Here is a 144,179-nt window from a genome sequence, read left to right as displayed (position 1 = left end):
TTTTCACCTTTTATCCTACTACTCTTTCTGCTTAACATTCTTCAATTCTTCTGATACTTGAAATATGTAACTTTTTTTTATTTTTTTTTTATTTTTTTTTTAATTTTTTTTTAATTTTTTTTATTTATTTATGATAGTCACAGAGAGAGAGAGAGAGAGGCAGAGACACAGGCAGAGGGAGAAGCAGGCTCCATGCACCAGGAGCCCGATGTGGGATTCGATCCCGGGTCTCCAGGATCGCGCCCTGGGCCAAAGGCAGGCGCCAAACCGCTGCGCCACCCAGGGATCCCTGTAACTTTTTTTTAAATAATGTTCCACTGATTCTTTGAGGCTTTGTTTATTTGATTTTTAAGTCTATTTTCTCTCTGTTGTTCAGATTGGGCAAATTCTATTGATCTGTCCTCAAATTCAACTGGTTATCTCTTCTTTCATCTCCATTCTACTATTGAGCCCAACCAGAGAGATTTTGATTTCAGTTATTTTATTTTTCAGTTCTGTAATTTCCATGAGATTTTTAAAAATAATTTTTATTTCTTTTTTTTTAAGATTTTATTTATTTATTTGAGAGAGAGAGAGAGTGAGTGAGAGCAGAGCAGGGGGGAGGGGCAGAGAGAGAAGCAGGGAGCCAGACACTGAGCTCAATCCCAGGGTCCTGTGATCATGACTTGAACCAAAGGCAGCCGCTTAACCTATTGAGCCACCCAGGAGCCCCATAATGATTTTTATTTCCTTGCTAAGATTTTCTATTTTTCTATCTGTCTTACTGGTTCAGCTTGGTGTTATCACAGGAACTTTTGTCCAACTCCAATTGGACTGAACCTATTCTGGGTGGTCTTTTAATGCTAGTTTTGGGATCAGGAGACATTGAATCTGGACTACCTTCTTTAGTATGGGGGTTGTAAGATGCCATATATTGCTATGCTGCCTCTCTAGGCCTGAAGTCTTCAATCTGAATTACTTTTTTTTTTTAACCTCTCGGAATTTTCTTTTGTCTATTTCTTGCTATGTCTCCGGTTTACAATTATACTTTGGGGGAAAGAAGTAGGGAATGATGACTTTATGCCATCTTGTCTGGACTGAAAGTGTCTTTTTAGTTTCATATCTGAATTTTAGCCACAACTGTACCAGGGCATTGAGCTTATGGTTGATTTAAAATGTTTATCCAACATTCTGGTCTCAAATGGTTTCATTGTAAAATATCTATGTGTTCTGCAGTAGGCTCTTTGATTAATAATGAATAATGATTTTAGTCCCAATTAGAATACTCTACTGTTTAAGTAGCCAAGTCTAGTGGCGACTTATCAATCTGTGGGCCAATTGAAAAGTTAAAAGTTAAAGGAAGAAAGATAGGAAGGATATTTTAACCAAAACTGAAAATGGGGAAAGATGGTTGTTGACCTCCTAGGAGTTAAGTCACCTTGGCTAGTGGTGAGGATAAATGACATAATGCACATAAACTATGTAGTAGGGACTCAGTACATTGTAGTTGCTAGTGTTTTCATAATTGTCTTTGCATCTATGTTTAGAATCAAACCAATTCAATTCGAGTAGCAAGGGTATTTAATATTAGGGTCCTAGAAGCAGCAAAAGCCCTCTAGAACTCCCAAATTCCCTCATGTGCTGCTATAATAACACTGATCACTAACATTAGCATACTCAGAAAGCAGTTACTGGAATTTGTACGGAGAACAGTCTCTGGAGTGTAGATTATCATCACTCATAATGGCTAAGTGATTAATCTCTCTGGTTCCTAGCAGGTCTAACATTCTAGCTTCTTTGTTTTGCCCTAGTTGGATTGAAAAAGAGAAGAGCAGCAATCTGAAAGGTGAATAAGATTAAAAATGAAGCCAAGGCATCTATACCTTTTCTTTGAGTGGATGCCAGTCAGAAGTATCCTGTCTGGGGTGTCAAAGGCTCATGCTGCTATAGTGTAAATGTCCCCCAGCAGGGACATCATTGGCAGAGGCATGATGATGGGAATGACACCATCTGAAACAACCCTTGGAAATCTCACCACTGGATGATAATTGTATTTTGCTTTTAGTTTCCTTTGTGCCACATACTGAGGGGATCACATTCTCTTACAATAAGCACAACACTGACTTATATTCCACAGCTGGCGGGGCATTGCAGATTTTATGTTGATGCCAGGCGTGGAGGAGGCATCCTCTTGATCTAACATGTAAACGTTATGTAAATGTTACATAAACATGTTATCCTCTAGGGATGTGCGGAGGTATGTGATAGGTATCTGTCCTGAATTAGCATATATTAATTTTATATGTGAAAATAAGTGTAAGAAGTATTACATAAGGAGTGATGAGCTATCATAGACATAAGAGGGATTTGGGGAGACGAGGGAGTAGGAGCTGAGACCTGGCTAACCTGTTTATTACTTACATGCAGTTGATCAAGTTATTTGGCTTTTGGAACCTATTTTTTTTTTCTCTGTAATAGACACAATGTCCATTTCTCAAGGCCATAAAGCTGACATAAATAGAGCCTCTAACACAGGGCCTCATACAAATATAATCGTAGTCTAAGCATTCTCATTAATGTATACTATTTCAAAGACTGTGTGTACTCACACGTGCACATAAAGAGAGACTTATACATATTTGCATGTGTACACAGACACACATGTAGATAATTTATGGATGCATTACAATTTAGAGACTAAAGATTTAAAGATTGGGATAGGGTTATTTAAGAAGTTTCCACAGCACTCTCAGATCTCTTGAATTCCCCAAATTTAGAAAGGATAATAAATCTGATTTCAGAGAAAGTGCATTTTTTGAAATATATAAAACTGCTGGCTGTGTGGTTGGTTGATGAAGCTGACTGCCACGCTTGTCATACGGTTTAATCTTTTAGACCCCCTGGTCTTTATTGCTCTGTTTGGTGCAGTCTGTAATGTGAATTGGGAAAAAGCACTGGTTCTTGAAGGGAGGGATAAGGTCTACATAAACAGGAGTGGAGAAGCTCATGTAGGAAACACATTCATGCTGTGGTGACAGCGAGACTACTCAGAGTGGAACAAGCCGAGTCCAGCATACCTGTTTTTCCCAGTGACACAAGAAAAAATTTGCCCTCGCTGCTTAGCGAATATATTCAAATTCTAAGGGAGAAAATGACTTGATACTTATTGGTAGCAGCTTTAATTACCCTTATCCATTCTAGTCAGATTGTAATCAGCTCTCAGAGTACTTGATAGGACAGTGTAAAGTCACTGAGCTCTTGTTCTTCATGAATAATTTTTCTATTCCCAGGGAAGGCATTGCACATAGCAAGACTCATTACCGAGCAGCACCTCATTCCAATCAAATTGTCCATTGCAATTTCCAGGGTGTAAGGTGTGCTCAAGCATCAAAGTAGGGCTACTCACTGAGCCTCTCATACTGCCAATAGAATCACACAGAGAATTATTTGGTGCATAATGTGAATTCCCCGACGTATTAAGTGCAAATGACGAGAGGCGTCAGAGACCAGTGCTGACACTTGTAGCTAATGAGGAAATCTGCCAGAAGAGGGAAGAATAGGAGGCTGAGAGTCAGCTGTGTTATAATGAACACGGCAGAGGGGTTGGCCTCAGGAACTCCAGGGTCAGAGCTGCTTCTGTCACTTGCTGGTTCCCGACCTAAGACACTTTAATCCGTCTATGCTGTTAGTTTTTTAAATCTATAAGATAGATCTTCTCTATATGACAATTGTGTTCATTGTGAGCAATGAATAAAATGCTTTAAAAACGGTAAAGGGAGGTCCAAAAACTTCTTTTATTATAGAAAGTCATTATGTATCAGATACCCTGAGATGTATCATCTGATGTAGATATATATATATATATAATTTTAGAAACTCCAAAGGAAGACGATAAATAACTCCATGAAGTATAAAAGTGGAACAACAACAACAAAAAGAACAAGAAAAGAAAAAAAAAGAAAAGAAATATAGCTAAAGTATTCTTTGCTGCTCCATTGTGAAAAACATTTACATAATTGTGGTAAGGGAAACATGAAATAGTGGTTTGATCAAAAAGCATCACATTGTTATAACAAAAAAAATAGAGGAAGGAAAGCTGAAGGGGCTTGAAATGGTGTGAGTGGGGGTGTACAAGACAGCTAAATTCTCATTCAAGATTCTTGGAAATCAAGTTTTAATGTCTAGAATTCACAAATCTGTAATGGCAGGATGCATATTATTAAGAAATATGAAAGTAAGTAGAAGGTAAGAAAAAAGAAAAGTGGCCCTTTCTAGGTGCTGGAGACTGGGGCTGAGGAGGGTAGGGTAAGGAGATTGCTATTGTGCCTTCAAACTTTCATCAGGCTATTTTTTTAAATTTAACTTTATTTTTTTGTGGTAAGCAATGCAACATGTTTTTAAGATGGTAAATCTCGTGTCAAGAGATGCTAAGCACATAAACAGCATTGTTAATAGGCACGGTGTGGTACAGAAGATCTCTAGAATGCATTCAGCTTGCATAACTGAGATGTTATGCCTGTTAATTAGAAAGTCTCTGTTTCCCCCTGCCTCCCCACCCCCCGCCGGCGACCACCATTCAACTCTTTACCCAAGGAGTTTGACTGTGTTAGATACTCCATACATGCAGTACTTGTTTCTCTGTGACTGGTATTACACTTAGTATATTGTCCTCAAGGTTCATCCATGTCGTCACAGATTGTAGAATATTTTTTCTTTTTGAAGACTGAAACATATTCCACTGAATGTATATGCCACATTTTCCTTGTCCATGCATCCATGGGAGGACATTTAGGTTGTTTCCTTATCTTTTGTGATATTGTGAATAGTGCTACAATAAATGGAAGAGTGCTAATATTAAGATCCTGATTTTGATTATTTTGGATAAAAACCAGAAGTGAGATCACACTTTGCTGTGCTGGAGTGTGAGAATTCTGGTAGAAGGGTATCTCAAATTTCAAAATCAGCTTGGTTGTATCTGGTTCTGTGCTTGCTTAGTGTGCAGGAGCCTCTCAATTGGTTTCTGGATGTCTCACAAAAGCAGTTGGCTGTTAATTGTTGAATCGGTGATTTTGTTGGGAGCAGGATGAGGAGGACCCAGGACTTCCAATTTTGCTACCTTGCTGATGTTGTTCTCCATCATGCTCTTTACCGTGTGAATGTAAATTAATCAACAATGGTGCCAGTACATATATTTTTACTGTAAATTACAACAAAAACTTCTAGGAAATGAAGTTTAGGAAACTTCATCAAAAAGGATACTTTTACTGTGAGCAGAAACATAAATTTTCAATGAAAATATGTAGAATTGAATTTTGTTCTATCATTTACTGATTACACCAAATTGAGAAACTAGATGAAGATCAATAATAAGTAAGTGTATTAGAAGTGTCCAATGTTATTTAATATAAAAACTGATGTTTCCTGTTTATCTAAACAACCTTATAGAAGATATTCTAATTTATTCCATGGCATCATCTCTAACTTATCATCTTCATTATTCCCTTAAGTAGAAGCAGCACATTTTATGGCAATTTCGAGCTTGTATTTTACTCTCTGTTTTCTTAATGCATCCCTGAGACAACCCTCTAAATCATGCTTCATGTTTACACACAAAGAGATATAGAAAATAGAGTTCTAGAATAGTAGTGCCCAAAGGTGTCTTAGCAACCATTTATTTCAACAGCCATCTAAAGTTGGAAACTATATTCCTTTGAGACTTTGTTAATCCCTTGATAAATAATATTTAAGTGCTATCTATTGAAATTAAACAAAAGTCTAACATTTTTAAGATATAAAAGTCCCCAAATATGCTTTCATTTGGTAGTTTTTTGGTATTATAAATTGGACTTTTTTCTAATTCCATTTATTCAATAGTTATTGATGGTTTATGGGAAAGCTCTTGATTTACACACACATATGCACACATTTGCCTCTTTTATAGACAATTTACTATTTTGTTAGTTCTAATAGTGTTTACAGTTTTCAATTTTTCCCTTTTATTAAAAATATGTAAGAATTTCGCTGAAAACTGGAAATTCGGATTCTCCGTAATATTTGAATTTAATTTTCTATAAAGTAATTCCACATAGAAATGTATGAACGTATTTGTAGACAGAAGATTATTACAACATTATATAAAAGTGTAAAAATTGGAAACAGCCCAAATAATGCCCATCAATGAAGACTGGCTATGTTCTGAAATGAATGACATAATTATGTATATATATCCTGACTTCCAAAAGATGTACCAGAAGTAATATTGACCTCCAAAAGCTTGTTGCAAAATGTTGGCATTACATGTCCAATTTTTTCTTGCCAAATTCTTTTGGATTTGTCCTGTAGAAGTGTAGAGGATACTGTGAACAGCCATTCCTAGTTGACAGCTCATATATATCAAAGTTCCAATATATAGACACTGCTTAAAATAGGCAAAGTCTGTGATTGCAAAATATTACAATAGTGTAAAAACATTTGAAAAATATCAGCTTATACACTGCCCAATTGAAAATTTAGTCGATATTTTTATCATTTATTCAACTTACTGGTTGTAGGAAACAAATATCCTTTTGATTCCTGGAGCTTATGCTGCACATCAGCATTCAGACATTAAGCCTCTAAATTCTTATTTATTTATGTATTTATTTATGTATTTATTTATTTATTTGATTTTATTTATTCACGAGAGACATAGAGAGGCAGAGACACAGGCAGAGGAAGCAGGTTCCCTGCTGGGAGACCAATGCAGGACTTGGTCCCAGGACCCTGAGATCTGCCAAAGGCAGAGCCACTCAACCACTGAGCGACCCAGGTACCCCTAAATCTTTCTGATTTAAATCAGATTGATACTTAATTGAATTGGAAAGTAAAAAATTACTTTCCCCACTTTATAGGAGGTATTTCCCCCATGCTATTCTGATAATACAGAGCGTCAAGGACTTTAAACCTGATACTCTAGGAGGTGTGCTGACTCTTCAGTTGAGAGATAGGAGACTAGGAGGCTGCAGGACAGAAGTGCCCTTGCTTTAGGAGAGATGGGGCTTTGTTAAGTACCTCACAGATTTACTAAAAGAGACAAGAATCTCCTAGAAGTCCTTAGAGAAGAATTGCATACGCCTTCACCTTGTGTTTATATGGCTCCACAGGCCTGAGATGTTTTATTATTGCAGCAAACACAATTTATTATTGATGATATTTTTAACTCGTTTGCCAAGGACAAATGTGGAAGTAGTAAGAAATCCAGTTCAATATTCTGCAAAATGCCCGAAGCTAAACTCATGATTAAATCTTTTGATTACTGCCTAAAATACATTATTTTTATTTCTTTTAGCAAATGGCAAAGTCAATAGACAAATCCTTTCAAAAAACAATAGCAGAAATATTGACCTTAAGAATTAAAAATCAATGGGCTTTTAACATTTACTTAAATTTTAGTAAATTTTGTAATTTTAGTAATGTTTAGCAATATTTTGGTATTTGGTAGTGAAATTATAATAATAATAATAGAGAGCCACTAATGTCATATTATTTTTAGAGAAACTCATGTTGGGGTCTAATTATGGAGAACTGAATAGATTTCCAGTTAAATACCTCCATTTTAAAATAAAAGTAATTCAGTCTCTCACTCTCAAGTTATGATATCATTATGATCAGGAAATCCAACATATTAATAACCAGTATTGCTTTGAAATAGCTTAGCTACTAAGAAGATTTTTCAAAATTAAAGCTCCTAACCTATTTTATGTAAATTGTTCCTTAGAACATGCTAAGCCGTAGCTTCACAAGCCCTTTGGAATCTTTAGCTGAACAAATCATTTTAGGTTTGTGGGTCAACAAGAAATCAGCTGTAAATGAAATAAAAATTACTCCAAAAGTAAAACAAAAAGACCATCTTTCATAGTAAAGATATTAAAATGTGAAGAAAAAGAACATTAACACTTATAAGGAAATAAAAAAAAGCTCATTTCTACCCTGAAGCTCCTGAGCATCCTTGTATTATCTACGAGTAAAGAGGAGAAGTTCATTTTCTATCTCCTGGATATCTTGTGACAGAGACAGCCTGGCAATATTTTTAGATTTTTTTCCTTCAATACATATTTGTCAAGTATTTATTCTTTGCCAGAATTTATCATAGACATAGGAATATTGGGGTAACTAAGACCAACAGGTACAGTCAAGAAGTTCTCATAATTCAGTGCATAAGTCAGATGTGTGGACCATCATTTCAAGCACCCGTAAGGTTGAATCATTGTCTACATAATATAGAGAATTGGAACGAAAAGAGGAGTGATCAGTTACCACGGTAGCAGTATGAGAGGGTGGTCGGAAAGGTTTCACAGAAAGGAAATAAGCAATTTGAGGCTTATTAAATTTTGGATAAAAGATACAAATAAAAACAAACACTGTTGATTCCTTAATAGGTGCCAGGTGAATTTATTATCTCATTGATCTCATTCCTCTATAAGGGAAGTAGTCTCTCTATTTTACTGATGAGACTCTGATGCCGGGTCATAAAGATAGAACAGGTTAGAGTAGACATTTGAACACAAGCATCTTGCTTTTGAAGCCATGGCTCCCAACTACCCCCTACACCGCCTCTCATTGTAAAAGGAAGGAGAGCACATTGCAAAACCCAAATTGGGAAACAAAATTATGTTTTGGGGGGAAGTCAAAGTAATTGGGCACATCTGAAGCAACGGCTGTACTTGAGAGAGTGAAAGGTATAGGATTGGATGAATGGCTCAGAGGACAGACCAAAGGGGACCGCGTGGGCTGTGCAGATGGCATAAGACACTGGGAACATAGGACCGAGGGCAAGGAGAGCAGATGAGAGACATGATGACCACGGCAAGAGAATGAAGGCTGCCTCCAATAAAGCAGAGGCGCAGATGAAGGGACAGGAGGGGATAGAAAGATGGTGAAAAAGAAGAGCGGAGGATGTGGGGGTGTATTGAAAAGGACCTGAGTGGCTCTGTCGGTTAAGTATCTGCCTTTGGCTCAGGTCATGATCCCAGGGTTCTGGGATCGAGCCCAGCATCAGGCTCCCTGCTCAGCTTCTCCCTCTCCCTTTTCTGCTCCCCCTGCTTGTGCTCTCTCTGGCAAATAAATAAATAAACTCTTTAGACACAAGAAAAAGAAAAGGGCCCCTGAGGAAGACTAGAATGAATCCTAGATTTATAACCTGAGCAATACGGTGTAGCTGGACACAGGAGAGAGAGTGCTGTTCCAGGGTCAGTGCCCTTGTGCCTTTGAGGGTTTCATGTGCTTCTTTAAGAGATGCCTGTGCCTCATGAATGCTTAAAAAATCATTACTCACTAGAGAACTCTTTGAGAGAAGCATAAAGACGTCTTTGGGCCACAACAGAATACCTGTCTCCTTTTTCCATGGAACCAATAATTTTCCATTGTCCCCAGTGTGTGTAAGTATACAAAAATAATCCTATATCATGGATCTACTCTTTAGATTCTGGGCCAGAATGTCAAGCAATTTGCTTTGAAAACATCTAGCATCCCTTTTTTTGGGGGTTAGGACATTCAAATTGCTTTGCGGACGTGACCTCACAGATAGTCACATGAAGCCAGCCAAGGAACAATTTATCCCTATTCTTAAAAGGGATAAAAAGGTCAAGTGACTCATTGGATTGTTCCAAACAGCAGCTCAGCTCTGAAGTCAGCTTGGTGCACGTGGGAGCAACCACAAAACGGGTGCATGACAGGTTCTAAATTGAAGTTTATTGATACTTGACACAGCCCGAGTTCTTAGAGTCTTAGTTTACTTGTGAACAGTGAGCTTAGAAGTGAAAAGGGGAATTGAAGAGGCTTTTTATTTCCAAGGTAGGCAGTTAATTTTATTCTTTGTAAGCTTTCCTTCTGACCTGTGCTTTTCTATAAACAAGAACCTTAGGAGTGATGTTCAATATCAAAGAAATATCCACAATATGCTTGGCAGAAATGTTTACTATGTAAAAATGGCTTTATATTATATCCAATATTCTATTTGTCCTTGTGTATTTTTATATTTTATAATTTTATATCTAGATCATCTCATCTAGGGTCTGCTGATGAATATTATGTCAAATGCAGTCCTTTTCCCCTGAATTCCAGAACTGCTTATGGAATTCTGGGCTGATGAATAGATCTTCCCAGATCAGTATGTTCACAATCAAGTTACTTAGAATCTTTCTATTCCAATTTTGTTCCTCCTACAACCTTGTACAATTAATTGAAACTCTATTTCTCAGTCCAAATCTTGGAATCCTTCTTAATGCCTCATTTTTTTTTTTCAGGCCCCAAATCGGGCCTTTGATGAAATCCTGTAGCTATCTTTATAATCAAATAGATATTCCATTTACTCTTAACACCTCCATTCACCCACCAGTTCAAAGCAACAACATTCTTGCCTGATAAAATTGCAATAGCCTTCCAACTTGTCATCCTGATTCTATTTTGCCTCCAAAATCTATTCCCCCCATAGTAGTCAGAGTCATTCTGTCAAGGTGGACAATATATTATTCCTTCACTTAAACCCTCCAGTGCCTTTACTTCTTCTTCTTCTTTTTTTTTTTTTTTTTTTTTTTTTAAGATTTTATTTGTGTATTTATGAGAAACACAGAGAGAGGCAGGGACACAGACAGAGAAAGAAGCAGGCTCCCTGCAGGGAGCCTGATTGTAGGACTTGATCCCAGGATCCTGAGATCACACCCTGGGCCAAAGGCAGACGCTCAACCACTGAGCCACCCAGGTGCCCAGTGCCTTTACTTCTCACTTAAAATACAAATCAAGAGGCTGGCTCAGTTGGTTAAATGTTCAACTCTTGGTTTTGGTTCAGGCCATGATCTCCCAGTTGTGAGATCAAGCCATGCATCAGATCAGGCTCTATGATCACTGCAGAGTCTGCTTTGGATTCTTTCTCCCTCTCCCTCTGTCCCTCCCCGCTCATGCTCAATCTCTTTCTCTAAAATGAATAAATAAAATATTTAAAAAATGCAAACAAAAGTCATTACAATTCATAAGAGACAATTTGATACAGTCCTACCATATGAATTTTGTCCTTCTATATTCCCTATAGGCCATTCCTTTCCATCCACCTTGACTTCTTCATACATGGGGCTGACTCCTGCCTCAGGGCCTTTGCACTTATGGTCCAATCTTCCTGAAATTATATCTTAGAGACATTTATTTACATGACATCATCCTTTGCATCCTTTAGGTCTTCACTTCTCCTTCAGGCCCTCCCAAACTACCTGGTTTGAAATTGAAATCATTACTCTCCTACACACAATATCCTCCTTCTCTATGTTATTTTCCCTCTTAGCTTTATTGCTACTTATAGTATGTAATATATGTCTTATTTATTTTTTTCTTATTTATTTTCTTGCACACTAGAATTTAAACACCATGAAGACGGGGATATTAATGTTTTCTTAAAGGTTTGGCACATATAATCACTCAATAAATATTTGTTGAATGAATGAAAAGCTATACATTTTATACCTAATAGAATGACCCAGAATTTTATAAAATGTGTTGATGGATTTTAAGAAACGTCATCATAGAAGAATGGTTGCTGTCAGGGCATGGATCCACGAAAAGTCATACGCCTATTTCATGTGTTAGATTGAGTTATATAAAATTGCCAATATTCAATATTGATTTTCATCGATTTTTAAATTAAATTGGTCACTTTTTTTCTCAGTACTGATTGTTTTTCTCTGTGATTTCTTGACAGTTTTTAATTATAATTCCCAAATTCTGAATTCTAAAAAGTAAATGGCTCTTGGTTACCCTAATTAAAAAAAAAAGAATGAAAGAAAGGCTGTCAATTACTCAGAACTTAACTACTCTAATTAGCTGCATGTCTGCAGGCAAACGCATGTCAAATGCTGAGAGTCCTAGCCTGGAAAAGAAAAGTTCTGAGCTCCACTTTGCTATTGCAGCATCAGGAAAAGATGATAATGTAATCACTTGTTTTTTTTTTAACTTTTTCTAAGAGAAAAAGTCAATATCACCTACTGAAGATTTTGAGACATTCGGTTAAGATCTTATTTTTCCCTTTTATCTCTGTAATTCCTTTTTAGCTGGGTTTCTCTACAGCAAAGCCAGCTATGTTATACGGAATGAAACTCTGTAGCTTGTCTCCTTCCACAGAAAAATTTTAAAAAGAGAAGTCATATTATTGTTTTCTTTATGAGTGAAAAAATAATTGGCAGTGAATTCAACGCTTTGAGACAAAATATGCTAGGAAGCCAGTGAGCACACACATATTGCCTCTGTTATTTATTTCTCCCCTACTTTAAAAATTGGCGAGGCTGCTCTTATTTAATCTATTTTTAGAAACATTAAAACAAATAAGCAGAAAACACGCTGAAATATGTTGGGAGTCAAGAAAGACAGGACTTCCATTAAAAGGGGCCAATGATGTATAGACAAGGAGAAAAGGATATGCTTGGAATCTGGGGAGGTAGGTTTGGGACAGGGGAGGAGATAGGAAGAGGTTGCTGAAGTGATGATAATTCATATTCAATCAAATTGTGTAAGTTCTTTTCCGTAACAACACTCTGTCAGGGTAAGATTTTCCTATCTCCATTTTATAGAAAAATAACCTAAGCTGCTTGTCTGAGAAAAAAAAAAAATATATATATATATATATATATTGTTTATGCATAGATACACATATGGGAGATTTTATATGTAAATATAAATTATGTATATATTATAATCCTTTATGGCATAATAAGTTGTTAGCTATAAGGTCCTTAAGATAGTAAGCAAGGAGCTGAAATTGGAATATTTTCACATGCTAAATAGCATTGTGCTTCTTCTTCATCTTCTAAATTATGTCTAATGCCTTAGGTATGTGAAAGCATGCTAATGACAACATAAGTATTATTAAGGACTTATCTTTCCTCCGTCCAAAAGGATTTGAGTAACTAGACTGTGTAATGTGGCCAAGGTACTAAAACAGACAGCAATTTTCCTCCTAGTAGAAATAAAATAATTCTAAGACATTTTTCTTATCTCCAGGTTAAGCCATAATATTTTTATGACAACACTGTAACTCCTGGAAAACTTCTGAGTTAGAAAAAGTTTTCTCCTTAATATTTTGTCCTTGAGGTGATATATTTATGAGAGGCCAAGATAAGTCTCAGTAAAGAAAACAAGAAACAGCAACACCCATTTTATTTAAAACTATAGGGGATCCCTGGGTGGCTCAGGGGTTTAGCACCTGCCTTTGGCCAAGGCGTGATCCTGGAGACCTGGGATCGAGTCCTACATCGGGCTTCTTGCATGGAGCCTGCTTCTCCCTCTGCCTGTGTCTCTGCCTCTCTCTGTGTGTGTCTCTCATGAATGAATGAATAAATGAATGAATGAATGAATAAATAAATAAAACTATATTCAATACACCAGGAGACACACAGCACTGTTTTAATATTCCTCCAAAGGAATACATGATGGCAATGGAAGGAAGTGTTTGGACACTCCGTTATAGGACTCGTTGGGTTGGGGGCCACTCCGGAGTCAGGCCTGCAGACCTTACAGGACACAAGTAATTAACACCCTGGTAACTAACACCCCCGACTCTGTGACTACAAGAGCTGGGGCACAAATATTCCAGGTCCCTCACGATCTGTGTGGTGTGTTTTACACTGACTTCCAAAGTTCCTCATGAGACATTAACCTCCATTCACTGAGGAGAGTAGCTGACTTGAAGAGCAGATCTTAATTTTTCTTTTCTCCCAGCCTCAGTTCTCCACCACTGGTGTTTCTTTCACATCCTAAACAAGTTACTTGCATTTGAATGCCTTAGGTATACCTCTGGGGGACTCCAACTGAGATGCACATTTGAAGAACTGGGTGGTTCCTGCTCCACTTTGCAATGACCCAAATATTTGACTGATTACTCCTGACAGCCCCTGAACCCATATTTCCAGGTGTCTGTGCCCTAGACTCTTCCACATTTGTCACTGTCTTCTTCCTATATTTTAAAAAAAGTTAAATTTTGCTGACATTCTGTTCCAGATATTTGGTTTCTGGGTCCTTCTAAAATCCGTCAGAATAAAAATTGCTCTGGACAGTTAAGCAGGCGAGGAAGACTTCACACAAGACTAGCGTAATAGGGGAAAACAGTTAAATTCAGCTTTTGCTGAAACAAAAGCTGGGAGTGCTCTTAAGTATTGGAGTGAGCCAGTGCAAAAGTACTGGGTGGTATTACTTGGTCAACAGGACATGGAAAGCACATGGTATTATCCCTGCGTCAGCAGCTATTTTTATTTTGTTTTGATTAGGCCAAGTGTGATTGCTCCTTGGCGTCTCATTAAGCTAGCTTCCCACCGTACAGGAAGATTGGGAGATGGTGGTGCTATTGTTTTTGATGTTTACATTTCAAAAAGATGGTTTCCAAGTTGTTGAGAAAGACATTTCCTTGATTATAAAACTGGTCAGAGTTTCATAGGGAGAGATTTACATACATTTCAGATAACGTGTACGTTACACAGCATTGCAGACCTTCGGAAGTAGAGACTCTAAGAAATGAGAGGTCAAAGACCTATTATCAGGAAGAAAGTTGTCTAAAGTTCAGTCAAGCTGAGGGGAATATTAAAGCCATCTTGGCCAATTCCTATGAGCAAATATCCAAAAACCTACTTTTCTAGTCCTTTTTCAGGCAGTGGTAAGAATTGTCCAGATGTGTCCTTCACATAGCTGTGTGATCTTGGGATCTTTACTTCACATCCCTAAGCTTCACATGAAAAATTAATAATGATCAGACCTTCTCCAGTTTCAGGACATATTTATTGACTAGGGTGGTCATAATGAAATACCACAAACTAGACAGCTTAAACAACAGAAATTTATTTTCTCATGGCTCTTTGGGTTGGAAGTCCAAAGTTCTAGCACGGTTGGTTTCATGTAAGACTAAGACCTCTCTTTCTAGGTTGTAGGATATCATCTTCTCACCATCTCCTCACATGGTCTCCTCTCTATGTAGTAGTGTCCCTGGTGTCTCTTCCTGTTCTTTTTAGGACACTCATCCTATTGGATTAAGGTTCCACTCTTATGACCTCATTTAACTTTAACTATTTTTTAAAGACCCCCATCTCCAAAAACAGTCATACTGGGTTTAGGATTTCAACTTAGGAATTTTGGAGGAACACAGTTCAGTCCATAACATATAGTTTTTGGATCACAGTAAGAAACTCATAACTGATAACTATTATTAATAAGTACACAACAATTGGAAGCTTTGAAAAAAGGTAACTTTAGGGGCACATGGGTGGCTTAGTTGGTTAAGCATCTGCCTTTGACTCAGGTCATGATCTCCGGGTCCTGGGATTGAGTCCCATGTCAGGCTCCCTGCTTCCCCCTCTGTCTCTACAGTACCCCCTACTTGTGTTTGCTTTCTCTCTCTCTCTTTCTCTCTGTCAAATAAATAAATCAATCTTTTTTTTTTTTTTTTAAGATAACTGTAGTCGTGTTTTGAAAAGGTTTGAAAGCACAGAACATGAGCTCTTTGGAGGAAGACAGCTCTAAAGTACAGATATAACTAATCCACATATCAGCCATGATTAAGAAAATCTATTTCAAAAAAATTTTTCACTAGTGCCTCATTGATTTGATAAGTTTTATATTGATTTGGCAGGCTGATATTTCTTATGCTACATAAGTATTCAGGAGAAATAAGCTTAAAAAGAAATACCCTTCTGGCAAATTTGTATTTTAGACGTAGTCTAAAAAAAATTTTGACTTTAGGAACTAGCCTAAAAGAAAGAAGAACCCCAGTAGACTCAATTAGCTCTTTTACTACCAATCATATTGATTGAGGGAATAAATACATACAGAATGCATAATTGCCTTTAGGTGATATATTTGCAAGTAAAACTATAACCACAAAATAGGTCTAACTAAAAAAATGTTATTAACAGAACAAATCTTTAGAAGGGGAGCAGTGAGGGATTTTTTAGTAAAAACAAAGCTGAAAATAGAAATTTTCTGATGGAAAATGTTTTGGAGAAATTCATTTTTTTAATCAATCTCATATTTTAGGAAATTCCAACCTGTACCATTAGAACAATTTACACGATTTTCAAAACCTTTAAAAGTAAAGATTCATAGCCTCACAGTCACTACTCAGTCTTGCATCCAGATGGAGGAATTCCAGATGTCTGAGAATATAATCAGAAATGCAAACTACATGACATATTCCCAGAGGCACTGATGGGTTGACTGGAAAATGCTAAGATTGAGTATCTGCCATTGATGCTGATCTAGTGAATCCAAGAACACCTGCCTGACCTTGCTGTCCTGAGTTCAAGCCATTCAGTGGTTTTTGATGATAATATAATGTCACAGATGTGATTGTCTTTGTCAAATTGATATGAGGAGCAAACACTGCAGAATAATACAATGTGATGGAGAGTCAAGGAGTCCTGTATGTTGAGTAAGACAGGAGGAAGCCTCAGAGCTCTTCAGGATATCCCTGTAAACCTTTGCCAGGAAATCTGAGGTGAAGGGGGCATCTTTCAGGATTATTACCTCAGAACTTTAAGTGTCCCTATAGAGAAGAGGTGAAGAAGAGACTTGACTGGTCCGTTGCTTCCCAGATTCCAACTCTGACAAATCTTCTTGACGATAAAAGTAGAATAAAAAGAACATGAGAATAAGGAATGGGAAGTAAGACCAAAAAGGGAAAAAGAGGTCATGATATTCTGGACCAGAATGAAGGTTGTGATGTTCTGGAGCAGAACTAAGCCACCTCACTTCCTATGTCCTCCGGTACTGTTTATCCCATTAGCTAAATTAATTAAGCACTTAAAAGTCTTCTGGACTCCTGATTAATCAGCAAGTTTTTCAGAGTGCTAAATTACTCTCTGAGGAAACATCAAATTTGATTAACACTTCTTGTCACATTCACACACACACACACACACACACACGGACAACACTCATTACTAAAGCATTATTTTGCTATCTTAAGGTTAAGTCTCGCTTTCATAAGCATTTTCAAAATTATTTTCTTTAAAATTCACATCTTTGTGAAATAGGTATTATTATTATTAATTTGTTCACTTTCCAGATGAAGAATATGAGACTTGGTACGTCTGTTAACTTGACTGTAGACAGCAGACTAATGAATGATGAATTTAATATTCTAACTCACTTCTTTCTGATTCTAGAGCCATTACAAAGGTCTTTGTGAGACCTTTAACATAATTAAAGGGGAGGCAAGGGCGTTTAGGTATTAGGAGGTAAACCCTTGAGTCAGATGGCATATCTTGGATTCTGAATGCAACTGATGACAATCTATGGAATTATACTCTTTGCATGTTAGTTTCCTTCTTGGCCTTTCAGCTTCCCTTCTGTGATATTGAGGTAACGTACTTTGTACCTCATGGAAATCTTGTGACAGATAAAAGTACCCAGAACACTCCCTAGAATGTAGCAACATGTCCAGCTAGCGTTAGTTGTGAAGATTTAAAGAGGATGATGATGCTGGTGATGATGGTGATGGTTGATGACGATGATGCTAATGGTGCTGATGATGGTGATTGATTGATGATGATAACGAAGGCCCATTGTCTCAAGTGATGAAACGGCTCTTTCTGAAGTGGGTTGAGTTTCTGCCCCTCACATTTTTCTAACGATGATGCATGTGCACTGGGAAGGCTTGCCTCTGCCCAAAGAAGCCTATCTATTCTGCATGTATTTCCTGCACAACTGTTACTGGTTTGATCACTGTTGACCATTTCTGTGGGGAAATATGATGTCTCCTCCAGAAGCTGAAAATGCAGTTTATTTTTCCTATTTATACTCTAAATCCTAGGAAACTTCTTCATGTCATTTCTACTAATGAAATTGGGCGAGATGGCATCCAACAGGAGCAAGATGGTTATACCGAGGCTCCCATAGTTAATTAATGTGGCTTTCAAGGGAAAGAGCTACTCTTCCCATTTGAAGACCTAGACTGATTCTTGTTGTTCATTCTACTTTCATAATCAACCTCAATCTGAATAGGAATTTAGGGGATTCCTAACACCATCTTCTGGTTGAAAAGGCTTTGTGAGACCTTTAAAATAATTAAAGAAACTCTGGCATCAACAATAAAACTAGCTAAAAATTGCAATTCCTCAGAAAATTTCTTGAAGCACCTTTGTGTTTTGGTGGTTGTCAGTGCAGCACCAAGAAAAAGATATTTTTAGATAAGAATAGTCTTTTTTCTTATATTTGGGAAATTCACTGTTTTTAGTTGCCCTTTTATGTTGTGTTTGATTTAATATCAGGCCAGAGGCAGGATTTTGTCTTCACAAATAATGATGGCATTAAAAATCTTAAAATTAGTAAATAGACCAAAAAGTGTAATTCAATAGCATGTTCTCAATTTTTACTTTTTTTTTTTTTAAAAAAAAGATAGTTTATTCATTTATTTTAGAGAGAATGTGTGAGCAGGGGAAGGGGCAGAGGAAGAAGTAAAGAGAGAGGGAATCTCAGGCAGGCAGGCTCCCTGCTGAGCACAAAGCCCAACCCTGGGCTCTATCTCACTACCCTGAGATCATGACCTTAACTGAAATCAAGAGTCAAAAACTTAACCAACTAAGCCACCCAGGCACCCCTCAAGTTTTATCTTTATTAACGACTTGCCAGCAAATGTTTTAGGAAAAGTTGTGCAATAGAGCTCTTAAATTATTTCATTTATTATTATTTTTTTGTATATTTTGTGGGATGAGTCCTAAAAGCCTTTTATGTATGTATGTATGTATGTATGTACGTATATATGTATGTATGTATCTACATACTTATTTGTTTATTTATTTTAGTGACAACATGAAATTAAGAGTATGCAATTGTACTTGACCATCAACTTTCACCAGCAGACTAAATGCCAAATGAATTCCGGCTAATTCCCAAATTAAAACTTGTAGTCAAAAGACGAAGTTATGCTATATTAGAGAAAATAAAAAATAATTTGTTTCAGTGTCTGAAGGCAAGGTCGGGGTTTGTGGAAGGAAATGGGTCTCTGGAGAGCCATTAGAGCAGTACAGTAAGGAGTTTGGATCATTAACCATTCATAGTTAATAGAATATGATTACAGTCACTGTATTTCAGTATTGTCTACAGCGACCAAGTCATGTTGGGATTAACGGGATATGAATTATGTGGTGTGCAATGCTGAAGTTGCTTGGATAAAAGGATTGGTGCTGCATTTATATTATCACAATATAGGTTAGTTACTGCATTATTCTGTGCCTTGCCAACTAAATTCCTGCACATAATCTACATTGCATAGCAGACCTGAAGATGAGGAGGTGAGAGGTACACACATGCTAAGATACTGAAAAAGCAGCAATGAGAAGTGTTGGAAAGTGCTCCGGCTCTAGTCAGAGCTCTGCTGTCTCATCAATGCCATTAGTTAAGTGTGAGGTCAGCGCTAAGTAAAACATTTTTCAAGATTTACTTACCTGATTGGTAAAATGTAAGCAATAAGTTCTAACTCACATAACTGTTATGAGAATTAAATATGATAAAATTAATCCGAGTGCTTTGTAAGATGTAAAAATTCTATATACAGTTGACACTTGAACACGGGTTTGAATAGCATGGTCCTCTTGTACACAGATTTTTCTTTTTTATAAATACAGTACAGTATTTTATAATTTTCTTAATAACATTATCTTTTTTCTAGCTGTAAGAATATGGTAAAAAATACATATACAAAATATATGTTAAGCAACTGTTTTAGTAAGGCTTCTGGTCAATAGTAGGGTATTAGTAGTTAAATTTAGGGGGCAGTCAAAAGTTATATGTGGAGATTTGACTCTGTAGGGATGTTGGTGCTCCTAAGCCCTGTGTTGTTCAAGGGCCAGTGCACAGTTGTAACTCATTCTAATTATTTTTATTTATATTACATTTATTCTCTTTATGCTATAGATCTCGAATAGAGTCAATAAATGATTGGTAATTCTTATAGGTATAAAAGTATATCTTATATTACTGATGTCAGACTAACTTCACCCCCAGTAGAAGAGAGACCATAAAAATAAAAAAGGGAAAACACAGATAATTGAGGGAAAAAAATTAAAAATTACTTTGGGGATTGGAGATCAGTTTTATGTAGCAGAAGATATTGAAAAATAGTAGGAAATAAAATCATTCTATTTGTGGGAACTTTGTTTTTATTATTAAGATGTGTGTATGGTCACTATACCTATGGTCCAGAAATACTGTGTTATAGGCTTTTATGAATAAAAGGGAATATTCCAGAGAGTGAACTGGGCTAAGGGTTTGAAGAATAAAATTTTTGGCTTATTTCCTGGGTTAATTTGAATAATAACCTCACACTGTCCAAATCTTTAATAACACAAATGAGAAAATTAGCCATGCTAAAGAATCTCAAAAAGTCATTCAAAATTCCAGACACCAAGACACTACTTCTTAACTAACACAGGCTTCATATCAATGATACTTTTATTATTCCATTTTATTAATAAGATTGCTTCATACATTTCTATAGCTCAAAGTGTACTTTGATCTCTACACTTTTGATTCGTGACAAAACTCTGAGTTCCTTTCATCAATGTTTTATAATTTTTAGAGTACAAGTCTTTTACCTCCTTGGTTAAGTTTATTCCTAGATATTTTATTCTTTTTTGGTACCATTGTAAATGGGACTGTGTTTTTTATTTTTATTTTTTTTGTCTGTCATAATAAAGATGTTTTTGAAAACAGGCTGGTGTGGGGACAAGGGGACAGACCAGTATGTTGAGGTTGGGTGGCTCCGATGAAGTGGTGCGCTTCTTCACATTGATGCCATACTCGCTGACGGCTCAGGCCACGTCCTCCATGGTTAGAATGTGCCAGTGGTCCTTGCTCTTGCTCGGGCAGTTGCCAGAAGCTATGCCCTTCATTTTGCAGTGCTGAATGGAATTGTTGGCAATATCTGAGATGAATTTCTGGGCAGCTAGAGAGACGAGCTGAATCATGCATAGGTTCAAGGCCTCAAAGCCAGCGTGGTTCAGGTTGTAATCAGTCACTGTGTTTGGGATCATAGGTATGTAATCCTCCAGCTGCCTCAGGAAATCACCAGAGGGATGTTGGACACCACTGGCTTCCCACTGGCTTCCCAACTCTATTGGTTGGGCTCCAGAGCACGTAAACCCCATTAGACATGGTCCCCCTCCATGGATGGCCTGCTGCCCATGGACACTGGAGCCACCCTGCACCACGTAGGGGGCTTCCCAACTAACTGCCAGGGTCATGTGCCCTGGGACCTCTCTGTTCTGGTGGAGCTGGCCTTATTCTCCTTAGCAGAGCTGGGGACAGTTTTTGCTGTGAGGTGAGACTGAGGGCACCAGCTGGGCTCAGGCAGCAGAGCCTTGCTCCAGAGAAGGGATTGTTTTCTTAATTTCTCTTTCTGCTACTTCCTTGGTGAGAATTTTTTTTATTATTCATAAATGAATATTGTAGTTTGTCAAATGTTTTTTCTGTAACTATTTGAGGTAGTCATAATGGTTTCTATCCTTTCTCTTGTTAATGTGGTGTATCACATTGATTTATTTGCAAATATTGAACTACTCTTGCATCATTGGAATAAATCCCACTTAACCTGTTAGAATGGTTTTATTATCAAAAGACATGAAATAACAACGGTTAACAAAGATGTGGAGAAAGGGAAACTCCATTCACTGTTGGTGGCTGTTGGTCCAGCCACTATGAAAATGAGTGTGGAGGTTTCTCAAAAATGAAAAATAAAACTACCATATGAGGGCAGCCCGGGTGGTTCAGCGGTTTAGCACCACCTTCAGCCCAGGACCTGATCCTGGAGTCCCAGGATCGAGTCCTACGTAGGGCCCCCTGCATGGAGCCTGCTTCTTCCTCTGCCTGTGTATATATATATGAACCCTACCATATGATCAAGCAATTCTACTTCCGGGTATTTAGCCAAAGAAAATGAAAATACTAAATTGAAAAGAAAGATGAACCCCCATGATTATTGCAACATAATTTATAATACCCAAAATATAGGAATAACCTAAGTGTCCACTGATGGATGAATGATATGTATACACAATGGAATATTATCCAGCCAATGAAATCTTGCTATTTGCTACAACATGGAAGAACTCCCAAATTCAAGTCTGTCTAAATATAAAAGTCAAAGCTGTTGTCACTTTCATCAAGAAGAAAATGTTGAAGCAGGGAGTCATGAGGATCAAAGTTAGGGCACTTTACTTTAATCTAAGTGAGTAGCCAAGGATTCAGAATAATCTGTCATTTAGATTAAAGATAGGAATCTAGAAAGTAGACAAAGAGTCCTGGAAGCATGATATCTGGGTACACAGAATTATGAACACACATTACAGAACTTGATTCTGAAGACAACTTTTTTTTTAAAAGATTTTATTTATTTATTCATGAGAAACACAGAGGCAGAAGGAGAAGCAGGCTCCCTGAAAAGAGCCTGATGTGGAACTCAATCCCCGGACCCCAAGACCATGCCCTGAGCCAAAGGCAGATTCTAAAACAAAACAAAACAAACAAACAAAAACAAAAACAAAAACAAAAACAAAAAACAAAAAACAAAGGCACATGCTCAACCACTGAGCCACCCAGGCATCCCAGAAGACAACTTTCTATCGCATCCAAGGAAGATATTTTACAGAGCATTTTTTGCTGAATACATCTAAGACTGCCAATAGGTAGATATATATAGATATGTAGAAGCATGGATCCAGATATATAGAAATAGGTTATATGTAACTTAAAAGATGAGAAATTAGACAGTGGGTGATAAAGGTGAAGAACAGAAATGAAATCACCTAAGAAAAAGAGGCCGCTGCTGAATGGAAATTTAACTGTTCTGGAGACACTGTAGATTCACATTGAGTCTGTTATTACCTGTGTAATTGTAGGCAAGTTATGCAACCTCTCAAGCTTCTTTGTGTTTTCTATAAAACAGAAACCATGATATTTACCATATAAAATTATTGTGAAGATTAGAAATAATATATCCAAAATGGTTAGCAGCGCCTCCAAAAGTAGGTATCTAGTAAATGGCAATAGCAGTTGTCTAAAGGGAGAAGAATGATAGATTCTGATGGCTATATAAACTCTCTTATGCACCAGAGAACTGATAGGATAAGGGAAAAGAAAATGGATATATCAAAATAAGCAGGTTCCATTTCAAAGCACTCAAGGAATCAGCAGTTAAAAATAAAATAAAATTAATAGTAATAATAATAATAATAATAATTAATAATAATGAAGCCTCTTATCCATTATGTTGAAAAAAGAGACTAACTTGGAAAGTGACATTTGTAACATTAAAGAACCTGCTCACTTCAACTTTGCTATTTTTTACTATTTAGAATTTGGATCGCAGGGAAAAAAGTTCATTGATAATTAGTTCCATGTTTCCAATCAGTAAATGGCTCCTTAAATATTATGATTCTAACTTGGGAAGACTGAAATAATGACTTGTAGATCTTTTTATCTTTTCTAATAATAAAGAATAACTGGTCAGTTTTTATTTCAGTTAAAATAAACATAGATAAATGAGAAGCTAAGAATAAAAATAATCTAAAGCAAATTACATTGTTTCTTAAAAAGACCATTTTGAGGAATGACTGGGTGGCTCACTCAGGCATCTGCCTTCAGCTCAGGTCATGATCTTTGGGTCCTGGGATCAAGGCCCCAAATCTGGTTCCCTGCTCAGTGGGCAGTTTGCTTCTCCCTCTGCCTCTGCTGCTTCCTCTTGCTTGGGTGCACTTGCATGCTCTCTCTCTCTCAAATAAATAAATGAAGTCTTCTTCTTCTTTTTTTTTTTTTAAAGATCATTTGGGGATAAAAATCTGAATCTAAGCCAGATTAATTAGGGGCTAAATTAACCCTTTTTGATGGCCAGTATTTTGAAAGATAAATAAAAAAGACAAAGTGTAAGAATTATGTAATATGAAAAAAAAAAGAATTATGTAATATGTTAGCTACTGTCTGCCTGGTAACTTTAAAAAATGGAGTCAAAGATAAAACTTCTCAACTACTAAAGAGAAAAATAGGAGTTTTGCAAGTTAAAAAAAAAAAAAAAACAATGATAAGGGCAGCCCTTATCTTCATTATATCTCAGTTTGGTATAGTATTAGCCATAGCTTCCCTAAAATCATGACACATGTAGTTTGTATATACTTTCCAGTCTTCCCTTGATATCCTGGGTATGTGTGTATAGACGCCACTCCGGAATTCAACTCAGAAATCTCATTTTGTTGTATTTAAACGAGTGTGTTTGTAAGTATGTTGTAGGACACATAATACATTTCTACCTAGAATGGATTTATCCTATCTTGAATAATAATTGCAAAATCAACAGTACTAACCATTTGGACACTTTAATATGAATGCATGATGAGGAATTAAGAACACCAGGAAGTCAAATATCCTCAAATAAGGACACATACATAACAGAAATGGTATAGAGTTGTGACAGCCTGCGAAGGATCAGTTAAAGACTTTGCTTAAGCAGAACTGATCTGGAATGTATTGTAATTCCTGTGAATCTATGGTTAATTACAGAAAAAGCAAGTAGGAAATAGGAGTAGAAGATTTTATTTTCTCAATTAGGCAAGTCATCAAGCTGAAAGATATGAATTAAGTCATGATTGGAAACACCTAGCCTATAACTACTGAAAAAATGAAAGCTGAAAAGACTGGGTAGTAGGAGAGCAGAGGGTAGACAAAGAATCTGGTTGGCAACTTACAAATTACTTGAACCAGATACCTCATGAGTCATAGGCTCACTATTTGAATGTTTGTAGACATCAAAATATGGAATGTGGGACGCCTGGGTGGTTCAGTTGGTGAAGTGTCTACCTTTGGCTCAGGTTGTGATCCTGGGGTCCTGGAATGGAGCCCTGTGTTGGGCTCCCTGCTCAGTGGGGAGTCTGCTTGTCCCTCTCCCTCTGCTTCCCCTCCCCTACTTGTGGTCTCTCTCTCTCTCAAGTAAATAAATAAAATCTTAAAAAAAAAAAAACAACCATGGAATGCCTTAGTCTACAGTTTTACTGAACTTAATTGGAATGGTGGCGAATGGAGAAAGGTCATTATCAATGCAGATTTAGTGAAAATAGTAATAAAAGATATCTCCAGAGTTGAAACTTTTCAAATGATTTAGTTACATATATTCTTATTTAGATTAACATTATTGAATAAATGCATTTAAAATATGTTTAATTTTCTTTTCTCATAATGCCTAAGGATAAGCTTATTTCTGAACTGTGATGTATACTGGCCCCAACTTGCTATCTGATAATTAACCTGAATTCACTCATCCTAATTTCTAGAAAAATAGGAAAAAAAGGGATTTCCTTTTGAAAAATCTGTTGATTATGATAAAATTAATGATAACACAGTCATTCATTTACTCTAAATTTAATTTAATAAAGCAAATCTAATCTGAGTTTTGGTCTGTGTTGGCTCTTACCCTTAGTGAATAATAATCGTAAATTATAGAATGACATTAATAAATTGAGATCTGTGCCCTTTCCTCAAAATTGTCAACAGGATCCACAGGATCTATGTTTTGGCCTTTGACCTTAATAAAATTAAATTTGAACTAAAGTTGTCAATTTAATGAGTTGGGTAAATACAGAAAGAGCAAAAGTACAAAGAAATAGAACATGGGATAGAGACTCCTGGGTGGCTCAGTGGTTGAGCCTCTCCCTTTGGCTCAGGTCATGATCCCAGGGTCCTAGAATCGAGTCCCACATTGGGCTCTCCACATGGAGCTTGCTTCTCCCTCTGCCTATATCTCTGCCTCTCTCTGTCTCTCATGAATAAATAAAGTCTTAAAAAAATTAGACATGGGGTAAATTAGTTCAGATATTGAGATTAATGATTTACTTTCTTAGCTAAATTATAAAGACCATTTACAAAATTATAAATAGAAATGCTTTTCTTCTGGTTACACAGGAAAATAAGATATATTAACCTAACTTTGAAATTTAAGTAAAGTTAAAATTTAGATTTCTCCACCTATAGTATTTTGATCTTTTCAGCAGCTTAGGTATAAAAGTCAAAGTTAATGATGAAAGACATTCTCATTTTATAGCATTGTGTTCCACTTTATACTAAAGTATCTATCATTTGATAGGTTATATTGGGTAAATGTAATACCTTAATGAATAAATAAAGATTAGTAAGATCAAGGTTATTTTAGGAGACAAGTTGATGTGTGCTTGACTTCTGATTTTTGTCACTTAGTGTCTTTTCACCTTTGAAAAGTCATGTTTAATATCTTTAGTTCTTAATTTTTTCATATTTAAAATGAAGTTAATAAAAATCAATTTATTGTGAAGAGTAGATGTGCTCTCTTTGCAATGTCCACAAATGAGAGTAAAGTATATGAAGACATAGAGCCTTTGGGGAAAATACAATCAATTTAAATTTAAGGCCCATGGTGAAAGAGGTCACCATGAGCCCTAAGAGGTCAGGGTGAATCTGAACTATTCATTAGTTCCATCCATTGTTAATTTGGGCTGTATGCCTGAAGACAAAGAGTCACCTAATAGAAATCATCAATTTTGATTTAACTCTGGATCTCATACTAAATTATATTGTAAGCTTTCGGTGCCATATTTAACTTTTAGGACTAATGAACTTTTGTGAAGTCTTTAAGTTTTTAATTCTAAGGTAGCTACAAGGATTTTAACCTGGGAAATAAAGATTGTTGGAGAAGTAAAATCTGAAATGAAGAACTACAATCTTTGCTTTTCAGATTATGAGGGGTCAGATTCTGAAGCTGAGCCAATAAATTAGCATGCATCCCTAGCTATTTATACGACTATATCCCCTCCCTCCACATAATCTACATGTCTATGTGGTCAATTTGATTGTTCTGTTATGCAAATGTAACTTCAGTTATCCAGAACATAAAATCATGATAGACAAGCCTATAGTGAAAGGCCAAATTATATGGAATCTTGACCCATTTTTTTATTACGATGACTCTAGGGTTTTCAGCCCAAAAGTGGCAAGATGCAAGTAATATTGTGAACTGATCACTCTTGTTATTATGTCAGTACAGAGAAACCAGTTAAGAGGCTATTGCAATATCTAGGCAAGAGATGGTTGTGATACTTTTGGAGCTAATCATGAGTGCTTAGACTGTGGGTAATTTTGAAGAGATAGCAAACAAGATATTAAGAGTATGAGAGGAAGAGAACAATTCTTCCATGGCTTGTTTTTGTTGTTTTCTGAGCAACTCTCACACATAAAGGAAAACTGTGGAAGGAGTAGTTGATGATGGGGTGGTGGAGGAGAAATACTAGTCCTGTCTTGCACATTGGATTCTCCAGATGCATACAGTGAGATGCAGTTTGAGGAACAAAGAGTTTATTAGAGATGTACATATATAAAAGAAAGGTGGGGAAAACAAGATTGGAGAGGAAAAAAAAATTGCAATACAGGACCATCTATACAGTGACTCTCATGTAAGAATTGCCTCTCACTGTGTCCTGCAGAGGCTGCAATGGCAGGGCTTGTGGATCCTGATCCCCTTGGTCACTGGACATGGCTTCCCCCAAACAAGGCAGCTGTCTGCAGGTGAGGTGGACTAAAAGGCCTGGAAGTTGGAGACTGTCTGCTGACTGCACAAACTCCAGCAGAGCAGCAAAAGTGGTTTTGAAAGACCCTGGTGGTGGATCTCTAGGTCTACAGCAATGGACCTCTGGCAGTAGTTTGATTCATTTCTGTATATTCATTCAGAGATCTCCTCAAGGATATAAATGAACCTCTCTTTCTGAGAAGAATCATACAAAACTGACATGAATTGGACAAATTACACCTAGTGTCTGGGCTAAAAATGATGCCTCCTATCTCCCTCCTCCAAGATCTATTTCCAGTTTCCCAACACTCAGCTGCCAATTCTGTGGCCTTAGTGTCTTGCGTGGTGAAGTTACCTAGACCTCACTTTCAAGGAAGCCTGAGTCCTGATCCCTCTGCTCTTCTCAGAATAGGGCTGTTGTTATAAAGTCACAGTCATGACTGGTCAAGGGTGTAATAAGAAGCATCCAAATGGAACAACTGAGTTGCTTTTGCATTTCTTCCAGTGTCCCATTATGTAATAGCAGCCCTACATTTTCATAATTATCAGAGTCTATTACCCCTGCCCAGGGAGTGATTCCTCTTTGTGTGTAAAAGTCCTGGAAACAGAAGGAGCCCTATATGCTCAGGAAGCAGCTAAATTTTATAATTATACTTACATATGATACTTTTATGTGTCCCAGGTGAAAGTAATTTCCTTCTAAAGATCAGGATTTCTGGTCCTACAGAGACCATGGTTGGTTGTGAAGACAGAAAGCATAAAATCTCCCTTAGGTCATCAGGAATGATATTGAAATCACTCCAGTGTCCACACTGGTTTCTAAATGCAAGTCTGTTTTTCCTACTTGGTAGAAATTCTTTTGAATTGAATATATAGTCAGTGTCCTAAAGGACAGTATCTTATCCTTTCAGACTATTTCCCTAGAGGGGATAATTCAGCCGTGCTTTCAGCAGACTGTCCTGATGATCTCTCAGGCTGGAAGCCTCCAGATAGAGATGAATGTGATAGGACTAGTGGATCTATGGTAATAAGCCCACAACCACATTTCTTTGCTCAAAGTGGGTGCCTGTAATGTTCTGTAGGATCCCATTCCAGTGCATCAAGTATTTAGTAAGTCCTCAGGAAGTGGTGGTCAAACTCCAGTGGATAGAAAAACAAACCCATAACCAGAATATGGGTTTTTTAATTTTGTCCCTTCCAGGTAAGGGCCCTAGTGAAATCAACTTTCCATTAGTTTACTCGAGAAATGATGTCATATGAAGACTTCATACTGCTCTCTGTGGCTGGCATGCCAGACATTAGGCAATAATGATGATTATATTAGTCTTAGAAAGTAGAGTCCCTGATACTGGGCTTACCTATGGCCTCCAGTCTTAGAAGTGTCTCTTTAGTATACGTGTGCCCATTAAGGCAGAAATATGGTGGCTGAAGACAAAAGATACTGACATAAAATTGGCTGAGATAATTTGCCCATTGAGCTGGTTAATGGGTTATTTCTCCTTGGATGATTTTGATTTCTGGTGGATATTAACATGTTACACATAGATGTTCACATGCAGACAGTGATTAATCAAAGATTTATGGCATAAATCATAGGATGACCAATTAAAAAAATTGTATGTTATACAATTATTGGAAGAGCACTGAACTGAGAGTCACAAAGCACAAAGTCTCATCTTGAATATATTAGTAGAACCTAGACCTTGACCAGTTGTAACCACATTTGTGAAAATAGGCATATTACTTTCCCTGAGTGTCTCAGTGAGTTATTGTGATAGTGAATTTTGATGAAATTTAAGTAATGTTTAATATTTTTTAAATTTAAGTAATAATAGTAATATGATATAACAGTATTGAATAAAAATGATCATAAGCAGAAATCCAGGCAATGAGGTTTTAGGTATCACAGTCATAAGGATATAAGTAGAGTGATTCTCACTTGCGGAAGTTTGATTTCCTTCCATCTCTCCTGTACGTCTACCTTCGTCTAACCATTTATTTAAAACAATAGTTTTTAAAGGCTATGACCACATAAATGCCTTTCAAGTTACTTAAGGGTAGTTTCACTAAATAGGTTTACCTCAACACTTGGTGATTTTAGCTCAGTACTGAGACATCACCAGCTTCCATATGTTTCTTCACTACCTGTTCCCTGACACTACAGCTAAGGGTATGCACTTTAGTTTTTGTAGTTGTTGTGATGTCAGTATCTCACTTCTAGGTATAGTGTAAATTCTCTGAATTAGATAGTGTAAATTCTCAAGTTCTCTCTCTAACTCTGAAAAAAAAGTTTTAAACAATATGAAAGTTTATTTCTCCCCATGTCACCATCTGGCAGTGACTGATTCAGGGCCAAATGAGAAATTCTGTCATTTTTTTCAGCCAGTGACACCCAAAATTTCTCCAGTTATCACCATTTTCTAGTCACTGTAAAGTGACAGAAAGTACAGAGTAATGGTTTAGTCTTTAAAGAGTGACTTATAACCCACTAATTCTAACAAAAATGTAATTTGGGCTTATCACATTCGATCTGGGAAATTGGAACTAAGAGCCCCTGAGAGAAAATTGGCCAGCTATCAACTAAAGTGAAAGAAGTATGTCACAAAGTAATCCTGAGCTTCCTAATAAAATCCTGAGCTTCCTAATAAAATAGGAAGCAGCAGCATATGATGGTAGCTGAGTCATGTAATTAGAGATTCCTGAAATAAAGATCCATTAATTCTTATTATTGAGGACTTGAGGACCTACAAAATTTCTACAACCACCTAACTCCTGTTCCGCCATTTTGATGGAAGTACATTAAGGCTACTCTAATCTGTTTACTCTCTCTTTCCTTCATGAGATCAGGAAGGTTTTTATGCCTTAGCATTTGCTGAACCTTAATAGAAAACTCAAAACCAACTAATCTTTTAAGGAAAAATGACATTTAATTTAAAATTAGCAGCCTGAAAAAGATCATATCCATCATGTTGGCCAAAGTAACTAACTTTCTTTCTTTCTTTCTTTCTTTCTTTCTTTCTTTCTTTCTTTCTTTCTTTCTTTCAATATTTTATTTATGTATTTGAGAGAGAGAGAGTGAGAGAGAAGGAAGAGCAAGGGAGAGGGGTAGGGGAGAGGGAAAAGCAGGCTCACTGCTGAGCAGGGACCCCGATGGGACTCAATCCCAGGATGCTGGAATCATAAACTGAGCAGAAGGCAGATACTTAACAGACTCAGCCATCCAGATGCCCCAAAAATAACTTTCAAGGTGAACTTAAGCTATGGAGACTGTAGGTACAGTGACCAAAACAACTTTTGGTTACTCATTGCCTCATCAGTGCAATCTGATTCATCCAACAAAGTTATCACAAGAAATACTTGGCACCATTTGTAACTGGGCATATAGGCAAAGCTGTTAAGTTTCCTCCCAATATACAAATTTATGTTAACTGCCACTCAATGTATTTTTATTATCAAAATTGTTTGCTATGCTATGAGTATTTATCAATATGTCATAAATTACTTAGAGCTATGCTCATATTGATGATGTGCTTATTTACTAATACCAATTATTTTCCCTTAATCTTGTCAGATGGCTGCTGTTCAGTATAAGGTGTCCTTAATTAACAACTAAGTGTAATTAAAAGTGTAATGAAAATATATTATATTGTCAAGACTGTGATCATCTTGATGTTATACAAGGACAAGCGTACTGTTTCTATGAGAATGCAGTGCCAAATGTTTAGGTCCTCAAAATTTTCTTATTGTATTTCAAGGATTACCATTTTGAAATCATTGGTTTAGAATTACACTAAGTATTAACTCCACTAAAAGTAATACACACTCCAAACAGCTGCTTGTGAAATAGTTCTCAGAAGTAGACATTTATTTTTTATGTAGAATAAAAAATGGAAGACTTGGTAATAATTTGTTCTTTGTAAGAAGCAAAGCTTGAAACCGTCTCTTATTTTTAGGCTAAGTAGATCTCAATTAGGTAAAATCGAGCCACACAAATTAATAGTAGTGAAGCTCATCAAAAACACATAAGTATCTTTACTTAGACTACATCTTTGAGTTTATTTTGTCTTGGCAGTCTGTTGAGGTTTTCCCTTAAAAACACAGGATTTGAAGTATTTTCTGCTTTGTTATCTGCTTTGAAGAAAAAATAAAATGTGAAAATCTAAATAAAAAGCATGTTCAAGCAATACTAAAAGAAAATTAGGTTGCTATTTTTTCTTCTGATTTTTTCTTAAATTGGCCTTCCTCCATATTATGTAATGTTTTATTTAACTTCCTCTCACATTTTTTTTTCATTTTACTATATATTTACTAAATACTTGGAGGTTTACCATATAGTTTGCACACAAATATGCACTAATTTCTTTCTGTGAATAAAAGACATAGTGATCTGACACATATTTCAAAGACACTATGGCCTAACAAAGGAAGACTCATTATAATTAATTGATCAGAAATGAATTAAGGGTCTCTGCCTAATGATGAAAACACAGCTACTAAGATAATTAAATGTCACAAAGACAGGGGAATTTTATGTTTTTCTACAACATCAATACTCTGCCTCCAAGGATTACCAGAACATAACAATGACTGATCTATTTGGGCTTATTACTCATCTCAATAGCAGAATGAAAAAAAAAAAAAGGCAATGTTATATTGTGATTTCTTATAAAATAGATATATTTGGTCTTCATCCTATTCCTGCAGAGTTCCTAAGACCTTTGGAATTTCCTAAGTGGTAAGAATGATAAAAGTGTCTTCATATTCATAACAAGCCCTTTCAACTACGTCTGAGTTTAATGTTAATGAGGTATCTTTTGGATCTGCCAAAGGAGGAAGGCTGGTTGCCATGGGAACCAACCCTGTGTTTGGAAGGTTTCAAGTTTAGGTCCCACCCTTCTGATCTCTGGGTAGAGAAGATGGGTTAGAGGTTGTAAAATCAACAATGGTCAATGATTAATCAACCATGCCTATGTCATGAAGCCTCCATAAAACCCCAGAAAGCTTCCAGGATGCTGAACATACGGAGATTTGAGGATAGTAGTGCACTAGGAGAGGTCATGGAAGCTCTGTGCCCCTTCTCCATACCTTACCTCATGCATCTCTTTCATCTGGCTGTTTCTGAGTTATATACTATTACAAGTAAGTTGTAATCTGGTAAGTAAAATGTTTCTCTGCGTTCTGTGAGACACTCTAGCTGAATTAATCAAACCTAAGGAGAGGGTCATTGGACCCTCCAATCTATAGTTGGTCATTTTGAAGCACAGGTGACAACCTGGACACACAATTGACTTCTGAAATGTGGGGCTGTGGGGGACAGTCTTGTAGGACTGAACCTTTAACCTGTGAAATCTGATGCCATCTCCCTGTAGACAGCATGAGAATTAAATGAAATTGCAGGACATCCAGCTGCTGTTGGAGACTGTTGGGGTGTGGGAAGGACCCACGTGTTGTAAACTGGAATCGGAAACATGACGAAGGCTGGTGGGAATGGGGAGGAGTTAGTTCCTCTGGTTTTCTCCTTCATAGCTCCTTTCTTTTTTTGCACAGCACATCAGTTTGAATCTCAGAACTTTTGCAGAATTGCTGAAGAATAAAAGGATAGTTTCTTCCTGATATGGGAGGAGAGCTTGGTTCTTGTCTCACGGAGTCGAAGAATGAATCTTGTGGACACAGGAGAGTGAGCAGAGATAGAAGTTTATTTATTTATTTATTTGTGATTTTATTTATTTATTCATGAAAGACACACACATACAGAGAGAGAGAGAGAGAGAGGCAGAAACACAGGCAGAGGGAGAAGCAGACTCCATGCAGGGAACCCGATGTGGGACTCGATCCCAGGACTCCAGAATCACGCCCTGAGTCAAAGACTCAACCACTGAGTCACCCAGACGTCCTGCGATATAAGTTTATTAAACAAAGATAAACAAAGCTCTCAAAAGGTGAGAGAGGTCCAGACTGGGTTGCCACTGAGGGCTTGTAGGGTTGATCTCTTACTGAGAGCCTAATCAGGGAACCTAAATCCTTCTAACATATCCATTGAGATCACCACTGAGTAAGGACTTGTGATAACATCTTTAATGGCTTACTTCCTTTTAGAGTCTGAGGATTTTTCTGTTGGTTACAAGTAGCCAACAACAGGACGCCCTCCCCCCACCCCAAGGCAGGATGGTCTGGCTTGTTAACTCTGGTTTCCTCACACCTCAGCATTTTGGGGATTTTTGTGATCCTGCTTCTGTGGCCCCCTCCTTAGCCCTGCCTAGCCCAATTGTCCCAAACTCACCTGTACATACAATAAGGTGCCTTCCAGGTGTTTTATCCACTGCTGTGCTATTATGCTTTTCTTCATAGTACTTCTAGTCTGATGTTTTGCCATCTGATGCCCACCTCTTATTTGGGTGGGGCAGACCTTTCTTCCAGTAGAAGCCCTGCAGTTTCCCTTTATACTGATAATTTCTTTTTTTCTCCTCCCCACGATATTTTTCATAGAAGTATTTATTGCTCAAAAACTTCTGGAAGCAGTTACAGGGCTTGAATTGGCTACTGAGAAGTCAGTTCTGTCCCCTCAATTTATTTAGGAGCATTTCCAAAGGCATTGCTCATTTTCAAGTGTCCATAAATTCCAGGCTGCTCATTGACTGTATTGCATATTTTTGACTTACACCCATTTATCATCTGATGTGTATGTTTATGGTCTCCAAGTGGATCTTTAGATTGCATGATGACAAAAAAAAACTAGAGCTGGACATTAGTTAAAGAGGCAAAAACATGGTATTCAGGACTATTGCATTGGCAAAAAAGAGACCTCACTCTAGAACTGGGCTTAATCCAAATGTAACACAGGCAAGTTAGCATTTATAACCACGCAGCGGGGTGGTGTAATTATAAAATTGGTGTAAAATTAATAAGAAGAAACATTAGGGTTAAGGAGGACTTTGGCTAAACCAATTTAAGAGGATTCTTGCCCAAGACAGGTCAGAGTAATCAGGCATCATGGTGGGGGGGGGGGGGGTTGGGGGGGGGGCATGGTGGAGGATGAGCAACCTAATCCGATATTGAGGGTGATCAGATATTCAGGATGCGAGGTTCTGGCCAAAGTGAATGAGTAGATTTTTGCTAAAACTAGATTCTACAAGGGAGTGCACAAATGGGCTCAGGAAAAGGTTTAGGAACCTGACTAAGTTTGGATGAGCAACAGATCTTTGTCAGGAGAGCTCACTGTTCTTGCAATTCTGGACTGCAGAAGAGAGGGGAAATCAGAAGTGTTAGAAATGCAAACCGGTTCCTTGAAATGGCAGACTCTGGGCAACAACCCCCACCCCCACCCCCCCGCTGCCCCCTGCCCAGCCTACAGGTGCCTAATACTGTACCTTAACTTTGTAGGTACTTAATCCACATGCTTAATTTTATATATCCAAGTAGCACCTATATAATTTGGGCATTAGACGTTCCATGCTTATTTCATATAAATAGATAAATAGTACAGGACTCCTCTTGGCAACATGAGTCATGGCCCTAACGTTCATATAGAACTTTCGAGTTTTCAAGGTATGTTACCATACATTGTCTCATTTTTTTTTTCTTCACCTAAACCTCACATATCCACAGACAAAGGGTCTCTGTGAGGCTAATGACTTGTGAGAACCCTTAGGGAAGTGGGTAGTAGAAGGAAGCAAGGCCTGGAAGCTGGTACAACGTCAGCTCAAACACATCAAGCATCTCACTCTGCTGCTTGCCAGGTTTTTCAGTAGGATGCTATTTGTTTTTGAATTAAAATAAATAGTTTGTCACTTATTTTGAAGTAATACTTAGATTCTACCCTCCAAACTTTGATGGCAAGAGATTTTTTTCATGATGGATCCTTCTGCATGCATTTCCCTTCTTTTCATTCAAATGTAAATCAGTTTCCGGGAACCTCAAATTCCAGATGAAGAACAGCTTCTTAGATCATTTCTTTATCTTACTTTACTTATTATTACTTATTATATGACGCTAGAAAGGTAATTCATCTCTGAAAAGTACTGATTTATTACGCTTGAATCTAAACATAGAGGCCACATTCAATGGGATTTTCAGCCACTCACCTGTCCATCTGCACTGACAACACTGAAGATTTTTTTCCCCCTTTGGAAACAACAATTTATGTATCATTCCCTTTGAAATCTTTGGTTTATGATTCTTAATTCTTTTCATAATATTATTGTTTTTGTTGCTCAAGAAGAAAGTTGACTCAGTGAGGATAAAGATGGTGTAAAATAGGCAGTCTCAGTGTTTAGGTAGAAACATAGCTTATAGGAAATTTTCTATTGCTGCAACTCCTCCTCTCCATTTATGAACCTCTTCTTATATAAGGTGTTGCATCTGTACAAAAATGAGCTGCAGAAGAGGAGTCAAAGGATCAATCTCCGTAATCCTGAGGGTAGAGGAATAGGCTATCCAAAATAGGCCACTTTGGTTTATGGATTATTTTGAGCAATAGGCATTTGAAAAACAGCAAATTCAAGGAGAGGCTTTCTCTGGACTTCCCTTACCTGTCTAAATAAAGGTCCTACAAAAGGAACTCAATTGTTATATACATCCCCCTCCACTGGAGCTTCATCAAACAGAATGGTCAGCACCACACTCAGACTTTGTCACAAACCATATACCTTCCATCTATTCTTCTAAGGGTCTATTCACCTTCTCTAAAAATCATTTAGTCCCCCCCACCCCAGGAAGCCAACATCTCACTCTCCTTTCCCTATTAAGATAGTATTTAAGTCAGAATTATAAACCACCTTGGAAAGTTATTAATTTTTTCCCCAAGTGCCTCCCATGTATATAGGAATACATGCAGAAAAATAGGGAGAAAATTATTTTTTCTCCCCTACAGTCCAGACCAGGTCTTTGAAAGTATGTACTCTTCAGGTTCTTTCCGCCGCTATCCACTTCAATTAACTTAAAGCCCTTTCTAAAGAGTTTCTGATTTGGGCAAATATTATAACATTTAAAATCTGTCAAAATGGCTAAAATCAACAAGAAATAGCGGGTGTTGGTGACAAAGTGGAGAAAAAACCACACTAGAGCACTGTTTGGGAATGCAGACTGCTGTAGCCACTGTAGAAAAAGTTAAAAATAGAACTACCTTATGATCCATCAATTGAACTACCAGGTCTTTACCCAAAGAATACAAAAATACTAATTTAAAGGGATACATGGATCCCTATGTTTATACAGTATTGTTTACAATAGCCTAGATACGGAAGCAGCCCAAGTGTCCATCGATGGATAAGTAGATAGAGAAGACATGGTATATATATATATATATATATATATATATATATATATATATACAATGGCATATTTTTCATCCATAAATTGGTGATGAGGATTAAGGAGTGCACTTGTGATGAGCATCAGGTGATGTATGGAAGTGTTGTATCACTATATTGTACAAACTCATATAACTATGATATATATATATATACATATATATTATGTTAACTAACTGGAATTTAAATAAAGACTGAAAGTAAAAAAAAAATAAGATAAAATATCTCAGCTCAAAAAAATTAAAATCAGAATGTAAAACTGAATGTAAGTTATGATCATAACTTTCCAAATACATGTATGGACAGAAAACTGTAGTAACTGTATCACTATATTAATAATAATCATTTTATGTCAGAATTATGAATATTAAAGTTATTTTCGCTTTCTTTTTCTTTTTTATAAACCTTTCACATCAGGTATTCATTACTTAATGATTCTAAGGTAGCAAGTCTGATGACCCAGAGCTTAATATGGGTAGAGCCCTTTACTATGGACAGTTCACTTCATTTTTCAGATAGCTATTTCTTCCTTTGGTAAGTAAATAGACTTGATTTAGCCATTTAGTTGTATATCTACCGTAGCTACTGTATAATAATATACGTAAACTATGATTATGTATTAATATATTTACTATATAATATATATATAATATATTATATATATTTACTATATATTAAGGCCTCAACAAAGTAGATTACATTAGTGACCAAGAGATGTCCCCATCCTTCAAAGTGCTTGAAGTCTAGTGAGATAGATAAAGAAAGCAAATGATTAAAATATAGGACATTAAAGGGTACAAAGGGTTGGACCTGAAATGTGATAGGAAGAGAAAAAATGGGGCAGTGCTTTCAACTTACAAATGTCAGAAAAAGCTTTGGGTAGAGAATTACTAAGAAATCAAAATGAGCAGCAGTTGTTCGAGGTTGGAGAGAGGAGAGTGCTTCAGGCCTAGGGAAGGGAACAGGTTGTTGAAATCATGGCATGGTTAAGTGGCTTAAAGTAACTGAGCATGTCTGGAGCCATGATTTCAGGGAGATATGACTAGAAGAAAGTAGTCAACAAAAATGTTTAGACTTTATTTGAGGGCAGTGAGAGACTATGTTTTGAGATGCACATTACCAAGTAGAAGTCAATGTCCTGCAAAGTTTGAACACGTTTTAGGAATGTTATGTTCAAGTGAAAGTTCACCTCTTTCAAAGTGGAGACCAAATAGAAGCTTAATACCTATCAGGGTAAAGGTGGAATGCAATCGTAAGTCATTGCAAGTTCCCATCTTACACTTTCATAGCTTAAAAAATGATGAGCTTTAGATGTTTGGCAAAGTTTTGTTCAGTTGTGTTACTTTGTTCAAACATCCACAACTCCCATTAATTATGTACAGGAGTCAAAGTATTTAATCTTCCAGAACTTCAGTTTCTGCGCTTGCTGGATGGGGATCAATTTCAACTAGAAGAAGAAGAAGTAACAGATTACAGGGGACATCGTATGCAAAGGTAAACCAAACCTGCCTGGTAAGAAGAAGGCCCTTGAAAACAAGCCTCCCTATCCTCATCTCAGTGATTTCTAAGATAACACACGAAAATGACCCTAACATGTCATGAGCAAAACAATCTTTTAGATGTAGCCAACTCCACCTGACAGGTTCTGGGTACTATATCCTAAACACTGAATCTATCCTCTAGCCCTTCAAAATATGCAAATGTTCCTCTTGAAATTCCTTACACTGCTTACAAACTCAGCAATGCATCACCTTACTCGGCACACACTTTCTCGTGATATGACTTGAAAAGTGCAATATTTTAACTTCTACTTCACCAATTGTTATGCTATTACTTTTTATAATACCCTCTCAGGGGCCCATCTAAAGAGATAATAATCACTAGGCCCTGAATGTTCAACAGCACTTAGCAACAATTCCTCACTCCCACGCCACTTCACTCCCCACAGCAGCCTTCACTATAGTCACTACGCCTCTGTTATTTAGAAAACCGTTAAGCACTGTATCAGTATCTGCATAAACAGCTGTTTCCCAGGACCCTTTCCAGCTTATTCCAGTGCTTGTGGTAACTGAAATCACGCATGGTTATAATTCCTAACTACCTACACGTATTTGCAAACACCAATCTCTGCCTTACTTTCTGACAAAGGCGTCAGTCAGTAAAACACAGATCAATGACTTAATTATACCATTGTGAAATTGAAATGGAGAGGCCAAACATTTTTCAGGTTTATTGCTGTTGGTCTTACGATGATGTAAGGGATATTCAAATGAAGTACAAACCATGGTTTTATGACTTTCCTTGCATTTGTGTTCAATTTCAAATACATCAAATACAGTGAGATCATGTATAAGTGACTTTTAAAATGTTTTTCTGCTTATTTTCATCTTAGTGTCTCAACATATAAAAATGGGAAAAGGTGGGTCGAGGTGGAAGTCACAGCATCTTCTGATATTGAATATAAACTTTGGAAATACCTTTATTTTTCCTGGAAGAAAAATTCATTAAATTCTCAATTTAGAAAACATCCAAAATATTTTTAAAGTTGTTCATTTTTTTACACAAGTAGCTCTTTAATCATGATAACCAATGTTTTTTGTTTTTGGTTTTGTTTTGGTTTTTGGTTTGTGATAGCCACTATTTTTAAGAAATCTCGGAGGAGGCATTTACATGCACTCTTAGTGAGAATGAAATCTTTAATTTTTTTCTGGAACTTTTAATTAATCAATTAATTTGTTTGTTTTCTGGAACTTTTTAACTCTGTCAGCAGAAGTTACATAAAAACATATATTTCCTGTCTATATAATTTCTTATAGTTTATCCTAATGAAAGTTTTAAAAATGCAAATAAAACTAGCCAAAAGGCTATTCAACAAAGCATTCTTATAATAGTAAAATGTAGCAAGTTTGTCTTACACCATACACAAAAATAAACTCAAAATGGATTAAGGACTTGAATACAAGACCTGAAACCATACAAATCCTAGAAGAAAGCACAGACAATAATTTCTCTGACATTGGTTGTAGTAACATTCTTCTAGAGATGTCTCTTCAGGCAAGGGGAATAAAAGCAAAAATAAACCATTGGGGCTACATCAAAATAAAAAGCTTTGGCATCGTGAGGGAAACAATCAACAAAACTGAAAGACAACCTACTGAGTGGGAGAAGATATTTGTAAATGACATATCAGATAAATGGTTAGTACCCACAATATATGAAGAATTGATACAATTCTAGACCCCCCAAAACAAATAACCCGATTAAAATGGACAGAAGACATGAACAGACATCTCTCCAAGGAAGACACCCAGATGGCTAAAAGACACATGAGAAAATGCTTAACATCACTCATCATCAGCAAAATACAAATCAAAACCACAATGAGATGTCATCTCACACCTGCCAGAATGGCCAAAATCAACAACAGGAGAAACAATAAGTGTTGTCAAGAATGTGGGGAAAAAAAAAGAGCTCTCTTATGCTATTGGTTGAAAAGAAAACTGGTGCAGCCACTGTGGAAAACAGTGTGGAGGTTCCTCAAAAAGTTAAAAATAGAACTAGCTTATGATCTTGCAATTGTACTACTGGGCCTTTACCCAAAGAATACAAAAACACTAATTATAGGCACCCCCATGTCTACAGCAGCATGATTTACCATAACCAAACTATGGAAGCAGCCCATGTGTCCATCCATACACAAATGGATAAAGAAGAGGTGGTATATACGCACAATGGCATATTATTCAGCCATAAAAATAAATGAAATCTTGCCATTTAGAGTATAAGGCTAAGCAAAATAAGCCAGTCAGAGAAAGGCAAATACTATATGATTTTATTCTTTTGTGGAATTTAAGAAACAAAGCAAATGAACAAAGGGGAAAAAAAAGAGACAAACTCCAAACCAGACTCTTAACAAGAGTCAAACAGATGGTTACGAGGAGGGAAGTGTGTGGGGGGAGGGATGGATGAAGTAGGTGAAGGGGATGAAGAGTACGCTTATCTTGATGAGCACTGAGTTGTACATGGAACTGTTGAATCACTATATTGTACACCCGAAACTAAGAAAACACTGTATATTAAATACATTCTAATTTAAATAAAAAAATATATTTTTAAAAAAGTAGTGAATTAGTCAAAAAATATATCAGGCATAAAATGCAATATTAAGTAACTTCTGATAATTTAATAAGAGAATATTGCATCTTCCTATCTTAAAATTTAGGAACCAATTTGCTTCTATTCCTAATCTCCTTTCTCCAGTTATCATGGATGAACTCAAAGGGCCTGCCTTTGTCTCCGTGGTCAGTTGTTCAGTTCCTGTCCTACATTATGCCTAATGACAGACAATTAATTTCAGTTGCAGTGGAGCTGCAATTGAAACGGGATTTTTTGGACTCCCAAGCTTATGCTCTTTTTCCTAAATGCAAATATTCAGGAACTTACTAGAATTGTCAAAAGTTTGCTTCCCTTCTGGGTGCCTGGATGGCTCAGTCCATTAAGTGTCTGACTCTTGATTTCAGCTCAGGTCATGATCACAGGGTTGTGAGATGGAGCCCCAATCTAGGCTCCGTGCTGGGTGTGTAGAGGCTGCTTAATTCTCTTCCGCCAGGGTGTTTGGGTGGCTCAGTTGGTTAAATGTGGGCTCTTGATTTTGGCTTGGGTCACAGTCTCAGAGTCAGGGGATCCAGTCTGTGTGGGGCTCTGCACTGGGTGCAGAGTGCTTCAGATTCTTTCTCCTTCCCCCTCTGCCCCTCTCTACTGTGCTCTCTCTCTCAAATAAATAAATAAATAAATAAATAAACTCTTGAAAGATTCTTTCACTCTCCCGCTCCGCTCCCTCTGACTCCTCCTTCTCTCCCTCACTAAAAACAAACAAACAAGCAAACAAATAAATAAAAGTTTCTCATCAGTTTTTCTTGAAATTGAGATAAATATCAAAATGAGGAGTAAATCCATAAAGACTCAATTTTTTTGTTCTCTTTCTAATGGCATCACTATAGGTATTATCTCTTCTACTTAACATTTTTCTTATCAATATGCAAACAGGCAAAATTAACAACTATTTTAATCCCAGTATTATTAATCATTCTATAGCAGGGTTTCTCTGATGCATTTTAAGAGCTATTCAGATTCCATTCTTTTTCTTTCCACCTCTCTGGAACTCACTCCAAGTTAGATTTCATCCCCACAGCTTTTCTGAACTAACTCTTGTCAAAGTCAGCAATGACCTCCCAATCATTAACACCAGTGGCCTTTTCTCTGTTCTAATCTAATTTTGATTTCTCAGCATGATTTTATACATTTGATTCTCTCCTTCTTGAAATACCACAGTCACTTGAGTTTCAGAAACTAATGCCTTCCTTCTAAATAAAAGAGAGTTTCATGGGTCAGTCACTGCAACTTTTCTCTTCTCTCTACCTTTACGGTCTAACCTAAGACTATCCAGGAAAAAATATTAAACCAGCCACAAAGGTGAACCATATCACAATTATAAAATTTTATAAAAGTAAAAAAAGAGTAGGCAATTTTAATTTTAATAATATGTTTTCACTATGTTCAAAATCTGGTGTATTTTATGCCTTCAGTACATCTCAATTTGGACAACTCACATTTCTGCTGTTCGAAAGACCCATATGGTTAAACCCACCATATTGGTCCATGTGGCTATAGATGATCTCATTTATGGCTTTAAATGCCATATCTCTGCAGACTAGAATCAAATTAACATATTTGGAACCATTTCCCTGAAATCTTCTTCCCTAATAAGCCTATTTGATATCTCTACTTGTATGTCAAATAATTACATCAAGCTCATGCTCAACATGACTTCTAGCCCCCTACACCTACAAACTGTCATGCCTCCCTGAATATATATGCGTGTATGTTTGTGTATGTATGTATGTGTTCAGTGGTCATCTACTATAAAAGTGTGTGTATAAACACATAAATACATGTACATACCTGTATATGTGTATGTTGTGCATATGCATATATACTTACACATCACTCAGAATTGCACTTGAATGTTGTTATTATACTCAGCATTTGATTTGGCAGTTAACCTTGTTAGCACTAGAACTGTTTCAGGGCCCCTGAGTGGCTCAGCCCTTTCGGCGCCTGACTTGGGTTTGGGCTGGGGCCACGATGTTAGGGTCATGGGATTGAGTCCTGCATCAGGCTGGGCATGAAGCCTGTTTAGGATTCTCTCCCTATCCCTGTGCCCAGCCCCCACTCTCTTTCACTCTCTCATGTTCTCTAAAAATACAAACAAAAAAACTAGAACTACTTCTATAATGTGTCCAGAATCCGATCATTTATGGCCTCTACTACATTCTACTATTTCCCTGCCACTAGGTCCAAGTAGAAGTTGCTATTTTTCATGGTACTTGCACTGTTGGTTTTCTTCAGTGAAGATTTTTTTTTTCTGTCTTCAGAACTCTATAAACAGAAGAAGAAAGACAAACTCACACAGTTGTGTAATTTAATGTTTGCACCTCATTGAACTTATCATTTTCATTCCCTGCCTGGCCTCTGTAGGCATTTGTGCTTGTAACACTAGACGTAGACCGTGAGACATGACACACAGAAGGAGGCTTAATGTGTCTTGACTAGCATCTGTACTATTCATCACATTACAGATGTTGGGGATGTTTGTTGGCAATGCTGTTTCTATAATTCATTAAATTAAATAATGACAATTTTCCTATTAAATTCCATAGTTGGATGCTTTTTTACACCTGAATCTAATAGTATGAGCAACATTTAGGGGGGCAATATTTAGGGGAACTTAGATAAATATACTTGAACTATGTAACTATTATAGCAGTGCCAAACTTAATGGTCTGATTTTGATTCCCGAAAAAGCAAGTTTGAAATACAATATAAAGTTATCATTAATTGAATATTTTATTTCTGCGAATAAGAAGAGTATTTTTAATGTGTTATTTGTGCTGGGGTCTTACCTATAATAAAACTAATCGTTGCTCTCATCTTACTAATTTGTTATGTAACACATGAAAACTAAGTTAACAACCACAAAGACAACAGAAGATGAGTTTAAAAATGCTCAAAAGGGTTCGTTTTCATGTGTTTGTTTTTAAATGCCATTTTACACAGAAAACTTTCAACTGATATTAAATAGAGATATAGATATGGGTAAAAAAAAAAACCCTAATCACACATAAACCATGGAGTTTTCAATGTATTTGTAGACAAATCAAATTTCCTTTCAAAGTATTAATTTAAAGTAGATGATACCCACGATCCTCTGGTTAAATCCATCAGAGTAAAGGGATTTCCACCTTCATTGTCATCCCTGAAAGAATCCAAAGCAAATCAAATAAATAAATTTCAAAACCAGGAGAAATGTGAAAACACTACTCATTTGAAAAGAAAATTTGGAAATGGCCTCAACACCAATTTATTGGAAAGAGTAGCTGTTTTAAATTGTGAAACTTGAACCAAGCCAAGGGGCAGTGATAAAGTACATGAGGCAGATGGTTAGACTTCACTAAAAGTTCCTTTCCCTCTAGATTATAATTTGAGGATTCATTCTCCTGGGATTTAGTAGAGATCCGAGGAGCTCAGGTGTGACATGCAAAAATGTCTCTTTTAGTAAATTCTGTTTTATCCCCTGATAGTTTATTATACATTCTGTTAAATGTTTAGTACCAAAGGGGGCTTATATCTCATCCTATGGAAAGACAATCTTGTAATTTTCATCATAAATTCATTTTCAGTGTTAAGGATAAGCGTAAATGCCTCTACCAGAAAGTTATTTTCTTAATCACTTTTCCTATTTTCCTTAGTATTATGGTTAATTAAAGTAATTTGCTGGATTATGGTTACAAAAAGATAAGAAAGTATGAAGATAATTACATTCCACCTGGGTTTAACTATCATCCCAGTAAGTATTGCTCCAGTCCTTGTGGTGAACTTTTAAAAATGAAATCTTGTATTCGAATAAAATATAATAAACATAACGTTATTCCTTTCACCCAAGTGGAAAGGACTTGTATTGTCAAAATAATTATGAAAAAAGTATTTAATCTGACAAGTAAACATATTTGTAATGTTGTCCAAATTAAACTATGCTATCACACATGAGAAGGAAGGGGATGTCTTCCAGGAGGAATGCTCGTTAGACCTCACGATGTCCACATTTCACAAGAATGTTAGATGAGTAAGACATTATGACTATCTATTTGGTATCATTGCTGAATAATTAGTTCAAAGAAGTCAGTAATGCACTTTCATTAGTTTTCCAGCCAACATTTAATAAGCACCTACCATAAGGTAGGTTCTGTTCAGCCCTGTTCAGTCTCCTAAGTACATAGTAGAGAATACACCAAGACCTCTTCTACAGGCACAATAGATAATAAATATGGAAACAAATATAGATACAACAATTTGAGGCTCTGTGCAGATAAAGGAGGGAAGAGATGAGAAGACAGGAGCTGGCTGCTGTTTTATGTCAGGGTGAGGGAGACTCTCTGAGAGTTACAATCAAGCAGATGCCTCAGTGGAGGAGGGTATATATCTAACATACTTGATGAATTGACCTGAATGCTGACATTATGTGAAATCTGTCCAAGTTATCAGTGATATGGATTTAGCTATTTCATATTCTCCATAAAAACAGTATTTTGTATCACTATCAACACAACTGTGAGAATATGATGTTGGGAGCAATGATGTAAAAGCAATTGGAAGAAACAGTAATGCTATTATTAATTGCGTTCACATACTCATGAGAACTTTCACAAATGAGTATTAATGGTAGAGAGATGCCAACCTTTTAAAATCCATGCAACAGAAAAACATGCAAAACCTGAGATAATTCTCTAAACTTTATTGTAACTCCATTATCTGATTTGTGTAAAGACTTTTTACCGTCAAATTCCTTCTTTGAATAGTGTATGGGCTTGAACTGACAGATTGCTGGGCACTCGAGTTCTTTGAAATGCAGATTGTGGAGAGGTTCTTGGGTACACAGGGCTCTGTAATTACACCATAACGACCAGGAACCTCTAACTCAAGAGAAACATTGGACAGCTGCAGTGACTGTACAAACGTTTTCTCAAATTCCAGTTTCCAAAACAAACAGAAGCACACACTGATGACCTTTATTAACAGACTATCCTCTCATTTGGTCTCTAACAATCTGTCGGTGTTTTCTTTAAATTAGCTTTTGAAAAAGAAAAAAAAATATATATATATATATATTGTTTAGCCATTTTTAATTCCAGCTAGGCTAACATTTGGCACTTCATCAAGACTGCTATTTTATTTCATTTTCTTCCTGTGAAACTATTAGCTAATCATTATAAAGACAGTGATAAAGACATATATAAAGACTAGACCTTAATACGGACAGTAAGCATATATGTTGCCTTAGAGAGAGTCACTCTCTATATATCCTTTTTATCCATTGGCCCTGAAGGAATCAGAATTTGTACATCAAATCTTTTAGCTTGGTCTATTCAACCTTGTGTAATGAAATGGCTCATTAATTCTAGGAGATAGTCCTACAGAATCATTGGAACCAAGGGCCCTGGAGCCTGGGTTCAGATTCTGACTGCCTCCCTTGGGATGGGTGGCCCCAGGCTGGTTACTTTACATTTCCGGACTTCAGATTCCTCATCTACAAAACGTGAACGTTAACAACAGCAGCTCCGTAGTGATGCTGAAGTGAGAAATATAACTGGCTTTAAGAGCTTTGTCTGGCTCCTGGTAAGGACTCCTCCATGCATGTTGCTTCCTCCTGTTTATGTTCATCAAGGTCCCAGTAACTATACTGAGCACAAACACAGTGTGTAACTCCCCTGCCCCAAAAAAGTAAAAGTGGTACTTTGATATTTGGTTAAAGAAGATATCATCAAAGAGTTCTGGCAATTAGGAGCATGTGTGAGTGACAGAAAGCGTGACTAAATGGAAGCCATCGTAAATGGCTTTCTCACCTGACCAGGCTTGGGGACATAGGCTGTTATTTGTCTAGGTTCGGTTGCACAGCGGTGTTATCTGAGAACCTGGTTGTATCCTAATGATTGCAAGACTGCTGCTGCAGATGGGAAGCTCAAGAAAATCTTCAAGGGAGAAGGGATATGGGAGGGGAGGCGGTCATTTCTGTTCCTTGCTCTTCTATCAGGAAATCAACAGATTTCCCACAACCTCCCATTAGAATTTTCCTGATGACTTACTGTTATTCTCTGTGTCGTACGGCTATTGCCTGTGCCAAGTGGTACTGAAATAGCAAGCTGGGAGATTGCAATTTCCAACAAATTTAAGATTATATTAATAGGAATGGAGGTGAGAAATACACGTTGGGTAATATTTTAGTGTCTGCTGTAATAGCCATCCAGGGAAACATCAGAATTGGGTTAGGCTTCCATATACTTATTTTATGGTTTAGTATTTATTGTTTTAATATTGAATTGCCTATGGGAAAGTGATACTATGAACTTTTCATTGCTTAATTCCCCTGAAGTTGTAATTTAGCACTAGTAGGAGATTTTATTTTGTAACTGAAATGTTTTCATTGCTTTTGTTTGTTGGTGTGTTTTCCTGGAAAACAACCAGCAGTTGGGCAAAGTGTTACTAGAGTTCACTCAGTTCACTCATCACACTCTGGTTACACTGGCTTTCTTTATATTTCTCAAGTATGCCCAGTTCAGCCCTGCCTCATGGCTTTCCCACCTGTTTTTGCTTCAGTTTTGGAAATGTCCAGCTCAGGCATGCACTTATCACCACCATCTCCCCACATCTGATTCCTCCTGTAGGTTTGGTTCAAATGATCTCTCCTCAGACTCCTTCTCTGATCAGATGTCCCTTCTAGTCAGACTCTATCTCATTAGTCTTATTCTATTCATTTTCTGGTTTTAATTTTCTTCCTTTAAAACTGTCTTATTTATTATCTACTTACTTACTTTTTAACTGTCTGACTCTTCCAAATTTAAGTTCCTCTACTTGAGGGACATTTATCTGGTTCATCACTGCATTTTCTCAATCTGAAACAGTGCTTAACACATAGTAGCCACTTAATTAATACTTGTAAAATAAATGAAAGCACTCTTAACATAGAGTTCTTGGTTAAAACAAGAGGAGTAATTTAAATAGTAAACATTTACATATTTGCGGGAAAAGAAAATGAATTAATTCCAACAACTGGAATGTACTTGAGAACAAGTCTTCTTACACTTAACAGACTTGAATGGACATAGTGACAGCTCTAATCCATATTATACCATGGCTAAAAAAGCTTCCTTTTATTGACACAGACTTTCATTCCTCAGTCATCTACTCCTGGTCAAATCTCACTGGCTTGGGCATCATTGGCTTTGCCTATGTCTGTCCTGAGGCATTAAATAGAAATTTAAAGATTAAATTCTCTCCAATTAAAAGGTGGGTAAAATATCTGAACAGAAGTCTCACCAGAGAAGATAAACAGATGGCAAATAAGCATATGAAAAGATGCTCAGCATCATATGTCATTAAGAAATTGCAAATTAAAGCAACAGTGAGATACCACTACTTGCCTGTTAGAATGGTGAAAATCCAAAACACTGAATCCATCAAATGCTGGTAAGGATGTGAAGCAACAGGAACTGTCATACATGACTGATGGGAATGCAACATGGTACAGCCACTTTAGAAGACAGGTTATCAATTTCTGACAAAACAAAATATAATTTTAGCATACGATCCAGCAACTGAGTTCCGGGGTATTTAACCATGTGAGTTGAAAACTTATGTTTACTCAAAAACCTGCGTTTAAGTGTTTATAGCTGCTTCATTCATAATTGCTGAAACTCGGAGGCAACCAAAATGCACTTCAATAAATTAATGGATAAACAAACTTTGGTACATCCATACAACAGTGTATTATTCAGTAATAAAAAAGTGAGCTATCCAACCCTCAAAAGGTATGAGGAACCTTAAATGCATATTGTTAAGTGAAAGGAGTCAATGTGATGAGGCTACATACTGTATGATTCAACTAGTTGACATTCTGGGAAAGGCAAAACTATGGAGACAGTAAAAAGATAAGTAGATGCCCAGAATTTGGAGAGAAGAGAGCATAAAAACTCTATAATGTTTAACATAAAGAGTGAACCTTAATTTAAACATGGATTTTAATTAATAACAATGTGTCAGTACTCACTAATATTAACAAAGGTACTACTCTAATGAAAGATTTAATAATAGAAGAAACTCGAGGAAGGGTGTCAGGGTACCAGGAATACTCTGCATATTCTCTTAAATTTTTCTATACACCTGAAATTGCTAAGAAAAAACAAAAATACGAAAACTAAAGTCTATTTTTTAACTTTATTTTTTAAAAGATTTTATTTATTCATTTGAGAGAGAGAGAGAGCATGAACAAGGGAGAGGGGCAGAGGGAGAGGAAGAAGCAGATTCCCTACTGAGTAGAAAGCCCGATGTGAGGCTTTATCCCAGGACTGTGAGATCACGGCCTGAGCTGAAGGCAGACGCAACCTTTTGAGCCACCTGGGGTCCCTAAAGTCTATTTTTTTTAATTCTCACAGAGTAATGTTTAAATATAGAGCACCTGTCTGTAGAGTCTTTGTATTACCAACTTATAATAAGAAAATTTGAAAGAGTTATTGGCTTGGTCATTCTTATCCACAAGAGAATTGATTTGTTCTCTTTCTCTCTTAGGTTAGTTGAATAATCAAAGGCCAAAAACATTACCAAATCCCACTCAATTCTGGGCTTTAAGATTCTGTGTTTTTCAAAGTTCTGTCTGGAATGATTTTTTATAAGTGTTAACTAACAAAATGTCCACCTTTTCAGAGATCAGCATGTCTCGGGAAATTTAATAAAAATAAATTGTAATAATAATTGATTGTATTTAACTAACATGTAGATATTTGGTTTTCTTCCTCAAAAAAAGGAAAATTTTGGGTTTGCTGAAAAGTAAAACTCTCGTGTACACTAATGATGTGTGCAAATTGAAATGTGTCATTTTGTTATTCATGAAATAAAGAATAATATCTTGCTTACTTGCCAGGCAAATAAATTCCAGTCTTAGCAGAGCACTAAAATTTAGATAATTTAATATCTGGTAATGATTCTGTATTATATGGAACAATGTAGCTCATGTTATTTTATATAAACATGAGAATATTTTTTGTGAGCTTTTTTTTTTTTTTTTTTTTTTTTACCGACAAGGATGAATCAAGGCTTGAAAATCAAAACTCATTAAAGAGGATAAAAAATTATTAATAATCATGATATTATGTAGTTCTATCACTGTAAGCCAATAGAATAGTTTCACAATGCTTTTACTTTCTTTTATTTATTTTTCCTAATAAATATCTATAGTACAGTAAAGGTTAGAGATCATGAAACAGGCGTGTCATTTACAAAGCCGAGACAAAGTCTTCCAGCAGGCAAGGCAATAGAATGTATTGATGAAATGTCTAATGGAAAAAAAAAAAAAAAAGAAAGAAAGAAAAAAAAAAAAAAAGAAAAGCCCAATTGCAATTCACTGTGAAATTTTAATTGGGAATCTGTTTTAAGTTTGTTTGTTTGTTTCTTTCTTTCTTTCTTTCTTCTTTTCTTATTTTATTTTTTGTTTTAAGATTTCATAGTTGAATGGTAATTCCGTTTGTTTTCTCCTGCTTGTAAGTCAGTGTTTTAAAGCCATCTGATTGCTGGAGGAAGTTGCAATGACTTATCCTCAATTTCTTTCCTAGTGATCTGATGACATAATCCAGAGACTAGAGGTTCTTTCCTGATACTCTTATTAAGTTTAAGTGAAAGATGACTCTTCCCAGGACCACATGCATTTCCAGTTGTTGTTGTTTTTGAGGATAATGAAAATGGCTACATAGATGAGTTCTGCTCCTGAGGCTTTAATAAAATTTATCTCATGCAACAAGACAGTAACCTTCTGAAATAGGCATTACTACCCTGCTGTATAGTTGAAGAACCTGAGACTCAAGAATCTAAATTTCTGTTCAAAGTTTTGGGGTGCCTGGGTGGCTCAGTCAGTTGAGACACTCCTCTTGGTTTTGGCTCAGGTCATGATCTTGGGGTCCTGGGATCGAATGCCAGTGGGGCTCCACCTCATCAGAGTCAGCTTGAAGATTTCTCTCCCTCTCCCTCTACTCCTCTGTCCATATGCTCTCTCTCTCTCTCAAATACATATATCTTTAGAAAAAATCTATTCAAGGTTTCAAAACTAGAATATGGAAGAAATTGATTTTCATATCTTTGATTCTATACTAATGATATTCCCACTCGCCGTGTGCTGCACGGTCAGCAGAGGGGAACATCGAAATTCTCTAAGTCACTGTTGCCACTCTCGTTGTCATCTCTATTTTCATATACAGATACAGTCTTTGAATCCCATGTAATTTTGCTATTCTGCACATTTCTTTATTTTTTATGGTTTTTTAAAAAAGATTTTACTTATTTGAGAGAGAGAGAGAGCAAGCCAGGGGAAGAACAGGGGAAGAAGGAGAAGCAGACTCCATGCTGAGCTTGGAGTCTGACCCCAGGGCTCCATCTCATGACCCTGAGATCAGGACCTGAGCCCAAACCAAGAGTTGGTCACTCAAGCAACTGAACCACTCAGGCGCCCCTACACACGTCTTTATTGATGTCATTTGCTAATTTACCAACTATTCCTTCATACTTACTGTGACTTTGATCCTAGACTTGGATGTTTTCAGTATTCATGTTGTCAGCATGCTTTATACTGTGATCTCAGCATTTCTTAGTGGCTTCTCCAAGCTCCTTCACAAACACTAGAGCAATTCATACTTGTAGAGGCATCTGGACTCTCTTATTACCCACAAGTGCTTCACACATGAAATGTGAAACTCTGGCAGGCGTTGTTACATCTCTCTAAGTCTTAACTATTATTGTTCATTTCCTCACCAATAGTCCCTTATCTTGACCTCTCAGTCTGTTAGTTCCCCCAGATTATCAATTACTTGTCACTGATGGTCCAGCCTATGAGGTCCTCCTAATACTAGGAGTAAATGTAACCCCCTCAATATCATTTATCACTGTTTAACCATTATTGGCCACACATTGCAGATAGCACTTTAGAAACTGAGTCTCAGGGAAGTAAAGCAGACTGGCCAATGTCATAAACTTAGGAAGTGACATAACCAGGAAAACAGTCTTGCCAGCGTCACTCCAGGGCCCATTTAAAAAAAAATTATTATTCATTAGCGTAGACTCCTCTGTTATGCATCTGTGATTATCACTGTCAGCTGTCTTATGTGCAAAACTCAACCTCTGAGTCATCACCATGTGGTCATGGTGTGTGTCCAACACTGTGTCAGTATCTGTATGACAGTAGTCAGCTTCCATTTTGAGCTGCCTCAATGTGACTACAAACTTCATTTGCACTTAACTCCTCAAACTCTCTCCTAAACGTAAAAGGCACAAGCCTGCTCACACACACACACACACAAGTAACTTTGCATCCTACTTTATAGAGAAAAATTCAGGTTTTCAGGCAAACTATTTCTCAATATGTTGTCTCCCCATGACCCCTGTTTCGAACCTAAATTTGTTCTCACACCCATTCTTTCTGCCCAGCAGAAAAGACATCCTTAGTCTTCCTGCCTGAAGCTAATCTCTATGTGGGCTCTAGGAATCCAACCCCTCAGGACCTTGTCTCATCAACATTTTTTTCTCTCTCATAATTTCATATATATGTATCTTTTCTAGTTTTTACTAAATCTATGTGTACATGGTTTTTAGGAATGGTTTTTGCCTCCAACTAACAGAAAACACTTCTGCTGATGGCTTAAGAAAATAGGTGTTACTATTTTTTTACATAGTAGAAAATCTGGAACTAGAATATTGCTGTCACTGGTTTCATAGCTTAGCAATGGCAGGACAATATGTTCTTCATCCTCTCAGCTGTATCCTGTCGTGTAAAAATGCTCCTGTAGTTCCATGCATCACACCCTTTTAGAAAGCTCCGCAGCAGATTTCTACTTTTATCTTATTGGCTGGAATCTATTGGTCAGATTGGTTTTACAAAGCTACCCCAAATGCTTTAGAGAATGGGAGGGTAGGGTTGTGTTTTTTTAAAGGCTAGATAATGAGGGCAGGAAAGGAAGAAAGGAGCTGGGCAAAGGTTCCATCTAGGGAACCTATAGAGAGGAGGGTTATGCAAAAGGAAACTGTGACAGATCCAGATTTTCAATTAGTGTCTCTGTGTTCAGCATGTGTCTTGTCCCTCTTCCGTAGTACAGGGACTGCTTCAAGCTTGACCCTTAGAGGGAGTTTGTTGGCGACTATTTCCCTAATTTCTGGATCCGTCTTCATGAACACTTGGAACTGTGACCACTACTGACCAGATAGGGGAGTCACACACCTCATCCACTTCTATCTGAAAAGACACACTGGAGCCATCTTATATGCTCACTCCTCTTGAGTTTGCTCTGCAGTTATTAGTCCTTTTATATTTTATTTCTCTGGTATCATTTTAGGACTGTATTTAGAGAGACTTTGAGAAATGTGTTGAATCTTCCTTCTTTAACTGTGAGCTTTATCTTATTACATTGAGTGATTATTTGTATTTCTGTATTTGCTACTAATTTCTGACTTAGAGAGGCTGAAGCATTTGTTTACTTTCAGTTCCTAGTACCCTGCATAGTTTGTAAGTACTCAATTATTGATGAGTGTGACTAGATAAATTAATTGATTAATCACTGGAAGCACACAAGGATTTGAAATTCAAATACCAGACTTAGAGTACAGGATTGCCCCTTTATTAACAGCCTGAAGCAGCAGAATTTCTTTCACACCTCAGATCTTTAGTTTCTCAACATTTAAATTAAAATAATACTATACACTGTGCGTATTTTATATTCTGTCCTAAAATAAAATCATATAATGGATATAAACATGCTTTATGAATTATAAAATGTAAGCAGTTATAATTTGACACACTTTTCTTCTGTGAGTCATTAGGTAGAATCTGACGAAAGGATTAATTAATCAATCCAAATTATTAATTAACATTCATCAACAATTTATTGACTATTTGCTATGTACCAGCCATTGCTCTTGATTTAAGAAATGTAGTGACCACAAGATCAATTCCTGCTCACGTGAAGTATGCTTCCGAGTGGGTGATACAGGGTAGGTGTATTAGTTTTCCACTTGCTGCTGTCACAACGTACCATAGGTTTACTGTTCAAAACAACAAAATTTGATTATCTTACATGGCCAAAAGTCTGACAGGTTTCACAGGTTAAAATCTGGATCGAGGTAGGACTGTTCTTTCTGGAGGCTGTAGAAGAGAATTTGTTTCCTTGCTGCTAACCACCTGCCACTTTTAAAAAACACACTGATAGTGAGAAGCCTGGGATTCTTTCTCATAAACTAGAATGGATGGAATGGAAATTGATGGAACAGAATGGAAATTAGAAAAAAAATAACTAGCATTGAAGATACTTTTTTTTTCAAAAACATTTACATTATCTTTTTTTATTTCTAACCTGAAATCTCTTTATTTTAAAAGAATTATATATAAAAATCAGTTTACTAAAGTTCCTTTGGGTGAAGTAAGATACATTCATTTCTACTACCAACTCAACAGGAGGTTATAATTCCTATTTCCTCTTAACATGTGAGTGAACTCATAAATGCTCAAAAAATTATAACTTACCCAAGATATGCTACTGGTTAGGGGTTGGCCAGGATCTGGATGGGGGACTGAGCAGACCTTGGTAGCAGCCCCTTGGAACATATTAGGTAGGCATACCCACCCTCCCAAAGTGTGTGGGCCTTCTCCACGGCATTAAAGAAAAGGTCACATATTTAGAAAGAGCAAAGAAATACCAATTAACACAGAGAATTCACAAACCACACAGGTTCAAGTTCTTTCTTTCTTTTTTTTTTTTTTTTTTAACTTTCTTTTTGAGAATTTGATGAGATTAAGAGCAGGTAAAGGGAAAAGTTGGGAAGGCCGATACCACATCATTCTATTGTGGAATAAATCTGTGCAAGAGAATTTTAAAATGTTTTAAAGAGTAAAATCTTAAAAACGGTCACAGACCCAAAAAAGAAGAAAATAAAGAGAGTCCTGGAGCTTAAAGCATTCCAACATAAGAATCTTTTTTAACAAATGGCCTGGAGAATCCCAAACCTCAGTGGATTTTGAATTTGATTGCTGGATACAGAACAGAATCTGTGTTGCAAAAATTCGTATGGGATAAACTTTAGACATGGTTTAAAAATTTTTCATATCTCAGTGGGGAAAACCAAGTCAGAAAATAATGGGGCTGCTCAGTGAACCACAAATGCCCATGGGCTATGACGCTCAGTGGGAATGGAAAGATTTATTCATCACTTTAAATGCAGTGTAAGGTCATTGCAAGGATACAGATTTTGGAATCAGATAAACTCCACTCAAATCCAGACAGGTGTTCTGTGTAGCGTTGAATGCATCAATTTCTCTCTCTGTATGTTATTGTTCATGTGCCTAAAATAGGAGTTAATCAAGATCAAATGCATTTAATGTTCACACATGGTGTCATATTCTAACTCTCAACACATTTAACCTATTTATCCATTCATTTGTGGATCATCCCCTGAGCACCAGAGAACTCTTCTCAGGAATGATCAGTCTTGGGGATAAAAAACAAGCAACAAGGCAATGTGTTATGGTACACGGTGATAAATACGGTAACATGGTAAGACTATGGTGCTCTGGGAACACACAGGAGTATCACCCTGAAAGCCTAGGGTGTAAATAAAGGCATCTAGGAAGGGCAGTGTCTCATCTTAGATGCCAAGGATGCATGATAACAGTTCATGTGAGGAGTCTGGAATGTATTCCAAGACTAGAGAAAGAATTAACGTCCTGCAACAGCCCAGGAGGGCCAGACATGGCCATCTCCAGAGAAGGGGAACTGGAGAATAAGAAATGTAGAGGCCAGAAAGGAAAGACCTGGTTAAGTAGCTCTTCCCTTTTCTTTTCCTCCTCGGTAAAAATCAAGCCAGATTAGGAACACCCACATCTCATTTTCATTTTTTTAAATATTTTATTTATTTACTTACTTGGAGAGGACATGTGAGTGGGGGAAAGGGTATAGGGATATAGAGAACCTTAAACAGATTCCCTCTGAGCACGGAGCCCAATATGGGCTCCATCTCTCAATTCTGAGACCGTGACCTAGGCCAAAGTCAGTAGTTAGACGCTTAACTGACTGAGCCACACAGGTGCTCCTCATTTTCTCTTCCACCTTTTTTCTACTTACGCAGTTAGGAAAAGATAAAAATCAAATATTTATCAAGACATCAGCCAATCAGAGCAGGAGTTGTCTTGGCAATGGGGGTGTGGTTCCAGGGGAAAGAAGTAAGAGGAAGCAGTGGCTATTTTTAACTCAAATAGAAGCATGTTATTTAATAAGTGGCATGTCCATGCCATGTGTACTATCTGAACCTGAGCCCTGGATCAGGTTAGACAACTGATAACAAAGACAAAGTTGTCATTGGGGCACCTGGGTGGCTCAGTGGTTGAGTGTCTGTCTTCGGCTCAGGTCATGGTCCTGGGGTCCTGGGATTGAGTCCCACATCAGGCTCCACATAGGGAGCCTGCTTCTCCCTCTGCCTGTTGTCTCTGCCTCTCTCTGTGTCTCTCATGGATGAATAAATACGATCTCAAAAATAAATAAATGAAGTTGTCATCATTTACATTGATTTTTTTTTTAATGTGGAATTTACTTTGTAGTAGGTTAACATCTTCCTCTAACCCACCTATGTGCGCGCGTGTGTGGACACACACACTCCAGAACACCCTATTTCCCAGCTATGAACAATTGGGTCAAATGTAGAAAAAAGCACATTATTTAATTTCATGGAAATAACTGATCAAAAGGTCAGTGATTCTGGCACCATTAGTGTCATCAATCCAAAATGACCCACAATTCAGAGATGATACCATGAATATAAGACTTTTCCATTTTCAAAGCACTTTGACATTATCAAATGTAATCCTTGCAACAACACAGTGAGGTAGATGGAGCAGGAACTAAATCATTTGCAAATGCTAAAGTCAATTTCTGCCAGTGAAATGTGGCCAGGAGCCAAAGAAGCAGGTAGTATCAATGACCTATACCTGGAAAATGAGGAAATTTAGACCTAATGAGATAAAACTGATAACCTTAAAAGAGCATGTGGTACTCCTGACATTAAAAAGACAATATAGGCAAACATAGAATTTTATTATTAAAGACATTTCGCAAGTTGAGTTAAAACAGATTAAAGAACGTTCGAATTCAGATGATAGGACTAGTTTCTCTTCCTAGAAGCTTTTATTTGGAGGCTGTTTGGAATTGCAAAAGATTAAAATTTGGTTTTGTACTCACAAATTGATGTGTGTCCAGTTAAAATTTTTTTAGAAAGATTTATTTAGTTCAATCTTAAAATAGAGATTACAAAATATTTTGACTGGACCAAATAAGAAAAATACAGCAGAAAATCTGTTGTGTTCTTACCCATAATTGCTCCAAAATATATTCCCAGTTTTTGTAAGAGTTACTACTGATGTAAGAGGCTCATTTACACAATTGCAATATTTTTATAGAGCGTAATCCACAGAATTCCAAGGTTAGGACAGTCTTTCCCAAGGGAGCAAGACAATGTCCTTGGAGATTCAATATCGTGAAGAATGGGAGACACGAGCACAAATTACATCTAGGCCTTGGGGAAATATAATATGTGGCACAAAATATATTCTATGATTTTGCATAATATATAGTGTATATTTTATTGTATTATACTCTATGTAATACAGTAAATTGTAGTACATGGTGGAGAATGTGATGACATGATTTAGGAAGGATCTATATATATTGCTATAGGATTTCTGAACAGATTAGCAATTCATTTTTTGGGTCAAGGGGTAGAGAAGGGTAAGTGGCACTAAAGGCAGATGAAATGGGGAGAAGAAGGCAAAGATCGCAGTTGCAATGCATAGGAAAAAGCAATAGGGCAGACCTGGGGACACGCAGAGCAGAGGTGGGCAATCCCTTGGCGGGAACGTCAGGTGGTAGGCTTGACGGCAGTCAACTGTGTCCTAGTGTGGGGACTGTGAAGTATTGTGGGGACTTGATCGAGAAAGGCCCTGAGCCTCCTGACTTGGAAGATAATTCGGAGTCAGACAAGCTTTGGGAGGATAGCCTGACGGTTCTCTGAAGGATGGATGGGAGCCACGAGAGAAGCCAGGAGTCTCTGGGGAGAGCATCACCACCATCACCACCCCTAAAACTCACCGGGCATGAGATACTATCCTCTAAAACTGAACAGGTCAAGTCTCATCAATAGGATTTTGCTTTTTCTTACCACTTTTCATTAATTTTCCTAAATAAGAAGACCAGACTCTAAAGACAAAGTATAGTATTTGAAATCAGTGTCCAATCTGACTGGGGCGGGGTAGGGGATAATAAAGGCCCATCGAGGCTGTAAGACACTGAACAATGGTGGTGTTTGACTTGGGTGGCCTACTGGTGCGTGCTTTGAAAAGATTTTATTCTGAAAAGAACACAGCATTCTGCTGAAAGCCTGGCATCTTCTCTCTCTAATTTTAGTCTCCCTTTTCAGCTCTGTTAGTACATCGCTCCAACTTGTAAAAGGGGTATTTTACTACATCTCCTCATACCAGGTCATTCTTTCGCTGCCAGCCTATTTCGAAGGTCATTTCTCCTGTGCTCCTTTTCAATCTCGAGGGGGACACCCAGACTAAAGTCTTCCCCCCGCACACCCCCATGGCTCGGTTGCCCCTCACAGGCTGTGCTCAAACGTATCTCTGTAACAGCCTAGCATGCACAGAACCTGTCGGGGCACTAAGTGAGGCCACGAGAAAGGCTTCCTGACATACTCGTGGTCATTTGTAACATCGACAGCCGCATCGAGCAACGAGAGCCGAGGCATTTCTAGAACTACAGGAATCTAAAAACCATCGCCCTTAATCAGTATGTCTCATGCTTTTGCATGCGTTGTTTTAAGCAAACGATTTCGTCGAAGACCATTCTATTCCTGACAGCACTCCTCTGGGAGAGCGTGGAAAAATCTAAATCTCAAAATCAAGTGTGAAATGTCACACTATTTCTCATCACCAAGCCCCACGGAAAGAGGAGATCTGACTGCACGCGACACCAGGGGACTGATGGCCTGGTGTATCAAGAGCACCTGTTGTCAGGCAAAGTGACATCTGAAGATGCTGGCACCATCTCCCAATGAAGGTGGTTAATGCTTGCTTAGGGGAGAGCCAGTAAAATCCACAGCAAAACATGCTGTCAGCTGAAAGATAACCGCATAGGATGGGCCTTGGGGGGGTTGCCGTGTTGGTTTTGCTTCTTTCATGTCCTGCCAGCACCACTACCACCGACTTTATTTCCCCAGTGGCTCCGTGTTAATCTGCACAGGGTGCAGCAGGTAGAGTAAGAGCCAGTCGTCCTTCGCTGCCCCTGTCCTGATCGAAGACTGGCAGGTGTTTGTTTTTCACTGAGGGACAATCTGTCTTGAGCAACTGGCTTCTGAATCCCTTTAGTGTCTTGGAAATAAGAGTTTTAAATGCTGTGGTTGTCATTGCTCTTTATGGCACACGGCTCCTGTCGTCCCCGACTGCGGCCCACCTCGTGGATGCTGTCGCGTTGTCTTCACCGCATGGTGTGCAGCTGCCAGCTATTCTCCTGGTTTTCCAGATGTCAAACCAGACACGCTGGCAGGTGGTGACTTCGAGGACTGAAGCTGCGGTTCTTCCCTGGACTTACAAGTCCACCCATACCCTTAAGGAGAAAGCGGAGGGTGTGGGGCAGTTAGCCAAGAGTCAGAAAAAGAAGATGGGTACAGCTTTTAGTACCCACCATAATCTCAGTTTTTACAGGCTGATTTAACCTCCTTTGTCAGAGCTGCATAGAGGAGGACAGAGGCCTTGGGCTTCCACATCTTGTACATCACCGTGAGACAGAATAAGAGGCACTTGAACCCTGCTGACTCCTAAGACTCTTCCCATTGCATTTGGAAGCTGAGATCATCATTACTCACCACAGTTTATTTCTCTTCATCTGTCAGAGGGGCTGCACAGAAGCAACAGCTATTGTCTGGATAACTGGGCTTTCTGTTTGCCCAAGTAGGGATAAGTCCTAGAAAGGCCACCCTGGCCAGGTATGGAAAAAGCATGAGGTTTGGGTTTAGACTAATGTGGGCATGAAGTGTGCCTCTGCTCCTCACTGGGTGATCAAATCTGTTTCGGGTACTTAATTTTTATCCTTCTGTTTTTCCATCTGAAAAGAGACACAAGCCTACCTGTTTTGAAAAGTTGATCTGATAATAAAAGATAACGTGGCTTTCTAGTACATTTACATGTCCAAGAAATATCATTATTTCATGTGTTTCAGAAATGTTCATGGACCAAACAGGGAATGTCACAGTTGAGTCTTTCAGCTCCAATCCATGTGAAATAGGGTAATGCACACTCCAATATATTCTTGGGGAAAATATGTGTCATGTGATTGATTTTATGTGCAAAAAAAGTGTTCTATTTTTTCCTTTGATTTACAAGTAAAAAAAAAAATACTCTCCAATTCAGTGTTCTTGACATCCGGTATTCCATTATGAAATATTAAATTCATATTATAATGCATTTCCTATTCCTGATTCTCTATTTGCAATCTTACATTAATAAGTCCTATGTTTTGAACTCAAAAGATACATATAAAACTCAATTATGGAATTAAACATCTTTTAAATGATAATTTCTCATAAGAACCAAAGCCAGTGAGAATCTTTATAAATATAAAGCAATCAGTGGCTGCTCATGGGGTACGGGTGACAATGGAGCCAGCAGAAATTAAAGTTCTGTTAAAAAGTTCAATAACAGCTGTCTCTTTCTCAATTGAAGGCAAGCAATTAAAAACTAATATTTAATGAAGATATATATATAATTTTATATATAACATAGGAAGATCATCACTTCTACTTCAGCTAAGAATGGTGAGACAGAGTGTACAGAGACTCTGACTTCCAACAATCCTACATTTTGTTAGCTTTTTACTCCTTATTTATTTGAAAGAAGTGAATGCAGTAAAAATTCTCCATAAAAATTTAATTTTTCATAATGGAATACTGGATGTCAAGAACACTGAATTGGAGGGTAAGTTTTTTGGTTTTTTTTTCTTATAAATTAAAGGAAAAAATAGAACACTTTTTTTTTTTTTGTACATAAACTAAATGATAATATCTTATAGTTAAAAGCATGGCCAAAATACCAAAAAAAAGTTAGAAAGTATTCAGGGTTATTTAACCCAATTAGTTTAGCCATGAACACTACTGCTGCTAAAGCGCCAAATCTGCATCTTAATTAAAAGTGTTCAACTGGGGATCAGATGAACTGAAAAGGCCTTTTTATAATATCCACCATAAGCCAATTTGAAATTTAAAAAAAATATTTATTTATTTAATTTAGAGAGAGAAAGAGAGAGAGAGCACAGGGGGTAGGAGGAGGAGACACAGAGGAAGAGGAAGAGAGAGAACCTTAAGCAGACTCCCCACTGAGCACGGGGCTGGATCTGGGGCTCTATCTCCTGACCCTGTGACCATGAACTGAACTGAAACCAAGAGTCCTATACTTAACTGAGTGAGTCACCCAGGCACCCCACCAATTTGAAATTTTTGGGGGGGCAACAGGTATAGCTGAGACAATGCAAATAAGAGAAATTCTCTACCATCTAGTACTTTTTAGTCGCTTAATGTTCTTTTTTTTTTTTTTTTTTTTTGCTTAATGTCTTTAAAAGTGCACTACAATTGTCGACTTAGACTGACTTAAGGAAAATCAGACCTTTAAATAAGGTAACCTAAGTAAGAGTTTGGGAAATTAGCCTTCTGAGTGCTTTTAAGTTCACCGTAAGCACTCATGAACTTATGGAATGCTTACTAGAGTCCGCCTCAGCATAAACGGAGATATTTGAAGTCCAAATCAGGAATTTGAAGAGCAAACTCATAAATTACAGATCACAGAATCAGTGATCCATGGGAACTTTAGAGATTATCCAGTCCAATCCTCTTCAACTAAGAGCCGAGAACATTAAAGATGTTGAAAACTTCAAAGAGCTTTTGCATACAGCATCTCACTCTTTCTCAGAGCAGCTTCGCTGTGTCATGTCATTTTACAAATAAGGGAAACAGAGACTATCTCCAGGTTGATCACTGAAGGCAACAAGTGACCCCAGGGGACTAAAGGTACCGAGACTTTGAAGGTATGCACAGAAAATCCAGGAGTATCTGAAGAGACAGATGGTGATTGGGAATTACTGAAACCTCACAGGACCATTTCCGGAGGAGACTCAGGCGGGATGTCCACTGTGAGCCCTAGGATTCCGGCAGGGGCCATTTAGTGACCCAGTGAGTGGGCAAAGGGCCAAGTTAATAATAATCAGTGTCCAGGTAAATTTTAAGCAGTGAGAGAGCTGAGCAGCCATATTCCCCACAAGCCAGAGGAAGAACCCAACTGATGGGACTGCTTGTTCCTGTGGGTCCAGCAGAAGCCCAGGGAGGCTGGAATGCAGTTCGTATATGGAGCTAGAAGCACAACAAACACAGATGTGGAGTCAGGCTCTGCCTCTTTTGGCTTTGGACTTGGAGAAAATCACTTATTTCTCTGAGCCTGAGATGCCTGATAGTTCTGTTTCCAGAGAGTTTGCAGTTTAACTGATAAAGCTCATGTTCAAATGCCTTATTGCAGGCCGCTTAGAACATAAAAGCTTGAAAACAAAATGCATAAGCTATTGTTATCATTATTGTTGTTGTTTGAAATATACTCCACTAGTCAAGAAGGTTTTTTTGTTTTTTGTTTTTTTTTTCAATCTCCAGGCCTGTAAGTAACACGATGGCATCTGAACATGGACTTAGTGGATAGCAAAGCGGTGGAATAGATTCCTCCTAATTTAAGTGTCTGATCCAAATTATTGGAGAAAGAACCAAAAGCAACTTTCCTTCTGTTTAAGTTGTTTATTTCCCTTTAAATAAGCCATTATAGTTTTTGCATTAAAAACAAAAACAGCAGCCCTGTTGTTGTTCTCAAAGCTGTAGTTAAATTGTCCACAAATATGTATTAGAACATTCAGATCTGTTTTTTTTTTTAATTTTATGGTGACTCTACCATTGCTTATGGTAAAGTTGCTAATTCCTCATGTCACTATTTTAATGCTCCTCCTTGTGAGGTTTGTAAATATTCATGCAGAAAAACTACTCAATGTACTCAATGTTGTTGTCTTAAGAGAGAAATGTTGAGTCGAGTCTTCAATTAGAAGAGTTTTTTTTTTCCCTCCTGAAGCAAGCAGTACATTTGATTAAAGTATGAAAGAAAAATCAAGTTTAGAAACAGATTTACCAATTAAAGGAAATTTTAAAAATTATTAAAAGCAAAATACTTTGCTTACCCCATAACACAGTATTATTGTTTTTCCAACATATGTCCTGACACTCCCTGTCTTGATGTCCCTGTCCCTGTCTTGGCTTTTTCTTTCTAATAGCTCATTTATCACATTTTACCAGAAGTATGTCTTTAATAAATTCATTTGGATTGTTCTAGAACTTCAAATAAATAAATATGTACTTGTTTGTTTCACCTTTTTTCGTTAACATATCTTGTGATATACCTATGCTACTACACAAATAAGTGGTTTTTCCCTTGTTATTTCTCAGTAGCACCCCATTATACAGAATGATCAGTTTGTGTATCCATGAACCTCTGGTAGACATTTAGTTTGTTTAAAAGTTTTGGGTTATTACAAATTCAGCTTCTCTGAACATTCAGACCCATGATTTTTTTAAACATGCATTTTAATTTTTTTTAGCAGATATCTTAGAGTTTATAAGAAACACTCAGACCAGTGAAATATTAATGAGGTCTCCTAAAACTCACTTTCTATGATGATTGTCCAGGTAGCTGTGGGTCTGTCTCAGTGGGATACAAGTGGATCCTGGCTCACTTACCAGGCTATACAGCATGGTATGATGCATCAGCAATAGGAGTGAAGTGTAAGCACAATAGGCAGGCCTCCTGTGACAAAAACACTTTGACAACAATAGCAAGGATTAATATGGCAATGACTATATGTAAAGTACTTTTCTAAGTGCAATACATTTTATATTATTTACAATGTGGAGTACATATTGCTCTCCGTATTTGAGAGAGGAGAAAACCATGGCGTGAAGTAGGTTAAATGACTTAGTTATATCACACAGTAGAAACCAGAGCAGTGTCACCAAGAAACCTGGCTTAAGTGTTCCTGCTATTAAATAACACAAGTCTGCCTCCTTTAAAATGGACTCTCAGTGCACTCCCATGATCATCGCAGCATGCTTCACAATAACCAACACATGGAAACAACCCAAGTGTCCATCAACAGATGAATAGATTAAAAAAAAAGTAGTGTGTGCATGTATATACATATGCAATGAGATCTAGACATTCGTGACAACACAGATGAAACTCAGGGGTATTATTCAAAGTGAAATAAGCCAGAGAAAGACAAATTACTGTATGATTTGAATCAAACTCAGAGGCAGAGAATAGATTGGTGGTTGCCAGGGACTGGGAGTAGGGGAAATGAAGAGTTGTAGGTCAAAGTGGATTACTTTAAATTCTAAGATAATAAATTATTTAAAATTATTTAATTTAAATAATTAAATTTCAATAAATTGTAAATAATAAACAATGTACAACATGGTGACTATAGTTAATAATATCCTATTGTATACTTGAAATTTGCTAAGAGAATTAATGTTCTTAATACACACACAAATGGTGACTATGTGAGGTGATGATATATCAACTAACTTTATTGTGGTAATCATTTCACAATATGCACGTATGTGAGATGATTATGTTGTACACCTTAAATTTATGTGATGTTATTTGCTAATTATATATTGATAAAAGTGGACAAAAATTTAAAAATTAAAAAGAAATACACTCTGTAACAGCCTAAGAGAAGAACAAAGCCTATGGCAGAGTGAAGAATGAGGGGATAGATAGATTAAAATTGCTCATGTTTGTTGACTAAAAAAAAAATAATAATAATAATATTTTCCGTTGATAATTTGTTTAACTGTGAAATGTCTTAGTACTAAACCTGTGGTTGTATGTATAGTCTACACACAGTTAGAAATTTTTTAAGGATTCCAACTCAAAATTTGACTTTATTATGTCAGACACAAAGGAAGGCCGGTATTCAAGAAAGGAAGATGGCCAGGATATAGCTGCATGAGATTCTGTAAGAGAATAATTGGTGCTGTGCTTCATACCATTGTTTTGGTATGAAGGACAGCACCCTTCCCCACTAGGTCAGACCTGGAGACTGTCCACATCTGGTTAGCCTACACGGATGCTCACGCCTCCTAGTCCTGTCCCCAGTATAATTCTGTTGAGTGAATCTGGTCTAGGTTTGAACATCCTATCATTCTTTTGAGATTGAGAATGATTTGCCTAATAGGATCATTGTATAAACAAACACATTTACAAGATATAAGAAAAATATTAGAACTTTTTTATATCTGTAACATGGGAGTGGTCATGCTGGTTGTACTCATTTGTCAAAACTCAGTCTTTTGCTAGCAAGCACTTTTCAATGAAAATATAGAATAAAATAATGTAATTTGGCATGAAGGTCAATTAGGGAAGCTTATTAAATTCTGTAGATTTGCCAGTAATGCCAAGTATTGAATAATTCATCAGCTATTTATCACATTTAAACCTCCCTCAATTATTGGAATTTTTTTTTCCTTTTTAATTTTATAAAAGGATTACATTTTTTTTCAACTGGGAGATGCCAGAAGTTTAATTGCAATTTTATTAACCTGAAGCTTTTGTTACCAGAAAGAGCTTTAGCTAACACTATGTTTTTTGCCCAAATTAAGGGACCTCACTACAGCATTAAATAAAGAGTATTTACTATAAACTCTCAGTCTATTTATTTATAGGACAAACAATGGAGAAGAAAATTATTCTTATCAGTATTGTAAGCCACAGATAGATAGCCATCTTGCTGCCAATTGTCTGATTTGCAAATTTTGAAACAAATAAACAAAAAAAAGAGTTAAATGATGTTGTCTTTAAACTAAACCAAAATAATAAAATCTAAAGTAATTTCATTTAATGTAAGTGGACTGGTCTCCCAGAAATATAAAAAAGGAAAAATGATTAGCAAAATAAATGCATTAACATATGTAGGTTATACAAAACTGTAATTAGATATTAGGTGACTCAGAATAGCTTAAATTGTACTATAGAAATAATGTTATATTAACTAGGCTATCATGTGCTTCTGTTAAATATTACACAGTTTGATAATTTAAATGATCTGTCATCAATTATTTTATTTTTTAAATCTTTTTTCTTTGTCATCAATTATTTTAAAATGCAATTTATTAATGTATTCATATTTTATATTAATATAATGAATTCTTATTATAGACCAGCAACAATGTTAACTGCTGCACATAACTATGATAAACATGGGATATGTCTGGCATCAAGTCTATTGCAGTCTATTTTATAGGCAAAACAGAATTTCCTATACGACTCAAGCAACAACTTATAACTAAAAGTTACATTCTGTCTATAAGGACATAATACTCTTACCTGCACCAGAATGCAAATTCTCTCAATATTTGTGGTATAAGTTAATAAACAGAATGGTACCCATTTTTAAAAAAATATTTCTTTATTTCAGAGAGAGGGAGAGAGGGAGGGAGAGAGAGATTTGGGGGATGTAGTGGTGGGAGAAAGAGAAAAAACCTCAAGCAAACTCCTAGCTGAGCACAGAGCCAGGTGTGGGGCTCAATTTCATCACCCTGAAATCACAACTTAAGCCAAAACTAAGAGTTGGACACTTCACTTATTGTACTACTCAGGAGCCCCAGACTATTCATTTTCAACATGTGTTTGAGATTAATTCAAAACAAAACAAAACAAAACAAAACAAAACAACAGGTTTTGAATTGTTCACATTCATCAAATTATTTTCTTTATTTCTTTTGCAAGATAAAAGCACCTCAATAGATTTTCTAAACTGCCAATTTCCTACAAATACAACTGATTTTTCTTCCTTTTGAAAACAAATATTTATTCTAGCGAGAGAGAGAGAGTATGAGTGAGAGGAGGGACAGAGGGAGAGAATCTTTAAGCAGACTCTCTGCTGAGCATGAAGCCCAATGCGAAGCTCCATCCCAATACCCATGAGATCATGACCTGAGCCGAAACCAAGAGTTGGATGCCCAACTGACTGAGCCACCCAGGTCACCCTCAACTGATTTCCTTCTTAATGTACGTGAGTTTATAGGTCAGAGAAAACAAAAGATAAATTAGAATAAATTTAAGCATTTGAAATTACCTTGCTCCTCGCAATTCTGCACAGAAAGTCTTGCATCTGAACAAAAATGGGAGAATAGAGCTCATAATAAATTTATTTATCTCTTATGGTCTTGAATTTCAACCAGGCACACAAAATAAATTTTCTGTTACACCTACAGACCATATTTCTCGCATCTTTAAAGTTTCAACGTGGTGTTTTCTGTAGGGTTATATGTATCACATTACAAATGTTTTACCAGTCTGCAATTATAAGAAAGAAAAAAGACACTTTTCAAATCTATTATGTTCCACCATGTTTTTATAACATTCATCTAATAGAACATTTTGTGTTTATTGAGTCCCACTACAAGCTATTCAAGTTTTTCCATTTCTCTGAATCCCAGGAAATCCCGATAATGCTCCACTGTATAGCAGCAAATAGCTCTAGATTAGACTTAGACAAACTTGGCTTTTAGTAATTATGGATTCAGATTTCTGGTGTCCTAAGGGGAAAAAAAAAATCCCCTTTCTTCTTCACTTTCTGTTCATCCCTTAATATCCTCTAACTACTTCCTATTTTAATGGTAGCAAAGATCTTATATAAAAATCTGCATTTCCCAACTTTATTTCCATGTTAGGGTGAACACGTGATATAGTATTTTTGGCCAATGAGATGTGAGAGTTGTTTGATGAGTCTTCCAGAAGCTTCTCTTAAAATGGGAAGGGGGACTCATGTACCTAGAATATTTCGACTTTTCTTCTTTCCTTTTTCCTCTTTACAAAGAAATATAGATTCTAGAATTGAAACTTCTATCTTCCCATAACAAATCAAGAGTACAGGCTAAAGATAACTGAACTCATAAAAACATAAAAGTCCAGAACCTTGATAATCTCATGGAATCACCACCTTTGTCTGAAATGCCTACTTCCAAACTTCTACATGAGAAAAATAAAATTTCTGTTTTGTTTAAGCCAGTACTTTCCAGATTTGTTATCTGCAGTTAAATATAATTATTAGCAAATATGCAAATTATGTCACTATTCTATTCTGAACCTTCTTTTGGTTCATTCATAAAATAAGTATAATAAATTATGAAAAAAATAATCGTATTGAGTGTGCTGGAAGAATTAAATGAGAACACACATATATAAAGTGATTAACCCAATTCTTGGCAGAGAATTTGCACTCAGTAGATTGCAAAAATTGAAGTTATGTATTATTTGAGAGGCAATGCTTCCTTCCCCCACCACATCTATTTTCAATGTTGTATTTGAAAAAAACATATCGGCAATCAAATACTTTAAGATCGAAATAATCCCGTGTCCCATATCTCTCTGTATTTATAACTTTAACAATACAACCAATCAGGAATCATAGAAATAACAAGGGCACATTTTCCCAAAATTGCTATGAGTCTATGCCCTTGAGAAGTCTCCTAAGCAACATTATTACTCACCTCAAAATACAGAGAGGAATGCATGCTTTAGAGCTGGATGTAGTAAAACTTTAATGAGAAGAAAAAGTGAAAAAATAAAGTACAATCAGATATTCCATGCCTTGTAAATGAATAAAGTTAGATGGTTTTATTTTTACAAGACTAAAAAGGCAGAAGTAATGTTAATTTAGACAGCTGAATTGTTTCAGATAAACAATGACTTAAAAGCAATTACCATAGCAAATGTGCTAATGATATTGAAGACTATTTTAAGTAAAACCCATCTAACTGAGGAAATAAAAATACAAAGTATTAAATCTTGAGATCAGGCCTCAATAAATCTTAGATCCTCTTTAAAGTGATGCATTACTTATTGCTTTTAGGACATTTTTCCTCAACAAAGCAATTAAATTATCCTAATTTAATATATAAGTAATTTTCTTTTGCATAATTATATTCCTTTCATTTACATTTTTAAGAAATCACAGAACTCAAAATAAAAAGTTCATTATAATGCTAATATTTAACACTTCAAAAAAATCCTCCTGTGCAAATAACTAAATTAGTTGCTTGATTAACTCTATTTGCCACATTCTTTTTCTATTTCAACCATGCCATTAATATTTTTTTCAGATTTACTCAAGAAGTTAATTCTCTATGATTTACTGGAAAAGAAAATATTTTTCTTGCTTTATTTGGTTGACTTGTTTTCATAAGTGAACTTTGCATTTTTTATTTTCCTGCTGTCAATTACTTCCAAAAAGCAATTTTTAAAGTTGTCCATCAGGCATAAATGGTGCAAATGTATGTTACCCCACCAAATCCTTCTGAAAATCCTCCATTTATCACCCATTATTTAAAGTCTAAAATATATTTCTATAATTTTTATAATCTAAAATGAAAGTGTCAGATTATAGAATAAAATTGTTCTAAATGAGGGTTGATTCGTCAGAATTTCTAAAATTTCTAAAATAAAAGATTAAAGAATATGTTTGTATTATATTTTCATATTTACATTATAAGTAAAACAATGAGATCGGGGAATTGATCCTCTCTTTAGGTTAGGTGGGGGTTCATATATCTCATTTGTTGCTTTATTTAAAATATTTAGTAAATGTTAAATGCATACATAGCACTGTGATGAAATGAAAGATGAGCCCATGCAGTACCTGAAATCAAGATCTCTGCCCAATTCCTTGTTCTTTCCCGCAGTCTCCAACATAGGCACTACCATCTCCAGATAGTAGAAAAGAGATAGAAATAAAGGGGAAAAAAAGGAAGGAAAGAAGAGAGATAGTGTCTTGAGTTGATTAGGAGCATGGTCTGTGGTAGAAAATAAGTCTATCTCTAAGGCTGTCCCTTGTGTTTTAGACAAGTATGTTCTTGGGCCTCATTTTCCCCATCTGAGTAATGGAAATAATATTATCCACTTCATAGAGTTCTGGGGAGAATTAAACAAGATCATCTCTATAAAGTGTCTGGCACAGAGTAACCATTCAACACCTAATATTTGCCGTATCTGGTAGGATGTGCCATAGAAATCATCAATTTGAAGTAGATTCTTTCTCACATCCTTGTTTGATAACTTGAATAAAAAATGATGATCGAGCTAATCTTATCTCACAAAATGATGGATTAAGTGAGCTCACAATTTAAAATCCAAAAGAGTTCACTGATATTACAGAGCCAAATAATGAACACCAAGAGCAAGTAAAAATTCGAACACAGAATAAGGAAGAACGGGCTACAAGGATTTAAAAAACAAACAAGTACAAAACCTAATAAATTAGGCCATGGAAGGCAAAGCTAAGTATAATTATAAAGGAATACTAGATTTGAATATTTAATGATTCAGATGTTAGACTTCCTATTCTGTAGTGAGCAATTCCTCCTTAGAACCCTGCATCTTGCCTCAGCCACCTGGATTTAAAAAGGATAAGTTAAAACTGGAGAATGTCTGAGGATAAATGATAGAGATGGAATCAAACCCTTACGAGCAAATGACAGAGTATTTTAAGCTCTTTGACTTGGCAAAAATGCTATGATGTGATATGATTGGCAATTTTATCTTTGTTTCTCAGCAGCGAAGTGAATTGTCAAAGCAAAAATCCTACAAGACAAAATTAAACAGGCAAGGAAGACTCTATTCAAGGTAACTTGTAGGGAAGAGAGACCAGAACTCTGAATTCATCCCCATTGGAACAAAAGGGACTCTTTGCACTGGGGTGAGCTTGTGAAAAGTACTGGAAGACACTAGGGAAAGTTGATCAATGGAATATGTCCGGTTATTCCTGAGTTCAAAACTGTCTCTCTCTACGATTACGCCATCAGTGTTTGCTAATTAGTGCCCAAGGAAGTTAAGCTCTGATAGGAGCCCCTGCCTTCCTTGATATTTACATTTTGAAGAGATGACCCCCATTCCAATATGTGCCGTGATACCAAGAACTCCCATGAATGGAAGGAGAAAAAGAGATAGCTCCTCGGTTCTTGAGAAAGACATTCTTGGGTTTCAAAACTGACAAGCAGCTCTTCAAAAGATTGACACCACAGATGGGCAATAGAATAATTTACAATTACAAGTTTTCTAAGCTAAACGCTCTTAGAGAAAAGGGAGGTTAGGTCTAATGTCAGGAGAAAGTCTGTCTAAAGTTTAGTCAAGCTGAAGGAAATGTTAAGGCAGCCTTGGTCAGAATGTTTGTTTTCCAAGTCCATAATAAAGCAGCAAATGAAAGGGAAAAGAAAGAGAAGAAAACAAAAAAAAAAATTAAAAAGAAGATTTCATATAAAAGAGAGATTTTAGTTAGAATTGAGAATCGTGACGTGAGTTGTCACTCTGAGTTTATTGCAAATGTAATGAAATATTAAAAAATATAGTTTGGAAGAAGTTTTATTGTATCAATCCATGATGAGCTATTTCTTGAAGAAAAACAATTTTTTTCCCCTCCATGGCTTACATTTATTGCTCTTAAATGATGCAAAAGTAGACCAATGGATCTCTCGTTTTGTGTCTAATAATTTCATGAAAACATTAATCACTCTTACTTTCAAAATCCTAAAAGAACAAACTAGTTGTGTAGTCAGAGCATGACTTGTGAAATACACTAACTTTAACATGAAAGTAAAAATTCAACTCTTACTTAGCATGATAAAATGCAACTTCTAGATATAATAGTTGACATTCATTGAACATCCACCATTGTCCCATAACGTGGAAGGAACTTATGTAAATTTTATTAAAATTTACTCCATCAAAATTTAATCTGTAAGAAAAACTTACAGATTTCTCCTGTTATTATCATCATTTTGCACGTTTTATAATAAAGTTTTACAAAAAGACACAAAGAAAATTTAAAAGCAAAATAAGCCAGTCAGAGAAAGACAAATACCGTATGATTTTACTTATAGGTGAAACTGAAGAAACAAAACAAATGAGCAAAGGGCAAGAAAAGAGAGAAAGAGAGGTAAGCCAAGGAAAAGACTCTTTTATTAAAAAATAGTTTATTTATTTATTTGAGAGACAGCAAGCATAAGCAGGGAGGAGGGGCAGGGGGAGAAGAGGAGTCCCCGCTGAGCAGGGAGCCTGATGTGAGGCTCCATCCCAGGACCCTGAGATCATGACCTGAGCTGAAGGCAGATGCTTACCCCACGGAGCCCCACAGGCACCCAAGAAACAGACCCTTAACTGCAGAGAACAAAGAGATGGCTACCAGAGGGGAGGGCACGGGGGAATGGGTTAAAGAGGTGAAGGGGATTGGGAGGGAGTACACTTGTGATGAGCAGCGGGTTTTATGTGGGATTGCTGAACCACTTTCTTATATACCTGAAACTAATATTATACTATATGTGAACTCACTGGAATTTAAATAAGAATGTAAAAAAATAAAATGAAAGGATAAAATAAAAATACAAAAGGAACTTATCCTAATTAAAAAGAAATAGAAAAAGATTTAGAATCAGAGTCCTCCTTCCCAAGTGTATTGTTGCATTTTTGCTTCGGGGCAGGGGTGGGGGGGAAGAAGAAAACAGAAAAAAAGAAAGTAAACCCTCTCTTTTAGAAGTGGCAAAGTAAGATTATAATTAGCTTTTGGGATTAAGGTGAATATTTTCTCAAAAAACTAAGACTCAGGTATTTCTGATTTGTACCTCTGTTATGATGTAAAATAAAATGAGACAATAAATAAAATAAAATAAATAAAAATAAATAAAAATAAAATAAATAAAATAAAATAAAAATGAGACAAGACATTGGGTAAGGTTTGAAGTAAAAACTAATCAGTGCAGGTTGATTAGTTTTTTTTTAGTTTACAAAGAGAAAATAAGGCTTTTTAAATTATGATATGAGGGACGCCTGGGTGGCTCAGCAGTTGGGCATCTGACTTTGGCTCAGGACATGATCCCAGGGTCCAGGTTCGAGTTCCGCATTGGGCTCTTGCATGGAACCTCCTTCTCCCTCTACCTGTGTCTCTGCCTCTCTCTGTGTGTCTCTCATGAATAAATAAGTAAAATCTTTAAAAAATTATGATATGAAAAGCACTGAAATAATTCAGTTTGCTACATGGTATCTTTTAGTAATAAAAAAAATCATAAAAATTGAGAGATCATGATGGATTGATGCTTCTAGATGATTCTCCTGTTTCATTCCCTGGCCATTTTATATTGCTAGTGAAAATAATGTCCACTATACAACAGTGTAAATCACTAGTGTTGCCCCATTTACTTCTTATGCTAATAATGTTGCAATAACCCAGTAAAGACAGTTTAGAAAGAGTATCACATCTCAATGTTCAGTCCTTTTCCCAAAAGTGAAACGGCTCACCCCAGGGGCATCCTCAGGTGAAACAGTCCTCATATAAATGGCTTCTTAGAAATATTACAGAAGCAGCTGAAGCACATCATTCTGGAAAGAAAGTCTGGGATTGCACAGTACCCTATCAATAACTTTCTGGTGATTTCTGTACATCATTGATGGATACGGTCTTCATAGTCTGATGAAATCAATAGAACTTCCAGAGACTTAACAATTGCTCCTTCTCAAGAAATTGGAAAAACTGTTTTTTTCTTTTTTTGAGTATAGGTGACACACAATGTCACATTAGTTTCAGATGTATAACATGGCGATTCAACAGGTTCATACATCACGCTGTATTTACCACACGTGTAGCTCCCATCTGTCACCATGCAACGCTTTTATAATGCCAGTGACTCCATTTCCCATGCTGTACCTCTTAATCTCAATATTTACTAATTTCATAACTGGAAGCCTCTATCCCCCACTTCCCTTTATTCATTTGAACTTCCAAATCTCATAGCCAAGTAATTAAAGAGTAATAAAGGCAATTTTACAATTTTTCTAAGCCATTCCATGTGCATGTTGCTTTGTTTATACCACTGATCTAAAATCTTTCATTTATTTATTTATTTATTTATTTATTATTTATTTATTTATTTATTATTTATTATAAAATTTTATACAAGTAATAGCTTGGAGCTGGATTAAGTGTTTCTATTACCTGCCTCACCTACAACTAGACTTCAGCATTTTTTTTTTGACACAACCAAGAGCAATCATTTATAGATGGTATTTGAGTTGACATTTGTTTACTATAGTAGCATAATATTTGGGCAGGAAGAAACATAAGAAAAAATTTCATGATACGTGCATGTTTTTTCACAATAGGCTATGGAAGAAAAGAAATGGAGGAATTCATGAGATAAGAATTCAGATGGGCTCCGGGGACCAAAGAACAAGGACAATGATGCTTAACAAGACATCTCAAGTATATTTTAATCAAAATATTCCACAGCTTCAGGAGTCCCAGCAAGGAGTTTACCTTATTGTCTATAATAAACCAAAGATCGTCAGAGCTGAAAAACTTCTGGAGCTCACCTCATCCAACTCTAAATACGGTTTATTTGTCTCCTCTATATCACCTTTAAAAGTGGATTTCAAGATTCTGCCTCAGTTTCTTCACAACTGAGGGAAGCTGCAGCTTCCTAAAGGCATCTCACCTTTATTTTAGGGCAGTTTGAATATGACATTCAAAAAAAATTTTTTTTACCACCTTATCCTTAAGCAATGGCCTTCCTGATATTTGAACACAGATGATTGGTTTCCTTATTTATTTTATATTTCACTCAACCTAAAGTCTCCTCTTTTCATGTGATTTAACAATTCACATTGTGTCCTTTTCTGCAAATGTAGGGGGTTGTACTAGAACTATATACTTCTTTTTTTTAAGTAATGGAACTCTTTATAAAAAACAGAAATCCCATATGATATCCTCACAAATAAAATTTAGACCAGAAGATAAGTTGTGGTTGGAGAGGGCAAAAAGCCCAGAACCCAATTACTTGGCATCCCTTTCAGCCTTCTTGGAAACCATAGGTAGAAATCTTGGACTCTGTGGCAGGAACATTGAAAAATATCATTGTAAGCAATCATGAACTTTATGTTGAGCTAAAAATATTAGTATAATAGCTCAAGGTGAATTACTCTTTCCCCTTAGGTGGCCTTCCTAGGTGGTTCTACTGTCCTGCTTACTTTTTTGGACATGCCCCACTGCATCACACTGGAGAATCAGTATTCAATGCCCCATTTTAAAAATTCAATTTTGAAATTGCATTTAATATATGCAAAACTGATTATTTTGCTGGCTGTACATAGAAAAATAAATCAGGGATCCCTGGGTGGCGCAACGGTTTAGCGCCTGCCTTTGGCCCAGGGCGCAATCCTGGAGACCCGGGATCGAATCCCACATCGGGCTCCCGGTGCATGGAGCCTGCTTCTCCCTCTGCCTATGTCTCTGCCTCTCTCTCTCTCTCTGTGACTATCATAAGTAAATAAATAAAAAATAAATAAATAAATAAATAAATAAATAAATAAATAAATAAAAGATTTAACGATTAAAAAATAAATCAATTATAAGTAGTTTACACCAATGTAATTTAGATAAACTTTGAAGATTTGATTATGTATGTGAACCATTATGGATGAACTATAACATTTCCTTCCTAGCCACAAGATTCTTTCTTCTTAAATATCTGAAAAATTCTAAAAACAACACAGCCGAAGCAGATCACAAGCCTGTATGATCTTCAGATGCCATTAGATGATGCAAAATACCATCCTGTTCTTCTAATCTTACATTTAAATAAATGAAGTATAAAGTGTAGGGGTCACCTTGATTTGTTTTGCCAATCTAATGACTTATAGATCTAGCAATGATTTAAAAAAATGAGTCACTTAGATGCAGAGTACTGTTAATTCTGATCATTTTGATTACACAGGATTGAGTTGTACATTCTGGAGTGTTAATTTTAATTTTAATGTGCTTTGGGAACTTGTAAGTATGAAAATTAGGTAACACTTGGAATACTGAATGAAATATTGGCTTTTCAAAGGAAAAATGAAACTTTTTCTTGATCTTTTCTAAGAAACTGAAATCTCAACCAACAGTATAATATTTAATCTAAAAATATTTTTTATAGGCATAATGTTAACGTGTGTTAATGTATGTTTTCAAGAACATTATATCTGGTCACCAATTTCTGTTGCAGCCTGCTTTTCTTTTAAGTTTTCAATTAATATTCTGGGGAAGGAATGTGGTATTTGAGTAAGAAGAGAATGAGCATATCTATAACCACCATCATTAATTGAAAGAATATATTTTCTGGGCAGCCCGGGTGGCTCAGTGGTTTAGCACTGCCTTCAGCCCAGGGTCTGGTCCTGGAGACCCAGGATCGAGTCCCATGTCAGGCTCCATGCATGGAGCCTGCTTCTCCCTCTGCCTGTGTCTCTGCCTCTCTCTCTATCTGTGTCTCTCATGAATAAATAAACAAAAAATCTTAAAAAAAATTTTAAAAAAAGAATACATTTTTTATTTTTTCTGTTCTAAGTTACTTTCAAGATGTTTTCAATCAATGTGTTATATATGGCTCAACTATTATATTATTATTTAAAGTTTCCTACTTTCATCAGAATGTAGAAAAGTGAGTTATCTGAATGTAACATTATATATAACAATGAACCACTAAAGAATTGTGCCATTCATTCTGTGGGTCTTAGCTTTCCAATCATGTACCTTAAATGAATGCATTAGACCAGGTATAAGTGACTTATAAGTCTCCCTAAAATTAAATAAATAAATAAATAAATGATTGCAATGGCCTTTGAAAGTCAGATAAAATGGCAGATGTAAGCACAGATAATAATTATGATATTTTTCAGAATCAGATCAACATCAAACAAAATGAGAAATGGATCCATTCAGCAGTCAATATAAAGCAGAATATAAGTCTTGCAGACCTCATTATCACCTGAGCTATTTACATTCAGTTAAATTAACAAGCTATTTAATTATTTAGTACCATTTTTATGTGAGATTAAACAAAACTGCATTTATGTCTGAGTTATATGTTTAAATATTCACACTATACAAAATATTTTGCAATAGACCCTAAAGTATTATAAAACATAAGTTGGCAAATATTTATTAGGGTCCTATGGATGCCCAGTGATATTATTGCTGCTTTATATACAGCGATGATGGGGACAGATAGCCCTGTTCCCAAACTGGGGAAAGACCAACATTAAATAAATTAATACATGGGAATATCCCAACTACTAATAAACACTATAAAGAAGATGAAACGGAATCATGTGGAAAAGAGACTGGCAGGGTTTCTCTTGGAGGTAACTTCTTTTGGGGGGAAGGTAGTTTCAATTTTTATTTAAATTCCAGTTGGTTAACACACAGTGTAATATTAGTTTCAGGTGTTCAATTTAGTGATTCATCACTTCCATACAATATCCAGGGCTCATCACAACCAGTGCCCTCTTAAACCCATCACTCACTTAACCCATACCCCACCCACCACTCCTTCAGCGACCTTCAATTTTTTTCTTAGAGTTCAGTGTCTCTTACCGTTTGCCTCCATCTCTGTTTTTATCTGATTTTATTTTTCTTTCCCTTCCCCTGTGTCTATCTGTTTTATTTCTTAAATTACACATACGAGTGAAATCAGACGGTATTTGTCTTTCTCTGGCTGACTTATTTTGCTTAGCATAATAATCTCTTGCTCCATCCATGTTGCTGCAAATGGTAAGATTTAATTCTTTTTGATGGCTGAGTAATATTCCATTATATATATCACATCTTCTTTATCCATTCATCAGTCGATAGACACTTGGGCTCTTTGCATAATCTAACTATTGTTAATGCTGCTATAAACATCGTGGTGCACGTGCCCCTTTGAATTAGTAGTTTTGCATCTGTTGGATCAATACCTCATAGTGCAATTGTGAGATGGTAGGGTGGTTCTATTTTTAACTTTTTAAAACTTAAAAAAATATTTTTTTTGAGAGAGAGACACATGAACACAAAATATACACATGCATGAGAATCAGAAGGTGAGTCAAGGGGATAGGGAGAGAGAATCTTAAGCCTGGATCCCATGACACTGAGATCATGACCTGAGCTGATATCAAGAGATGGATGCTCCACTGCCTGAGGCACCCAGGTGCATTCTATTTTTAATTTTTTGAGGAAACCCTATGCAGTTTTCAGAATGGCTGCACTAGTTTGCATTCCCACTAACAGCATAAGAGGGTTCCCCTTTCTCTGCATCCTCACCAACATCAGCAATGTGCAAAAGAATGAAACTGGACCACTTTCTTACACCATACACAAAAATAACTTCAAAATATATGAAAGACCTAACTGTGAGACAGGAAATAATCAAATTCCTAGAGGAGAAGGCAGGCAGTAATCTCTTTGACATCCACGGTAGCAACTTCTTGCTAGATACACCTCTGGAGGCAAGGGAAACAAAAGCAAAAGTGAACTATTGGTACTTCATCAAGCTAAAAACCTTCTGCACAGTGAAGGGATCAAACTTTCAGAATGGGAAAAGATATTTGCAAATGGCATATATGATAAAAAGTAGCCAAAATTCATAAAGAATTTATCAACCTCAAGACCCTAAAAACAAATAATCCAGCCAAAAAATGGACAGAAGACATGAACAGACATCTCCCCAAAGAAGACACACAGATGGCCAACAGACACACGAAAAGATGCTCAGCATCGCTCATCATCAGAAAAATCCAAATCACAACTACAATGGATATCACCTCACACCTGTCAGGATGGTTAAAATTAACAACACAGGAAACAGCAGATGTTGGAAGGGAGGAGCATTTTATGTGTAAGTTTTATCAAGTATAAGTGTGCTGGTTGGAAATATATGTGACCTGTTGAAGTGTTAGGAAAAAAGGTTTAGTATGGCAGGGGATGGTGAGAGAAGTGAAAAAAAGGTATAAGGAGAAGCAGTCAAAGAGAAAATCAGGGACCAAATAACATAGGGCCAGGTAACTGAGCAAGAAAAAAAAAAAATCTAACAGGTGAAGCTGGCTTGACATTCGCAGCTAGTTAGTGACATTTTCTTGTTGAACACAATGTCACAGGATATCAGCATCAAATAAGACAATTCTGTGATCACAATGAATCAAGAAATAAATAAGGCCTGTCTGTAATAAGGTCTGAATGCAGACAAAAAGCATGAACATTGTCCAACCTCCAAAAATGATTTAATCTTCTAACCAGGCTAACATGAGTGACTTCTGCTTCTTTCCCCATCCCAGGTTCAGTTTCAATCCATTCTTCTTGTAGTCTAGATAAGAACGTTTAAGATCCTTCAGAGTTCATAGCAGCATTCAATCTAGATCAAGGCCTCACGCTGTAAACCCTTCTCAGAAGCAACTAATACATGCTTAAATTCGTTGTAAGTTATTTCTAATACCCTCTTACAGAGATGGCTGTGGTTTCCCAGTTAGTTATTATCTCTGCTATTGAAATGAGTCAATAAATAAAACTTAGTTTAAGCAAGTAGTTACCTGGTGGTCTTTCACTGAACGGAATTGACAAGACTACGAGAAGGAGCGTGTCATAGTATTTATTCTGGTTATAAGGACAAATGTGCAGCACCAAACATTTAAAATTAGAAAAGTAGGGAAGATTTCAAAACAGTGACATCAGTATCTACTGTAAGATCTGCAAAAAAGAATAGCAAATTAAATCCAGAATGAGAAAAAAATGCATATAAACGCAAAAAGGCACTTGACAAAATTTAATATCTATCCTTGATTGAAAAAACAACTCTCAGCTAACTAGAAAATATGTATCTATAAAAAACCTATGGCTATTATCACACGAGTTGTAGAAGACTGGATATTTCATCTGTAAGATCAGGAACAAATCAGATATGCTCAATTTAATTCAACATTATTGAATGGAAGCCTTTTTGAATCTATTAAGATGAACATACGATTTTTTAAATTTTCCTTAAAGATAGATTTATTTATTTATTTATTTATTTATTTATTTATTTATTTATTTATGAGAGACCCAGAGAGAGGCAGAGACACAGGTTGAAGGAGAAGTAGGCTCCCTGTGGAGAACTGCTGTGGGACTCAATCCCAGGACCCCAGGAAGACGACTTGAGCGAAAGGCAGATGCTCAACTGCTGAGCTGCCCAGCACCCCGAACTTATGATTTTTAATTATAAAAATATGAAATGCATTGATTGATTTTAACATGTTAAATCAAATTTGGATTCATAAGAGACCAAAGTAAAGGTCTTAGCCAGTACTGTAGGGCAAGGAAATAATAACAGTATCTAGGAAAGGAAGAAATAAATCTGTCTATATTGAAAACAGCCCATTGCCTACTTAGAAAACACTACCACAACAATAGCCAAACTGTGGAAGGAGCCTCGGTGTCCATCGAAAGATGAATGGATAAAGAAGATGTGGTTTATGTATACAATGGAATATTACTCAGCCATTAGAAACGACTAATACCCACCATTTGCTTCAACATGGATGGAACTAGAGGGTATTATGCTGAGTGAAGTAAGTCAATCGGAGAAGGACAATCATTATATGTTCTCATTCATTTGGGGAATATAAATAATAGTGAAAGGGAATATAAGGGAAGGGAGAAGAAGTGTGTGGGAAATATCAGAAAGGGAGACAGAACATGAGAGACTCCTAACTCTGGGAAACGAACTAGGGGTGGTGGAAGGGGAGGAGGGTGGGGGGTGGGGGTGAATGGGTGACGGGCACTGAGGGGGGCACTTGACGGGATGAGCACTGGGTGTTATTCTGTATGTTGGTAAATTGAACACCAATAAAAAAATAAATTTATTTAAAAAAAAAAAAAAGACTAGGATGCCTGGGTGCTTTGTGGTTGAGCATCTGCCTTCGGTTCAGGGTGTGATCCCGGGGTCCTGGTATCGAGTCCTGCACTGGGATTCCTGCTGGGAGCCTTATTCTCCCTCTGCCCGTGTCTCCGCCTCTTCCTGTGTCTCTCATGAATAAATAAATAAAATCTTTGAAACCAAAAGAAAAAAAAAAAAAAAGAAAAGAAAACACCACCACAGACAAAAAAGCTACAAAAATAATATGTGCATTATCATGGTTTCAGGGCATATTGCAAACATACACAAAGCAGTTGTTATGTCTATACACTAACAACAAACTATATGGAATTGAATTTTTAAAAAGCAATAGCATTTAAGAGCATCAGAAAATGTGAAATACTTTGAGGTAAATATGATAAAAAATGTGGTAGGTCTGCAAATAGAAAAGTACAAAGCATTGTTTGAAAAATGAAAAATAATACATCAAGAGATACACTATGTTCATTGACTGAAATACCCAATATTGTTTGCATGTTAGTTCTCTCCAAATTGATCTACAGATTCAATAACACCCTCATCAAATCCCTACCTGATTTTTTTGGGTAGAAATTGGTAAATTGATCCTAAGATACATATGAAAATACCAAGACTCCAGAATAGCCGAAATAACCTTGAACAGAAGGAAGGATTTTGAAGGATTTATACTACTTAAATACAAGCCTTATTATAAAGCTACAATAATTGCGACAGAGTGGCATTTGCATAAAGATCAATAGAACAAAATGAGTTTAGCATAACCACAGGCACACGTTAAGTTGATTTTCAACAAAAGTGCAAAGCCATTGCAATGAATAAAAGATAATTTTCCAGCAACTGATGCCTGAACAATTGGGCATCTGTATTCAAAAAACTGAAACTCTACATTTTGTACAGCATATAATATTAACTCAAAGTGGATCACAAATTAGAGGTAAACTATAAAATTCCTAGAATAAAACATAGTAGAAAATCTTCATAACTTTTGGTTAGGAAAATGTTTTAGAGATAAACCACCAAAAGTACTACTTACAAAGGAAGTCTCATCAAAATTAAAAATATCTGCTTTTCAAAAGACACCACTAAGTAAATTGAAACACAAGCTACAAACTCAGAGAAAATTTTTGAATAGCATATATCTGAATAGAACTTATGTACATAGAATATATAAAGTCCATCAACAGGTCAATGGATAATTAAAGTATGACAAACCTCTAAAGGAATATCAGTTAGCAGTGGAAAAAATGATGAGTTGTCAGTACCCACAAGAGCATGATTGAGCATCAAAATAAGTTGTCTGAGGGAAGGAGACCAGACACAAAAAACTACATAGCATGTGAGTCTATTATATAAATTATTATAAAATGTAAACTAATAAAAAAAATACAATGAAACAAAATAAAATGTAAACTAATCTATTTTGACAGAAGGCAGTCCGGGAAGGAGAAGGATAGCTTAAGGTTCCTCATATTAAGGCCTGTAGGTAATTATAGAATCTGTGCCAGAAGGGAAAAAACAAAAACAACAAAACAAAAACAAAAACAAAAACAAAAACAAAAACAAAACAAAACAAAACAAAAAAAAAACAGATGAATGAAAAATAGCTGCAACAGAGATCCTTGGAAATTTTAGACAAATTGATTAAAGGCTTCTCGACTCTAGTCTTTGGTCAGAAATCTGGGAAATGGCAAAAGAGGAACATCTTAGCATTCTTTACTTTCAAGCTCCAGTGCTCCTCTTACTGCCAGAGGACTTGTAAGGGTGGTGACTCCTCAGCTTGGCCGGGAGCATTCCCGGGCAGCGGTCCCATCACTCTCTGCTCCCAGGCCACCGGTCCAAGGTTCCTGTTGGATGGACACTGCCTTCCCAGTCTACCTAAAGAACTTGACTCTTCCTCCTAATGTTTGCTTTTATGACTTGGGCTTCCCTGGAGGTGGGTCACCCCAGCAATACTGCTGGCACCATTCCCAGCAGGGCAGTTTTCTCTAATGCCCATAGATGAACATTCTTGCCACCCTGATAGGAATGCCCTGATAGGTTTTTTTTTTTTTTCATGGAACATGCCTCCATTTTCATAACCTCCCCCCATAACCCTTGAGAAACTGTGAAAAGTAAGACTCCGTATTGAACACCAAGCTATATTAATGAGGGTATGTAATATAAAACAGCTTGGTTCAGTTTGTATAATCTCCTAGCCACATGGTTTCCAATACTTTGCTTTTAAGAGCACACTTGAAGAGATTAAAACATTTCTGAAGCAACAGCAAACAAGTCAGACATAATTGTGATTCAGTCATTTCCTAATGGTAATGATGTCTCACGGCGTCAATGAAAACATCCACTGTTTGCACACTATTCACTTGATTGACTTCCAGCTTCTATTTGACTAGGAGTGTTTACTCTAAATTCCACAATCCCTCCTACATTCAGTTTAAAGTTCTTAATGTTTGAGTCAACATGCTCTTTTTTCTATTCCCATTTGAGCCATTGCCATAGGTCTTCCTTTTACTTTGCAGCAAAATATATCCCAGCACAGCTTGCTTGCTTGCTTGCCTCCTTCCTTCCCTCCCCTTCCTTCCTTCTTTCCTTCCTCCCTCCCTCCTTCCCCTCCCTCCCTCTCTTCATCCCTTCACATGCCTTTGCAATAGTATAAGGCAAAAGCATTTTTTATATAAGCCAGAAATTCATGACACAGTTCTAAAGAATTCATGATACAGAAATAAGAACCAATTCATGCTGGATGCTGGGCATTGTATCTCAAGCTCTTTTACTGTAGGAAGTACTATACTTAGACCAGTGAAGGCTTGCCCTGGTCCAAGCCTCAAGGAGGCCCGTGTTTCAAAGAAACTTTTTAAAAAATTGTCTATGCCATCCTCTGGTGCTTGGTACCAGCACGGGAATGTCATTTTTCACTAGGTGACCTAGAGTAGGCCCCATGTGGGACTGAGTCATCATTTCTCCATTTGAGGTACAGTTTGGTGCAACTTTTTCAGGGCTTAGGTTACAAGCCTTCCTAAAGAGAAAGGTCTTATTCTATTTTCAGGCTTTCTTTCTTTCTTTCTTTCTTTTTTTTTTTTTTTTTTTAAGATTTTATTTATTTAATCATGAGACACACACACACACACACACAGAGAGAGAGAGAGAGAGAGAGAGAGAGAGAGGCAGAGACACAGGCAGAAGGAGAAGCAGGCTCCATGCAGGGAGCCCGATGCGGGACTGGATCCTGAGATTCCAGGATCACGCCCTGAACCAAACACAGATGCTCGACTGCTGAACCACCCAGGTGTCCCTCAAATTTTCAGTAATGGCTAGATCCAGCTCAACTCCAAATCAAATTATCTTAGTGTCCTACTCCAGTGGTCTGATGGAATAAGAAGCACGTCTTTTTAGGTTATAAATATTTTTTACTTCAGACTCTGTTATTCTGTTACACCAATATCCTTCACAGAATCAAAAAAATATAATACAAAGTATTTGTATATAATGAATAATGTTGGAGAGATTGAATAGTCAATAAAAACAAATTCAGACCCCAAAATTTAGAATAGTAAGATATAAATATGATAACATTTTTGAAGAATCTGGTGGAAAAATTTTTCAACAAATATGCAGAGATAGGATCAGCAAAGAGGTGGCAACAAAATAAATAAAACTAAAGAAAGAAGAAGTGACATGAAAAATAAAATGTTTGATATTTGAAAAATATATAATTATCAGATCCACTTAGCAGCAAATTGGACACGATAAAGGAAAAACAAGTAACTTAAAAACAACTGGGTCAGTAAAATATATACAAACTTAAACACATAGGATTAGGGGAGGGATGACAATTCTGGAAAAAGCATCTGTGATCTCTAAATAGATAGCATGTGATTGGAGACCCAAATGGATGACAGAGGAAGCACAGGGTAGAAGATGTTTAAAGACACACGTGCCAAAACTGATAAAAGACACTGACTTACAGATCTAAGAAGCTCAGCAAACTCCAAACCAGATTAAAAAAAAAAAAAATAATGACACACTGAGATATATAATCAACTAATGGGATAAGGGAATAAGGAAAGAAAGAGAGAAAGAGAGTTGGAAGGAAGGAAGGAAATGGAAAGAGAAAGAAAGAAAGAAGAAAGAAGAAAGAAAAGAAAGAAAGAAACAAAGAAGAAAGAAAGAAAGAAAGAGAAAGAAAGAAAGAAAAAGAAAGAAAGAAAGAAAGAAAAAGAAAAATGAAAGAAGGAAGGAGAAGGGAGGAAGGAAAGACAGAGAAAACATAGAAAAAAAGAAGGAAAGAAAGAGAGAGAAGAGAGAGGAAGGAAGGATTTGGAAAAAAAGAAAGAAGAGGGCACCTGAGTGGCTCAGTCTGTTGAGCATCTGCCGTAGGCTCCGGCCCAGATCTCAGGGTTGTCATCCGCACAGAGTCTGCCTCTCCCCCAACTCCTGCTCTCTTTCTCTCTCTCTCTTCAATAAATAAATAAATAAATAAATAAATAAATAAATAAATAAATTGTTTTAAAAAAGAGAAGAAAGCAGCCTAAGAATATGGCACTTACATGAGAACAGACACAAATGATATTTTGCAAGGAAGGTCATTTTAAAATAAGGAAGGAAGGTAAAAAAGGAAGAAAGGAAGGGAGATGGGAAAGCAGGAAAGGAAGGAGGGAGGGAGGGAGGGAGGGAGGGAGGGAGGAGAGAAAAACAAGAGAAGCCAGAGAGCAAGTGGGCTGCGCAGTGTCTGCTGAGGCTGGGCCCCCCGGGGGGCCTTCACAGGGTGTCTTCTCCTTGGGTTCAATTAGCCCAGTTGGGAGAGCTCCCAGTGGAAAATGTGGGGTATTCCCTCACCAATGGACCTACCCGAGATGTTAAAACAGGTTGTTTTGGGAGTTTGAGAACTCTTATTAATTGCTTCCACTCTCCAACCTGCTTTCTCTGTACCCGGGTATCAGACACCTGTCAGAGGGCAAGGCTCGCCGAGAAGGCCCGCCCTAGGGCAAGAGCATCCCTCCGTGACAACCTCTGTTTCATCTCCGGATTCTCTTTCATCATTTTTGCTGTATCTGCTCCCCGAATTTTACCTGTCCAGACTCACCTGGTGCCCAGGTTTCCCCCGCCCCACACGGGCAGTGCCCCTGGGCCGGGTCCCCAGCGCCCCGGACTCACCTGGTTCCCAGGACCCCTTGGGCAGCTGAGGCAGCAGAAGTGCGCTGGGCTGGCCCGCAGGCTGCAGCGAGCCAGGTCCTCCTGCCCTCGAGGCCTATGCCCTCCTCCTCCCCTCTGTCTTGCCCCCCTCCCCTCCCTCCTCTCCTCTCCTCCTTCTCCCCTCCCCCTCTTCCTCCCCTTCCTCCTCCCCCTCCTCCCCCTCTGTCCTCCTCCTCCCCATCCCCCTCCTCCTCCCCTCCTCCTCCCCTCCCCCCTCTTCCTCCCATCCTCTTCTCCCTCCACCCCTCCCTCCTCCTCCCCCTCCTCCTCCCCTGTCCTCCCCCTCCCTCCTTCCCCTCTGTCCTCCCCCTCCCTCTTCCCCATCCTTCTCTCCCTCCTCCCCCTCCCTCCTCCTATCCCCCTCCCTCTCCTCCCATGGGTGCCCGGCTCCTCCAGGGACCCCGCCAGCCTCCCCGTGGTGGGCAGACAGCTGCTCAGGAGCCCACAGGGCACGTGGTCCCTGTCGCTGGGGACGGTAGGGGCCGGGCCGGAGTGGGGGTAGGGGGAGGGGAGGGGTGGGAGGGGAGGAGGAGGAGAAATCCAAGCTGGCAATCAGCATAGGGCGTACTAGGCAGGAAACGGGCCTGATTCACGGGACAGACTGGAGGGTGTGGGAGTCACAGGCCCTGTCCCCACCTGACCCAACACTCTAGGGCTGTGGGGAGGGTGTTTACACGTATTTTTCTGCTGAGAAAGGTGTAACACCCCCTAACACAGGTGAGTGGGCAGCAGGGGTGAGCAATGTGCAGAAATGGGCCCTGGTCCCCTAATAGTAGCCACTGCGGGACTCTTAACAGGTAGACGTGGATTAGAAAAGGGTGTGAGGCAATTAGGACGTGTGCTGTCTCTCTAGGTTTTGAAGTTTGTTTTAAGATTTTGTTTGTTTATTTATGAGAGACACGGAGAGAGAGGCCGAGACACAGGCAGAGGGTGAAGCAGGCTCCATCAGGAACCCTGATGCAGGACTCGATCCCAGGACCCCAGGGTCACTGAGCCCAAGGCAGACGCTCAACCACTGAGCCACCCAGGCTTCTGATTTTGAAGATTTCTGATCTTCCCCTGGCTTTGACCTCTCAGCTCCCACCAGCGGCTGACAGTGGCCTGGAACAGGTGACCAGAGAGTCCACTCACCTGCGGGGCTTCTCTTCCTCAGGTGAGGTTCCTGAGGGAGACACCAACTGAAGAGAGATTAGGTAAAATGTTAACAATAATTAACAGGGTTTGCTGATGTTGGAAGGACGTTTTTGTTATTCTATTTTCTAAATATTCCGAACCTTCCATAAAAGAATGGAAGACTCAGGGAACTCGAACTCAACTGCAATCCTTTCCTTCAGGTGAAACCTGTCAAGGAGGAATAACGGAAGAATTAATCCAAATAATAACAATAATTAACTGAGCGTGATGGGATTGGAAAGGCGAGGATTTTGTTATTAGATTTCCCATTATTTCCAATTATTCTATTGGAGGTGCATGCCCTATGCACTAAACATTACTCTGAAAAATAAATTATGCAAGTGAAATCATGGAACTCTTCTACAAAAATCTTTTGAAGAGAGAAAAAAAAAATCTGGAAAATCAAAACCTATTCCGCAGACTGAGATAAACAACTGTGGGCCTTCACAGTAAAATAAGCAACTGTGGGCCCCGCAAAAGTAACCTGGCCCAATGCTTACAACGCCCTGCCAGTTCACTGGTTTCACTGGATTCCCACAGTCTTGAAACAGGCAGCGATAGGAACTGATCACACGTCTGTCGTAAAGCCTAGAAACTGAGCCTCATCAATGTAGTCTATTTATTTTCCTCTGAAAACGGAGTTATTGGGCCTTCCTGCACCTTCCCCTTGGGGAAAACACAGCTAATCTAGTGCTTGGCTCAAAGTGGGGGTTCAGTAAAGATTGCTTTTCATAGAAGGGCACACGGGATAAATTGGCCAGTAGAAATGCTTGTGCAAAGGCTTCACTCCAAGTTTTCCATCGTAGGGGTATACTTTTGACATAAGAATCGTAGATTTGATAATTCCCTTTATCTCATTCCTCTGTTACATATATGTGTAAAACTCCTTCCTGCCTTTGCTTAGCCTTACTATGAAGACAAAGCACATAAACTAACCTGCTGCTTCCTTCTTTTAATGGAATTGAAGTGATAAGCATCCACGCAGGAGAAATGATATATTTAAACCCCCACCTCCCTAAAATAACTGAGAAGCAACATATGCAAACTGATACACAAATAGTAAATAGTGATTTGATAGTAAAAGTGACACAAATAGAAGTAGGCAAAATCACCTCCTCTTGGAACTGCATGACATTTGGAGAGTGAAAATGACGACACCCTTTGCAAATACAGGACTCTGACTTTAAGGTTATGAAATGCAATTTTCCTTTATTTTTCCCTCAGTAGAGTTTGCTAGCAACAGCTTGGCTGTTCACTGTGAAAATTAATCATCGGAGATGCATTCTGCTACGATGACATGTGGCGATTTTCCATTAAAAACATGTTTAAAGTGAAGCCGCGTTCTCATTTGAAGTTATCATTATGTTTGCATGGCAAGTTTACATTCATTATCTCATGTGCTCATCGCAGAAGTCAAGTGGATCCAGCATTTTTATTACTCCTCTCTTTTTTGAGGAGTAAGTGGTCACAGAGACGTCAGATAATTTGCTCACAGTCCTTCAGTTTAAAAAAAAAAAAAGAGAGAGAGACTGTTTTCCAACTCTGTATAACATTGCAGCCTGTTGTGATAAAGATCCCTCTGAAACTACAAAAAGGGAAAAGAACTCTTGCCTCTACTCAAATTGTATTATTTTCTTCTAGACGTATTAGCGTAACACAGTAGTATTCAAAATCTTTATCTATTTATTTATTTAATAATAAATAATATTTAATCTTTAATGATAAAGAATAATTTATTTTTTAAATAATAAATAAATAATCTTTAAATACTTATAAATAAATAAATAAATAAATAAATAAATAAATAAATATTTATTTATTTATTTATTTTTATTTAATTTAGGAAAAAAAAGATCAAACTGAATTTGGTGGAGACGTATTCCTACAAAGTCAGTCCTGTGCTGGCTTTGCAATTTATATCCAAAGCTAATCCCCATGTTTAACTGATCTGCTGTTAAACTGTTCATTTTCCGTAAAAAGAAAAAGGAAAAAAATTTCCCTATCTTAGAAGTGTGTTAGCAAACTTTATCTTGGGAATGAACTTGTATGGGATTTTGGAAACACTTGTGAGGCTTAAGAATTATATCTTGAATTGTTATCATTCAATCACACATCAGAAGTTTTCTCTTCTTGTGGAGATTACAGAACCATAGGCCTTCACTGCCCAAGCCACGCTCTCTCCTCTGTCACAGAGAAACTACAAATTCAGAAATTGATTTTATGGCTTCAGAGGGTTGATGTATGAATTTTAAAGATCCAGCAGTGCAGGCAGTAAGAACTCTTAGCACAGAGCAATCCATGGTGAATTGCAACCTTTACTGTTGCTACTGATGGAGATACTGCATATCTAAGTGGGATCTTGCATATGAATAAACAATTTCACACAGGCCAGTTTTGATTTCCTTCTTGGATTTCCTTTCTTTCTCTTGTTTGTTTTTTTTTTTTCTTTTTTTAATCTTGTTTTTAATCAAATACCTGTTGTATAAGTAAAGAAACTGAGCCTCATGAATGTATTTATTTTCCTTTGAAAACTGAGTTATTTTGTTTTTTTTTGTTTTTTGTTTTTTTGTGTTTTACATCTAAGCAAGCCTAACTCTTGAGGGAAACACAATCCCTGGGGTTCTGTTCCTGATGTACTTCCATGTTTTTAATCAAAGTGAGCTTATTATCTTTCTCATGATTTTGACTTCCACCAATATTGGATAACTCCCATATATATATATAAATCTGAGAATCATCCATTATTCCCACTTCTTCCCCTCCTGCTATATCATCAAGACCTGCAGGAGCACCTGGAGGGCTCAGTGGTTGAGCGTCCTCCTTTGGCTCAGGTCATGACCCTGAGGTCCTGGGAGTGAGTCCTGCATTAATCTCCCTGCATGGAGCCTGCTTTTCCCTCTGCCTATGTCTCTGCCTCTCTCTCTATGTCTCTCATGAATAAATCAATAAACTCTTAAAAAAAGAGACCTGCAGACGTTATCTCCCATACGTTCATTTCGTACAACCTACCACCTCCATCTTCATTCTCAAACCAGAGATCTCTTTTAAGTATTCATGACCACCTGTCTCTAACCTGAACTCCTTCTTCCCTGGAGTGATTTATATAGACTGCAAATCTCATTGGTTTAAACATTATTGATAATGGCCCCTACTTTTCTTTTTTTTTAATTTTTATTTATTTATTATAGTCACACAGAGAGAGAGAGAGAGAGAGAGAGAGAGAGAGAGAGAGAGGCAGAGACACAGGGAGAGGGAGAAGCAGGCTCCATGCACCAGGAGCCCGACATGGGATTCGATCCCGGGTCTCCAAGATCGCGCCCTGGGCCAAAGGCAGGTGCCAAACCGCTGCGCCACCCAGGGATCCCGGCCCCTACTTTTCTTAAGAATACATGTCTCTTCTCTTGCTATTCTCTTCCATGTTGCATTTGAACATATCCATTCCTCTACTGAAGGTATATATTGTAAATAACATTAAGGTGATTTGTAAAGACGAAGAAATATAGCTTGATTGACTTTAATTCTGTCCTTCTCTCTAACATATGGAGGTTTTACTTCCCAGATTCTATCTGCCCTGCAAGGGCAGGGGGTGATATGAGAATACTTAGGGCCTTCAAACGATCTTGAAGCCAAAGAATGCTTTTCAGGAGATGCAACGCCTGATTATATTCTTTAACAAGACAAATGAATTTCCATATACTATTTTATTGGTTACATAATGTTTTTCACATATAGGGTATTTATTATTCAATCCTCACCAAAATGTTAGAGTAGGAACACTTATCTTAATTTTGCTGATGAAAAAAAAAATCTAGACTCAAGAATGTTGCATAAGTTGTCATACAGCCCTGAGGTAGTTGGACAGAGCTTGAGATCAGATCAACTTTAAAAAAGGAAAAAAAAAAAAAAAAAAAAAAGAAGAGAAAATTGCAAGTCAGTAATTAGCTCAAAGTCAATAGTGGCTGGGGACGATTTGATTTGATCTTCTGATGTCTTGTTCAGTCCTTTCTATTTCCCCCAACCCCATATTTATCATTTCCTCCGGCAACAAATGCCACCTACATTTACTCTGTACACTTGATTTAAGATACAGCACTACCTAATCCATGTAAACATTTGGAGATCAAAACTAATCTTCTGAAAATTTTCAAATAGATTAATGTTTATCAAGCAGTGTAAGTGCCAAGTGTGGGACCTGTAATACCTGCTATAAACAATCGAGCCACACAATCTAGGCAGTCTCTAACCTACTTAGCTTTTCCATTCTAATTTTTATAATGAAAAATATTGAATCATCATTTTTACCAGTTTCTTCGTAGTTAAACTGCCTATTTTTCACTTTTAGTTTAATGTACTGTCTTGCTTTTTAAAATTTTAATCCAGTTCAGCACAGAAAACTCTGTGTTGGGTGAGCACTATAGAGAATATCGATATATACTACATTTTTCCATTGCTGGGGATGTGCATACACTTTCTTTGGGACTTCTGTTATTCTTCCATAATCTCCTGAAATAAAACCATGCATATGGTTGTTGATTGTAAATTTTACTCCACACAGTCAGATTAAAAAAATGCAAGAAATCACAATCACAATGGTAGAGCTGTCTGTCTGGATCACTCACCCTTGCCTTACATGCTCCTGACTTCAAAGCTGAAATCTTAAGTAAAATCGAACCGATAGTCATTCACCCAATACTTATTAAATGACTATTCTTATGTGAGCAAGAAATGTGAGTAAAGCTACACCAACTCACATGTACACACAGACTTTTGCACATGTATGTACACATAAAACACTATTACACATAAGTAGCAGATATATATCAAATTATAATCAAAGTACATATATACAATCAAGATACAGAAATATATACATGGTTCATGGGTAAATGTGTGTTACAAATTTGACCAGTTAGTGATTCCACCTCTTGACCAAAGGGCTGGTGTGAGCACTGAGAGAAATAATGCCATGTGAGCATATAGCATGGAAGGTCACATCAAATATGCCATTTAAAGATTTCCCAGATAGCATTTGAAGCCCCACTTCACGCCTTTTCTTTGGCTCCCATGCACTTTGAAAGTAATTGTAGTTGCCAGTAATTTCATTTTCCCTACTAGGGATTAGGTGGGATTTTGCACCATGTCAGACTTTAATTTCATTCATTTTAAACAGATCCCAAAGTTTAGTTTCCCACTAGACTGTAGTGGCTTGAAGGTTAGCTGCTGCTCTTTAGATCTGCTGTGTACACTACAAATATTGAGATTTCTAGGATTTTAATGATATTTTTGAGTGATAATATTAAAATCTTTTTATATCTATAGATGTACAGGTAGAGAAAATTCTGTCCATATAATTAGGTAGATGGAGATGAAAATGCGTTGATAGCAATGACAGTAAATGCCTTAAACACTTTTGAAGTTGTAAGCTAAGAATCAGAGTGATCTATCATCAGAATTCTTTATCTATCAGCTGATGACTCAATTAGACGTCCCTTCTAATTTTGCTGACAGGACGCTATGTTTTCCTGGTCAAAGCCCTAAAATGCCTTCCTATATTATTACAGTGTTTGAAACAACCTTTAGGGGCAGGCTGTCCATGGTCTCTTTGACCTCTCCTCTTACAAATCCCCCCTCACTCCCTAAGCTTTAAAACCAGGAGGTTTGCTCCTTAGACACATTAGCACTGCCGCCACCTTAATTGCTTTTATACCACCTCTTTCTTCTCTCTGAAGTGCTTATGTGCAAATGTCACCTTTTTAATAAATACCCTCTCAATGACTAGTGATAGTCCTCTTTGCTGTCGCAAGCCCTCCCTTGACCCTATCCACTTTCTTATGTTGTTCTTCATTTAAAAATCTTTATTATTCTACTGGACACTTATTGAAAGAATACAAAAACAGTAATTTCAAAAGATTCATGCAGCCCTACATTTATTGCAGAATTATTTACAGTAGCCAAATTATGGAAGCAGCCCAAGTGTCCACTGATAGATGAGTGGATAAAAACAACGTGGCATATATACCGAGAAATATTACTCAGGTACAAAAAAGAATGAAATTTTGCCATTTGCAACAACATGGATGGAGCTAGAGAGTATACTGCTAAGTGAAATAAGAGAAAGACAAATACCATATGATTTCATTCATATGTGGAAACAAAACAAATTAATAATAAAAAAATAAACAAACTAAAAAATAAAACCAGACTCTTAACTATGGAGAGAAAACTGATGGTTGCCAGGGGGAGGGCTTGGGAGGATAGATGAAATAGGTGAAGGGGATTAAGAGCACACTTATCACAATGAGCACTGAGTAATATGTGGAATTGTTGAATTACCATAGTGCACACCTGCAACTAATATAATGCCGATATGTTATCTATACTCAAATTAAAATAAAAAAAAACTTATTATTACTTATTAACTTATTGTATGTTTTGGTCTATTTCCTTGCTAGGATGTAAGCTCCATGAAAGCAAGTAACTTACTGAAGGTTATGCAGGCGGCAGGAGAGAAGAGGACTGCAAATCTGGGGTCAGCACTCTTTACCTCTGTGTTCCAAGCCAAACTCAACTGGGTCACCTCCCAACATGCCTATTCCTTTCCCAACAAAAGCTCTTATTTGTGTTGTATCTCTTCAGCCCCCTTACCGATCAGTTATGATCAATTTATTTCTCTCTACCTCTACTAAAGAAAAAAGGTCCTTGAGAGCATCTTCGTTCCTTTTTTTTAACTTCTGTTTTTTTTTTAATTTATTTTTTATTGGTGTTCTATTTACCAACATACAGAATAACCCCCAGTGCCCGTCACCCATTCACCCCCATCCCCCAGCATCTTCGTTCCTAATATCATGTCTGCCCGTTGACGTAGCGATGCAGTGTAACTTCAACGACTTAACCCACCAATAGTGAAAATGTATCATCTATAGAAGAAAATCATCTGTACTGGCCAGAACATGGGAGGAGGGTATTACAACGGGATACTTTTCATTTTTTTCGTAGAAGAACTGTCAATTGTACAAGACTTTGTATGACTTTGGGTAGTCACCTTTCTTTTTTGCCAATCCAGTCCATTTAGAAAAACAAATTTATCTAGCACAGCTGATGGGAATTTGCATGTTAAGAAGATTGAACTTTTATCACAGAAAATTAAAAAAATAAAGCTTTTGCTATTTATTTTTCTCTCCTTCTGCTTAGCTAAGATTGGACACAAGAAAGGACTGAGCAAGCTGCTGCAGAACTTTCTATATCTGGGGGAAATTTATCTAATAGGGTACCACAACGGTTCTGGTTGTGTATTGGAGTTCAAACTTTGATTTTCTTTTTGGAAACATTCTAGCTTCTTTTGTGGGAAGAGTATATTTGATAAATGCTTTTTCCTGGGGCTAACTTGTACTGGGGGAATTAAACTAACTCAGGTTTTGATCGCTTTCCAATGGCATACGTGCGCACGAATGCACGTGCACACACACACACACACACACACTTTTCTCAAAATATAGGGACTGTGCTGAAAACTAAAAGGAAGATTTATTCCAATTGCTGCTCTGCAGGGAACTCCCATCCAATATACACTTAACTTGCCTGGCAAATGGTGTTCAGGTTCTTTTAAGGTACGAGAACAAAGGTGGCATTTTGCCAGTCACTTCCTAGTCGTAGAGGAAACAGAAACTTGTGAAAAATACATCTGCAAGGTTTGTCAGTTTGTTTGTGTTCTGACTTGAAGCCAGTGTGGTCTAGAGAAACTGAATTTGTCTTTACTAGAAAGATCACAGAATGACATTTTTGATGTTGATCTGTGAGATTGTTTTTTTCTACAGAAGAACACTATGGTCTAGTTGGGGTATCAGGTATCAGGTCAGCTCTAATAGAAAGGAGTCAGAGGATGCTTTTTTTTTTTTTCCTTTCCTTTCTCAGCCTCAAAAATCTAGACATAGTTTCAGTAGTAACATACTCACAAATATATAGATAGGGATATGGGCGTAGCTCATCCATTGTTAATAATGTAAGAGAATCAGCTTTTCTTATATTTTGTCTCTATTTTTTTAAAAATCACCCTTAAACACTTATTTCTAACATTGGCAGCTAGAGACTACTTTATTTAGCCAACTGACGTCAAATAAAACATTAACGTGTCTTAATTACATTAGGTCAAAGCTTCTTGTAGAAAACTAGCAAAGGTTATCTGCTAATATTTTATTAGAGAGTGTAATTTTAAGAATGCAGAAATGAGGGGAAAGGAAACTGGGGCAGGAAATGAAGCAGATAAAATGGGAGAAAGTCTGGATACCACTTGGATCAAGCATTTGTGATGGCTCAATCTCTTGGAATTCTCTTCAGATGAACCACTCACCACTACGTAATGACTTTTTGTTAAATGTTCAGTTACTGTTCCCCATAAAATAGCTCTTGAAGAGTATACTACTATTTGGATGATTATATTTTTCCAATTTAACAATTTCTTCACACACAATCTAGTAAACAAACACTGTAAGAATTAAGATTTTGACATTGTGGTCTCAGACTATAAAACACTCACAAATGTACTTGATATAGCAGTGTCTAGTCTATGACTATCAATAGGAAATAAATTCAAATTATGTACCATATTTGAATAAGATGAAAATATTTTATTTCACATGCACATGCCAACTGAGCAAGATGAAGAGGCTGTTCCTTTTAGATCCGCGCATTCACAATTTCCACGCGTTTTGAAATATCCTGTATTTAGTCTTTCTTGTGCTCTAAAAATATTCCTTCATAGCTTTCTTTTTTTAGGTGTAATTTGAGTGCAGAAAGTGAGCTACAATAAGGTTGAAACTTGGTGAAGCTAACAATGTGGAAGAAATAATGTATTATCCAAAGAATGACTTCCTCATACTCATCTTCCACTAACAGTCACTGTCAAGTCTTATTTTCCATCTTGGCAAGTAAAACAAACCTTTATTACATTGCAGTATATGTAAACTCTATTCATTTCCCATTTGTTGCTGTTAGTTATGTAAACTTTATTCATTATTTTTCAATTGCTATATTTTTATCTTAGAAAAGATGGTAGTAACTTGGATTGAACTGGAGTGTGTCATAATTTTGGCAATTACAATTAATGGAAATGTTTCTGTTTAAAAGATATTTTACTTATTGCCATCGTTTTCAGGATCTATAGGTTGTAAACAAAGGATATGCATATTGCATTTTGGGACAGTCTATTCAAGTGAATAAAAGGATACATCACTGGATTATGTTTTCCATTGGTAAATGTTCACTCCCATGGGCATTGGCTGCCTGTTTTTCCAAATTGTTCATCCACAGAGCTGGAGTCACTGATTCTTACTTGTCAGCAGCTGAGAGGAAATGATCAAAATGTAAGGGGAGAGGTGTGAGCTGTGGTTGGCTGGTAAACTAGCTTTCCAAATAAAAGAACAAAAGAAGGAAGCAAAGAAAGAGAAAGAGAGAGAGAGAATGAGGAAAGAAGAAGGAAGGAAGGGAAGTAAGGGAGAGAGAGGGAAAGAGGGGAGGGAAGGGGGGAGGAAAGGAGAAAGGGAAGTACAGAAGGAGGGAGGGAGAGAGGGAGGGAAAAAGAAAAAATAAAAGGATGCCCTGAAGTATACCACTGGTATCATTTGTCTTAATTGTATTATAGACCAAAGCCAATTTCAAGCTACCAATGATTTAACAACTGGCTCTCAAAGTTCCTGAATATTTAACTATCAGCTCCAGGAGCCCATAGGAGTTTCTTTAACAACCAAGTAAGTGTGAGGAATAGTCATGAGGTGAAGCATAGTTAGTCTGTGCAAAAGCAGTTGTCACTGTGGCTCAGATAAAATGAGCGGCTAATGACCTTAGAAAAAGATGTATCCCACAGGATCTAAATTGGTATCTAAGTAGTATGGGATATAGGCCTTGATTGTCTTATATTTATGTTTAAAGTAAATTTTGCTTTCTTTGGTCTTGACTTCTAGTTTCCACTTTAAACTACTATAGCTTATAAACATGTTCAATGATTATTTATACAACATCATCTTCATCTAGGTACTACCCGGTTCATACATTATTTGATAATACTGTACTATATTTTAATCCTACTTGGATGCATTGAAATTCATTTCTGGCACAGACTATGTAGAGTTAGCATAGCAGTCACAAGCTAAGCACTCAGTCCCCTTCACATGCCAGCTACGGGGGGGTACTCTGGCCGTCTGCATACTGATAGGCTACAAATTCAGAGGTTTCTGTCATTGTCCTCAAGTTTGATAATTTTCTAGAATGACTCATGGGATTCAGAGAAGTGCTATACTTCTATAAAGGATACAAACTCAACTAGAGCAGACTAATGAAGACAAGTGAAGAGATGCATAGGACAAGGACTGGGAGGGAATCCAGACTCCTCCTTGTGTCATTACCTGGGCTCTTGTGATTATGTTATGCCCTGTGGTATAACCCAGGATGATAATCCAGGAATCATTCAATCTGCAACCTTAATTCCCCTTTGTCATGTAATGTAACATTCACAGGTTCTGGGAATGATGAGGTGCACTTCTCTGGGAGATCATTATTCCACCTGCCATGCTACCTACCTCATGGCTATGGTAGCTCAGGTATAATAGTTGAGTTTTTTCTGAAAAACTAGATTTACGATCAGTTAAACTCCACCATCTGTACAAACATCATAAGGGCAAAGGTTACTGTATCAGTTCTCTGTCACTCCCCACCTCACTGCTGAATTCCTTTTTTTTTTTTTTTTCTTTGCCAACTTGTGTCTTAGGAAGGCTAGACATGGTGGGACTTGCAGCCTTCTTCTGAAGAAAACCGCTTAATCATATCCCCTGGAGATCTGAGGTAAGAAGTAGTGTAGGTGGTTCTCTTGTTGACACCATTCTCTTTTACTACAGCTGCCTGGTATGGTGCTGAACATCGAATAGAAAGATGAGTAATTTGAATGATCACTGGTTCACAAACCTCTAATTGCTCCCAAATATCTGTTGCCCATATTCTGACTTAATTATAAAACCAGGACTTTTCAGTTGTGAAAGCTGATACAAGCCCCAGGCTTCTACTAGGTTTTGTACCATGGAAATCAGTATTGTGTGGAATTTCTCTTGGTTTTGATTAAAATAAATTTCCTTCAACTACTCTTTTCCTTTCTTCTATGCAAAATAAAAATGTAATGAGTAGAGCCCCATCAACCATCTAGGACCGTTCCGTGACCATGGGAAAGCAGTAAGAAGAAAACAGTACTGCTCCTTGATACAATGCAATCAACATAGCAGAACTGGTAAATGCTTAACCACCAGTTCCCGGAGTAGAAAGCGCCCTGATTCTTTAGTGTTTTCTGATTTCTGTGAAGTAAATACACAGAATGAGATGACTGATGTCAAGCTACCAATATGAGGTACGGCACTACTGAATGTGGATTTAGGGGAGATACGCACCATTGGTTATAGCAAGTCAGCTGGAGTAAACTTTAACATAGGGAAATAAATTTCTATCTTGTCTAAGTCATGATTTTCGAGTTCTTTCCTATCATGGTCGAAAGGGACCTCAGTGGTGTTGTTGGCTAGTGGCCTATGTGAAGGTACAGTGACGGCAGGGATGATGAAGACCCAACGGGCCATTCCGATGACCTCTTTAGGGATCTCACACTGAAGGCATAGAAAGAGGATCACTGACTTGTGTTTGGATTATCTACAAAATGATGCGCTAAGACATGCAGTGACCCAGCTGTTGTGTCATGTTAATGTGGAGACCTAGAGGCAATGTCAGCAACCTCCTGCTTGCAGATGCCCATGAGACAATCAGGCCTCTCGTACAACCTTGGTTCATGAATGGTCCTGATTTCTGTCAGTTATGAGTCTTTCTTACTTCTTTTGGTTTCATTATTTTCTATTGCTTTTCTGTTTTCTAATTCATTGGTTCCCAATCCTGTGTTCACTATTTCCTTCCTTTTGCTTTAGGTTTAACTTGCTCTTCTTGTTCCAGATGTGTAAGATGGAAACTTCACTTATTGGTTTAAGACCTTTTTCTTTTCTAGAATTTAAAGCTCTATATTTTTCTCTAAGCATTGTTTTAGCTGAATTCCATAAATGATGGTATATAACACTTCAATTTTCATTCAATTCAGAATATTTCCTATTTCCTTTTTTAATTTTAGACAAATGTGTTATTTAGATGTATATTCCTTAATTTCCAGACTTGGATACTTCTCAAAATTCTATTTATGATTTCAAATTCATCCATCGTGGTTGGAGAACATGCCTTGAATGGTTTCAATACTTTTACGTTTGTGGAAATTTATTTTACTGCCCAAGAGTTTGGTGTCTCCTGGAAAATGTTCCTTGTGTGCTTTGTACTGCTTGAAATAAATATGGATTCTGCTCTCATTGGCTGGAGTGTTTCATAGCTAGCAGTTAGCTGAAGTGAGTTGGGCGTCCATTCAAGTGTTCTATATCCCTGCTGAATTTCTCCCTAGGGATCCCATCAACTATTGATGGTAGGAATTTGAAGTTCTCAACAATCAGTGTTATCCTGTCTTGTGAACAAAATGTTGTGGATTCTATTTTGTCTGATAGTAACCTGGTTTCCGAGTTTGTGTTTTATTCTTGTTTTAGCAATTGCCCCAGTGTTGGAATAACACTGTGTTGGTGTAAACCAGTGACTGGTCAGAGATTGAGCTCAAAACACCTTGACCCAGTAAAGATTTCACTCTCCCAATGCAACCACACGTGGGTTGGATGTACATTCAAAGTTCAGGCAGGTTTTGAGTCTGCCACAATTTTTGCTTTCTCTCAGGCCCCCTCAAGTCTCTCTTAAATGTGTCTGCAACCTCCCAATCAGTCAGGATTTGGTATAGAGCATGGACTTCCTCAGGCATCCCCTATGTGAATCCGCAGCCTTCCAGTTAGTCGGCATGTGTGGTGAATGCATCAAACCTTCCCTCCCCCACCTGATTGTCACTCATATCCAACATCCTCCTTTTGAATTTCTAAGTATAGGTCAGTTTCAGAAAAGACAAAGCCAAGGGTAGTATGTTATAGTTGAAGTTACCAAATTAGCAAATACATAGAAGTATAGCCTGTGATACGTGAGGCCTGGACAGTGAATCTATGGCAAGAATACTTACCTGGAGGATGTTTCATAAAATTAAATCATTCCAAAAAAGAGAAGACAGCTTTCTTGTCTGCCATGATGCACCAAATCTGGACCAAAAAAAAAAAAAAAAAAATTCAGTGCTAAGTATGACTTTTAGATTCTCTTTTCTTGTGTGATAAATCATTTATTGCTTTCAATCAATGTTCTTTTTTTTTTTATTCTCCTTGCAGAGAATTCTTCAAATGAGACAGGCATTTACTCCATAGCAGTTTATCATGGCGTGTGGCCTTGAAAATTTTACCTTAGATACGTTCTTGTTTCTTCTTCTTTATAAGCATTAAAAATATAAGTGATCATAATGAAGTTCTGCTGCTGCTAAAGGTTGTATGTGCCCCGATGGTCCTATTTAAATAAATAATTTCTAGAATCTTCCCTTTGATAGCAGGTAGACTTTTTTTTTTAAAGAGTTTTTTAGTTTTGTGGGGTTTTCTTAGTATTATTTTGAAGAATAGGTCTTTCTAGTTTTACATATATATATGTGATATATATAATATATATATATATATATGATAAGAATGATTTAATAGTTGGTCATGTGAATAGCACCCTGAAATGAATGAAGAGCTCAGCTACACCTGAAAGTCCTCCAGCACACTTCATTTTAGGAGAAAGCTTTCTCAGTACTTGGTAGAAGCAGCATCTGCAGGCTTTAGCTATGATCATACTTATTTCTAGACATTTTTATTCCTTACCAAATAGATTCAATCACATTAACCATCTACTTACATAGCATTAATAATTTACATAATGACTTAGAATCTATTATTAATCTTGAGTAGCACCAGGATAATAGTATCAAGTTATAGGAATCTGGAATGCATTTGTTAGTTTATGGCTTCCCATTGCTGACTGAGTTATTGTTAGCTTTTTAAAAGGTCCTTAGTGACAAAATGAAACGGGAACAATTTCCATCTACTATAATAAGACCTTGCACCAAAAAGGGGCTTTTAACTTCCCCAGGGATTATGACTCGCACTGCTTCATTTGATCTAAAAAGCAGTCTTGTCGGGAAGAGATAGTAATTTCCTGATTGCTATGTGAGACAGATCTCAGAAACTGAGACAGAGGGTGTTAGGGACTTCTCAAGGTCACACTGCTTGCATCAGAACTGGGTTGATACCCCACAGCTCATAAGGGAGGAAGGGGACCAAATCGGTGTTTATGAACTAGAATGAGTCAGGCTCTACCCTGTATACACTGGAGGCAGTGTTTATCTCATTTAAGAGAAAACTCCAGCGACTAGGATGTCTTTCAAAGTGATTTCACAAACGAAAATTTGAAGCTCTCAGTGACAAAGCAATGTACCCAAATTATATTCCTAACATCAGAGCTGGAATTAAAACCTAAAATTTCTGATGGGCAGTTCAACACATGGTTCTATACTTGTGACCGTTGAGAGCAGCCAATATTAATATTTCTTTATTTTTTATTTTTTATTTTTTAATATTAATATTTCTTAACGTGTGTTAAGTTCTTAGTATACAGCAGGCTTTGTATGAAAAGCTTTTACGTGGGTTATGTTTCTAATTAGGGATGTCATAGGAAAATAACAGAGGCCACATTTGCATTAAGACTTGCCTGCTATATATGCCAAATCAATTTACTTTTGATTTGCTAAAGATGGGGTGAATTAATCAATTTATGTGTTAAGTCCCTTGGGTAACTGTCCCTCAAATTGGAGCTACAAACAGTACTTGTAATTGCTTTTGGCAAAACAATTTCAGACATATAAATATCCTTATAAAGAGTACTTTTAGCTGCTCAATATTTTGACATCTAGCTCTTAAAATCAAACCAGCTATGTGAATTTCCCTGGCGTTAATGTCATTTTTCTATACCCTTAAACTGGAAAGGCATTTGTTAATGTTCTCTGGCATCACTGCATTTCTGATTCACTAACTACAGATTAAGTCTATTTAAATCCTAAAGGAATGACATTGTTTGCTTTTTGTATCTCACTGGATTCACACAGTTTTGGAAAAATAATTTCAGCACCAAAATAAAAGAAAAGCCGGGTCACATGAAATATTAACCAACTTATTAAATTTCCACGAACATCATTTCATCCCGCAGAATTAGTCTTACGAAGTGTAGGTATTCATATGTCAAGTTAAATCGCATTTGATGCAACTCTCACTTTTTTGGGCTGCTCTTGCCATAGAGGATAATCTTCCCAATGGAACTGAAAGTAAAAGGAAGATTTTTTTCTGTCTGGTGTTAGCTTATGAGTGCCACTTGGCATTCTGACTTACTAAACCTGAGAAAGTCTCAAAATGGACCCTTTAGAACTGCTGTCTAGGGGTCCAAATAGTGTACATCTTGTTTCAAAATGGTACCTTTGTTGATGATATTTTGAAGAAAAATCACACGCAGAGACGTAAGATTAGAAGTCTTACTTCTGAAAAGCAGCTTTTGGGGGGAAAAGAGCATTTTAGTTCCTATTAACATCAAACATCAGGTTTTCATTCCCTTGGGCTGAATGCCTCAATTTCAACATGGAATATCCTCAAAACAATTTATTTTTAATAATTTGTTATAATAGTAATGAGACAGAGATTGATCCATCGAAGACGGATCTGTGATAGTTCAAGTCTATCATTCGTGTTTAAAAGAAAAGCTCTTATATTATTTGCTCGGGTGGGTTCCTAAAATACCATTTCAAAAAAAAATTTTTTTAAATATCTTATTTATTTATTCATGAGAGACCCAGAAACAGAGGCAGAGACACAGGCAGAGGGAGAAGCAGGCTCCCTCCAGGGAGCCCGATGTAGGACTCGATCCCAGGACCCCAGGATCACACCCTGGACCAAAGGCAGATGCTCAAGTAACCACTGAGCCACTCAGGTGTCCCCCAACATATTATTTATTGGAGAAGTGGTTTAATGACTGAAATATATCAATTGATGGCTTTATTTTTTTAAAGTATTATAACAAATCATCATACAAACTGATGTCTCTCATCCCGTTCCCTGACTCTATTATAATAGGGTATTTGAGTATTTATATGAAAGTGTACTTTTCAGATCAGAGTCTGAGGCCCTTGAAACAATGGGGATTTCCTTAGCACTTTTCAAATCTCTACCTTTACCTGTGCCTAATTAGAACTCAATAATCTAAAAGTGAATTGATTTTTTCATGTGTCAAGGAAATTAGTTTAATTTGTGATTAGATTATTTTGGAAGTCATTTGCATTATTTCCTACTTATTAGAGAAAGTTTTTTTTCTGATAGTTATATTTGTTTATACCTATATTGATTATAGGTAAAATAAACCTATAATCACTACCTATTTATTTTATTTGATGCATCTGCAGAACTATCTGTATCTATGTCTCTCTATATATATCTATGCTTCTATATTAACTGTTTAGATATGATTCAATCTAATCACAATCTGATGAGATACATCCTACTATCTTCCTTTTAATTATCCAATTTCTCATAGCTAGCAAGAGGTAGTGCTAAGAATCAAATTTTTTTTTTTTTTTTGGTGTATGTGAATGTGAGACTCAACGACTGCACACTTAACCAGCAATGCCTAAGAGAAGAAATCAAAGAAATGTAGTTATGCTTACTTCATCTTAGCTTGCTTTCTTGCAGATTGTTAAATTTCATATTAAAATCGTACATTTGTAACTTAAAGCTTTGAATTTGTAAATCAAAATGCATAGCGCTTTTCATTTTGATGAGGTATGCATTAGCCACACCAAACTGTGAGTTGCAGAACATCTACCATCTTAGTCCAAGTGTTTGTGCACCTATCAATCCGAGACTTTTTAGGCGATAGGTAACAATTGTTCTCTTCTGAAAGGTTTTTTTCTTTCCAGAATTTCCTGCTCCCACTAAGTTTATTCCCAGAGACATGCATAATAAGAGCTGCTATAATATTGAAGTTAATAGTGTAATTGTGAAAAATGAAAGTAAGTGTGCTTTAATCATATTTTACTCAATATAAAAACATAACTTACTGATCCAGGAAGTTGATGTTTGCTATGAGATAACATGATTTATATGCCGTGATTTTTTAAGCAGATAGTGAGAGCACATTATTTGTAAAAGGGGTTGCCAAAAGAGTAGTTATTTGCTAAAGTTAAATTATATATTTACTTCAAAGTAATGTGCACTTAAAATTATTTAACAAGTGACCAATGCACTTGTAGAAGTCACTCTCTTCCCTGCTCTCCTACTTTTGGTATAAATTCTGTGCTAAGAATTTATTTAAAATAGTGAAAATTGTCCAAATTACCAATTGCAGTAGTGATTGGGTTATCTTTCTATCCTCTGAGACAATTGTTTTACTGTGGGATCCTTTTTCTCTTCTCTTGAAGTTCTTTGTTTTGGTTTGTTTTGTTTTTAATCTGGAAATGACAAATGGAGAAATTTTAAAAAGTCAGCTAACAGCTGTGAGAGCTAATAAGACATTTGAAGAAGCATAGGATCCAAAATAAGTGGACCAATATCAAAGAATATTCTATATGTTTTGTCTAAAGCAACTATCTATGTGATCTTAACTACTTCTCTAGGATTGTCTATGTTTAAACAAATAAAAAAGTGCAATTCTTACCACCAAGATATATTTTCTTGAAACTAAGATGTAAGCAGCACAAAGGAAGATATCTTTCCTTTTGAAACAAATTACAGACATTATCGGCTATTTTATTGTTAGTGTGTTTTACTATATAGCTTTAGCTTCCAAGTGTTCAGGTTTTAAAATTTTTTTTAATTAAAACATTTTTAAATTAAAAAATGAGATTATTTTGTACAAGAGTGCTTCGATTTGGCCAAATCCGAAGATGCAACATTTATCATATGATTTTACAAAATGGTGTCCGGATACTTTTTTAAAAGTAGGTGTTTTTTTTTCAAGATTATATTTATTTATTTTTTATGAACGAGAGAGAGAGAGCATGACTGGAAGGAGGAGCAGAGGGAGAGGAGAGAGAGAATCTGAAACAGACTGTGTGCTGAGCCTGCAGCCCTACGGGCGCTCAATCTCAAGACCCTGAGATCATGACCTGAGCTGCAATCAAGAGTCAGACACTTGACAGAACCACCCAGGTGCCTCTAAAAGTGTTTTTAAAAACAGTTCTTTTCAGTTGCTGAAGCACTTTGGCGTTATCGTTTCCTTTAAATGTCACAGCAATTTTGAATGTAAGGCGATATTCCTATTTGAGAGAAGATGAAAAAGTTGAGAAACGAGTTACAATGCCCGTGATGTTACTTAAGAGTCTGCCCTGGAACTCAATCTCAGGTTTTCTGGTTCTAAATCTGGTGTCTCCATACATTTTTCAATTTGCACCAGAAGTATTAAGGAGTATCAAAAGTCTCCACTCATCTCTCACTAAGCAAAGAGAGATAGTCATGTTAATAGACTTCACTTTAATTCATTTGTTTCTCTCAACAAATGTTTTTAGTAGCATCAGCTATGGGTACATATTATGGTGAAGACTTGACGGCCTACCCATTGTCTTCTGATTGAAAAGGGAAAGGTAGAGAGGGGAGGACTGACCCCGTGTACACCCACCAGCACGGGGCCCTGGTTCGCCTAAATAATCAGCAAATACAACCTCGATCTATGTCAATCCGTGCATAGTGTTCCATGACCATAAGGACCGGTTCATGTGCGGGCACCTGAATGGATGAAAACTGGAATTTCTCTTCTAGGTTGGAAAAAAGAAGCTTGCTATCTGCAGATTTGATAGCGAGGCTGAAGGCAGTCACTGTGGAACTGAAAGAAGAGGATGCTGGGATAAGATGACATTAATAAGATAGAAGAGAGAGAAAGAAGGAAACAAGACTTGTAATGACACAGATGGATCAAAATGACAATGAAACTCACCCAATCTCTGTAATTGTGAGTTACAGGAGCCAGCAAATTCTTTTTATTGTTTAAGACAGTTTGCATTTGGTTTGCAGGTTACTTAGAACTGAAAACATTCTAACTGATATGATGCAGATATTATATAATCATATCATCAGTTTAAAAATGTTATTGCTGTTTACAAGGGCAAGTTAAACTACGGTCCAGTTTATAATCACAGAGTTTTCATGGAATGAAGATGGGATATTGTTGTGTAATTAACTTTATTTAACTGTGTATCTTGTTATTGATTTTTCTTTAACACTGTGCACTCAAGACTAAATAACAAGCTCATTTTCCTCTAATTATTTTGTGACAAATTCTCAAATGGTCCCTCCGTTGTGATTAAAGAATAGATATGTGCAAGAGCTCACCTTCTTGCCAGTCTCACTGGCCTCACCGACAACATTCTTGTCTCAAGATAGTTGCCAGTCTGCAAACTAGTGCTCAAAGTTCGTGATGGTCTTCAGAATGACAACATGATTGATGGAGGCTGGTCAAATGCATACTTGCTCCCATTTAGGAGAACAGCCATGAATGGACTCTGTTGTGCTGGACAAAATACGTAGACAAGAGAGTTGAGGCCATCATCCGCCTTACAAACAGGTTAAAGAGAGCTCAGGTAAAAGCAAAGAATGACCCTATGCTGCCAGCCACATGGAGCTGAAACTTAACTCTATGGGACATTTCATATCTCAGAATTTTGGATTCCAAGGGAGGAATTGGATTATGAAAAGTGGACTGCAAATAGACTTTCAAGAACCAGGTCCACAGAAAAGCTGCCAAATTTAAGCCATGATGCACATGCAAACTGTGTTAAAGAATTGCAGTCCAGGGGCTCCTGGGTGGCTCAGTCAGTTAAGCAGTTGCCTTTGCTCAGGTCATGATCCCAGGGCCTGGGATCAAGCCCCGTATTGGGCTCCCTGCTCCACTAGGAGTCTGCTTCTCTCTCTCCCTTCACCTGACACGCCCTCTGCTTGTGTTTTCTCTCTGTCAAATAAATAAATAAATAAATAAATAAATAAATAAATAAATAACAAATAAAATAAGATAAAATAAAAATAAAATAAAATAATAAAATAAAATAAAATAAAATAAATAAAATAAAATAAAATAAAATAAAATAAAAAGAATTGCAATCCAAATTTAGGTCAGGAAGGTAAACTCAATGAGTAAGGTTAAGAAAGTAGAAAACATGCACATAGGTCCAGGTAATTTTGCTAGCCAAGATCAATTATGGAATGGAATCATTTTACAAGATCTCCCCTCTAAGCCCTGGCGTCCTGTTTCTGCTGGCTCACTTTATGACGTAGGCATTCTGTACCCACTCCACACCCAGCTCTTCCATCTCCTCTGCTGCAGGCCTGCAATCTGAAGCAGCCAGTCTATATCACATCTTTTGTTTAAGGCAGTGGTTGAGTTGGATCCTGTTGCGGTGGCAGACTACTGAGTAAGAGAGAAAGACTTCCCGCTTCCGACTGTAGATACTCCGGGACATCCCTGGAGAGTTGGATGTTTGCCTTCCTAAGAATCAGTGACTAAAGCTTTTGCTTCATTTTGAGAAGCAAATGTCCCTGGGAAATGTAAATTTCAAACACTTACATTCATTCACACTTGAGAAAGCAGAGTGCTCAGAGAGAAATTTCCCAAGGAGGGCAAGGAAGAAGCATCTGAACACACTGCTTATACCCTAGTGAGACCATAAGGGAAACCCGGATTCTAATTTTATGGACATAGGAAGTCCAAGAATAGTACGGGTCATGTCACAAATAAGATTTATAATGAATTGGATGATTAATTACATTCATAACTCTTTTAGTGACAGATAATATCACACTTACCTAAAGGATGTGTATTTGAAACATGTCTGAAAGTAACTAATTGAAAACCAAATGAACGACATACATGATTTCAGTTAATAATAATCTGTTTCTAGGGAATTACCATATTATGATCTGGAGCCTACAGGAATTTGTATAAGTCTTCTCTTTTGTGCAGGGGCAGCCTAATAGTCGTATACAATATGTCCAAGTTGGCAACTGCTTAAAAATGTTTGCATCTGTTGACATAGAGAAGTAATTTAATTAAGAATACATTGTCATTTCGATTTTGTAATCAGTCGAAGCTAACGAAATTCAAATATAATGCCTATTCCTATAAGAAATAAGCCTAAACCTCCTGTATTCTTTTTTCAAATTTTTCTGGGTTGTGATTAAAAAAAAATAATCAACAAGATTTTTTCTATTTTGTGTACTTTACTTTTTTTTTTTATTGGATAACAGATATGGTTTTAGGGTGTCATCTATAACTACATCTCCACAGAGGTTATAAGAAATACAAGTAAAATGTTAAAGTTACATTAGATATAGTCATCACCGCATTTTAAATTTTTTCTTTTTTTTTTTTTAATTTGTAAAAGGAAGTTGATTTGAATTCTTCAACTTACTAGATGTGACTATATCATCTTGGTATGATTTTGAGGAATTATTATCACATTTGAATTCCTTGATGATTGTTGACACTATTAGTCTTCTCAGACTGTGTAATAAAATACCATAGACTAGGGAGCCTAAACAACAGAAATTAATTTTTTCAGCGTTCTGGAGATTGGAAAGTTCAAGATCAAGTCTCCAGCAGATTTCAGTTTCTGGTGAGATCTCTCCTGTTGGCTTGCATATGAACTTGCCTTCTTGCTGTGTCCTCACATAGTAGAGAGTTCTCCCTGGTCTCTTTTCCTCTTCTTATGACACCAATAGTCTCAGATTAGGACATTTTTTAAAACTTTTATTACTCCCTTAAAAGTTCTATCTCTAAACAGAGTTGCATTGGGATTTAGGGCTTCTACATATGAATTTCAGGGGAACACAGTTCAGTTCATAGCAAGACCTTTCAACATCTACATAACTATGCTTCCTTTGTTTAATCACTGCTTTGATTTAAATACAAATTTTAAAATATTTGAATAAAGCAATGAAATGTAAGCAAGCCCATCTATTCTCCATCTGATTTGTTGCTGGGAATTTCAAACCTTTTCTTTTTAAAGGAAGCATATATAAAAATGTAAATGATAAAATTGTAAATGATATCCTTATATGTATATGTGACATTCCTTTATTAAATAACTTGAACTCCAGACTATACTTTGTGATTTTTGGAGCGAGTAACAAAATGGTTAGCAAAATGCTGATGCATTTTATAACCGCAGGTACCAGCTGTCTTATGATAAGGTTGGAGTTTAGGAATATAATCCATATCATTCTGAACTTTTTCTCCCTGGTATGTAAATAATTATGTATTAAATACCATTTGCTCCCCTGTATCCTTGTAGAAGGCATCCTGTTATTATTTTTCAATGCTGCATTTGCAAATCCTAAAGTCGAGTACTTTGTTTCTTCTCTCTTCTCAGCCACTGCTGAGTCCTTGGAATTTCTTTTCTTATTTTTTCAGACACTTTTTATTTTTTTAAACCATACAGACATTAAAAAAGCATAAGAACATGTATATTCTTTATAATTTGGGGGAAGTAGAACTTCCGATTCATTGCACTCACTGCATGACATTCATTCAAAACGCGTTGTAGTAAAATTGAGTTCTACAACTGAGTAAAACCAAACTGGATCACAGCTGCTCGAAAGTCATCTATTTCTTAGGAAAAGCCAGGTATGGCCCCTGACTCATTCCCAGTCTATTTTTCTTTATGGTCCTTGTATTGAAGAAGCGATGCTTAAGAGGACTAGTAGCCTGTTGACATCTTCTACAATTAGAGTCTCCATAAATGATAAAATTATAAATACAATTATTATTGAAGAATTAACTAGAAAAGTGCCAGAAATTCCAAGCCATTTTACTGACAATGCAGCAAATTATAGAAAGTTGAAACTACTTTTTATTTCTCATCCACGTTTAATTGTTCTTTTCTCCATTTAATTGTGCCTTTTCCTCTAGAGAGTGATGAACTAACTGCCAACATATAGCTTGTAATTTTTTTTAATTTAGAAGTCTTCTCGTAAAATGTGACAATTATATTTTAGATATAAATAAATTAGTAATCAATATTAAATGTTTTCATCAAAATAATTTTTTTAATCATAAGATGGAATTGTTGTTACCCCACTTCACAGCATTTACTTTTCTTCGTCTAACTCTCTGTTAGCTGACTGTAGATATTCCCCACACCTACCACCTGCCAGTTGTGCAGGCAAGTGTTAATTATCACAGTGGCCCATCCCCTATTAAGTTGAAATTATCTATTACTAAATTCGTGTCTAAACTGGAAGATTCCGAGTGCAGAGACCACGATTTGGTCTTCTGTGCATCTCCAAGTTGAGACATGGTGCCTACCACCTAGCAGCCACTTAATATCTATTTGCCAGACCAAATTTGTGTGTCAATCTGCTCTGTCACTCATAAAGAACATTTATCAGCGATATCTTCAGGTTCACTCTGAACTTCATATTGAGTATCTATATATCTGTCCTTTACGTCTAAGGAAACCAGAGCATAAAGGTGTTTAGTGTCCAAATTAATAGATGAGAAAGCTGTTCTCACACGGAAAGCTCTTACTCCAAAGTCTACGTTAAACTCACCCTATCACAGCACATTCTCAGCATGGGAATCCTCCCTCCTTTGACAGATTTCCTCATTAGCCATAAATATCAGATCTAGATCTGAGACCTGTCATTCTCTGCATTGTGGGATTTAAGCTATGCTTCAGATAAGCTCCCTGTGCATAATTTGATTGGTGACATAGGGGCACAGTGAATAGCCCTATATTGATGCTCGGGCACACCTTCCATCCCCCAAAATTGTAGTGGACAACTTGATTGGGATTAATTACCGTACTGTTAGGGGTCTTCTTTGTAGAAAGACTGTCCAGGGAATAAAAAGATTATTCGCGAAGAACAAGAGCTCCGTGACTTTATGCTGTCCTATCAAGTATCCAGAGAGCTGCTCAAGTGAACCAGAATGAATAAAAGTAATTAAAGCAGCTACTGATAAGTACCAAGTCATTTTATTTTATGGATTTTGAATATGTTACATGAACAATGAGGGTAGGATTTTTTTGCCTCTCTCTTGAGTAACACCAGGCAAGCTGCAACTGGAATATTCAATTCCAAATGTTTTTCTTGTGAACAGGGCATATTTTTGGTCGCTCTAAAGACTTTCCTTCCCTCCTGCTGGGTATCTGGATCTTGTCCAGCCTTCAGAAACCAGTATGGGTCCTCTTTTTCCCTTTAACTCTCCCAGACTATGATGTGATTTACTAGTTTGAATATATAAAATCGCAAAAACATATTCTTTACTTAAAAAATGAAGCTTCATGTTTCAACCTGATATACCTGCTCTGATGTCATCATGTATTACCTTTTTTTACTCTTTTGCAATTGAAGTGTTCTCAAAGAGCTTTGGAAAGCTACTAGGTAGCCGTATAAAAGCTCTGACTTATATATAATACATATAGAAAGTTATTACCTACAGATATATATGTGTGCACATTTGCTTACCCATGTATTTATATGTATAATCTAGTTAAAAATATATATATACTTTTTTTTTTAAAGAGAAGATTGGTAATGTTCGTTGAATACCTGTTGAGTGTCAAGTCCCTTTAGGCCATTTAAGCACATTCTGTAATTTCAATTTTAAGCCTTCAGTTAGGTATTAGTGCACCAATTTTAGAGACAAAAATAGATTCAGAAAAATTAAATCACCAGATCAAATCCATGCATGCTATGAGGAAGAGAGCTAATTTTCATATCCATTCCATCTGTCTCCAAAACCCTCCCGAGGTTGATCTTCTAAGCTTTTTTCCCTTCTTCCTTGTTAATGAGCATGGCAACTTGGGAAGAAGGGCCTTCATTAGGGAAGAAACCTAGATCTCTAACATACTGGGAGAGAGTCTCTGCTGTTTAGAAATGCACAGTTTGATCCTGATGTGAATAAAAAGTAAACTTCTGTTGTATTAAGCTATGACAATTCAGAGGTTTATCTGGTCCAGAGTTTAGTGTTATCCCAAATAAAACAAGCACTTTGTATTGTGCTCAGATTGCATTCCATTTGTCACCTGACCTGGCATGCAACACTTTTGAGGTTGAACTCTTATTTTGACATACTCTGTTTCTTTATATTCTCTTGCGTAAAGATGGAAAACCTGTCCAGTCCAGCCAAGGCAAATTATTTGATAGCAATTCCTCAGATTCAAAGCATAAGAGAGACTTGACCCGTTACTACTACAGGGTCAGGTAAGGAGGACAAAAGAGGGCAAGTGGAAAGCATGAGAAAGAAACTGAGCATCCTCTGGAAGCCATGAGGATGCTAAGATCCCAGGCCTGTACCTGTACCACAGATTGACTATTTCCGGCTTAGTGCATTTATTACCTAAATTGAGTGTGTAGGACACACTTACACAGAGGCTAATTCCCTTGGCTTCCTGGGGAGACAGACAAGGTGAGGTCTTTGGGATCAGTTCTGGTGGATCCCACAGATCTTTGGTACCACTAGGCTGGTAGGCATTGTGGCTGGCCCCCGACCTGAGTCCCCGTGGTGCGAATGATATGCAGGGAGTGGGCTCCAAGGTCTAAATAGTGGCACAGAACCCCAAGAGGTTAAAAACAAATTGGAGATGCTCAGTTTCCTCTGTGACAAGTAAGAAGCTTGGACGTCATTGCTCCCATCCTCACAAGAAGAAAAAAAGCTTAATAAACTAAAAAACAACTCTTTTAGATTCAACATCAAATTAAGGTCACAAGGTCACCTGCTGCCTATAAAAGTGAAGAGATGGGCGAATACAGAGAATCACAGCTTATCTGTTTAATTTTCCTGTAAAACTAAAATTGCTCTAAAAACTGTCTATCAAAAAAACGAGAAAACTCCAAAGAAGCTAAATAACTTTCCTAGCCTCACCTAGCAGTAAATGGGGGGCCTATGATTCATAACCTGTAGCTTCTGATCTGGGGTTGATCCTTAGAGCAGTGCTGAACGTGCAGGCTAGGACACCGCATAGGTGCGACATGGTCTCTTATTGGCGTAAATAAGATGCCTGCGACGGAGAAAAGGGAGCAGATACTTCTATCAGTTAATGTTTTTGAGTGTGGCCCACCACACTGAGTGTGTACAAGAGCTTTGAAGACTCAACGTTTTTCATCCTGCATTTCCTTCCTTTCCCAGGAAAATGTTGGTTCCAACTTGCCACATATGTCGCACGGTTACTGCTGTGCAGTGAGGTGGTATTTAGAATGATGCCATTAGAACTTTCCCTATTATTCCAAGGCATTAAGGGCAGGTAAAGGTAATCAGTTATGAAAGCTGTTAATCAAATGATTTACCTTGGTATTTATTTGATTAGTTATAGATGAACATTTTTAATGAACCATTTTCAGCTTTTCTTACTTTACATTTTCCATTTGTGAAAATTTCTCAAACTATCCACTCTCCAGTTCGTATTAATAGAATAAAGGCTACCATTCTGTTTCCTAGGTGTCCAGTTGTATTGTTTTAACCGTGGATATCATATTTGTGTTTCCTAGATATAAAATGATCATCTAATATGAAATATCTCCACTCAAAACTAGTACCACCCTGTTTTCTCTTACCTTCACCTTGAGAACCTCTGATGTTCCTACCCCAGGTTAATTCTTTTATGAGCCCTGGGCTCCTCTTCTCCCTCCTGGGGCAGTTTTTGTGCCCCCCCTTGGCTCCACACCTGCTCCCCACAAGCGGAGTCTTTTAGAATCCATCAATATTTCACCATTTTGCTAATATTAAAAGGAGCATATACAACCACAATGTCATTTTTTCTTCTCATAGACTGCCTTCAAAATTATTATTTGATTTAGAGGGTAGAGAAAGAAAAACACACAAACAGAACAAGAGAGCAAAAGAATTCAAACACCATCCTTTTTACTATTTTTTTTCTCTACAAGAAATGGCAACGCTCTTGTCATTCTGAACAGACATTCTAAATGAACCTGATGTCCACTTGTTTCCAAGAGGTGGCTCAGAAAACAAAACAAAACAAAACAAAAAAACAAAACAAAACAAAAACAAAACAAAACATAGCAAAGGAAATTCAACATCCTCATTTCCTTTGCTGGAAATGCCTCAATTTTGCATTCATGGTCCTATGCAAATAGGTCCAGGGAATGCTGCCTTGTGGGAGACACAAGGAATTTTTGTAAAACAAGCCAAGAGTATCATCTTCACCAGTTTCATGGCTGAACAGCAAGAGATCCAGAACCGGGAAGAAACCACGTACTCGTGTTGGGAAGAAGTAAAGAGTGACAACAGGTAACTTGTGAGAGGTCGGTGGCATGGTGGGAAATTTGGCCATGGGGGAAAGGGAAGGAGTGAGCCAGTTGGAGAAAAGGCCTCTGCAGAAGTCTGAGCAGAGTGAGAGCCCTCTTGTGGGGGAGAAATTCTTTGAGGAAGGTGTGGAAGGAGTCCAGCCAAGGGAGGGAAAAACCCCACAAAAACACCTTGCCAGGAGAATGCAACTACAAGAGAACTACCATGGCCACAGCTCATGCAACAGTAATCCTAGAACTTGGGTGTCAGAACCTGAGAAAACAGGGTAAGCCCACAGATTGTTAGCCATGCATTGTATGGCACCTCACAGATTCTCTCACCGCAAGGCATTTCCTGAGTGACCTAACAGGTCATTTATTTATCTGTTTCTTTATTTAGCATTCACATGCCAAGCACAGCCTAAATACAACTGGGTTTCTGACACGGATGCAATCAGGGATCAGAATATTTTCATGACTATAAACCTTTCTCAAGTTGATCTTTCCTAGCTGTTCTGACTTCCCGCCTGCCTCCACTTCCTACCTGGCCCGTGGTAACCATTAATCCATTCTCCCTTTCTCTAATTTGTCATTTTAATGATATTATACAAATGGAATCATCCAGTATGTAACCTTCTGAACTGGTTTTTTTTCCACTCAGCATAATTCTGTGCAGATTTATTCAGATTGCCACTTGTGTCAATAGTTCATCCCTTTTCATGGCTGAGTAGTAGGCCAGGTTCCACATTTTGTTCACTATCCACTCGTTGAAAGACATTCAGGTTGTTTAAAGTTTTAGGCTATTTATAATGAAGCTACTGTGAATATTCATCTGATGGATTTTTGTGTGTAAGCATAAGTTTTCATGTCACAATAAATGCTCAGCCGTGCGATTGCTGGGTTGAATGGTAGGTTTGAAAACTGAGTTTTCAAAGAAACGGTCAAACTGTTTGTAGAGTGGCTCTACAATTTTCCTGTCCTTCTCACTAGTGATGTTTGAGTGACCCTGCAACTACTCACTCTTGTCAGCATTCAATGTCACTATTTTTGCTCTCAGCATTCTGAGAGGTGTAGAGAGGTATCTCATTCTGTGCTTTTAAATTGCATTTACCTAATGGCTGATGATTGTGAGCATCTTTTTCATGTGCTTATTTGTAATCGGTTAATATATCACATCATTACTTTGACCCATTTTCTGATTTTTTTTTAAGCTATGTAGATTTGAGAGTCTTTAAATATTCTGGTTCCATTTTTTTTTTCAAATGTATGATTTGCACATATTTTTTTCCCAGTCTATAGTTACCTTTTTATCTTCTTAACAAGGTTCTTCATAGTTAACTGAAGATAAATTGAGTTGAATAAAATTTCAATTTATCAATTTCTCCTTTTATGTATGATGCCTTTGGTGTCAAGTCTAAGAACAGTCTTCTTAACCCTAAAGATTCTTTCTTAGGCTTTTTTTTTTTTTTCTTTTTCTTTTGCCTGTGAATGGCCAAATGCTCTAGCAGTCTTTCATTTGCTAAAAAGACTGTCCTTCTATTGCATTCTTCTTGTACCTTTGTCACAAATCAGTTGGGCATACACACTTGTGTCTGTTTCTTGGTTTTCTGTTTTGTTTTATTGTTCTGTATGTTTATTCTATGCTCGTCTTGATTGTGGTAGCTATATAATAAAACTTGAGGAATACCTGTGTGGTTGAGCATCTGCCTTTGGCTCAGGTCGTGGTCCCAGGGTCCTGGGATCGAATCTTGCATTGGGATCCCCACAGGGAGCCTGCTTCTCTCTCTGCCTGTGTCTCTGCCTCTCTCTGGGCCTTTCATAAATAAATAAATCAAATCTTAAAAAAAAAAAAAAAACCTTGAAATCAAATAGACCTATTCTTACTACTTCATTCTTTATTTTCAAATTGATTTAGTTATTCTAGGGACTGGGTATGTCCATATAAATTTTAAAATAAGCTTGTCTATATCTACAAAAAATAACTTGCTGAGATTTTTGTAGTTTTGTATTAAACCTGTACACCAACTTTGGAATAATTGACATCTTTACTATGCTGACTCTTCCAATTCATAAACATGTTGTGTCTTTCTTTTAATTTAAATGTAATTTGATTTCTTTCATCAGCATTTTTTTATTTTCAGCATATGCTTTATACAGGTTTTGTCTGATTTATACTAATGTCCTTTATAGACTGTAAATGGTATTGCATTTTTATTGTCTATGTCCACATATTCATTTCCAGTATATATAAAAAATCTACTTGAATTTTCTTTTATTTTGGAATCCATGGCAATGTCATCTTACAGAAATATGTAATTGTTTTATGTTTTCAATCAATGCTGCAAACCTCTTTCTTTTTATTAGTATTATTTAGGCCATTTATATTTATGTGGTTATGATATGATAGCGCTTAGGTCTTTATATTTAGTGTTTTTCTTTGCATTTATTCTAGTTTATTATTACTGCTATAATAAGTTGTTACAAATTTAACAGCTTAAAGCAACATCTGTATTTTAATTTTATATAGTTCTACAGCTTAGAATTCCAGGGGTAGCTTAGCTGGTTACTTTGCTCTTGTTCTCACAAGGACAAATCTAGAAGTTGGCTGTCCTGGGCTATTAACTGGAGGCTCTGAGAGAATCCAGTTTTAAGCTCATTCATGTTGTCAACATCACTCATTTCCTGAACTTTAGGCCTAAGTAAAGTTTCTGATCTCTTGCTGGCTGTCAGGAGACTTCCCTAACTCTGCAAGCTGCTTGTACTCCTTGTTATGTTGCCCTCCATGTTGACATTAGTAAGGGCAATGAGTCCTTTTCATACTTCTGACCTCTCTGATTTATGCCTTCTACTGCATTTCTTCAATCTCAGGACAAAAAAGTTTTGCTTTGAAAGATTACATTAGCTTCCTCAGGCTAATCTAGGTTAATAATTTCCCTATTTTGAGGTCCATAAACTTAATTATATCTGCAAAGTTCTTTTTATATATAATATTACATGTTCACAGGTTCCAGAGATGAAGGCACGGGTGTCTTTTAAGAGCCATTCTGTTTATTGCAGGGATTTTAGCAATTTTTTCTGTTAAGGGAGATGCTTGACATTTGAAGTGCCATTTACTATGGAAAGATCATGGACTAACAACAGCTTGAAAAGAAGCTGGATGCCTGGCTCATGTCCAGGCTCTGAACAATTTTATAACTTGAAAACAAATGTGGTGTTTGGTAGAGTATGATATGGAGCTGCATCAGCCATGACCCTCTAGTGGTATAGAGTGAAAAGCTGGAAGCCACAATTTATTCCTAATATCTCATTAGTTTCAGAAAGAAATTTCCAGCCCCTGTTATTCTTTGCTGAATGTAATCTTCTAATGAGTGTGCAACCTCCTCATGAATTAGTATAAACAGAAAAACTAAAGTCCTCTTCTTAATCAAAGTCCAGGCATTAAGTTTCAATAGTTTGTTAGAGATAGATAGAGATAGAGATAGAGATAGATAGAGATAGAGATAGAGATAGAGATAGATAGAGAGAGAGAGATAGAGATAGAGATAGAGATAGTTAGAGATAGAGATAGAGATGAGAGAGAGAGAGAGAGAGAGAGAGAACCTGCACATGTGTGTGTATCATAGTTTGTACCATATGGTATATTTCTTCCCCTTTCCGGAAAATTTTCTTCTATGTAACTGAGATTTCTCTGTATTTATTCTATGCTTTTGAAACAGGAAATCATAGCATGTCATTCTTACCCACAGCCTTCTTGGGGAAATACTAGAGTGTATTGAAGAGCCAATATGCAATGAGTATCTAGTTTATTCTTTTTCATGTGGCTTTTTATCATAGGATCTCATGTTGGTTTTTGTTGGTCTGTTTTTTTGTTGTTTTTTTTTTTTTTGTCTGTTTCTTGTTTGTTTTGTTTTGTTTTTGATCTGTACCTGTGCTCAGCAATAGCCATTTAATAAATTTTATATTTCCTTCTCTTCCCTCTTACATCTATGGTTGCTAGAGGTGGTTAAGTATACTATTAGATGAGGGAAAAAATACTACTCATTTTATGTCTGGATGTTCTCAGTTTTCACTTTCACAAATGAATCATAAACTTTCACTTTGCCTTATACTGAGCTTTATTATTATTTGATTGAAAAGAGGAGATTATCCTAGTATCTGTTTCACTCTGCTGATGGCAGGTAGTCTCATATTTACGACATCTAAACTTCAAAGAATTTTCATCCTTCTATTTTATAATGGAATTTCATACTCAACTATTAATTCATTTGCTAAATAATTCAACAAGTGTCTATTAAGGACATATCCAATGAGTCCTTCTGTTTCAGAAGCAGTTCTAAGATTTGAGGATACAGCAGAGAACAAAACAGGTACACATTTCCACTCTCATGGACTTTAAAATGTAGTGATAGTGCAGAGCACCTCCTAAGAACCATGAGGGCTGTGCCCTATACAACTCTAGTGGATGATCATCACATGAACTACAACATGGGTGGTACCCACTGGAGGAAGACAAGTTAAGTGCAGGCCACAAATAAAATAAATAAAAGCTATTAGTTGATTCACTAACTCCATAAATATCATTGAGTATTTACTATATACCAGTCTACATGCCAGTTACTTGGAATACCCAACGAATGAAATAAAGATACCAGTTGCATAAATTTTACAGTTCAATACGATGATAAAGATAGCAGACATGTTGGAAAGCTGAAAATTAAATTACACTAGCAGGTGTCTTAGGAAAAGTATAAAACAGGATGGGAGGGATTTGGATGTTAGGGAAGCACATTTTACAGTATTAAGTTTGGTGGTTCTAGACATAATTTAAAGCTAAAGCTCACTCCTAAAAACAAAAGTGAAATCTGTGGGTTTAATTAACTCTTTTCTGATAAGGATACCTAGAAAAATCCTCATAACTTCAGCAGTCTCTCAATGTCATTTTCAAAACAAATATTTGGAGAGAATTTTTAACTGCCATGCATTTTCCTAGGAATCTGGGACATGCCAAGAGGAATAAAGTATAGCTCTTGAACTTAAAGAACTATGGTCGAACAAGGAAATAAGACTCTTGCATATGCAAAAAAATTAACATAGAGTAGCATGTTAAAATAAATAATCACAAAACATTAGAGGGTTTATGATAAATGTTATAATTTTAGCTTGGAATATTGAGTAACATTACATGGATAAGATTGCTTTTGGGATATTATATCTAAAAGGATGGGTAAGATTTTATTAGTTGTATGTCCAGTTCTGCTGTTTTAAATTTCTAAGTAGATGGCAAATAACAATACTAATATAAACCAAAAGCTAAAAAATAGCACTGGCTAAAAATATGCAAAACAGTATCCTTCATTTGCCCCTATTCCTACCCCTATTCCCTACCTCTGTTAGATTCTCCTTTTCATCCCCTAGTTTAAATAATGACACTAACTTTCTATCCAGTTGTCCTCACTAGATCCTTAAATTCCTCATTTTCCTTTACCATTACCCATATCTCTCATTACCTTTTCTCTTCATACCCTGGTCACTCAGTTAATAAATTTTGACTGTCATCTATACACTAGGACCTGAGCTGGGAGTTAGGAATCCAAGAGAGAAAATTACAACAGTGAAAGTCCCAATCCTCCGATTCTGGAGACACTGCCTTAATCTGGGCCCTCATCATCTTCCCTAGTGCTACCGTGGCCAGCTGTTGTCCCTTTTTCCACTCCCTTTTATGGCCATCTATCCTCTGGTGTCAGAGTGATAGTGATCTGTGTAAAGTGTATACATAAAAAATAGGTAAATAAGTGATGCTTTTATCAGGACTTTATTTTTAGTTGCATGGAAAAGAAGTTCAACTTGAACCACAAATTTCAAGTTTCTTTCTGGATTTAGGTGTGTCTGAATTCAGCCACTGCTTAGTTTCTCTCTAACTTTAGATTCTGTTCACTCATCCCTCTAGCATATTCTCACTGAACAAATGTGAGTCACTCTTACTCAACCCTCAACCAATCACTGTTGCCAGGAGGGTAGGATATTCCGGTTGACAGACATAGTTCACATACCCACTCCTGGAGCAAAAACCCAGAGATAATCTTCTTCACCTGATTCATGTTGACTTTAAATGGGAAGGGATGGATCTCCAAAGGATAAATATACTGGTATTATTAGAAGAACACAAAGACAGGGTGGGGGGGGGATGGTGGGTAAACAAAATCAACACGTATCTACTAAAGCTGCCTAAATATTAGTGTGGGTCAAAAACCCAGAGATAATCTTCTTCACCTGATTCATGTTGACTTTAAATGGGAAGGGATGGATCTCCAAAGGATAAATATACTGGTATTATTAGAAGAACACAAAGACAGGGTGTGGGGGCGGGGGGATGGTGGGTAAACAAAATCAACACGTATCTACTAAAGCTGCCCAAATCCTTGGGTGAGTAATCAAGTCTTTTTAGAAGAGGGCCACAGTCTATTTTATCAGTCATTTACCTGCCATGTCTCTGTTGAGCAACTTTTTACTCAATGGTACAAAATTACCATCATGCCCTAAATTTTCTTTCAGCCCTCCAACCTCCACATGTCAGCTGTGGTTGAAATGCTCCCTCACTTTTCCCTCGTAGAGTTGTCTCCATGGGATAATTTCCCTCATTCTACAAGAATTCGAATTCCTATTTGAACACACTTATTTGTCTCTCCCTCCCAAGCAGAATTTTCTTCTCCTTCTCCCCCTCCTCCTCCTCCTCCTCCTCCTCCTCCTCCTCCTCCTCCTCCTCCTCCTCCTCCTCCTCCTCCTCCTTCTTCTTCTTCTTCTTCTTCTTCTTCTTCTTCTTCTTCTTCTTCTTCTTCTTCTTCTTTTCTTCTTCTTCTTCTTCCTGATTGTGTTTCACCTAGTATTGCATTCTAGCCTGAATTATTTGTGGTGAATTTCTGTTTACCCTCCTTTCTCTCTCTTCAACTATCAGTTGCCAACTATCCATTTAAATTAAAGTCTGCCTTATTCATTCCCACATTTCTAATCCTTGCCTAATGTCTGAACGTTTTAGGTTTTAGTAAATTTGTGCTGAATTATAAACAGAGTAAAATGAGATCTGTAAATTTGACCTCAATTTAAAAAGCCAAAACAAGAGGACTTATCTTTAGATATTTTCTGAATTTAAGACTGGACCAAGTATTTTGTGGGGGAACAAAATGCTCAGGATAGGTCTTGTTACAGACTCTTGCTAACAATGAATTTCATTTATGGTTCCCTAGGCTTGTATCTATTATTTCCTAGTGATTAAATACAATATATTTTACTGTTGCTGTGACAGGGTTGTCAAGGGTGATGACAAGGGCCTTTATTTAAATAGGTTCACAGCTCATGGAAATAGATTCCCCTAAAGGCCCATAAGACTGGCATGAAAACACAGAGTACTATTTGGCCAGGTAGGCAGTTGTGATCCACTTGCTCACTGATCCAAAAAAACTATTAGAAAGGAGCAAAAGAAAACAAATATCCCAAGTTTCCCTCTATAAATTCTGTTTATGTAGTAGGAGAGTTGGTTCTAACTTTGCTTCTGCTGGAGATGAGGAGTGAAAGATTTCTGAAGTAATACAAGCTAACATGGACAGTGGACAGTGAGAAGAACTTCCGAAGAGCAACAAACTTATGGAATGTCATCACATATCTTTTTATATCATTTACAGTCTTCAGTGTTTGTGTTTGCTATGCAACGTCCTGTGTCCTGTGTTCTATTGCTAGTCCCAATATGAGGAACTCACAGCCGTGGAGCAGTAACCACGTTTTGAACAGTGTTACAAAACACTGTAGGTGAGAGTGAAGCTGTCCTATGGAGCCTTTGACTCCCAGACAGGCAAGTCTATGAACCCATAATCTAGACCCTGCCTACTTCCTAAAAGGGTTTATAGCAACTTTCAATAAAATGGGCATAAACAACATGAGACAAACATGGTGATGAATGGGAGAGGGTTTTGCCTATCTACTCCTACTCTAGTTTCGTTGGCCTGGTTATCCTGACTTGCTCTTCCTTGGGGTGGCTGCTGAAAGGTTACAGAGCTCATCCTGCAAGGAGTTCTATAGCTTGGCGGAAATGCAAGATGGTTAGAGTTTATGCACAGTTTATGTCCTGTTCTTGCCCTCATTGAATTTTGCCAGAAGAGTCCTAGTAACTAGCAAGGAAGGTCGATTTTCAATCAACAAAATGCTCCCTCTCTTAGTTCCTAAAAATGTGTGATTGTGTGTGTGTGTGCATGTGTGTCCATGTAGTTATGTGTTCTCTTACTTATTTGTCATTAAATCAGACACAAGCTAAATTTAAATGCAATTAGAAAGCCATACAATATAATGAAAAGAGAAGGCCCTGAGCCTCAGCTTCTCCAGTAACACGACAGGGATTGATGGTCCTGGCCCTTTACTTCCAGGAGGGAAAGTCCCATGAGTACGTATTCAGCAGACCCTGCACCTGCCATCTGAGTGGCAGCCCTGCTCTACCCTTGGTAGTCTTTGGTTTTACCTGCCTCTGATCACTTATGCCAGTGTGATCTTTATTTTATGCACATCATTCACTTCTTCTTGGGAGATGTGTGCCTTCTTTTGTCTCTTCCTCCTTTAGCTTTTATTCACAATAGTCTAAAAAAATGAGAACTATAATTTTATGTCAATATGTTACATTTGTTACTATTTTGAGGATAACCTCTTCTATGAATTCGTGATGACTACCAACATTCATTAGACTTCCTATGTTTTCCTTCTTGCCCATACTAAGTCCCATATAGTCCCTCCCTAGTGACTTTCAGCCCTCCTTACAACTCCCTACTCAAATTTGGTCTTCTTTTTTCACCTTCCACCTATTACCTAAGAGTGAAATGTGTTATTTATCTCAGTCTATTATTTAAATGCCCAGAAGATTTAAAGTAGCATAGACACATCCTTCTATTGAACGCATCTTCCCCAATATTAATATTTGAAGCTTTCCCAAGCGAGAAGATGCCTTAAAAAAATAAAAGCGTCGTCAGAAGAAGTAAATCCAGTTATAAGTCGTTCTGTTAGTAGCTTAAGAAAGAATATGTTTAACACAGACTCGAAGACGTAATGGATTTGCCTGTTATACAATTCAGAAATTCCATTTATGGCAGGAAGCATGATCATAGGTTTAGGAACCAGAGTTCTCAATAAAATTCTCAGCTTCATTATTTACTCATGAGAACTTGAACAACTTATTTGACATTTTTCAGCTTTATTGTTCTTCGGTGTTAAAAGTAGATAAGATGCCATCTCCTAGATTTTTTTCCTCCCAGATTTTTAAAGATATCAAGAAATGTAATTTCGCATCTCGGAAGACCTACAAGTGACCAAGGGAAATGATTGGCTTTTAGACACTTTCCCCCTTTCTATGACAACCTTCATTTTTTGGAATTCTTCTCAACGGAGTTCCTAGATCCACTCTAGATACATATTTCTAATGTTAAAATTCATCCTTACCTAAAGCTAGGGTTTACTTTGCAGATTCTCCGTGGTTGGGGTGAGAATGGGAAGGTCTCATAAGAATGTATCACTAGGCAATCCAGTATCTGCTAGGTGAAGAATCATTTAGTCCTAGGCATGATTTTAGAAAGGTTTAATACAGGGGCATAAATAAATAAATTTCAGATGGCCGGGTACTTTGAATTAAAATTAAGAAAGGTGGAGTTCATTCATTTGTTCAGAAGTGTCTGGTATAGCTATGGGTACTGGGGATACAGTTATGGGGAGGACCAGGAGTGCCCTCATGGAGCTCAGGCTAAAGCTCTAGTCTGGATTTAGACCTAGGAGCTGGCCAGTATAGGTCTAGAGAATTTCTATCAAAGTCTGTAATGGCTTTAACACTTTAATGTCAGTTAAAATCTTTTTTTTTTCAAAGATTTTAAAAATTATTTACTTATGAGAGTCACAGAGAGGCAGAGACAGAGGCAGAAGGAGAAGCAGGTTCCCTGCAGAGGGAGAGTCCTCAATGAGGACTCAATCCCAGGACCCCAGGATCATGCCCTGAGCTAATGGCAGATGCTCCAATGCGGAGCCACCCAGGCGTCCTTAATGCCAGTTGTGAGCTTAAGAAACTTTTTATAACATCAGTAATCATATTTCAAAGAACCATGTGGGAGAAAAGATGGCCAGTTGTCAAGAGCAAGAGTGGAGTTGGGAGCAGAGAGGCAGGGGTTAGGGAGGGAGGAGTGTGAGCAAGTGAAAGTGGCAGTTAGAAAGTGCAGCTCCTGCATTCCCCAGGGGTGAGGCTGTAATTTGAAGCCAAAGGTTTCCATGCCCACTGCAGTGTTAGTTGGAATTAGCATTGTGTATCGCTGGCTTTTTAAGTTAAAATTACTGCCTTGGTTCCTACTCCTAGTGTTGTTATTAAAAGGCTCTCCTACCTCATGATTTAGAGCTGTTAGTCCCAAGAAACAGGTTTATACATTTTGATAGAACAATTTTTACCTTTTCCTCTTCCTTTCCTTAAAATTTTTACCACTACTACCTCTTATATGAGTTTCTCAGACTCTTTTTGAGAAAGTAAACCCCGACATGGGGGATAGCATTGATTTTCAAAGGGTTTATAACATTCAGTTCCCTATAAGTCACCTTGTCATGTTAGGGCTGCCTCTGGGAACTCCTCCGTGGTAGGAGAAATTTTGTTATTACCTTTTACCTCCAGACTCCTATAATTTTTTAAATAAAATTATGTTTCCATTTTTTATGTATCAATGCATTGCCCCAGAAATAACTGTTGGGATGCCTAACCAAATTATTAGATTATTAGATATGTTTGGGGTAGCATGACATAAAATATATTATGTGGATATGTACTATTTGTGGGTCTAAGTACAACTATAAAGAGCCTTAAGATATATGCATGTGTGTGTGTGTGTGCGTGTGTTTAGAGACTAGTGTGGCACACCGTTTCAAAAAGGCGAGTGAATTGAATTGAGAAATAGACACTCAACTCTTTTTTTTCCCCCAAATAGGAGGATGACAAGTAACTATTAATTTTCTAGTTGATTGCTTTTTCCCCCCGGTGGATGTAATTTAGAGTAAACATCTGACAAAATTTCATCACAAACACAAAAGCTCTTAAATTCCCATCAGCAAAAATATTTTTAAGAAGAAAACATTGGAAAGAATCTGAAATCGGGGTGGAATTATGCACCATCAAGGAAAAAAGAGAAAGAATAAATCTTGGCTACCAGAGAGAGAGAGAGGCTGTCATCATCCTTAGAAGATAAAACCGAGGCCACACAAGTGACTGTGGGACTGTGGACTGATGTGTATTTTCTGGCTTGAGCAGGTGAAACAGCCCAGAAAGAGCAGTGTCTGGTTGGTATAGGAAGGTCTCAGGAGCAGTTTGCCAGACCAAGCACTAAAGATGATTTTGACTTTGATTTAAATTCCTGGTAGAAAAAAAATAAAAATAAAAATAAAAATAAAAATAAAAATAAAAATAAAAATAAAAATAAAAATAAAAATAAAAATAAATAAATAAATTCCTGGTAGGCTAAGAAATCAGTTAATCAGGTTTACTGTGGGAAATTCGCCACTAATTTAAAACTCTGACCTAGAAAGAGGAACTGCAATTATAAGCTGAGCCAATGGTAAGCTCATGGATTGGTCAATGATTATGCTTCGAGGTGAAATGTTCCCTTGTCTTGAAGAATATAAAATATATAAATATAAATATAATCAATAAATATCCTCAAGAAGTCACTGATTTCCTTAAACACTAATTCCCTCTAGATTTCTTTCTCCTTTCTCCCTCCCTTCCCACTTTCTCTCCCTGTGTACAAAAAAATCACTCCCAAAAGATGAACAACTACCTTTACTACCATCATCTGATGGGACAACGGGCCATTTCTCTTCACCAGAAACTCTTTGACATGCAGAAAGTGCAGGAAAACCTACTCTCCATACTAACGAATGGCCGACTGTCTTTGTAATGATGTCATTCCACTCAATAGAAAATTATATTTTGATCTTTGTGAAAAGTATAATGGCATATGTCTTTTTACTCCACTAGAAGGTGAAACAAAGGGGCGCATCTACCTTCAATCAGGTCATGATCCTGGGGTCCTGGGATCCAGCCCCATGTCCTTGGGCACCCTGTTCATTGGGTTGGGGATCCTCCTTTCCCCTCTCCCTCTCCTGCTCCCCCTGCTTGTGCCTGCTTTCTCTCTCTCTCTCTCTCTCTCTCAAATAAATAAATTAAATTAAATATTTTAAAAAAGTGAAAAAAAAATAGACCCAGTCTCTCAAATGTCTTACTTATTAAGTCATATGTTTTTCTAGCATTCAAATATTCAGAAAGATATTTTCCAGCTTTACCCTGGAGTCTCCAGCCACCCAAGGGTGAAATCTTTCATATGTGAATCCCTATATCTCAAAGGTTTACGTTGGTGCCCGGTTGTCCGCTAGATTAAATACAAAGCACTCACGAAAGAGGCCAGATGTGGAAACTGTTCACAGATTCAGAATTCCAATAATTCAGAACGAGTAAGATAAGGACAGGGAGAAATTAATTTCAGGAGAAGATTCTATCCTGAGTGTTCACCAAACGACTTATTTACCTGGCTGTTCCCCAGTTCCTCTACCTTAGAAAGATTTGGCTCACCTAATTTTTAATTTTTTAATACAACTATCATTGGGGTTTTTTTCCACTTACATAATGGGGAACTGAACAATGTTCTCATATATCTGGACATTTTGGAGGGTGTATATTTTTCCCCCATTTCTTACTTCTTTTTCCTTAAGATTTTATTTATTTATTCATGAGAGGCACAGAGAGAGAGGCAGAGACCCAGGCAGAGGGAGAAGCAGGCTCCATGCAGGGAGCCCCATGTGGGATTCGATTCCAGGACCCTGGCCCTGAACCGAAGGTAGACACTCAATCACTGAGCCACCCAATCGTCCCTCCCATTTCTTACTTCTGATAGACTTGTTTTGATACTTGCTTTGTGGTTTGGATTCTTAAACATCCATATCCTTTCCATTCCGAGTTTGTGAGGTAGGCAGAAGCCTCTATTGAACATTTTTGAGTCAGTAGAAGAGATTTATTTTTATATATTGCAGCCAAGACATATTTGGTGTTAGCGATTCTCATTTTTAGAGAATGGCCCAGCCTTTTTTTTGCCCCTCCAGACAGAGGGTGCACAGGCCTGTAGCTTGACTCTATGCCTGCTTCCCTTGACTGTTGATGCTTTTCTAATTCGAATCCATATCTTGTTCGACCTAAGCGTGTTAACTATTTCTCTTTACTGCATCAGCTTGTCTCAAGGTCACTGCTTTGAAATATCTAAGACAACTTTCGTGAGGTACCCACTCCTAACTGAATCCTTGTACGTTTTGATTGTACCAGAAACTTAAAATTCAGCCAAAGACATGATCCACATATTTTAAAATACATTTTAGTCAATTGGAAGGAAGCATAGCATTCTTACAAATGCTACTTAATTATCAAAAAAGGATACTTGCCGTTCCACACAAATCCTAAATATATCTCCTGACATTCCTCTATCAATCTGTGATTGCACAGGAGGCGCCCAACCTAACATTAGCATCTGAGAACTTGCCTTTAAGTGAGATCCACAGTTATCATAAAGGAGAAAGAAAAATATGAGAATCTTAGACGAAGGTGGTAGAAAAATCAGAAGAGATATATCTATTTTTACTTGTGTTCATTAAAGGCAAATTAATTACAGTGGCAATTAAATGGATTGTAGTGATGGCAGGTGCTGTGCAATTACACCCCAAAGTCAAATGATTTGGAAGTAATGTATGGCATAGCTAAGCAGAGAAGCAGAAAACAAGGCCTCCCAAATTCCTGCTTTGCTACAATCCTGAGTTAATAAGCTTCCTTACAAAGGAAATGAATCAAGGACGCACCATAAGCAGTTAGTTTGTCTACATCGTTTATCATGTTGGGGCTGATCACAAAAATGTCAGTCTCTTTTTCAAGTTAACATCACTGAACTCTTTTTCTTTTTTCTTTTTTTTTTTTTTTTCCATTTCTGGAAATATTTTTAACAGTGTTTTTAAATATCAAGTGCCATTGAACTTTCTCTGGCGGAGGCTTCTTGCCAACACCATTTGCAAGAGTAAGAACAAGCAACAAGTACCAAGCCACACTAAGCTTTGGGAGTGCCAGGAGAGAGAAGTCGCCGAGATGAAGAGGTGATATTACTTCCGTGCTGTGTACCTTGAACAAGTCAACCTTTGAATTTGCTTTACTCTGAAGAAACCAGAGATCCTGCCCTGCTGCCCACAGTATCCTTCATATAATGTGCTCATTGAATAGCGACTCTGTGTGATTCTAGGGTCTGGGGATACAATGGTGAAAATGACAGAGAAAAGTGCTCCCCCTCATGGAGAACCCATCTTAGTGGGGGGACAAAAAAAGCCAAGAGGTCAAATAAATGAAGGAATGTGTAATAATGGGAAGCTGTAAAGAAAAAAAAAAAAAAAGAAAGAAAGCAGGGCAAAGGGATGGAGAAGTGAATCCTCTGTGAGGAAGTGCCTTGTGACTGATATTATATCTATAATATAAAGAGACTGAAATACACGGACAGGCAGAGAAGAGTCCTGAGAATGGATGATACACACATGCACACACGGGCCTCGGCGTGCAAACAAGTGTCATAGTCGTAGACGATATGCACACATATGTGTATGTGTACAAATACCACCTTCCTGCTCTTTAACTTTTTACAAAAGAAGTGATAGGGACGCCTGGGTGGCTCAGTGGTTGAGCATCTGCCTTTGGCTCAGGACATGGTCTGGGAGTCCCAGGATCGAGTCCCACGTTGGGCTCCCTGCATGGAGCCTGCTTCTCCCTCTGCCTGTGTCTCTGCCTCTCTCTGTGTGTGTCTCTCATGAATAAATACAAATCTCCAAAAAAATAATAAATAAATAAACAAACAAACAAATAAACAAATAGGTGATAAGTATCTGCTTTGATATGCTGACAGTTCCTGTCACAAAAGCCCAAAATACGGTCCCCAGAGTCAGATCACGGGCCTTGTTAGACTAGCTTCATTTTCTGGCTTCCAGCATAGCTCAGAGACTCTATAAAAAATCAGAACGACTGTCTCTGGCATTCTTTCTCATCATGCCACGATAATCCAATGACTATGAAAGGATGGAGATTGTCTTTTTCCCCCTCGCAGCAGTTTGGTGAGAGGACTGGAAAGTGACAGGCGGTGGCAGTGCATCAGGAAAGGGGCAAGGGTGTGTTTGTGTTCGAGATTTCCGCCCTGGGTGTAAGGACGAGGAGTGGAGCCTTGCCAGTCATGTATCTGTCGTCTGTATTTTATAAAATCAGCTTCATAACTATGCTGCTTCTCAAAACACACAAAAACAAACTCTGGGCCACTTTTCCGATATATTCCAAAATTGATGCTCAATAAATATTCGGAATGTAAAAATTGTGAGACTCTTGGAGAGACAGAAGGTGGGAGAAAATCAGAAGAGATATCTATTTTTACTTATCTTCATTAAAGGCAAATTAATTACAGTGGCAATTAAAGGAATTGTAGCGATGACAGGTGCGATGCAATTAAGCCATAAAGTTAAATAATTTGGAAGTGGTGCCTGGCACGTGCTAGGCAGAGGAGCACAAAGCAAGGCCCCCCAAATTTCTGCTTTTGCACAGTCTTAGGTTAAGAAGCTTTCAAGGGTGTGTCCACAGGGGGTTTATCTATATCTTTCATATCCCGGCTGACCATGAACACGTTCATCTCCTTTCTAAGTTAATACCATGGAAATCTTTTTTTTTAATTTTTTTTAAATTTTTTTTATTTCTGCGTATATTTTTAAGAGTGTTTCTTTTTTTTCTTTTTTTTTTTTTTTTTTAAGAGTGTTTCTAAATACCAAGTACTCTTGAACTTTCTCTGGTTGAGGTTTCTACCCAACACTATTTGCAAGAGGAAAAGCAACCCACAAGGACAAACAAGTTATGTTCAACCAGCTCACTGCAGCTGCAGATAGAAGACTCCAAGCCTTTGATTTGTCAGAAAATTCCAAGCAAGGAAACCACTCAAGTGCAGCCGGTCAGAACATGCACTCAGGCCGGGACAGCTCATCGGTTTCCTGGTTCTGTGCATCTCAGGGGTTTCAGACAGGCATCTAGTGGTTCGTAGACTCCGGTCCCCCTTCCAGAACAAATAAATGCAGGGCACTTCAGATCCTTGAGGCACAAACTTATGGCGGTGGTGAAACACGCAAACTGGCTCAGGTGCAAAGTGCAATGTCATCCCTTATTCATAGAAAATCCTTTCAGATTCCATGGCATTTGATACATGCAGGATTTTTTTTTTTTTTTTTTTGTACTTCTATAAAATAGGAAATTAATTTAGAAAGTTATTTTCCACTCTCTTTTTTTGTGCTTTGGTTGCTGAACTTATTTATTTATTTATTTTTGCATTGGGGTTATAGCAGTAAGATGCACCATTGCAAGAGGAGTCAGCCCTTGAATAATTTTAATATAAAGCACTGTTTATATCAACATAGAAAATAAAATCATTCCATTTTTGTATTCTGCTTTACTGTGGGGAGTCTCGCTTTGCAATTTACTTGCTTGTGCGTCCGATACATCCCCGTATACCTTAGATTAATAGGAAGATGCTCGCATCTGTCACAACCTGGTCCTGGATGTGGGGCCTGCAGCTCCGAATGACCACGGCCCAGTCCCTCCAGGGGCCCCTGCTCCACTCAATGCGATGGCTTCTGAAGTACCTGAACATTCTCCTCTCTACTGCTTTGTCCCCAGTGTGGTCACAGACCTTTGCTTTAATTACTCTCAATAGCTGCTGAGACCAGATGGCAGATTGTGATGAGAAGGAAGCACAGATTCAGAAATGACCCACGAGAGGTACCACCCAACAGTAAGAGGAGTGACGTATCTCTCCATAGAAACCCGTAGGCCGATCTCCTCTTAATGGGGTTCCTGTTGAATTCAGAACTGCTTCATCATAGAAGTTGTCAGCTTGTCCTGCCCCTTCGTGGTATTTTTTACCAGGTGTTATCAGTCTCTCAACTGTTGAAAATATGAACAATGAGAAAGAGTGTATTACTGTGTTTTAACTTAACATTTTAAAGTGTTTAGATTGATTTAAGGCTTTCAGTGTGCTCTACGTATGTTTATTATAGGTGACATGTTTCTTCTTGATCTCTGATTTATGCTTTTTATCTCTTTTGCAAGTTATTATTGCACTTTATTTTTAGTTTATATTCTACCAGACTTCCATGACCCGTGTTTTAATCTAATAACTCGATAATTTTCAATAACTCCAATGTCCTACGTGTTTCTCTTCCACACTGACATTCAGACTCTTTCTAGCCAGTGACCACATGTTATTGTGACACCAATTATTATCTCTCTGAATTAATTCCCTGTCTTTATTGTGATAAAGTTTAATCCAGGTGTTCAACTATCCACCTACAAAACATCATCCCCAATCTGGTTAGAATAGCCATGTGACTAATTTATCTTTTTAGGTGTAAAAACATTAAGTGAAGGACCCAATTTTAATCGTACAATTTAATCCATTTCCACAAATGCTTAGATTTGTGTAATCCTCATCACTAACCAAATAGACTATATCCATCACTCCAAAGAGTTACCCTGCACCCTCTGCAAGGTAGTGGGTCTCCATATCAAAGTGAACAGTGAATTCTATCACTGTACGTGAATTTGCTTTTTCTAGGGTTTGTAGAAATACATATTCTATTTTGTGTCTGCGTTTTTTCATACAGCATTAGGTTTTTGAGATTGCTACATACTTCCACAGTTTGTTCTTTTACATTGCTGAGAAGTATTCTATTGTATGAACACACCACAATGGTTTTCCAATCTCCCGTTGATGGATACCTGGACTGACTGAGTTGTTGATGGATACCTGGTCCATTGCTGAGTTGTAGGGTAGATAAAAGATTTTTAAGAAATTATAGTTTTCGGGATGCCCGGGTGGCTCAGCGGTTGAGCACTTACCTTCTGCTCAGGGCATGACCCCGGGGTCCTGGGATCAAGTCCCACATCAGGCTCCTTGCATGGAGCCTCTTCTCCCTCTGTCTGTGTCTCTGCCTCTCTCTCTGTCTCTCATGAATAAATAAATAAAATCTTTAGAAAAAAAAAAAACAAGAAAAGAAGTTATAGTTTTCCAAGTTGTTTGTAGCATTTTACCCACCAAACAGAGATTATTGTAAGGGTTCTGATACTATTATGTCATGGGTCAGCGATGTTTTTCTATAAAGGGCTATTGAGTAAATATCCTAGCTCTGTGGTCCATACAGTCTGTGCTGTAATTATTCAGTTCTGCTGCTGCAATGTGGAAGCATCCATAGAAAATGTGCAAATATGGGCATGGCTGGGTTCTAATAGAAATTTATAAGAAAAGCAACAAGTGGATTTGACCCGTGGACCATATTTTCCCACCCTTAATCTGCATAATATCCAACATTTGGTGTCACTATTATTTTTCATTTAGTTATGTGGTTAGATATGATTTTAAAACTGCATTACCCTGATGACTAAGGGTGTTGAGCATGAAATCTTAGGCTTACGGGGCATCTATACATTTTCTTTTCTAAAATATCAGTTCAAATTTGTTTCTCACTTTTAACTTTCTATTATTGGGGAGTAGCAAGTTCGTTCTTAAATGTATGTTTGTAAATATTTTATTTCACTATGGTTTGGCTGTTTACTTTCTTAGTGGTAGGTCTTCCTGAGCAGATATTTTTCTTTTGCCAAAGTTCAAATTGTAGTATATCTTTTAAATTTTATTTTATTGTTATTTTGTTAAAGATTTTATGTATTTATTCATGAGAGAGAGACACACACACAGAGGCAGAGATACAGGCAGAGGGAGAAGCAGGCTCCATGCAGGGAGCCTGACGTGGGACTCGATCATGGGACCCCAGGATCACACCCTGGGCTGGAGGTGGTGCTAAACCACTAAGCCACCCAGGGCTGCCCTTTTATTGTTATTTTTTTTTAAAAGATTTTATTTATCTATTCGTGAGAGACACAGAGAGAGGCAGAGACACAGGCAGAGGGAGAAGCAGGCTCCCAGCTGAGCAGGGATCACAGAATCCCGAGATCAGGACATGAGCTGAAGGCAGATGCTCAACCATTGAGCCACCCAGGTGCCCCAAATTATAGTTTATCTTTTAAAAATCTTTGTTTTCCCTTTTCTCTTTATGAACTCTTAGTTTGCTTATGAGTGTGAAGATATTCTCCAATGAAATTTTAGAAACTTCCAGAAATTTTATAGCTTTAGATTTTGCATGTAGGTCTATAATTCAACAAAAGAATGAATTAGAGAAGATCTCTTTGCCTTGTCTCTGAACTTAGAGGGAAACATTGTCTCTCATCAGCATGTATGATATTAGCTGTTTTTTTAAAGGTGCCATTTACTGAAGGACATTCCATCCTGTTCCTATTGTTGACAGTTTTGGAAACAAGGTTGAACTTTGTCAAATATTTTCTCTGAATCCACATAATCACAGAGAGTAAATGATAAAGCCAAATTAGAACTGAAGCACTCTGGAGGCAGAGCCCATTGTCTTAATGACTGTGATATATATAAATTTGGGGGAAAAAAGTCATGTGGATATATATAATATATAGTTACACGTTTCTCAGTTTAAAATAGCAAAATAGGACACAGGCAAGACCTTTGACTAAAGACCAATTGAACCCGGAGGCCAGGTGGTCTTCATGCAGATTCAATGGCAGGGCCGCAGCGGTGGGGCTGAGGGGTCCTCTGATCACTCCCCGGCCTTGGGTGTCACAGCTGCACTGGATTCTGAGGGCTGTTGACTCCCTGCAACCTGGGCAAACAAGAGAACAAATCGTCTGAAGATTTTCACCTTTTATTTTTAGAGTGATTCCATACAGCGGCATTTTATAGCCAATGATTGTGGTTTCAAGTTTATTTTAATCTGTAGCAAAGTTTTGTAATGATTTTCTAATCTGTTTCTGAGTACTCTGTGGCCCTGCATTATGAGGCACTTATCTTCATTTTGCTGATGCTTATTCTGAATAAAAATTTTTGCTTGCAAAAACAAAACAAAACAAAACAAACAAAAAGAAAACATGTATCCACATGTATTCAAACTAGGACATTCAAACCAAGAAGGAACTGAGCATTTGTGTGTATGTCCCTACCCCTCGCCCCACCACTGCTCCCAAAGTCAAGTGAACAGAAGCTGAGAAAACAAAATAACAGCAAAAAATGCTGGAACTTCTAAAGGAAATAGAAAAATGCAAGATATGATCATACCTTCCCTTTCTAAATTTTAATGAGTAAATATAGTAAACATATAAAAGTATCATCTTTGCATGATTTGCTGGAATAGAATTGCTAGTACCATCCAGTTCTTCGATCTGTCAACGCAGCCAGCTATGAGTGATCCAAGAATTTCCTCTAATCTTTTTCTTCAGTCTCTTTACATCATGTCAGTGTACTCAGTAAGTTGTAGAGACTGACTTCAATGAGTAACATTCAAGCTGGCAAGGAGATGAACAGGACCAGTTAGCTAAGTTGCTGTTGAAATGAACAATGACACTGAAGCTAATGTCTTGGTGTCCTGCTGCTCATAAAAGACAGAACAATTCTCTGTAGTTCTTAAAGGAGATGACAGGAAATATACATCATCCACTTCATTGAAATGAATACATGGTATGAACTTCAGATAATTGTACCTGTGGATGCCCTGAGTATACAAGTTAAATATACTGGACGTTCTCATGTGTGTCCTAAGCTGACATTTCCTCCATTCTAAATCGTGGGACAATATTCAATATAAGCAGCCTTCAAACGGTCAACATTCTCATCATCAGAAAATAGCCAAAGGCATACATCTTCCTTCATATTTTATTCATTTATGAATGGAAAACAATATGCTAGAGGCAGTTCATATTTTTGAAGAAAAATCCTTTTCAGACATGTGAATTCTTTTTTTTTTTTTTCTGGATACATGAATTATTTTCTGATGGAGAAAACTCACTTTATCACTGGTACTACTCTTAAATATCCAGGTTAAATATTATAAACAAAACACATTGGGTGACATGATTGATGCAGAGAAAATCTAGTTGCAACATTAAGTTTTTGAGAAAGCAATGCACAATCATCTAAAATCTCATGCCAAAATGATAGCTTTTATCTAATGATAGATCCATATTAGAATAAGTACTTATTTTGCATATAGATACCATGGAATTAGCAGTATGTGTTGATCAGCATTATACAGAACAATAATCAATTTAGTAATAATTAAGATAATTTGAAAAGGCTGTGTTACACTTACCTTAATGTGTGAAATTGACCAAGTAAATACAAAATATGAATATGTGAATAAATTATTCTATTTAAAATAAAGTTGTAAGTAATCAAAAGGATTGAACAATCAGGGATTTAAAATTTCAAGGGGAAATTTATGGTTCTCCAAATAATTATGTATTTGGCTTTTAAGGCTTTATCTTATAATAAGCAAAAATAGTTTTCTTACATTTGTAAACAAAAGTTAATAGTATGAGTTAAGAATTGAGGTATTTTTTAATGTCCTTATTTTTAAAAAATACAGAAATATTTTGTCTGCAAAATAACTATGACCATACGATGTAGAATGATAGTTTTATGCAACATCATCTATAAATCCTTTTTGATAACTCTAAAAAATGTTTGACTAATCTTGTCTCATCCCCATTGAATATTACAGAAATAATAATTTGATATTGCCTTTAACATATAAGTACCAATGCTCAGGTTCTAATATGATCTTATGGTCATTAGAGCATTAAAAGTGTGAGCATTTTAGCCTCTGTAATGTTTCATATGTCTTTACAATACAATCCTAAATTATAAATGACACCAAATAAGAACATTCCAAAATATGACAAAACCATTTCCTATTTATTTAAGATTTTATTCATTTATTTGACACACAGAGAAAAAGCCAAAGAACACAAGTAGGGGATCTCCTGCAGAGGGAGAGGGAGGAGACTCCCCACTAAGCAGGGCTCAATCCCAGGACCCTGAGATCATGACCTGAGCTGAAGGCAGATGCCTAACCTACTGAGTCACTAAGTCAATGAGCCAACTGAGGCACCCGACCCCTTACTAATAATTTAATAAAACTATGTATTCTTTTGGCTCACATTTGTGAATCAGTCTCTTAAGAGCCTTCTCACTTCTAACCTAAAGCTTCCTCATTGATTTATCCAACAAATACCCTCTTTTTTTTATTACTATCTACTCTTAGGAATTTTACAATTATTTTCTTTTTTCTTTTAAATTTTTATTTATTTATGATAGTCACACACAGAGAGAGAGAGAGAGAGGCAGAGACATAGGCAGAGGGAGAAGCAGGCTCCATGCACTGGGAGCCCGACGTGGGATTCGATCCTGGGTCTCCAGGATCGCACCCTGGGCCAAAGGCAGGCGCTAAACCTCTGCACCACCCAGGGATCCCCTACTCTTAGGAATTTTAAAATTTCAGTACAACCCTACAGGTAATCAGCCCCTACAGGTAAACTCATTGAACAATATAGCACAGTTATTGCTGTGTATATCGTTCCTACATTTGGAATAATAGGAATGTAATTGAATATCTATGTTTTGAGTACAACCTTTGGAGACTTCATAACAGAGACATTGCTGTTTTGTATCAAGTTGCCAACTGACACCTGTTCTGTGCCAGCATTGTGCTATGCATGAGAAACAATGAGATCCCAAAGAACTTTTAGCTGCCTGGGGAAAATAAACATCACTAATCTTAGCGTAAAGCAATGTACTAAGAATTACAGTACCAAGGTTAAAAATTTTAGTCAGATGCCAAAAAGGCATAAGGACCACTGGGAAGATGTCACTTAGACTGGATCTTTCAGACATATAGTGCTTTGCTAGAGAAAGAAGGGCTTTGGAGGTAACTGGATATCATTAAATAGAGTATTTCCAAGTGAAAGTGTAGCGGATACGCAGGTACCGAAGTGAGAATGCATTGTTTCATGGTCTGTTCATATGCATACAGTGCTTATTACCCAATGACAACCAGAATGCTACAATCAGCAGTCACTTTTATCCACAGTGTAGATAGATATAAGTCAATCGGATTTCTCGTTTGCTTTCACACATTTGAAACCACACTATTTACTTAGCAGATGCTCGGCACGGTTGCCTTGACAACTCCTCTTTTATAACCGTTGAGCCATGAAGACAAAAGTTCCTAAGCAAAGTAAAAAATAGCTATTCATTTCAAACTGTTGCTCTGTTCAACTAATTAATCATAATAAATGTGATATTGCTGTGCAGTTTTAACCAGTTTCAGATCAATAATTTACATGTGTTCTGTTTGTATAATTGGTACCAATTATTTTAACAAAGGTCAAGAGCACAATGAGGCTTCTAATATTAGAGATATGTGATAAACAACATCCCCAGTAGTGTGTCAGCTTTCTACATTGCCTGACCTAGAAAAAGACACTATTTTGACCTTTCTGAATATTGATCTGTGCAGTAGACCATGAACAAAGGATAGCAACAGCTAGAAAAACAATCATCGGATCACTTAAACCAAAATGGATAGGTGTTTCAATCAAGCAGTTCCAAATTTCTAGGAAGATAAAGATGGCAACTGAACGAGCCAGACAAGACAAAACAAACAAAACGCCAAAACAACAACCAAAGAAAGCACAACCAGAGCTAAAACCTCAGTATGGCTGTAAAAACGTCCTTGCCGCTCAGAGAGCAGAACAGGTGATTAGCTCAAACTTTTCTGTTTCATCTTCTTCATAGTTCTTGCTAATGGTCAAAAGTTCCTTTCTTTGAAGTGAGTCTTTCACACGAATAAATTTAGTATGTAGAGACAGAGAACCTTGAGATTGCCGATAATAAGAGAGCTACGTATTGGCAAAAGTCTAGCCAGCCACCGCCTGCAGAATGGGCTACCCTAGTACTACTGCTGCCATTGTCTTCAGTTTAGAATACTAAATGCGTCCTAATGGCTTGCAACTATCCTGTATGTCAGATTTTTATTGATAGATGAGTATTCTAATCTTTGCTTTAAAATTTAACAATGGTATGAATTTTGTCCAAAAGCTCCAATGTCTCATTTCATCCTCTTAAAATTGAGTTGGTAACAACTTGCCTTCCCACTGAAACTGGTTTATTATGGAAATCCAGAAATATAATAGACCTTAAATTTGTCTCAGGCAAGGACACACCTGAGAATCAGCACAGCGGGCCCCTCCTGCAGAAGACCAGCTGGGTGAACAGGTGAATAGTAAGTTTATGGACCTTACAGGACTGCACAACTCTAGTACTAGGGGAAAATGGTGTATAGAAGTTGAAGTATTTTTCCTTTTTTTTTTTGTTTTTTCTCATGATTCATTTATCTTTCAGTTTAAAATTTTTCCATTTCTTTTTTCCCTTTTCAAAATTTGTTTTATCGACTCTTTGATTTTAAGTTGTTTTTTACCTTTCATTTTTTATATTTAACATTATATATATATATTCTTTATTTTTTGCTTCCTTTCACTCTATTCAATCATATATATAATATAACATATATAATATGTAATATAACTATAACTATATAAACTATAACTATAACTAACTATAACTATAACTAACTAACTAACTAACTAACTATATATATATATATATATAGTTTTGCTTTCTTTACAATTTTGGGTTTTAGTGTCTTCTAACACACAGACCAAAATACACTCAGGACCAAGTGGATCATCCTGTTTTATCCACCCTGTGAGATTATATTCTCTCCCCACCTTTTTTTTCTTCCTTTTTCTTTCCTTCTTTTCTTATATTTTTCTTTTCCTTCTCCTTTTTCTTTTCATTTTTGGTTTCCGACCTATTCAGACTTGTCTAGTGTATTTTGCTTGGGTCATGGTTGATATTTTTGATAGTGCTCACTTGTTCATCTATTATTCTCTGGGAAAAATAATTAGAAGGAGGAATTCACAACAAAGGAAAGAACCAGAGGTAATACTCTCTGCCACATCTAATCGATATGGATATAAGTAAGATATCAGAGATGGAATTGAGGATGACAATTATAAGGTTACTAGTTGGGCTTGAAAAAAAAAGCATAAAAAAATAATAGAAAATCTCTTACCGCAGAAATGAAATCTAACCAGGCTGAAATTTAAAATATTCTAACTGAGATGCAGTCTAAATTGGATACTTTAACAGTTAGGGTAAATGAGGCAGAAAAGAGTCAGTGGCATAGAAGACAAGATGATGGAAAGGAAGGAAGCTGAGGAAAGAGAAAAGCAACCAATGAATCATGAAGAGAGGCCTCAAGAAATCAGCAATGCTCATAAAACAAACTAATAAAATATTAGAATTATTGGGATCTCTGAGGAAGAAGAAAGGAGGGGCAGAAAATATATTTGAGCAAATCATAGCTGAAAACTTTCCTAATCTGGGGAAAGAAACAGGTATTCAAGTCCAAGAGGTAGAGAGAATCCCTCCCAAAATAAAAAAAAAAAAAAAATTGGATCAACTCTCTGACATAAAGCAGTGAAGCTTGCAAATTTCAGAGATAAAGAGAAAATCCTGAAAGCAACTTGAGATGAGGTTCTTAATCTACAGGGGCAGGAACATTAGACTGGCATCAGACCTCTCTCCATAGAGACTGGGAGGCCAGAAAGCGCCGCATGGTATATTCAGGGTACTAAATGAGAAAAAAATCATGCAGCCAAGAATACTTCATCGAGTCAGGCTGTCATTCAAAATGGAAGGAGAGGCAAAGAGCCTCCAGGACAGACAGAAACTGAGAGAATATATGACCAATAAACCAGCCCTGCAAGAAATATTAAGGGAGGTCCTAAAAACAAAGAGAGACCCCAGAGTAACATGGACCAGAAAGAAACAGAGACAATCTACAGAAACACGGACTTTACAGGTAGTACATTGGCACTAAATTCATAACTTTCAATAGTTACTCTGAATGTAAATGAGCTAAATGCTCTAATCAAAAGACGCAGGGTATCAGATTGGATAAAAAGGCAAAATCATCCACATGCTGTCCACAAGACTTATTTTAGACCTAAAGACACCTCCAGACTGAAAGTGGGTGGTGGAGAACCATTTATCATGCTAATGGATCTCAAAAGTAAGCTGGGGTAACAATCCTCATATCAGACATATTAGATTTTAGACCAAAAATTGTAGTAAGAAATGAAAAGGGACACTATAGGGACACATAGGAGTTCACCCAAGCAGAAGAGTCTACCCACCAAGAAGAGCTAACAATTATATTTATGCTTTTAATTTGGGAGCATTCAATTATATCAACCAATTAATAACCAAATTTAAAAAACACATTGATGATAATACAATAATAGTAGGGGACTTCAATACCCCCACTCACAGCAGTGAACAGATCATCAAAGCAGAAGATCAGCAAGGAAACAAGGGCTTTGAATGACATACTGGACCATATGGATGGCACAGATATATTCAGGACATTCCATCCTAATACAACAGAATACACATCCTTCTCAAATGGACATGGAAGTTTCTCCAGAATAGGTCACATACCAGATCACAAATCAGATCTCAACCAATACTGAGAAACTGAGATTATTCCCTGCATATTTTCAGGACACAGTGCTTTGAAACTTGAACTTAATTACAAGAGGACATTTGGGAGGAACTCAAACACTTGGAGGTTAAAAAGCATTCTACTAAAAAATAAATGTGTTAACCAGAAAATTAAAGGAGACTTAAAAAAAATCATGGAAACGAATGGAAAATGAATCTAATGGAAAAAATCATGGAAACTAATGAAAATGAATCTAATGGAAAAAAAATCATGGAAACTAATGAAAATGAAAACAACTCTTCACAACCTTTGGGATCCAACAAAGGCAGGTACTAAGAGGGGAGTACATTGCAATAAAAGCCTCTCTCAGAAAATTGGAAAAATCTCACATATACAAGGTAACTTTATACCTGAAGGATCTGGAGGAAGAACAGCAAATAAAGCCTAAACCAAGCAGAAGAAAATAAACAATAAATATTAGAGCAGAACTTGATGGAATAGAAACCAGAAGAACAGTAGAACAGATCAACAAAACTAGAAGCTGGTGCTTTGAAAGAATTAATGATTGATAAGCCAGACTTATAAAAAAGAAAAAAGAAAGGATTAATAAATTAATAAAATTAATAAAATCATGAAAGAAAGAGGAGACCAACATCAAGGAAATGCAAACAATTTTAAGAACATATTATAAGTAATTATATGCCAACAAATTAGGCAATCTGGAAGAAATGGATGCATTCCTGGGAACTTACAAACAGCCAAAACTGAAACGGGAAGAAACAGAGAATCTGAGCAGACCCATTACCAACAAGGAAATTGAAGCTGTCATCATAAACCTCCCAAAAAAACAAGGGTCCAGGGATAGGTGGCTTCCCAGGGAAACTCTACCAAACATTTAAACAAGAAATAATATGTATTCTTCTGAAACTGATTCAAAAAATAAAAACGAGAGGAAAACTTCCAAACTCATTCCATGGGGCCAGTATTACTTTGATTCCAAAGCCAGACAAAGACCCCACCAAAAAGAATTACAGACCAATATCCCTGGTGAGCACGAATGCCAAAATTCTCTCCAAGGTAGTAGCCAAAAGGACATAAGAGTACATTAAGGGGATTATTCACCATGACCAAGTGGGATTTATTCCCGGGGTTCATGGGTGGTTTAACATTCTCAAATCAATCAGTGTGATACATCAATTAACAGAAGAAAAGACAAGAATCACATGATGCTCTCAATTGATGCAGAGAAAGCATTTGGCAAAATATAGCATCCTTTCTTGTTTAAAACTCTCCACAGTGTAGGGATAGAGGGAACATACCTCAATATCCTAAAAGTCATCTACAAAAAGCCCACAGTGAATATCATTCTCAATGGGGAAAAACTGAGAGCTTCTTCCTTAAGATGAAAAACACATCAGGGATGTCCACTCTCACCACTGTTGTTCAACATAGTACTAGAAGTCCTGGCCTCAGCAATCAGACAACAAAAAGAAATAAAAGGCATTCAAATTGGGGCAAAGAAGTCAAACTCTCACTCCTCACAGATGACATGATACTTTTATGTGGAAAACCCAAAATACTCCACCCCAAAATTGCTAGAACTCATATAGGAATTCAGCAAAGTGGCAGGATATAAAATCACAGAAATCAGTTGCATTTCTACACTCATGAAACAGAAAGAATGAAACAGAAGAAAGATAAATTAAAGAATCAATCCCATTTACAGTTGCACCAAAAACTGTAAAATACCTAGGAAAAAAACTAACCAAAGAGGTAAAGGATTTGTACTCTAAAAACTACAGAAAACGTATGAAAAAAATTGAGAAAGACACAAAGAAATGGAAAAACATGCGATCTTCATGGATTGGAAGAAGAAACATTGTTAAAATGTCTATGCTACCCAGGGCAATTTACACATTGAATGCAATCCCTATCGAAATGCCATTGATATTTTTTTCCGCAGAGCTTGAACAAATAATCCTAAAATTTGTGCGCAACCAGAAAAGACCTCAAATAGTCAGAGGAACGTTGAAAAAGAAAACAAAAGCTGGAGATTTCACAATGCCAGACTTCAAACTATATTACAAAGCTGTAATAATCAAAACAGTACAGTACCGGTACAAAAACAGACACATAGATCAATGGAACAGAATAGAGAATCCAGAAATGGACCCTCAACTCTGTGGTCAACTAAGCTTTGAAAAATCAGGAAAGATTATCCAGTGGGAAAAAGACAGTCTCTTCAATAAGTGGTGCTGGGAAAACTGGACAGCCACATGTAGAAATGAAACTGGACCGTTTTCTTGCACTGTACACCAAAATAAACTCACAATGGATAAAAGACCTAAATGCAAGACAAGAATCCATCAAAATCCTATAGGAGGAAACAGGCAGCAACTTCTTTGATCTCAGCTGCAGCAACTTCTTGCTAGATTCGTCTCCAAAGGCAAGAGAAACAAAAGCAATGATAAACTATTGGGACTTCATCAAGATAAAATTTTGCACAGCAAAGAGAGTCAACAAAACTAAAAGACAACCGAGAGAATGGGAGAAGATATTTGCAAATGACATATCAGATAAAGGATTAGTACCCAAGATATATAAAGAACTTATCAAACTCAACACCCAAAAAACAAATAATCCAGTCAAGAAATGGGCAGAAGATATGAACAGAAATTTCACAGAGGAAGACATAGACACGGGCTACAAGCACATGAGAAAATGCTCCACATCACTGGCCATCAGGGAAATACATGTCAAAATCACAATGAGATCCCACCTCACACCAGTGAAAATGGGGAAAATTTTAATGAGACAGGAAGCAACAAATGTTGGAGAGGATGTGGAGAAAGGGGAACCCTCCTGCACTGTTGGTGGGAATGTGAACTGGTGCAGTCACTCTGGAAAACTCTGTGGAGGTTCCTCAAGAAGTTAAGAATAGAGCTACCCTAGGACCCAACAATTGCGGTACCTGATATTTACCGAAGGTTACAAATGTAGTGATCTGAAGGGGCACCTGTATCCTAATGTTCATAGTGGCAATGGCCACAATAGCCA

Source organism: Vulpes vulpes, chromosome 11 (assembly GCF_048418805.1).
Source record: "Vulpes vulpes isolate BD-2025 chromosome 11, VulVul3, whole genome shotgun sequence".
NCBI classification, from domain to species: Eukaryota; Metazoa; Chordata; class Mammalia; order Carnivora; family Canidae; genus Vulpes; species Vulpes vulpes.
The sequence above is the reverse complement of the archived record's forward strand: the minus strand, read 5'-3'. Positions refer to the sequence as shown.